General features: G+C 36.9%; 2 protein-coding genes across 3 annotated transcripts; one reads left to right on the top strand and one right to left on the bottom strand.

Annotated features, from left to right (window-relative positions):
- Window positions 1-18,620: 18,620 nt before the first annotated feature.
- Window positions 18,621-31,768, bottom strand: rdh8a (retinol dehydrogenase 8a). Its single transcript, XM_051106694.1, has 6 exons — window positions 31,424-31,768; window positions 26,294-26,455; window positions 23,746-23,925; window positions 23,435-23,528; window positions 20,923-21,106; window positions 18,621-20,786 (listed from the first exon to the last, which is right to left on the bottom strand). Exons 1-6 carry the CDS (start codon window positions 31,530-31,532, stop codon window positions 20,559-20,561), a joined length of 957 nt encoding a protein of 318 aa, XP_050962651.1. The 5' UTR covers window positions 31,533-31,768; the 3' UTR covers window positions 18,621-20,558.
- A 21,578-nt stretch (window positions 31,769-53,346) lies between these two features.
- Window positions 53,347-120,830, top strand: col5a3a (collagen, type V, alpha 3a). Of its 2 annotated transcripts, XM_051106469.1 has the most exons (67): window positions 53,347-53,622; window positions 66,040-66,207; window positions 66,320-66,533; window positions 68,002-68,164; window positions 75,938-76,060; window positions 80,564-81,028; window positions 82,210-82,329; window positions 82,423-82,548; window positions 83,976-84,026; window positions 84,145-84,186; window positions 84,353-84,415; window positions 85,319-85,393; window positions 85,678-85,761; window positions 86,947-87,003; window positions 87,117-87,170; window positions 87,259-87,312; window positions 87,537-87,590; window positions 90,752-90,805; window positions 90,967-91,020; window positions 91,387-91,431; window positions 92,066-92,119; window positions 92,245-92,289; window positions 93,344-93,397; window positions 95,185-95,229; window positions 95,588-95,641; window positions 95,948-95,992; window positions 96,443-96,496; window positions 97,062-97,106; window positions 97,329-97,382; window positions 100,027-100,134; window positions 100,228-100,281; window positions 100,570-100,623; window positions 100,706-100,750; window positions 100,913-100,966; window positions 101,410-101,454; window positions 101,581-101,634; window positions 101,713-101,766; window positions 102,342-102,395; window positions 102,531-102,638; window positions 102,860-102,949; window positions 103,121-103,174; window positions 103,263-103,370; window positions 103,472-103,579; window positions 103,665-103,718; window positions 103,810-103,863; window positions 103,956-104,063; window positions 104,403-104,456; window positions 106,844-106,897; window positions 107,784-107,837; window positions 108,025-108,078; window positions 108,165-108,272; window positions 108,344-108,397; window positions 108,479-108,532; window positions 108,619-108,672; window positions 108,752-108,805; window positions 108,891-108,998; window positions 109,130-109,183; window positions 109,325-109,378; window positions 109,674-109,781; window positions 111,962-112,015; window positions 112,183-112,218; window positions 112,481-112,534; window positions 112,619-112,928; window positions 114,478-114,590; window positions 114,709-114,777; window positions 115,414-115,647; window positions 118,420-120,830. In XM_051106469.1, exons 1-67 carry the CDS (start codon window positions 53,544-53,546, stop codon window positions 118,564-118,566), a joined length of 5,682 nt encoding a protein of 1,893 aa, XP_050962426.1. In that variant the 5' UTR covers window positions 53,347-53,543; the 3' UTR covers window positions 118,567-120,830. The 2 variants fall into 2 exon arrangements, with proteins under 2 accessions (XP_050962426.1, XP_050962427.1); XM_051106470.1 differs by lacking the exon at window positions 80,564-81,028.
- The last annotated feature ends 23,349 nt before the right edge of the window (window positions 120,831-144,179 follow it).

A 144,179-nucleotide genomic window follows, 5' to 3' on the forward strand; every position in this document is an offset into this window, starting at 1 on the left:
CTTAGTGCGTGCGGCGCAAACATTGTGCATTGCGTAATGCTGAAACGGGTATAGATGCAAATGCCGTGAGGTGACACCTCTTAAGATGGAGCAATGTGGCGCTGTATTTACATGTTAAAAAGAGGTGACACACAGCCTGTCAAACACCCATCCTGACACGCGCCATGTTGAAAGTTTGCGCCATTCAATCGTGTGCTGATTTGATTGAAAACCCGCTGGTATTGTTGACCTGTGTGGGAAGCACACTCCCAGACTTCGGGAAAACTCACTTAACCTGATTTGTGTTTGTCAAACCTCCAAATTGTGGAACTGATTACAAAAACATACTTGTTTATAGGCCACCGTGTCTGCCCGCAGACACAAAGCAAACAAAATGATTGGATGCTTCTGTAACAAGCATGCTTCTCACAGTCTCTTCACAGCTTCTGGCGATTTTTATGCATACGGTTCACTTTGGTGTCTCATTACGACTTGTTTTGGGTACAATCCCGTGTTTTTGTTGTAAGAACCATTTAATAGATTTGACAGACCCTTATCTAACATAGCTTTAAATGGTGATTTTTTTTTGGCTTGTGTCCATTAATTAAAATCATGACTTTGACATTAATATTTAATTTCTGTCAAACCATTTTTAATTATTAATTAATTTTAGTTACTAAAACAATTAATGGTTTAGCTGTGTCCCAGCATGACTTTCCTTCCAAAACAAATTCATGAAATTACATGTCCATTTAATCCTTGAGCGATGAAAGTAAACCAACTGGTAAACAAGACTGACTTGTCCATGAAAGAAAGATTCAAGCGTGAAGTTCTCCACTCTGACTACTCAAAGTTAGTTCAATGGAAAGTTCGACCAAAAATGATCATTTTATCACCCTCATGTCACTTTAAAACTATGACTTTCTTTATTTCTTGAAACAAACAAGATAGAATTTTTAGGACTTTCTCTCATTTTTCTCCGTACAGTGGTCAGAGTCAGCATTTTCCACAGAAGAAGGAATATCATACAACTGAACGACATGCATTTGATCAACATGAGGGTGAGTGATGACAGAATACTCATTTTGGATGAACTATCCCTTTAAGAAATAGTGATTAAAAATTAAGGTGGAGATGGGGTGGTGGAAGCATATTGAATTGTCACAGGTAAGCAGTGGCTTATATGTACTTTTTGTTGTTTTTGACAGGGATAGATGAACAAGCTCCTCCCAAACTTCAGTTTATAGCTTGATAAATTGTAACAAGAATGCAATAATCAAATAATAAAGTTTATCAGTAACTCAGTCCCAAACTATCTGGCCTCTAATGAATGAAATGCCCAATCTAGGCTAAAGTTGCAATATCCCGTTACCTATTCTGATGTTGCAAGTGTGTTTTAAATATGTTTTGTTTGATTTTAATGTTTATTGAATTGCTAGAAATTAAAGTACACTTATCAGGGTTTTAAAATGTATTTATACATACCAATGTTTGGTAAGAAAGTTGCAAAAATCACTAACCCTGTAGATTTTTTTAATGCTCTTGAAAGAAGTGTCTTATGCTCACCAAGGCTGTATTTATTTGATTGAATATGCTGCAATGGCAGCAATATTGTGAACAGTTATTTAAAATAACTATCCTCTGTTGTAATGTATTTTAAAATGTAATGTATTCCTGTGATGGCAAAGCTGAATTTTCAGCATCATTACTTCAGTCTTTAGTGTCACATGATCCTTCAGAAATCATTCCAATATGCAGATTTTCTGCTCAAGAAACATTTATGACATTTATTGTGCTGTTTTATATTTTTGTGGAAACCATAATACATTCATTTTTCTTTGATTCCTTGATGAGTAGAAAGTTGAAAAGAACAACATTTATTTGAAATATGAACGTTTTTTGAAACATTATAATATACAGATGAAGTTAAAAGTTTACATACACCTTGCAGAATCTGCAAAATGTTATTTTAACAAAATAAGAGGGATCATACAAAATGCATGTTATTTTTTTATTTAGTACTGACCTGAATAAGATATTTTACATTAAAGACGTTTACATATAGTCCACAAGAAAAGTTGAATTTATAAAACTGACCCTGTTCAAAAGTTTACATACACTTGATTTTTAATACTGTGTTTTTACCTGAATGATCCACAGCTGTTTTTTTTTTGTTTAGTGATAGTTGTTCATGAGTCTGAACAGTAAAACTGCCCACTGTTCTTCAGAAAAATCCTTCATGTCCCACAAATTATTTGGTTTTAAATGTTTTGTGTATTTTAACCCATTTCAACAATGACTGTATGATTTTAAGACCCATCTTTTTACACTGAGGATGACTGAGGGACTCATATGCAACTATTACAGAAGATTCAAATGCTCACTGATGCATTAGAAGGAAAAATTATCCATTAAGAGCCAGGGGGGTAAAAACTTGTTGAATTTTAAGATCAGGGTAAATTTAACTTATTTTGTCTTCTGGGAAACATGTAAGTAGCTTCTGAAGGTCAGTACTAAATGAAAAAATATGATATTTAGGCAAAATAAGAAAAATGTACACATCTTCATTCTGTTCAAAAATTTTCACCCCTGGCTCTTAATGCATTGTTTTTCCTTCTGGAGCAGCAGTGAGCATTTGAACCTTCTGTAATAGTTGCCTATGAGCACCTCAATTGACATCAGTGTGAAAAAATGGATGTCTAAATCATACAGTCATTGTTGGAAAGGGTTCAAATATACAAAAATGGTGAAAAAAAACAACAACGAATTTATGAAACCTAAAGGAATTTTCCAAAGAACAGCGTTCAGGCAGTTCAACTCTTCAAGGGACTAGCGAACATCATATGTAAACTTTTGACCTCAAATATCTATTATAATCAAATATTACAATATAGTAATATAGTTTGATCTCTTGACTTGTTAGTAAATTTGGTTACATTACACTATATTTGTGGAAAGTGCCTCCTATTTCACATTCTAAGTACAACTTGAAGACTCTCTCTTTCCTAGCAGGCCCAGGTCCTCTTTCACATAGCATTCTAGGCCATTCCTCATGACTCACTGAAGAAGCCTTTACATCATGGGCCCCAGCACTGTTAGCGGGCTGTTTTAATTGCTTCTCTTCTGTGCCACTGCCAAGTTGGATCCCTACAGTGTGAAAAAAGAGCCCAGAGCAGCATCAGTCCCCGAGGCTTGTTTGACTGTTCTTAGCCAGTTGGGCTAATCCGGTGTTCTTGGCTTACGGGACCTTTGGAGGTTCAGAAGTGCTGGCATGTAGCGAGATCTGTCAGTCTGCAGGACTATAGGAGAGCTGTGGTTAATTTGTTTGAGAGGAACAGACCACTGCAGAAGGAGGACAGCCTTTTGTGACTGTTTTAAAGCTGAGTACGCTTGGCTGTGTGTGTGTGCGGGAGGTTGTTTTAAAGTTGTGACCCTGTGTCATTGAGAAGGGGAGGAAGCCGTGCGGTCGATTGTAATTACAAACTCATATCTAACAGTTTCATGTAAGCGCTTAGGTTTCGTGAAAACAGTGTATTGCGGTTGATGTGTAATGTATGATTTTATACGCTATGCTCGTACTTGTTGATGTGTGTGTGCTCTCCTGCAGTTATTTTGGCTTCATCCATAGCTTACAACTCTGGGAGAGTCTACCTCCAGTCTCTCTCCAAGATTACTCAACTGTGCCAGAGCATGTCAAAGCATAAACTGCTATAGTAATGGCCCATGGATGAGCGTACAGCTCTGAAATATTATTGAGCAAGCAGACTTGTCTGTTTCACAATTGAGGCTGAGGCTTTGTGTGTGCGTATATGTGTGAACTTTCAGGTTTTGTTGTCGCCATGCTTTACAAACATCCTGAAAAGTCAGTATGGAGTGATGAGTGTGTTTAGCAGCTTGGTGTGTGCTCGGACTTGTATGTGTCATGTGCTCGCGTGTTGTGATTAAAGGTGGCGGTGAAGTGATGGAGGAAGGATGACGGATAACGGTGAGGCCCGGCCAGTTTTTCTGGTTCCCTGTTTGGGACTCAGGCAGTCAAGCGATGGCTTGCCCTCTCCGCTCCTCCCAGAGCCTGGGAACGAGCTCACTGCTGTGCCGCTGCCTCTCCACTCACACTTGGGAGCCTTTCCCATCCATTTCATGTTTGGTATTTTCCTGTATGGACTTGTGTGTTGCAGGGAAAGGAAAAGAAGAAGAGAAAAAAAAAGGGGCACGAGAAGGGGGGGGTAGTAAAAAAGATGAAGTGCTCTTATATTTCCTAAACAATATTCTGAGAAAAAGGCAAAAGTATGCAGCTTTTTAAACACAAGCATATTTGTCTCTTCTGTGGTAAAGGGAAGCTGACATAAAGTATTTGTTTAATGTCACTGGAACAAATTCTGACATTGTGCTTTTTCTTTACAGGCCTTGTCAGGACATGCAATGCTTGAGTTTTTGTTTTGTCACTGTTCTTGAGGCAGTTCATCATGTTTTGATTTATCACTGCAAGGAAAAGTTCATCCATAAATGAAATTCTGTCATCATTTGCTCGCTCACATGTTGTTCCCGTATATGACTTCTATTCTATGTGGGATACAAAAGGAGACACTCTGAACAGTGTTCCGGTCTTTTTTTCCTTACATGGTTACGATTCATCAGAACTAAGATTTCATGCCTCAAAAAAAAAAAAAAAAAAAAAAACAAACAAACAAAAAAAAACCCACTTTATTCTTATCAGATCAGGTTATGTGAGTCTGTGAGATCTGTGTGCTATATTCCAATTCTTTTGAGTTTTATAGCTTTATCTTTACAGTTTGTTTTGCAATATGCTTTAATAAATAAGTAAATGTAATGCTTTAGATTAGGGAGCACATATTCACTATTAACTAGTTTTTTAAAAGAGATACATTGGTGGTCAATATTATTAGAACACTAGTATTTTCACATGCTAAGAAATGGTTTTAAGTCTGTTATTTTTTATCTTTTGCTGTAGTGTGTCAGTAGGAAATATCAGTTTAGATGTCCAAACATTCATTTTGCCATTAACTGTAATAATCCAGTCAGATTTTTTTTTTTTTGCTCATGGAGTTAACAGCCAGTGCTCCACACAGAGATCTGATCTCATCATCATCCAGTTTGTCTGGAATGACATGAAGAAACAGAACCAACTGAGACAAACTAAATCCAGAAGAACTGAACGTCTCCAAGATGCTTCAAGAAACCTACCTGCAAAGCTGCAGTACTGTTAACAGTTTTAATGCTGTAAAATGAGGATGCTGTCAAAAATAATGTCATAAATAGATTTATCAATTAACTTCTATTAACTAAATTAAATTGGCAAGGTGTGATCATCCTTTGTGTTTAAAGCACCTTTTGCCCTAGGTGCACTTGCTCATAGTTTGTCAGGTGTCTTTGCAGGTAGGTTTCTTGAAGCATCTTGGAGACGTTGCAACAGTTCTTCTGGATTTAGTCTGTCTCAGCTTGTTCTGTTTCTTCTTGAAAGATAGAAATAACTGAAACCATTTTTTGGCTGGTGAAAATACTAGTGTTGTAATCATTTTGGCCACCAAAGTAGTTCACCACCATAAAAAAATGACTCATCCAAACCAGTAAGACCTTCATTCATTTTCAGAACACAGATGAAGAGATTTTCGATGAAATCTGAGAGCTTTCTGACTCTACATAGACAGCAACAAAACTAAAATGTTCCCAGGCCCAACGTCCATCTCTCCTAGTTCCTCATCCATATATTCTATATATCAATTTATCATCCAGCCCTACCTTGAATGTGGTAGTTGTGTTGCCGTCTATGCAGGGTAAGAAAGTTCTCGGATTTCATCAAAAATATCTCTCTTATTTTGTGCTCCCGAAGATGAACAATTAGTGACAGAATTTTCATTTTTGGGTAAACTATCCCTTCCACCCTACCCCATAGTTAAACATAATTACTACAAACACCTACTTACTATCAATAAGCAACAAATTAAGAGTTTAATGAGAGAAAACTCTTAGTTAATAGTGAATATGTTTGCTATTGTAAAGTATTACCAGATATATAGATCGACTTATTGGCTAAATGATTCAGTTGCTGTAGTCTGGCACAATGGAGAGAAAGGTTATCTGTGAATAATGACAAGTGTTTGCATCCTTTTTAAAGCTCCAGTCCCTATTCATTGCAACTGTTTTCACAGAAAAAGAAAGAAATTTGGAAATTCATCCAAACAAAAAAGATCATACAAGTTTAGAACATGATGGTGCATGTTAAAAAAAATTGAATTAACCTGAATTAAAGCCTCTCAAGAGCAACATAACAGTTACAGTGATTAAAGTAGGCCTAGAACCGGATACATCTTATCTTCTAGACTGTTCTGGACATCCTTTATTAAAACAAAGCAAAAATGCCAATGTACTTTTCTTTTTGTTTTTAGACTGCAGATTACTCATCAGGTAACACTTTTGTTCCATTAAACGGATGGGTGAGTCTCACGGCTTCTCAGCAGGCAGATTTGTCATTCGGAGGTGTGATATTAAACCAGAAAGAATCTGTTGTCTGTACTGTGAAATGCCTTGTATGGGGCATTTGTGAGGCAGAACCAAGGGAGAGCTGAGTGCCTCTCTGTGCCCGAGGGCTCAGTCTGAAGGTACAGTATGTGTTGTGTCAGCAGTGGGTTTTGTATGTTTGAGAGAGTGGGTACGCGTTGGAGAGAGTGCGGCCTGACCCCTGACCCCCCAGATTATCCCGTAGCCTCAGGAGCTGAGAAATACAGGGCCTTCTTGCCAGCCCTCCCCACGCCCCTTACGAAGTCACATTCCGAGGGACACTTTTCCCACCAAATCCCAAACACACAACTCTATTCTTTCCTGGCTGAAGACCAGGAAAAGTGGGTGTTCACATGAGAGGGATTCTGCTTTCTGCTCATGGCGCTGGTGACCCCACATGTGAGGGCACAACCCAGTTCATCCAGCCAAGCCCACCGCCAGGGAACACACTGGCTTCTGTCACACACCAACCAACCCATTATCGTTGTATGTGCGGGTTACGCAACCTTCGCATGCACACATTTCACTAGGCCTGCAACTAACAATTATTAAATGATTAGTTTGCTCCATGAATAAAAATTTCCATATAATTTACTCAACCCCATGTCATCCAAGATGTTCATGTCTTTCTTTCTTCAGTTGAAAAGACAAGGATTTTTCTCCATATAGTGGACTTCAATGGGGATCTGCGTGTTAAAGGTCCACATTGCAGCTTTAGTGCAGCTTCAAAGGGCGCTACATGATCCCAGCCAAGGAATAATGGTCTTATCTAGCAAAATGATCAGTCGTTTTCTAAAAAAAACAACAAAAAAAAACAAATCATATACTTTTTAACCACAAATGCTCATCTTGCACCAGACACATTGTAAAGGTCATATTTGATGTATAAGACATATAGAAATGTTCATTTTTTTAAGAAAATGACAGATCGTTCTGCTAGACAAGAACCTTATTTCTCAGCTGGGATTGTGTAGAGTGCTTTAAAGCTGCATTGAAACTGCATTTTGGACCTTCAACCTGCTGATCCCCCATTGAAGTCCACTATATGAAAAAAAAAATCCTGGAATGTTTTCCTCAAAAACCTTAATGTCTTTTTGACTGAAGAAAGACATTAAAATATTGGATGACACAGGGTAAGTAAATTAGCAGGAATTTTTTTTTAAGTAATTCGTCACTTATTTCTTTGGTGAATTGATTATTTGGATATTTAATTTTGCATACTGAGGTACATAAAAGTCTAAAAGTCTAAAACAGGATCAGTTCATGACTTAAAATTAAGACACGTTTGTGTACTTTGTCTTATTGCACTGGCACATTTTTTCACTCATTCATAAGAGATTACAACTTAAGTTTTTAAAGTCTCTTTAATATCTTTTAAGACAAAATGGACTCATATTAAAGAGACATACACAGTTGTAATATCTTATCAATGATTAACTTTCTAAGTATTAACTTATATAAGTATTAACAACTTCTGCCATACAGTAGCAGTGTATAACTGTATAACAGTGTATAATGTTTGTGGTTGACATTCCATAGCATATACATTGTGAAATCATGGATTTTTGATGGTCAGACTTTATCTTGGAAAATGTGAGCAGAGTTTGTGAGAAACGTCACAGTACTGTGGTATTTTCTGAGAAGCAGAAAACCATTTGCTCTTTTCCATCTCAGTGCTGTCCAGCAGAAATAAGATATTAAAGCTATCGTTTTTGTTAGTGATATTTGTTTTCTTTTGAGAACACAATGATTTTAAACATATGTCTACAAGTGAGAGATTGCCTAATGTCATTCATAGTGTATCTTTGAGAGACATGTTTTTGTTTTTACAGGTTTTGAGAGATAAGAATTAGTTTTTGCAGTGGCAGATGTTTGGTTTTCTGTTCAACAAGGGCAGGAAATGACCTCCACAGCCGAACAGCTTTGGTCCCCGTAGAACAGCTGTAAGAGTTCCTGCACATCACTGATTAAAATAAAAGGCATAGACATCAGTACAGAACTACGCACGTTGTCTGTAGTCCACAGAGAAAATGACAAAATGGAAGGAAACCTGAAAAAATGTAATGGAAACATTACAGAAGAAGCACTGGAAAGTGAGAAAAGGATGGAAATTTAGAAAAAGAAAGGAAATTTGGTATTGACGAAAGATTTAAGTGTGGGTGTGTGTGCATGCGTCTGAAAGTAAGGAACACCCGCCAAATCACAGAGGCGTGTTTGCGTTCTGATTGGTCCAGGCCAAACTGAGGCGGCCAGTACTTGGAAACAATCAACAAAGAGAGAATGAGAAATGTCATTTCATATTGCAGTGATAGAGCTATTGAGTTTTCTATGGGAAGAAAACAGTACAGAGAGCTTAGAACCCAATATTAAAATTATCATTCTCCTGTCTGTTTTTATGAAAATTGAAGAATGTTGGAATGAGCTTCTGCATCCACTTGCCAAAAAGTGATGCACTCAAGCTAAATAAGCAATGATGAGAGCTAAATGGCCTCTGTACAGTCAGCTGGCATAGAGAAGAGTGGTTCCCACCCTAACCAGACCTGAAAGACAGTCAGTGAGTGAGTGTGCAAGCGAGAGAGGTTTTGAGCTCAGACTCTTGGCATACTTTCACACAGGCTCTGGACATCTGCCCATGCAGCCACGGAAAATGTCAAAGACACACCTAAGAGAATTAATGTGCACTCCAGAAAAATATTTCTCTTGATGCATTTACTTAAGAGCCTAAAATTTTGTGAAAGGGATAGTTCACACAAAAATGAATATACTGTCATTACTCACCCTCATGTCATTCGTTCCAAACCCGTAAGACCTTCGTTCATTCTTAGAACACAAATTAAGATATTTTAATGAAATCTGGGAGCTTTCTGACCCTGCATAGACAGCAATGCAACTGACACATTTAAGGCCTAGAAAGGTAGTAAGGACATTGTTAAAATAGTCCATGTGACATCAACTGTATTTTAAATTTTTGTGCGCAGAGAGAACAAAGATAATGACTTCATTCAACAACTTTTTCTCTTCTGTGTCAGTCTTTGATGCACGTTCACAAGAGTACCACAATGCACAAATTCACTATTTTAGTTTTCTTCAAACCGAGACGGCAGAAAGCGCATCCTGTTTGCTTTAATTATTTTACAAAAGTGCAACAATTTGTTGTTATTCTGAGTGCACACAAATAAACGTAGTCTTTACAGATTCTAAAGATGTATTACTTTTATCTGTATGACCAAAAATGACGGAGTATTTTAAGAGCAAGTGACCACACCGGCACCTCCATCTGTCATGCAGTGAGCGAGCTAATATTTAGCTTCCACATTTCGCACAGATACTTCAATATTTTTTAAATCAACATTTTTCTAGGTTAGCATTAGATTGAGCTGCCATGTTTTAGATGAAAAGCCATACTTGAGGTTGATGAATGATAGGTGGGCATATGGATGTCCTGTCTGATGTACTGTATTTCCACATAGACCAGCTGTTGACGATCTGTTCGTCACGGACTGCCTGACAATTTTGGTTGGCCAAGCCTCTTCTCGTCGATTAATGGTTAGTCAACTATTAGGGGGCCCTAGTCTTTACTACCTTTCTGGGCCTGTCAGTTGTCATCTGTGTTCCTGTCTATGAAGGGTCAGAAAGCTCTCTGATTTCATCATAAATATCTTAATTTGTGTTCCGAAGATGAACGAAAGAAATGACAGATTTTCATTTTTGGCTGAACTTGCACTTTCTGTTTTCCTCAGCATTATTTGTGGCATACGACAGTTTATGCTCCTCCTGGATGAACAGGGAGCTGAATTGTAAAGAGTGTCAGGTTATGACGGGCCCAGAACCACCGTGGAATTCTGGTAAAACTACAGTGTTGATAATCATGTGAAAAAACTTCTGGATTACATCCTCTACAAGAGAAAAATCACAAAACAGAAACACATCCTGTGTTGTGTTTCCACATTAAATTAAAAAATGAAACATAAAACCTAAAAGTGAAATCTAATGTAAGGTTGCTTTTATGACATTTGTAAAGGGTAAATAAAGAGGCATAAAGAAACGCATAAAATCTGAGATTCCCAGAGTGGTGGGTGGAGTTGAGGAATAAGAAACTGTTTTTTAGTAAGGAGTAGTTGTGGGATGAAGAAATGTGTCCTGTCTTGGAAAGGAGAGAGAGTTACAGGTGAATAAAAGACAGGACAGAGTGGGAAAAAGAGAAAGAGAGAGGTGTAGAATAGGGAGGGTGATTGGCAGAGCCTGTGGTTTGGCTGTCCACCAGGAGCAATCCGCCAGGCATCGTGGGAGCAGGAGGAGTGCCAATAATTACCTGGAGTAGGAAAGACGGGAGAGAGAGAAAAAAGCGAGTGAAACAGCTCTTTCCGGCTGTTACCTGCATATACAGCTGAGCCCGGAGGATTAGTGCAGTTTCGTTTTTTTGACACCACTCTCCTCCTTTTTCTTTCATCCCCTAAAAGCAGCCAATGGGGCTTACGGGGGTCTATGTTGTGTGTGGGTGGGGGGGTTTAGTTTTTGTGTCCGCAATAAAATCAGGGATATCATATATCGCCCCAGCTGGGTGGCAGCGGTTTACTTGTGTTCATCACCCAAGCCTGGCACAATCGCCGCAGTCAAAACGAGGTCGGACGGGGTTAATTGTGGAACAGAAGATTGAGTCCTTTAATCAGACTTTCAAAGTCATTCGAACCCCCTGAAAGTTTTCAGCCCTCATAGAAATCCCTGGAGAGGGAGCGGGAAGGTGAACAACTGCAGTGTAGTAATGGCATTAAAACTTGTGTTTTTATAACACACTCGCTCGACGTGACCTCTCGTAGCCGTACATGAGATCTGCAGAGGGATCACACAGAAGGATCCAACAGTGAGCTCTGAAAACATGTTTGTTTATTTCATGTTGATTTCTGTGTTCTTTAGCAGGCATGCGGGGAGACAGACAAGAGATAGCCCTGGGTGATTTACTGGCCTGTTGTTTACACTGGCAGCTCTGGCAGGCTGTTGCTCGAGCCAGCGGATACTCGGTAATGTATGCCAGGTGTTCTGCTACCCTCAAAATGACCATTTTCTTAATCAAAAAATCATTTTCTTAATGGCTATTTAAGCCAAATTTATAAACATCCTAAAACAAAATAAATAAAATGACATGATAATGTCACTTTAATGAAGGTTCATGCTTAAAACAGGAAAAAGTATGTGCCAGTGTGGTAACCAAAATAAACTTATTTCCCCTTTGAATTAAGTGTATATTAGTTAGCCTGGCAAATTGTTTTTCTTGTTTTTAGCCTAAACCTCATAAATGTATTTTTATGATTTCTCTAAAAACAAGATTTAAAGGGATAATTCCCTTTAAAAATGAAAATGTCTCATCATTTACTTATTCCCATGTCCTTCCAAACCTGACTTTCTTTCTTCTGTAAAACATAAAAGACGTTTTGGACAAAGAAAAAAAGTGTATATATGTGTATATACACTATCAGTCAAAAGTTTTTGAACAGTAAGATTTTTTATGTTTTTTTTTTTAAAGAAGTCTCTTCTGCTCACCAAGCCTGCATTTATTTGATCCAATGTGCAGCAAAACAGTACAAATCTGAAATAATTTTACTATTTAAAATAACTGCTTTCTATTTGAATACATTTTCATTTTTAAATGTAATTTATTCCTGTGATCAAAGCTGATTTTTCAGCATCATTACACCAGTCTTCAGTGTCACATGATCCTTCATGATCCTATTCAAGAAACATCTTTTATCATTATTATTATTATCAATATTTAGAACAGTTGAGTACATTTTTTAGGATTCTTTGATGAATAGAAAGCATTTATCAGCATTTATGAGAAAAAAAAACTGTTGTAACATTCTATATTCTCAAATAAAAAGACAGTTATTTTAAATGGTAAAATAATTACAAAATGTTACTGTTTTGCTGCACTTTGGATGAAATACAGCCTTGGTGAGCAGAAATTTGACTTGTAGTGTATACTTAATGTATTTTGTCATGTCTAATGTCATGATGTCTAATGTTTTTTGAATTTTGTATTTTTTAATTTTTTTACAAGGGCATAAATATTCTTCAAAATATCTTCTTTCCTGTAAAAGATTGAAAGTTTAATGGGTTTGGAACAAGAAATGGGTGAGTAAATTATGACATTTTTTGTTTTAATTTTAATATTGTATGTCATTTTGTCTTTCAAGTTAATGTTTCTTGTTTTAGGGATGTTTAGATATTTTAACTCTAAGGGAAGATATATATTAAGAAAATGTAGTGGTATGTGTAGTATTATTTTACAATTATTATTATTTCTATGAATTTGTGTGTAGCAAGATTCTTTATTATAATCTACAGTTAGAGTTAACACCATAAAATATCCAGTAATATGGAGTATCCAGTAATATTTCCAGATATAATGTTTGTTAGGATAGGACAATATTTGACAGAGCGACAACAATTTGAAAATCTGTAATCTGAGGGTGCAAAAAATCAAAATATTGAGAAAATCACTTTTAAAGTTGTCCAAATGAAGTTCTTAACAATGCATATTACTAATCAAAAAATAAGTTTTCATATATTTATAAGAAGTTCGACAAAATATCTTCATCGAACATGATCTTTACTTAAAATCCTAATGGTTTTTGGTATAAAAGAAAAATTGATTATTTTGACCCATACAATGTATTGTTGGCTATTGCTACAAATGTACCTTTGCTACTTACGACTGGTTTTGTGGTCCAGGGCCACATTTAAAATTCTGCACTAATTCTAGACTGCTAATCAAAGTTGTGAAAATCGGTCGAACTTCTTTGAATCTCAAGATGCCATCTTTTTTACAAACTTGGAGCTGGAGTCCTGCAGCCATTAAAGCAAAAGCAGGACGGACCACATACTAAGACCTTCTGACATTCGTGTTAATCTTTCAATTAAACTGTAGTCTACTAGAAGGCAAAACTGATTGAACTAAACAACAGTTAGTGAAGCAGCACGAGTCAGGAAATACTTCCAAAAAGCTTGAATGAAAACATAAGGAATTGATTATTTATCTTTAGGAATTTGGGCTCAGCCACTAATTGTCTCACCCAGCACCACCACTGATTGCACTTAACTTCTCCACCAGAGAAGCTCTTGTCCATTTGCCTCAGAGACAGGAATGAAGAGAGCGTCTAGACGACTGCTGCTTTTGGAAAGCTCCCGAGGCCTGGGTCTTGAAGACGTCCTATTGACAATCTGTAATGTCCTGCCTCTGCGCTGCAGGCAGAGGTTGTTTCAGATTGCGAAGGGCTGAACCAGAGATGACCCAGGCTGTGGACGGACCAGATGTTGCAGGAATGTGTCAGACAACCAGCATGCCAAAGATAATGCTGGAACCCTACGCACTCTTGCTGTTCTAACTCTCAAACGTACGTCTCGGAGAGCCAGTCTACGCCTGCTTGGCAACATTTGCCTTTGAAGTTCTTTTTGCACACGCTTTTATCCAAAGCAACTTGCATTGCATTCAAAGTACACACTACTTTGCCTAGGAATCAAACCCATGGCCTTGTGGCGATACTAGTGCCATGTTCTGCTGTTTCAGCTATGATGAATGTTCCCATAACACAGTCGAAACCTATGGAAAACAATACTGCGGCTGATTATGTCATAACTGTTTTGTGCCATCGCAATGGCCTGATAAGAATAATGGTCTTGTTTAATGAGATTTGTAACTCCTGCAATCGCTCAATTAGTAAAGAGGTCCCCTATTGAAAGCAGGGAACCTCAGCCCTCGTTTCCCAAATCAGCCACATCCCCAACCCCCTGCGCACCGTGGCCCACATCCCGTCCAAAGATTCGGGACACACAGCGGCCCCTTCCTCCCCCTCTTGCCTTCCATTTCCCTTTTGATTGTGATTGACAGATTCTTTGTCCCATTGTACTGAGCTGTCGCCTCTGATGAAGACACACGCACACACATGCGTGCATAGGAACGCACGCTCTCGCTCGTGCACCTTGGACTTGTTGCGGCAGACAGAAAGGTCTGCCATGTGAATGCGTTCACGATGGGTACATTTCAAGCTGCTTAGAAAGCAAGGACGTGGTTGCGTATTGCCGGATGTAGGCCGGGCGGATGGCCGGCCGGTCTCTGTGCAGTCCGTCTGCAAGCTGCGCTGTGCCGAGGTGGTACGGCTGAGAGGGACAGCTGGTGGGGGAGGCGAAAGGGATGCTCAATGTTGTCTGAAGAGTTTGTCATTAACACAGCTCCTCAGGGATGGGAACCAGGTCACATTCTCTCACTCCGCACAAAGCAGTGTGTGTGTGAGAGGGCTGGGGGTGGCGAGGGAGGGTGGCGGATGGGGACTAGGCCATGACCTCTTTATATCCATCAACATATCATTGGCCGGGTGTGCGCTGTCCAATCTGCAATGCGTCGGAATGTACTTATGCGCTTATTTTGCCCCGCTTGCTTTTGGTGTCTCTCTGCTTGCTGTCAAAATTTTTGTATCTCTGCCATATTTTGCTCTCGTTTTCTCTTTTTCTGTTTCTGGCTTTTGGTTTTTCCTTCCTACCTTCTACCCAACACACACTGGTTGCGTCTGAAATCACATAGTCTCGAAGTAGATACTTCTTTTGAGTGAGTACTTACTTGGTGACCACTAAAAAAGTAATTCTATATAGTACGACAGTATTGTGACGTGATGTCAAGTGACCTGCAGATTTGTCGTTTCACTGCCATTTAAATTTTCTCCTGCGGCCTCTATGGGATAGAAAAGCGTCTATTGGATACACATTTCAGAATCTTCCAGGAAGTAACAGGTCATTTGGGTACTTTGTGTATAGTGTTTTATGAATACTGTCAATTCGGACATACTCTTCTTTTCACATACTGTTTTTTGGCTGCTATATAGTATGGAAGTATGCGTTTTTGGAGGCAGCCATTTGGGGTTTCACAGTTGGAAGGCTAGGCTGTATCCTAGTAAGGCTGCATATCTGTCATCATTTGAAGGCTCCTTGGAAGGCAGCCTCCGTCTCTTGTCCAGATGCTTCAGATGTAGGCTGTCCCTCATGTCCTCCAGTCTCTCACAGTAGTCACTTTATATTCATTTAATAAAATGTTTTTTTTATAGGGTTGTCAAATGATTAATCGCGATTAATCGCATACAAAATAAAAGTTTGCCTAATACATTTGTGTGTACTGTGTGTAATTATTATGTATATATAAATACACACAAATTAATGTATATCTTTAGGGGAAATATGTTATTTATGTACAAAATATTTTTATTTATATATAATGTAAATTATATAAAACTAAAATAAATACATATTAAATATATACATGAATGTGTTTGTATTTATATATACATTATAATTACAAACAGTACACACATATATTAGGCAAACTCAAACTTTTATTTTGTATGTGATTAATTGCGATTAATCGTTTGACAGCCCTAGTTTATTAATATTAAGTATTTACATGAACTCTGGGGGTGGAAACTTTTATGACATAGCCATGCACACTTACTACACTGTCTCTCATTCTAGTGTTCACCACTGAGGGTCTTTGAAGGACTGGACTAGGAGGGACACAACCTCACTAGATACGGCCTTCAAATTTAAAAGCACCCATAGTAATGGCAGCACAGGTCCCAGAGTGTTGCTATGTGTGTACTACGTTTTTATTCTGCTAATGTACTCTGTCGCCCTCTGCTGGTTCAAATGAGAATATCTGGCCTCTGCTAATGTTGAAGAGACCACAACAGTAATGTGATAAGACGTTTTCACTGTTTGGAGAGGTCAGTGTTTATGTTGTTCTAAGCTCAACGGCTGATCAAAGAAGCAGAATTAAAGAAATGAACACTGCATATGAAAAAATAATGGGAATTAGAATAAGAAAAATATGCAACGAATGAAACATGCTTCCAGGCTTTGAGCAAAATAATCATATCACAATAATATTTAGGTTCAGAATCAACACGTTTCTAAATAGACCTTTAAGACCACATAAATGTTCATGTTAGTTAAAAAAACAGACTTAGCTTATAAAACAACAACAAAAAAGATTTGAACTCTTTCTCCACCAGTTGTCTTCCTTCACTAGGGTTTTTGGTTGTTGTTTAATGTATGATGGTTGTGTTATTTTGTATATGCATCTGCTTACATACAGCGGGTAAAATAAGTATTGAACACTTCACCATTTTTCCTGGTAAATATATTTCTAAAGGTGCTGTTGACATGAAATTTTCACCACATGTCGATAACAACCCAAGCAATCTATACATAAAAATAAAGCAAAATACATAATTTTTAGAAGTTGTGTAATAAAATGTAATGACACAGGAAAAAAATATTGAACTACTGAAATTTATTTAATTATTTTGTAAAAGTCTTTGTTGGTAATGATAGCTTCAAGACGCCTCCTGTATGGAAAAACTAGTTGCATGCATTGCTCAGGTGTGATTTTGGCCCATTCTTCAACAGAGTCTTCAAATCTTGAAGGTCTGATCTTTAGTTCTTATTTTCTATTGGATTCAAGTCAGGTGATTGGCTGGGCCATTCTAGGAGCTTTATATTCTTTTCTGAAACCAACTGCGAGTTTCCATGGCTGTGTGTGGCTGGGATCATTGTCTTGCTGAAATGTCCACCCTTGTTTCATCTTTATCATCCTGGTACTGTAGGTGTTGGGACTAAACCAGCTAACTTAATTTCTGAACTTATTTGTTTTATTTGCTTTGTATGTATGGATTACTTGGGTTGTTACTGACATCTGGTGAAAATTTCAAGTCAACAGCACCTTTAGAAATATATTTACTGAGAAAAATCAGTGTTCAATACTTATTTTACCCGCTGTGTGCAATTGCTTATTTTTGCTTCTTCTTTGTTTTTGTTTTTTTTAATTTATTTTTGGTTTGATCTTCTTTGGTGTTGTATTACTGCCACCTGCTATCTTATTTTAACTTAGTATTTATACTAATTCTGTAACTAAATTCATCTGTCCAGTCCAGTCCTTTCTAAGAGATTAAATATTTTTTGTCCTTGGTCATTATTTCCACATTCTACCATACTTCTACTATACTTATTTTCTGTAGCTGATTCTTCAGCTCTTGCCTTTGTTGTGTAAATTTCTTGCATGACATAAAGATGTGTTTAATTGTCTCCTCCTCCTGGCATTCATCACATAGTCTAATCATAATCTAGTTTAGACATTATCAGAGCAATATAAGATATACTACAGAGCTGTAATTATTGCTCTCCGTTCCTGTCCTGCAAGACACTTTAAGCACTATTTTACATTTATTAACTGTGTGACTTATGTTCTCTCCATGTTAGTTTTGTGTCAAAGAATCAAAAACACTCTTCTTTCTCTAAAGTGGTTCCATACTTTTCCATTTCTTTTTATTTGTAATAATCATAGCTTTTGTTTTTTCCACTTTGTGGAAGGAAGTGGCTTTTATTCAAACTGCATTTAATGAGAGATGGAGGGAAAATGTACAGTTGGATCATGGATTTCTTACATGGAAAAATTGGGCTTATTACAGTAGAAAACAGACTGTAATAAGCCAAAGTTTGTGTTCTATCATGTTTAATGATATATATACTTGATTAAGTCTTACCGCCACATAATCATATAAAACCAAATCTGAGTCTGAGGTCACCTGAATACATAAAACCTCAGGTTGTTCTCTCCTACTAGCAACAAATTGCTTAAAGTCTTGGAAATCAGCTATTAAACTTCTTGTGTTCAGTTGTAACTTTAGCATTATCACCCCACACATGAACTCTTACCTCATGTCTGAATTATCACCTGAATCCTTTAAGGTTTTGATTTACCTTTTGATTAACCTTGCTGTCCAACTTTCCCTTGCTCCTTATTATGTTTTCTTGCCCAGCCAGCTAAACTGCTTCAGCATTTAATACCTCTTTTGTTTAACCTTTTTTGCTGGATCTCCACCTCATTTTTAAGTACTTAAGTTACTTTACAGTGTTTTCCTCCATTTCCTCCGATTAGGATTTCTGCAGCTGATATGACTACTGGTTTCTTGTCATTATGATCGCCTGATCCCAATTACGATCATTAAAGCTTTGATATCTAAGCTCGCGGTTGATTACCACAGATGTTGCATTGGCAAGAATCAAATAAATAGGCACAACAAATATTCATTTTACAATAAACATTTTAATAGGCTTTTAAAAACAGAGTTCCTCCTTAGGTAGATCTTTTCCCTCAAAGGAAATTAGATCAGATTCTGTTTCCTTTTTCTCTACTCCTTTCATCATTCTTCTTACTTTTCACTGTGCCATTTCTCACTTTAAAGTTTTCCACTAGGTCCCTTACATTAACATTATTGGGAATCCCATAGATCACCCCCTTGCAACACCTTAAGGACATTAACTTTTCCAACATTAGCCAGTTTTCCAGCCTTTTCCATTTAGACTTTATTACATTCAGTTAACAAGTTCATGTCTTCTAGAATCCTTGCACATTTCACTTCTCCAATCTGATTTTTGTTCATTTAATTGGGTCCAACAACTTTGCTCTTTCGTTCTTTTCTTTCTCTCATTTCCTTAACTTTCTGACTTTCCAATGCTGGATGTTTTGGTCCCACTTTATATAAGTGGCCTTAACTGCTATGTACTTATGTAAAAATGAATTATTTGATACAGTGCTCTTATTGTGTACATACATGTTTTACATTGTACTTATGTTTTAAAAAAATCTGCATGTAATTACACCCACCTATACCATCAAATCTGTCCTTAACCTTATCTGAATCCCACCTCAGTGGTGTTTTGCAATACAAAATAAACACAATAAGTACATTGTACTTATTTTCTGATGTAAGTACATACACTGTAATAAAATACATCACAACAATTTGTTGAGTCAACTTAAAATAATTTGTAACCTGGCTGCCTTAAAATTTTAAGTTCAGTCAACTCAAAAAAACATTTCAACTTGAAATGTTAAATTATACTAAATGACAACTTAAAAATTTTAAGGCAGCTGGGTTACTTACCCATCTGTTAAGTTTAGCAAACACAAATATCTAAGTTGTTACTTAGTACAACTTAACGTTTCAAGTTGACTAAACTTATTTTAGTTTACTGAACTTAAAATTTTAAGGCAGCAAGGTAACAAATTATTTTAAGCGGACTCAACAAATTGTGTTTTTTTTTTTTTTTTTACAGTGTAGTAGTTAAAGCCTCCTAATATAAAGTGGGACCAATGTTTTTTTTCTTCCTTTTCCAACTTTATCCATTCATTCCCTTTCCCACACTTTCCCATTCGTTTATTCTCCTCTCATCTTTCTCACTGCAATCCATACTGTTACTCTGTTACTCATCAATCTGTACCTATACAGGCCTTCGGCTGATAATCCCAGTCCAAGTTTGTCCCACTACCTAAATTTACTATATTCACAATATCTAAATTCACAGTCCTCAGTCTGCCCAAGTGTGTTGTTATATTTTGACTCCCTCAGTTGTTAGTCCTCGAAAAAACGTCCAGCAACAGCAATGCGTCGGTCCCTTTACCCTTTGAGCTTCAGACTTGTTTACACTCAGACGAGTCTCTGCCAGGCATGTTTTGATCCAGACATTCAGTATTCTTTCAGAAGATGTGTAATAGCGCCTCCTACCATATAACAGTGAAAACACGGAAAGCTGAAAAACTCCATCAGTCGCAGCGAAGCGTCTCATAAATGACTGAAAATTCAGGGAAAGATTAAACAGACATTTACTTGTAAATCATTAGTACAAATAAAGGCAGCTATGTGATTCTTTTTCAGTTCAATCATGACCATTATAAGCATCACAGTTAGCTTTTGAAATGGTCTGTTATGGTGTACCGTTTCTTTTTTGTAAACGCAAAATGCTTCAAAATTCACAATCACGGTAATAACTTAAACCAACCTTTAAAACAAAGTCTGCTTTGACAGTAACTCACTTATTTAGGTGAACAGAGGTGCTGGCATTATAACATTACATATACGTGTTGTTTGTATTCTTCTGTTTGATGCACTGAGTTGTGTCCTGCTCTGCTGTGAACTGAGGGAATTGGAAGTGTGTGTGGAAGTGTCTCACTGCTGCCCTCTTCAGTCAGGAGAAATGGTGCGCCTGCGCAGGCAGCTGCATGTCAGGCATTTGAGGATGCTCATTGTAATGTGCATAAGTGAGCCGAAGTTAAAGAGCAGGTTGTAGAAAGTGTGCACTGAGAGTCCTCCGGTCTCATCCGCGTATTTCATGGCCACAATGGGCGTGTAGAGGCTGTTGGTCAGATTCCGGAATCGGGGTCGGCTGGATTCAATCACTTTCTTGGTGCACTGGATTGTGGGTAATTAAAAGGGAAAAATAGCAACAAGTTTAGTGTATAAACAAATATCTGTCGAGATTCTAAGAGCTTCTCAGTGCAATGAACTTATAGCGGTTATATGTTTGCAGTCAAATAGTGGCACGTACTTTAGCAATGTCATCAGGGGTTTGTCCCAATGCCTCAAAGATATCGATGGATGATGGTATGTACACATCCTTGAAGTATCTGACTGTGTCTGCATCAGCTCCAGGATATTCCATCTTGGCCACCTCTTCCATCATCTTCGTTTCAAACTCTGTATGCACTGGGCCTGGCTCAATCAGTGATAGTCTAGGAGTATCAAGGGAATGCTACATTAGCACAATAGCACTCTTTAATGCCAGTAAGATGAATTATAAAAAAGCCTGTTAACACCAAAACTGATGAGCAGAAAAACAGATGTGTAGAGCCATGTAATAAATCAGTCAATTAATCTTGAGAAAAAAACTCATAATAGGAATTTTAATGAGAATAAAGTCATTAGTTTAAGAATAAAGTACCTATTCTAAAAATGACATTTCTCTGCATATACACTGTCGAAAATTAGTTTTTGAATATCTAAATAAAATAAAGATTACTGGAGCATGTTACTGGCTGTTTCTTTGTAATTCATTTACTAGCAATTTTTCAGTGAAAATAATTTAGTTTTTTTCAACTGAGAGATATTTCCAGTATTCCTACTGTAATTACGGCAAAGCTGCTTGTTAGGGGCCAAGCACTGAAGGTGTGAAGGCACCTATTGTATCTGTTGGCATTCTTATTATTATTCTTCTTCAGCTCTTGAAGTCTATGGCAGCCCAGAATCCGCTTCCCGCTTGCGGGAAAGTTATGTAATTTGGCACACAGATCGAGGACAGTATTAATATTAACCACAGCAAGTTTGGAGTCTTCAACTCAAACTCTGTAGCGCCACCACTTGTCCAAAATTTCACTGATGTCATGCAGTGCCACTTTGTGGTCAAATGTAAAGTAATATAAAAGAATGCTAATAACATTTGATTAAATTCGCCTATTATAATGAAGAGTCATCTTAATATATTTCTTGGGTCATGCCGAGAACATCAATACCAATTATGCCAAAATTGGCTGAACTTCCTGTCCGCCATTTTGATTAATGTTCAAAACCTACTTTTTCGAACTCCTCCTAGATCGTTTGTCCAATTTTCATCATCTTTAGACCATGCTGGCTAAAAGTTATGGATTTCGTGTTGAAATACGAAATGGTTTTTGTTTAACGCATCAAATGAATTTGTTGGAAAAATGCCAACCTGCATCTGAGGCTAAATCTCTGCAAAGCTTTGACATATTGACACCAAACTTTGTATCTGCCGTTGTCACCTCACACTGACCACGCCACATCAATTTAATAACAACACCACCTATTGGTCAAGAGTAATAAACCATTCATTAACCATTAATTATGAAATTTCCATAAATGCTAATTATTTTTGATTGCATTAGCCTATTGTAATGAAACTGATCTCAAAATAATCCTTGGGTCATGCTAGCAACATACATACCAATTATGCCAAAGTTGGCCAAACTTTCTGTCTGGTATTTTGATTTAAGTAACCTACTTTCACGACCGTTTGTCTGATTTTCACTAAAATCGAGTCAGATCATCTTCAGACTGTGCTGACACAAAGTTATGGCTTTCATGTCGATAGACAAAACCGTTTTTGAAGCAAATTTGAACCATGATGCCAAAATGACCCTGAGGCTTTATCTTTGCAAAGCTTTGACATATTGACACCAAACTTTGTGTGTGTCATTGTCACCTCACACTGAACATACCACATCGATTTGATAACAGTGCCACTTATTGGATAACCCATTAAAATCATATTAATCGTGACTGTATTTGATTTTTCAGTGGTTTTGCTTGAAATAATAAATACGTCTTCAATTGCTCATTTTTAAAAAACTTTTTTTGTTAACAGAAACTGAGAGTATTGTTATCTTTAATTAATTAACCATGACATATTTTGTGAAGTGCGTGTTCTCCAATATAAACAATAGTTTTCTAGGGAGAAAAAAAATAAATACGATATCAGTTCAATGATACATTTTTACAATAATATCAAACAAAACTACTTCAGTCTGATGTAGAATTTTTGTTATTTTCTGAAAATGACAAAAAAATCACGGTTCTATCATGACAACTCTCAATGTTGATGTATTTGGTCTTTTTGCTGAATTGATGCTGCTGTTGGTTATTGGTGTTGTTGTAGATGTTGCGATACAGGAACTTGCTACAGCCAATACATATGCATACATACGGTGTTGTAAGTATTTATGACATACTACTTCCACACAAAGAGCATATATAATAACCCATAGCAGATCTATACAGGTGGAGCTGGGGAGGTAGAGGTTTTCAGAGTAACTCTGAAAGCGCACTGCGAAATGCTCAAGTGAAATGTTAACCAGCCATTTAAATGTAAAGCAGTAAATTCAATGGCTGTGTATGCAACATGAACCAATCAGCTTATACCAAGCAGTTTGATACTGTGAATATCATAAGTTTGTGTTAATGACTTGTTGTTCTTTGTGTTTTTCATGCCGAAACTTCAAAGCTGACATGCATAGGCCCCCAATCAAAGAGTTCAGATCACTTACTTCACATTAAACTTCAGCAGCTGCACAGCCATGCTCTCACAGAAGCCCTCTATGGCGAACTTAGAGGCTGTGTAGACATCATTGAATACCACACCTGCAGATGAGTTGAACAGAGACATATTCAATGATAATATCATTGTTCATTGCCCTCTAAAAGTGGCCCAAAGCATATGTGCCATATCTGGCTGTCATACTGCTCTACAGCAAGTGCATAACTCTGAATGGCTCTATTGTCCCTCTGACTGTTAAGCATTCAGCTGTGTGACAGAAGGTTTCAGTCAGCGCTCTAAAGCCTGGTGTGTCCATCTTACCCTGCAGGCCCATTACGCTGCTCATGACAATAATGTGACCGGCTCGCCGCTTCTTCATGTCCGGCATGACCTCTTTTATCATGCGTACAGTTCCGAAGAAGTTGGTCTCAAACACTTTTTTCATGTCATTCATGCTGATGCTCTCCACAGGGCCCAGCAAACCCACGCCTGCATTATTAACTGGAAAATCAGACAGGAAACATGGGTTATGGTCTTGACTGTTCCCTGAGGCGTTATGCTAGTATTGATCTACGGCGACAATATATTGTTCAATTAATATTAGTCAGCACACGCTTGTCTAGTTTCTATCAATCTCATGTCTGTGTTACATTGAATTGACTGCGTTTGTAACACTTTTTTGTACCTTTTGTGCCTTTTTTGTAGTCTGAACAGGCTAAAAACATGTGAAATCCAATTTGTATAAGCCTTCGAACGCCGACTCGCTTGAAATCCTATTAAAGCTTTTTGTTAATGCGTTCGAGTCTGAACAGTCAAATAGGATTTGATTGGATTTGTGTGTCTTTTTTATTCGTCATGTGATTGGTTAATACAATAGGTGTTTCGACAAGAACAAAAACAACAGGTGGTCATTATGTGACCATTGTAATCACATCATGTAATCATTGCTTTAATGAGTTCATTGTTAACTAACCGCATGATCTGTATATTCTTACAACTGTACATTTGTCATAAGGAAATTTGCAACAGCTTGGGGATGAGTAATTGTTGAGTGAACTATCATTTTAAGAGAGTAATGTGGACTAAAAAGCAGTGACTAATGGGATTGTGTAAGTTAACTATCCTTAGCTTGCTGAAATCAAACAAAACTGTACATTGTCAAACTGTATATTTATGTCATAAGGACATAAATGTACAGTTTGACTAAGTCAGCTTTGAAACAATATGTATTGTGAAAAGCGCAATACAAATAAATGTGAATCAAATTGAAGTTTACTTGAAGGTGGACTTGTAGTGAACTTTAAATCTTAAAAGTATATTTATCTTTCATATATATTAAAAAACTGTGCTTGCAGATAACATTAATGAAATTAAGTGCAATTAAAGAGAGTTCACTTTTATTAATGTTTAACAATTATGTACACTTTTCAAAACTGCAATACTAATAATATCAAATATTATGGAACATTTCAAATCATTGTTTTGATATTTTGTTGTGCTTAAACCTTGAAGTAATTACATTTGTTTTAATGTATTGACGTACTAAAGCACAACTGTTATTCAGTATCATCTGTCATTTCCGTAATAAGTACTCTTTTTAAAACTTTCCTAAATGGTACATGTTTTTCTCAAGTGAACGTGTTTTGGTGGGCAAGTTTAGGATATAAAAGGCCACAGAGCATGTCAAATGTGTTTGATATCAGCAAGCTAAGGATAGTTAACTTGCACAATCCCATTAGTCACTGCTTTTTAGTCCACATTGCTCTCTTAAAGTGATAGTTCACTCAACAATTACTCATCCCCAAGCTGTTGCAAATTTCTTTGTTCTGCTGAACACAAAATAAGTTATTTTGAAGAACAGTTTCTAGTCCCCATTGACTCCCATTGTATTTTTATACTATGGAAGTCGATGGGGACCAACAACTGTGTAGTTACCAACATCTTCAAAATATCTTCTGTTGTGTTCCACAGAAGAAAAAAATGCATACAGGTTTTGAATAACTTGAGGGTGAATAAATGATGACTGGTAGACATCTCGTTTATTTAATTAGATCACTTTAACGGTGGTATTGAGTGTCAGGGTATTTTATTGTTTGTAATGAATGAGAATGAGAAACAATCAATGGTAAAACCAGTGTTGGGGAAAGTTACTTTTAAAAGCATTACAATATTGAGTTACCTACAGAACTACTTACAGAATTAAGTTACTCTTTTACTTTCTATGGAAAGTAACGCGTTACTTTTTAAATCTGGGCAGGGCTTGCTTGTTTGTTTTTAATAAAAAAGGTTTTATTTTTGGCAAATGTAAAAGCCTTTTTACACCAAAAGCCTCAGGCTTTGAGAAAAGTAAATTCACGTCTGTACAGTAGAAAAAAATATCAACTCTTCAGCAATAAAAAAAGAAAAACAAATGTTAGATTATCTTGAGTAATTTTTGCTTATTAGTATGGTTGAATTGGATCATCAAAGGTCAGCAGCAAAGACATTGGTTAATAAAATGGGATTAAATGCATAAAGGATATGTATGATTTAACATAATAACATACAGGTTTGCGTCATATTCAGAGTTGAATTTCACTGTTTTTATTGATTTTGAGGAATACTGAATCTGTTTTGTAAGTGAGATGAATTAACGCATGTTCACTTTTATTCTAGAACTAACATCTTACTCCCGATTTCTCCCAACATGGGGACAGGAGAATCAGTAATCAGTAAATGGGGGGGAAACTTGAAAAAAAGTAACTCAGATATTTTCTTGTCAATTAAAAAGTAATGCGTTACTTTACTAGTTAACAGCCCATATACAAAATTGGATTTCCCCTGCAGTGTGAACAAAGCCTATATGAGGTCAAAGGCATTCTGCACTCACTGAGAATGTCGATGTGGCGGTCCTTGACATTGTCAATACACTGCCTGACTGAGTCATCACTGCACACATCCAGAGACAGCAGTGTCAAGGTCTTTCCGTATGTGTCACCCGCTGCTTCCACCAGCCGATCCTTCTTTTTCAGGTCTCTCATAGTGGCAATAACTTCAAGACAAGTGACAGAGAATCATTTTGTTATCAACAAAGCAATGGTAATGATGAGTGTGATGAGTAATAATGAGTAATAATGAGTATGAGTAAACCAAAAGACTAATATCTACATGTAAAGGTTTTATATAGAGCTAAATAATGGCACTATTGTTTTTTTTTTTTCAGAGCTGCTTTACAGCAGAATTTGAAGAATTTTGCATTATTGATCATGTTATTGTACTGTGATGCCACTAAACAATTAAAGTGCTACAGTATACAAATAAAGGTGACTTGAGTTGACTCCTAGATGCTTTGTCCTAAAATCACCGCAGGAGATTGCGGTTTGATTTCATTTTATCCCATCCTTCTTTTTTTAGCGTTGACATATATGCTGATCCAAACAAAGCACTCAGTCTAATCAGTGGTAAGTGTTGCTTAATTAAACTATGGCAGAAAGATAAGCTGAAGAGATTAACATTTTGATGCACTTTGCACTTTAAACAGCTGAGGGGACATTGACCTAAATCAAGCACCCATCCCAGATGTAATAATAAGCTTGCTGAACATCATTCATCTGTAATTGTTGTAGTTGGATTTGGAGTAATCAGTGTTATCCTTGTAAAAACACTAGAAATCCAGTTTGACAGAGTAAAATCAGTGATCAACTGGAATGCCATGTCAACTATTGTAAAGATACACTGTCAGGAAGGTTGCAAAATTAATCAAAAGTGACAGTAAAGTGTTCGCAGTGTTACAGAAGATTTATATTCTTATAAATGCTTATAAAAGCATCACGGTTTTCACAAAAATATTAAGGAAATATTACACTTTCAACATTGATAAATGTTTTTTTTTTTAGCAGAAAATTAGCATATTGGAATTATTTCTGAAGGATCATGTGACACCGAAAACTAGAGTTATGATGCTGAAAATTCAGGTTTGCATCATAAGGAATAAAAACATTTTAAAATATAGCGGCAAGCAGTGACTACCAGGGTTCAAGCACTTAGCATTTAAGCATGTCAGGAAAAAGATATTACATATTTTTCAGCAAGGCTGTACCCACCTAAATCAATTATTAAAAAGCATTTTTGGCAAATCCAGGTCATTTACCAAAGAAACAGGGTTTTTGAGTCCTTTTTAACTGTGCTCCGAAAAGTTTTTTTTGATTTAGGCTTTATAGGATTTTGGGGAAATATGTACAGGTCCATCTAAACGAAAATGTCAACATTTTTTGATATTTATTGACCCAGAGAGTCCAGAAAATTGTACTGCAGTTTTTTTTTTTTTCCAGACCAAAAGCAAAAGACCAAAGACTAGTACACAAAAGTAGGTTTTTGACAACCTTTCAATCATTTAACAAATGGTTTGATTTACAGCAGTGGTTCTAGTGGCCCGGAATGAGGAGTTTTGTTCCTGTCAACCTCCGTTTACCTTGTCTAACAGGTACTCAAACATGTTTTTTGAGATATGCAAATGTCCTTATAAACACTCCTGGCACTTTGGGCCAAGACTGTGCACATTTATATGTTTTTTTTTCCTTCTAATAGCGCCACCAAGTGGCCAAGCTCTGCAATTTGTTTTCCTGTGACCTCAGATTGAACTCTTACATAAGTGTTCTGATCTCATTCCATTTAGGAGTTATAGGTAGTTTACTAAAAATTGCCCTGCCCCTTTCGAATGTTTTGGTGTCCCTTTGCGATGGTGAGTCAAAAGTAGTTTTTTGCTAATTATTGATATTCACTCTCCATAATGCATTCACTCTGTTCTGGTTTGGTTCCGGTTGGGTTAAAAACCTAGCATTGGTTTGCAAAAGTAGTTTTTGAAGAGGCTCACAATCGAATCTGAGGCATTCCAATGAAATAAGACACGTGAGCCTGCGCCTAACGGTTTAGGAGTTATGAGTGATTTTGTACATTCGATCACTATAGCGCCCCTGTCAGGCCGATTGGGGCAAGCCTGGGTCACATTGTAGGTGGTTTGAGTACTACCATCTCTCCAAGTTTCAAGTCTCTACGACTTACGGTTTGGTCTGCACAATCAGTTTTACATGGAGATCGCTGATCCGTGACCATTCTAACAATTACAATAGGGTTTCAACGTTATGCGCTTGAACCCCTAAATATATTACAATAGAGAACAGTTGTATTAAGTTGCAATATTGTTTCATAATTATTTACTGTCATTCTGATCAAAACAGAGAGCATAAGGGACTTTTAAAAAAAAAAAAACATTTAAAAATCGTATAGACTCCAAACTTTTTAACAGTAGTATACATATATATTTTTCCACTCTTCTCTTTTCTAGCCGGTATTACTTTGTATTACAGCATTAGTAAGGTTGCTACCTTCGTAGCATGAATCGCTTTGTTGTATGCCTCATTTTAAGTCAATTTGGATAAAAGTGTCTGCTAAATAAATAAAGACATTATTCAGTTTGAACTTCAACAATCATAGGCTTACTCTGCTTCTTAGATGCTGACAGGAATTATTTAGCTGTGACTGTCTCTGTGACACTACCACACCTCGAGTACATTGATGTTTGATTTGCTGATTATATCGTCTCTAATTTTACAGATAAACCTCCGTAGAGGATAAAAGTGTTGAAGCGTCATTCATTCGGCAGATTATTGCAGTCTGTCAGCAGACAGCATCCTTGATCAGTCACAGCCCCAGCTGCTGTTGACAAGTGCCAGTAAGCATGAGAAGACTGTAATGCATCTGTAAGGTGATGATGGAGACGCAGCTGCTAGGAAATCTGCATTCCTGTCTTCTTAAACTAGATTTCATTTGTGTATATAAAGCATAAGCTGTACTTGATGAGAGCAGAAATTAATTCTTACGACACACAAAGCCTGTGTGGTCAAACTAGGCCACAACATAAACGTGTTTGCGAGAACAAGCGCCTCATTGTTAAAGCTGTTGTTTTAGAGTAAGACTTGAAGCAGATTAAACATTCTTGAATGAGCCACTCTCTCTTGTAATTGGATTTTTTTTGGCTTCTTTGAAGTTGGCATATATAACTGCTCCTCATTATATCCAGAACCAATGAAATGTTTAATCTCAGAGGATTTTGTTTTTCTGAAAAAATCCACTGTTGCAATACTCTTCGAATGAGAACAAAGTTCAAACGGAATTAATTTAAAAGATGAAAAGACTGAAAGAAATGTGTAGATGGAAAAGTTCCTCTTCTGATTGGGTTTCATTTTAACTTCTTCGTTTTAACTTTTTTAAAAGCATCCCTTCCGTGTAGTGAAATAAGGGGATTTCAACAGGGGGTCTGTACGGGTACCCCAGGGGGTCTGCCATACTTAGTGTTAAAATTACAGAAGAAGCTACAGAAGCTGTTTAATTGTCCTGTACACGCTTGTGTGTATTTTATTTTGTGATTTAACCGGAATGAAAGGACAATCTCTGCAATGTCATTAAGCGACTGACAGAAGTGCACATGTGAAGAGAAAGTTCCATCACTAATAACATTGCAACAAACATTAAGCATGATTTCCAAAACAACAGATTCCAGCGCCAGATCGTATCTTATGTAACAGAAACGAAGGTACGTCTGTGCCACGAGACGTTCAAAAAGTGGTGGGGACATGTCCCACCCGTCCCACCTGTAAATTAAGCCTATGTTTAAAGTAGCCCAATTTCCGCAGAAAATGTGATAAATCCTGCATCTTGTGTTCGTGTGCGTTCGCAAATCAGCCTGAATGAACAATATAATGGAGTTAATGGGAAGACTAATTTAAAAAAGTAAGTAATCAACTCACACACTTAGATATAACCACTTTGTTACGTCAAAGTAAGACTTAAACTGGCATAAAAACATGATCTGTGGGAGTTTTTAGTGAGTTATCACCTTGGTGAAATGTAAAGTCTCTGTGTCTGAGACCAATATTCACCAAGCTTTGATGACTGACGATCTGAAAAATTAAAAAAAAAGTTAACTAATAATAAGAACATAAGTTCACAAGTTATTATTCGAGTTATTATTTTGGAATAAATGTAAAATGACTTAAAAACACTAACTTGATGAGATTTATACTTGGCTTTAATAAATAAAATATTGATTGCATTGCTCATGTATAAATATACAATAGAATTGTTTTTCCCTTTTCTGATAGTGTGAGTAATGTTTATTTAACCAAGAAAGTGTGACTGGGACATGAATTTACATTTAATGAAAAAAAAAAAAAATCTTGAGGACTTGGCCTCCTCATTTCAGAACACCACTGGAGAAATGAATGTGTGCAGTAAGCATTATTTTAAATAGCCTACATAATGTACATGTCAGACTTATCTCTCAATCCACCAACGGCCTAAAAAAAGGTCGAAGACCCCTGGTGTAAGCCAAACGCATTGTGTTTGATTGACATTAATGAGTCTGTGGATGTAGCTGAGTAGGAGATAACAAATGTCCAATGGTTTTGCCCTGCTCAGAGTGCAGATGAAGTCTTCAGACGACCCTCGCTTTAGAGCCCTCACTTGTACAGGTCTCAAACTTTGTCCCTCTCCCAACACTCATTCCAGTGTGTGAACTATGGGCGCATTAGACACGGCACTAAACCAGGGCAGCGGTCTACAATTCACAGCCATAAAGGGAGCTTTGTACTGGAGAAGTCACTTGAAAGAGAACTGGCAGTCTCTTTATGATCTCCGCCTGGCAAGCGGTATCCTTGCGGAGCCGTACCCTGGAAACTGCGCTTTCACATGATAATAAAGAGCCTTTGGGTTCAACTAGAGAAAAAGTGAATGTATAACCTCGCGGTTGGGATGAAGAGACAAACGAACTCTCCAATATACAGCGTGTTATGTAATGAAAACGTCCAACAGTTGCGTTACAAAATGAGACTTGTATGCTATTAACACCGACTGTAAACGTGTGAACTTCTAGAATCTACAGCTTAGAGCGTTCGAAAATATTCTAACCAAGAATAGAACGTTTGAGCGCTGAAGGAATTAGAACGCAAATGAGCGCGTTTACCATGGTAACGCTTCTGTTCGTCTCTGGCCAGCAGCACGGCGATCCGCAGTCCGATCCCAGAGGAGCAGCCGGTGATCAGCACCACTTTCTGCTCGCCGCCACTCGCCATGGCAACTCCTGTCTCAGCTGCAAGCTGTATCAGCAGACTTTAAAAAACTTAAAGCGGATCATGCAACTCGGCGCGGCTCATGTGAGCGGGTTATGCAGTCACATGGCAGACAGAATCGATTAGTTAAAGGAGGACGTAAACACGCATGCTTACTTACGTGAGCATCAGCGTTTACTGTACTGCTTTGAAAAACAAACAGATTAACGCAGTCAGATGCATTGCGAGCTGTGGGTGCAAAGGGGAGAGAGGTGTGTGTGTGTGTGTGTGAGAGAGAGACTCAGTGCGTGTGTTTGGGGAGGGGGCGGGGGGTCTAAGGCGAGAAAAAAATAAAGAAAATAAGCAAAACAGCAAACATTTAAAAGTAAACAGTTTGAATTCGATTAATATCAATTGTTAATTACATCGCAGTTTCACACTTTCTGGTCTGTTAGTTAAGTGTAGCGAATGATCATTATTTTAAAATGCTGCAGTACAACATGCATAACAGGACATTTTAATATATATATTATACATTATTATTATTTTTTCTTCTGTAATTATATTATGTTGTATTTAGTACATTTAGAGTTTGTTATTAATGATAGCATTGAGTTCGGTTTTGCGTTGCCATCCTCCGCTTATAAATAACGTAATTGCTAATTAAATTAATCATTTTGTTTTTAAAGCATAGGGCTATTTGTTTGATATTGCACTCCATTTTGACAAAAACGTTGGCTGTTTTTTTATTTATTTATTTTTTTTAGTTAGTAGATTCATTTATTTTAATATCATCTAAGAGTGAATATAATGACCATACACATTTTTTACACTCATATCTTCTCGGTAAGTACATTAGTCTGTACTGCCACCTGCTGGTAAAACTTAATACAACAAATACAGCTTTAATAACTCGTGTAGCGATGATGAGTGACGATTTTATATATACATATATATTTTTCATTACGATTTGAACATTTTTGGTTGTGATGAAAATATAAATCTATATCAATATCAAAATGTCTTGCATCATTACTCCAGTATTTAGTGTCACATGATCCTTCAGAAATTATTTTAATATGCTGATTTATTATCAGTGCTAGAAGCTTGCTAATATATTTTTTTCAGGATTCTGAAAAAGAACAGCATTTATTTAAAATAGAAATCTAACATAATACTTTAAGAAAATAATACTTTTATTCAGCAAGGATGTGTTAAATTGATTAAAAAATGTTAGCAGAGACTTATTGTTAGAAAAGATTATATGTATATTTATATACACTGCCCTCCAAATGTTTGGAAACACCCATGAAAAGTGGGTTTTTGGACAATATTGGCATGAATCCTTTTTAATTTGTGATAATTTTGCACTGATAAGGGACAACACAAATTACGAAAACATATTTTATTACATAAACAGTTTATACATAGAAAAAACTTAAATTTTCTTTTCATCAAAATATCCACCATTAGCAGCTATTACAACTCTGCATTATCTGGGCCTAAATTCATTGTATTCTAAAGCTAAATGGCAATCAATTAAGGTGTGCTGACCCAAAAATCTTTTAAAAACCTGGGTTAAAAGTTTAAACCAGTAACCAGGCATCACAGCTGGCAAAGGGGCATGTCTGACTTGTATATATTGCCATTATTATGTAATCAAAATGAAAATTATTATTGCTGGTCTTCAGTGATAATGTCAAGTTACTTTAATGTATGTGCACCAAAAAATGATGAGGATTTATGCCGATATTGTCCAAAACCACACTTTGCTAGGAGTGTTTCCAAACTTTTGGAGGCAGTATATATATATATATATATATATATATATATGGGAGCACAAATGTTTCCAACATAGATCATTCTAATAATAAGTCTGCATATTAGAATGATTTCTGAAGAATCATTTGACACTGAAGACTGAAGTAATTATGCTGAAAGCTTTAATTTTATAATTTAAAATATAATAAATATATTAAAGTAGAAACCATTATTTTATATTGTAATACCATTTTGCGATATTACTGTATTTTTCTGTATTTTTGATTAAAAAAAAATGCTGCCTTGATGGGTATAAGAGACTTCTTTAAAAAATATTACTTTAAAAAAAGTCTTACTGATCCCAAACTTTTGAACGATGGTGTATCTATAATCATTTTAAATGCAATAATACAATAAATCATATTTTAAAATGCATTTACTTAATTTAAGAATATGGCAAAACAAAATTAGACAAAAAGGGTGGTTACTAGGGGGTTCTGTTGTTACTGTAGAAGTTTGCTTAATGGCTAAAGTCAAAAGAGTCCAACCTAAGTCTCCATAAAATTGTGGTCAAGATATGGCTTAAGACTTAAGACTATGGCTTTCAATTTTCATTTAGAAAGATAATAGGCAAGTTGCGTAATCTGAGGCATCATTTATGTCCATAACTGTGTGGGCAAAATTATGTGTCAACGTTTATGGATATGTATCAGGGACGGGTGACTGCAGCTATTTAGTGGCCTCATTACCTCCACATAGAGGCTGCTTTTTATATCTGTTGGTCCTTGATTGAATATTCTATCAGTTGCCAGAGGGTGCAAGTGAAATCAGTTTATAACTAGGGTCTTTAGGAATAGATCTGGTCTGCTTAGGGCATCTGACTAAAGTCTTGGATGTTCCGGCAGCTCATAGTAATGACCTCCGCTGACTTGATTGCATTGTTCAGCGCAGCGCTTCAGGGCACAGCAGCTCCCACACCAGGTGATGCAATCAGGACGCTCTTAAAGAAATTGTCTGTGACATATGAGACAGTTAGAGCCATGTATTTTGCACCATAGTACCCATGTGATGACCAGTGGTGTGACACTCTCCACCGCAATCTAATCTATGATCATCTCCTTACTCTCAACCTGTTTATATGCACTGGTCATCCTAGTAATTTTTTTTTTTTTTTTTGAAGTATATTAGCTTCAAAAGTGTATAAATGGTGCCTTTGGACTTCCTACTATTATCAGTGATAGCATGTAGGTCGAACAGTCCAACCAGTCAGATTTTAGGGTTAGGCTTAGTACAGGGTCTTCAAAAACACTGAAGAAAAAACATTGAACTATTTCGCTTTGATTATGCAGAATTTAACAGGTAGTATTAGGACTTTAACCCCTTTCGCACATACAGTCTTTACTGGTAAAGTACTGGTAAATTACCGTTAAGAGATCATGTGTGAACAGGACATTTTCAAATTTTTTTTTCTGGCAATTCACCAGTATGAGAAGATGTAACATTACCACTAAATTACCGGTAATGTACTCTGTGTAAAAGCAGAACAAGATTACCAGTATGAGGATGTACGAGTTCAGAATGCGCTGACGTATAACATCTACTCTGGACCAATCATAACATTCTGATGCAGATGACGCATTTACTCCGCATTTTGTAGTTCGGTTTAAAGTCGTCTAATACAACGTCTCTGGGCTAAAAGCAGCTGCATGAATGTGAACCTTTGACACAAAATTAAAATGTCAACAAAAATGCTGCCTGCGTTTATCCCTCCATGTTTTCAAATAACCTGAAGTCACAGAATTGACCGGTATTTTGAAACAGATGTGTGAATGATGCTTTACTGGTAAAAGACGGAAAGTCATTTCCTGTATGAACAGCATATTTTTGTATTTAATGGTAAAGTTGTTTTCCAGTAATTTTATGGCAATTTACTGGTATTACTGTGTGAAAGAATTTGACACAAATGTTATTCCAGGATAAACGAAAATATTGATCCATATTTATTTTGTAAGTTGACTGTCTTACTAAAACACATGAGGAAGTATTAAACTATTATAATTTTAAACGTAATGTGTTCCATATTACATTTAAAGGTAATATATTTAGTTAATTGTATTGTAATTGTTAGAATTGCCAAGGATCAGCAATCTCCACGTAAAACTGATCGTGCAGACCAAACCGTAAGTCGTAGAGACTTGAAACTTGGAGGGATGGTAGTACTCAGACCTCCTACAACGTGACCAAGGCTCGACCCAGTCGGCCTTACGGGGGCACTACAGCGAGCAAAAATATGAAATCGCTCAACTCCTGAACTGTCAGTTGCAGGCTCAAGTGTCTTATTGTTGGAATCCTTGGACAAAGCCGGACAAAACGCATGCCACCGGGTTCATCCAGCAAAATTTTGGGGTATTTTGCATTTTTTGAAAAGCCTACTTTTGCAAACTAGTCCTAGGTTTTTAATCCGTTATAACACCTGAATGAAATGACATGTCTTTGCCAAATTCAGAACACTTATGAGCTCAATCTGAGGTCACAGGACAAAAATTGCAGAGCTTAGCCACTTGGTGATACTATAAGAGGAAAAAAATAAAAATGGCTATCCCTGCGCAACCATTTGTACTATCAACATGAAAATTGCTGAGCACAGTCTTGGTCCAAAGTGCCACAAGCGTCTATAAGGACATTTGCGTATCTCAAAAAAACATAGCCACCATTGGCCAATGAAGTTTAAGCATCTGTTAGACAAGGTTAGCGGAGGCCGATCAGAACGAAACTCAATGGGCCTGTTTAACTTATGGCCCTGAAGGTCTGTGAGAAATTTGTAAGAAATCGGCCACTGGGGCGGTATTGAATTTTTCAAGGGTGTAAATGATTGTTGATTGCACGGTTTTCGCACATACAAGCGATATTTGTGTCATATGACAGAACTCTTCATTCCGGACAACTTTGCCTCTAGAACTTTGCCTCTAGACTAATCAAATCATTAGTCAAATGATTGAGAAGATGTAATAAACCTTCTTTTGAGAACTAGTCCCAGGTTTTTAGATCAATCTGGACAAAACACTACAGTGCAATTCTCTGGACTCTCTAGGTCAATAATTATCAAAAATAAATAAATAAAAATTTTAAGGAGATCAGACCACAGTTGGTGCTATAACAGTCTTAAATGTTAAAAAAACATAATATTTCTAAGGTAAATGACATGTATATGCCAAAAATGCTTTTTTAAACCATTGATTTAGGTTGTTTACAGGCATGCTAAATAATATCTTTTTTCATATGTGCTTAAATGCCTTAAAGTTCTTGAACCCTTGTAATCGCTGCTTGTTTTGATATTCTATATTATAATTGATATGATATAACTTTAAATGTGTAATTCCAAGTAGATTTAAATACATGATATACAAGTTTTAATAAAAAATACATTAAAGTATATTTTAGTTTATCATAAATGCTTGTCAGTACATTCAGCAGTACACTTTGATCGTATTTCAAAGACAACAGAAATACATAAAAAATACATATACATATGAAAAAAGTACTTAAGTCATACTCTAAACTGTAATACATTTTTAATTCCAATTGCAATTAACTTTTCATTAAGTGCTCAAAAACATTACATTTCGTTTTCACTTAAAGGGATAGTTCATTCAAAAAAGAATATTCAGTCATAAATTACGCACTCTCATGTTGTTCCAAACCCATAAGACCTTTCATCTTCAGAACGCAAATTAAGATATTTTTTAAGAAATCCGAGAGCTTTCTGACCCTGCATAGACAGCAACCCAACTACCACTTTCAAGGCCAAGAAAGGTAGTAAGGACATTTTAAAATAGTCTATGCGACATCAGTGGTTCAACCATAATGTTATGAAGCTACAAAAGTCATTTTTGTGTGCAAGTACATATTTCCATAATAAGTACTCTTTTTAAAAGTATGCTAAAGTGTCTTTCTTTTTCACAAAGGTTGTGTTATTATTCAGAAACAGGGCTGTAACCCCTGCAGAATTTGACCTGATTATGTGTCACAAATATAGTGAAAATGTCCTTTTCTGAAAACCATTTAAAGTGATTTTTTTGGCAAGGGGATTAGATGTCAGGTGAGTCACCGAGAGGTGTCAGAGTGCAGATGATAAGAATGAAAAGCGCTAATGCAGAGGTCACACATGTTTGAGCACGTTGACTATGTTGTGACCACAGCTGCAAGGCTGTAAAGCAGCTTTGTAACTGAAGAACAAACTTTTGTATTTTAAAGTAAAAAAGGTTCAGAAGTAAAATCTTTAGCTTGAACCAGTCATACAGGCAGGACTAGAAAAAGATCCGCTCTGCAGTTTACTGTTATGATACTTAGCATAGCAGATTAGCTTGGTTTGATGGGGAGGATTGAGTGTGATGCTTTGCATATCTGCTCTGTGGAGGCTCAGTTTGTTTACAGAATGATCTGATACGCCACAGGCCTCACTGTTTGTAGTTATTGATTTCCGTCAGGCCTTTCAAAGTTTGTTCCTGAGGGCAGGCCTAGTTTTCCCAGCATGCATTCCTGGCCTGCTCCAACCTTCTCAGAATCAGCTCTCATCCTATATACTGACAAAGTTACACACTGGACACAAGTTTAGCCATGCAGCCGTAATGAAGCCACAAAAGCCACAAGTTTATGACAAAATGGAGAATGGAGAGGTTCAGCGAAAGGAGAAATAAATCAGAATTCATATTTTAGACCATAGCGCATCAACTGGAACAAACTTTGTTGGGAATTGTTCTACTTTCACATGTCAGCCACTTAGAAATATGCTACTAGTGAATTACTCTGACTTTGTTTTTGCAGTTGGCAACAGTCTTGCTATTGTTAACTGAAACTATTAAAATAGTTTTTGGTTATTGAAATACATCTGATAATAAAATATAAATAAAATGTAAATATTAGATAAAAAACTTAAACTTAACAGTTAGAAATATTACATGGCAGCAAACTGAGTTTTATTTATGGCTAAAATTAAGTTTTTATTTATTTATTATTTTTTTTTTTTTTGAAGAACTTAAACTACTAAAACCTAAATGAAAAATTAGTTTAAGCTAATATAGTATATTTATACTAGTATATATTTAAGCTAAATAATACTACTAATACTACTATAAGACTACTAAATTGACAAAAGCACTTACCAATTGTAATAAAACTTAAGCTAAAACTAAAAAAGATAATTCAAATCGAATTCAAAATATTAAAGATACTATATTAGATGAATTATTTTTTGAAGTTGTAAGTAAAATGGATTACTGTATGTTTTCTAAAAAAAAAAGGTACTATTTTAGTCTATAAATATGTATATATTTTTAAATTATTTTATTAATGGTTTTAAGGACTGAAATAAAGTTTTTTTTTTTTAAGAATTTAAAGTATTAAAACATAAATGAAAATTAATTTAGGCTAGATAGAAATAATAAAAGAAAAACTAATAAAATGAAAAAAGCACTTAAATGTAATATAACAAATTAAAATGAAAACGAAAAATTAAAATATAATTTAAATTGAAGTCAAAATTATATAATAGATAAATGATTTTCAAAGTTGTAAATAAAACAGATTACTGTAAAATATTATTGCAGTCTATAAATATTTATATATATTTTAAACCTTTTTATTTACTATTTTAAGGACTGAATAATTTAAACTACTAAAACTTAAATTGAAATTCTTTAAACTATATAGAAATAATAAAAGAAAAAGACCAATGAAATGACAAAAACACTTACCAAATGTAATAAAACTTAAACTAAAACCAAACACTGAAAACACTGAAAATATAATTCAAATCGAATTCAAAACTATTAGCAATACTATAATAGATGAATGATTTTTCAAAGTTGTAAATAAAACTGATTACTGTAATTTGTTTTATAAGAAAATACTACTTCAGTCTATAAATATACATATATACTGTATAGATATATATATTTATATTTATATATATATTTAAACAATTTTATTAAAGGTTTTACAGACTGAAATAAGTCTTCAACTACTAAAACTTGAAATGAAATGAAATGAAAATTCATTTAAGCTATAAAGTGACAAATAATAAATAAATAAAATGACAAAAGCACTTAACAAATGTAACAAAACAAATTGAAATGAAAACTGAAAATATAATTCAAATCCAATTCAGAATATTAAAAATGCTATAATAGATAATTGATTTTTCAAGGTTGTAAATTAAACAGATTATTGTAATATGTTTTATAAGAAAATACTATTTCAGTCTTGCTACTTCCAAATTTTATGTTAAGTTCAATGTGTTAAATGTGTTATTTGTAATTATTTGTGAAGCATACTAGCAATTTCTAAATGAAAATTGTTTCTACACTTTTTGCTTTTCATTTTCTAAAAATGAATTAGGATGGAATAGTAATAATAAAGTATCTTTAATGAAGTGGAGAAGTTTGTTCCTCATTATACAGTTTATCCAACTGGATAAAATGCAACACTACTAATTTTAGAGGGTGATACAGCCCATCAGCATAGGTTTTATTGGTGCGTGCAGAATTTTTCTTGTAAAAATTGCAAGGTGTTAATTGTTTGGTGAATTCAGCTTGCTCAGAATTTTGCTCAGATTTAATCAGTTGCATCTGAATTTGAATAAGGGAAATGGATAGATGATGAGAGGATGGCTATGTATGAGGTTTCCTGCTGTGCCTTTCCTCTGCGTTAGGAGAAAGTAGACAGGTGTGTGTGAGTGTGTATGTGTATGTGTTAGGTAAAGAACTAAATGGATGGGGCTGAGTGCCGGGGAGGGAATTTTAGCCTCTAAGCTATCACTCTGGCATCTTACACAGTTTTAGAGAAGGATAAAAAGAAAAAGAGAGTGTGTGTTGAATAAATAAGCAGCAGAACAGGCCTCTGCTTGCTGTCATCCCACAACCACGCTCTTTCTTTCTGGCTGCATTAATGTGCATATTTCTCTCTCACTGTGTGTCCACGTCAGCTTCATGCAAAATTTACTTTTCGAATGCATTATTTTTTGTTTTGTTTGACCGTTATCTTATCTGAGTGTGACCTTTGACCCTTCATATACTACATATGACTGTGCCAAAGTTGAGTTAAGTGGCTTGTCTGGTTTCCTGTCTGTGAAGATGGTTCCCATAAACCAGCAAAGGAGCAGCATGTTGTTGTTGGGTTTTTTTTTTTGCCCCTTTCGCTCACTTGTTGCCCAAAAAAATATAAGAAATGACTAAAGATAAAGCAACACTTCTTAAATTATCTAGTGACTCAATTTAAATTTTTTTGAGCATTGAGACCAAGGTTAAAATCTTAGCCTAATATATAATTTTCTTCTTAATAATCAAAGAAAGACTGCAGCTGAACACCTAGTTCTTTTTTATTGTGTGGAAAAGAACGTTTGACATAATGATAAGGTTTCATGATAATTGCTTAATTGCTTTTTGTGTTCCAGAGAGAGAAAATGTTTTGAGTAACATAATGGTAGGTAGATGATGACAGATTTGTATTTTTTTATTTTATTTTTTCAATTAAGTTCCAAATAAACGTTTTGTAGAAATTGCAAAAATAATAGTAAAAAAAAAAAAAAGGATTAAAAATATACAAAATAAAAGTAAATTAAATAAAGTAAAACAAAATGCAATGTAAAGGTAAAACAAAATAGTTAAATTACATTAAATTTATGTAAATTAAAATACATGATCTGTAGATGGAATAATTTTGGCCATCGTGTTGCAGTTTTTTTTTTTTTTTTTTTAATGTAAATTTTTTTTTTTTAATGTAAATCAGGCTCATTTCTTGTAATAGTCTTTAAAGAAGTAATCTTGCAAAATGTTTTTCAATATAAAAGGCTGTTTTTTATTTGATTAAAAAAAATGATGAAAAGCTGAAAAGCTGTTACCAGTCAGTAATATTGAAATCAAAATGTTTTTACAATATAAAATATCAACAGTTTTGCTGCCTAATATGTTATTTATTTTAACATGAATAACAAGTTTTAAAAATAGTGTTTATTCAAAAATTTATTTTTAACAATGTAAATTATTTAATTAACTTTTAATAAACTTTTAATTATTAACTGTTACATCCTTGGTAAATAAAAGTAAAAAAAAAAAAAAAACCATTTTGGTGACCCCAAATTTTAACGGTAGTGTATATATAATAAAAAAAATAAAAATTATTGTAAATTATAATGATTATCTCCCTATGCGTACCATGAATGAAATGATTACTATAGCATTAAATTTGTTTACTATTCACAGCTTGTTTTCTAGCTTATTATGTGAAATTGTTCTTGGAGTGAGAAATAGTTCTTATGTGTCCACTGTATATAACAGCACACAAGACTGCAGGCTCTTTCTGTCTGGGCAGCTGGAGGCAAGTTAGAGACACATTCACAAGAATGTTTGCTGCAGGTCAAGAGTGCTGCTTTCTGCTCTTTTGTTTGCTGTCTGCTGAGGAGGTGTGGAATGCAAACTTCACAAAAGCAGGGGGAAGAAAAGGGAAGGATGACGAGAAAGAAAAAGAATATGTGCCTTTTAATAAAAGGAGGCGAGCTCACAGAATAAGACAGAAGAAAGAAAGAGAATGGGAAGTTGTAGGAAGTGGGCAGACAGATGAGGAGAAACGAAATGCAGGACGGAAGACGACACCGCATTTGAGTCTGGAAGTGTTCATTGATTTACCGTCTCATTAAAAAAATTGATCCCCCGCGTTAATGATTTCAGGCACCGCCACACTGGTAATCATCAAAATAAACACCACACTGAGAACTCCTCCTTCGAAACGCAAACCCGGACCCAAATTGAGGTGGAAAAAGCTGTTGTGTTGTTACAGCGGGCATTTTCCACATTAAGAACGAGTTGTTCTTCATTACAGGAAGTCTAGTCCTCCTCTTCCTTAAGAATTGTATGTTTTCGTCTTTTTAAAGAGGTATTACGTATTTTTTTATGAGGTCAGTGCAATTATACTGAGAAGCTGTGGCTGTTATTTTCCCCTGTGTTAAGTAGTTTAAAATTGCACATCTTTGAACCTTGGGTGCTTGAACTGTCGGAAAATAAAACTAATGAAATTAAATATGTTCAGCTGAGCAATTTCAGGTGTTTTCTGGACTCGTTTACAGTATTCTAATCAAATCTACACCTATGTAGTGTTTTCTCAGCACAATCCAGACCACCTCCTTGTACACACACAACACACACACACACACCCTTCATCCTAAAGATGACCCCTCAATTGCTGTGACATTTTTTCTTTTCAGACACTTGACGAATGATCGTGAGAAAATTTGTGTGGGATCTTACCCAGGGATTAGGAAGGACGTTGATGGTTCTTTATAAACAGATTACATCATGATAAGATATTATTGAAATAATCAAAAAATGAAGTACAGTGAGCTGGTGTCTATTGTGGAATTATGAGAGGTTGCTTACCAAATGAATGAATGAAATATTTTATTTATTCGTTTGGTTGTTTATTTAATTATTTTATGCAAACAAAATTTGCAGGAAGGTTAAAAGTGGGAATATATACACAGTTTTTGCTGCAAATTTCTGCCAATTTACAAAAAATGCTTAAAAAATAACTTGGGTTATTTGGCAACCCTGCACTGTGTAAATATTGCACAGAACACATGGTGGGTCATTTTGGGTTATTAAATGTTTTTACCCAACATGCTGGGTTGTTTTATCAAATATCATTTAAAAATTATTATATTGCTGGTTTAAAATGGAAAATAAAAATCACACACAGAAGTAAAAGCAATAATCAAAAGATAAACATTTATTATTAAACACCCATGGACAAAAATATAAGACAAAATGAATTTATTTGGATGAATACAGCATAGTTTACAATATGACATACCATTAAACTCTATTAAAAATCATTATATAAATAAAAAAAATTAACATTTAAAAGTAGCGTTTTACTTTTAAGTGTATATAATGGTTCTCTGTAATCACTTTTTACCAAAATAGTGCTAATTCTCAGATTGCCATTGTGTCTCTGAAATCTAAAACCGGTGATGGGCTGCTGTTCACTGGGGGAATTACGGGGGAACTTCAGACCACCGCCTCGTGTTTCACTCGTAGCTAAAAGATGCCGTGACTGACTCCAGAACCTGCCCATAAACAAACAGTACTGACATTACAGAACATATTTTAACATTAAATTAAATTCAGTATTATAATGAATAAAATCAGTTTATGTTATGCAAGGCAAAAAATGCAAAAAAAAAAATGCTGGGATCAACTTGTTGGGTCATTTTATTGGGTTATTTTTAATATTTTTTACCCAGGTGCTGGGTGGTTTTTGTAACTAAGTTACAGGGTCATTTTTAACGCTTGGTTATTTTTGTTTACCCAACCGCTGGGTTAAGCCTGTCTCTGATGAAACAACCCAGCTGCTGAGTTACAGTAAGTCAGAGCACAGGCTTTTTGAGTCCTCTACAGGAGAGAGCGTTTCTCAGCGCTGCCGATTTGCACTTCTTCAGTGAAATAAAGTTCTGTATACATTATATTTAATTTATAAAGTGTTTAGTGTGCTGTAAATTGTATTATTTCAGACAGTGCAACACAAGGACGAGATGTCAGTCAGCTGAGTCAGCAGCGATCACTTCGCATGATGGAAACGCCTTTTGCCTTGCACAAAATAAATGTATTTTATTCATTATAGTACTGAGTTTAATCTAATTTGATGTTAAAATATGTTCTGTAATCTCAGTACTTTTTGTTTGTGGGCAGGTTTTGGAGTCAGTCACAGCATCTTTTAGCTACAAGTGAAACGTGAGGTTGCAGTTACCACAGCGAACAGCAGCCCATTACCGGCTCAGATTTTGGTGACTGTCACGACAATTAGCGCTATTTTGATAAAAAGCAATTACAGAGAACAGTTGAATACTTTGAAATAAATTGCTAATTTTCAATGTAAATTTTTTTAATGTCTAAAATGCTTGTTAAACTAGTTTAAATGCATGTAATATTGTAATCTATGCTGTATTTGCCCACATAAATTTAATTTGTCTTGAATTTTGTCCATGTGTTCTTGCTTAATAAAGAATGTTCATCTTTTGATTATTGCTGTCGCCTCTAGTAATTCTCTGTGTGTTTATTATAAATTCCAGTCAATTTTAAGCCATCAGTATAGTCATTTTAAATCAATAATTGACTTAAAATTACCCAGCGTGTTTGATAAAAACATTTAACCCAGCATGTGTTCTGTCCAATATTTACCCAGCACTGGGTTGCCAAATAACCCAAGTTGAGTTTTTTTAACCCGCCATTTTTTTGGAGTGTAGCGCTTCTATTGTAGTAAGTGCACACGGAAACTTTGTTGCATATATCAACGAAGACGTGTCTTGTTTCAGCCCTGGTCGTGCATTTGTTTGGCGAGAGGTTAAACTTACACGGTGGCGCTAACGCGTCGTCCGCTTTAAGTGTAGATCCGGTGAATGCTTGCGACATTTAAATGAAAAAAAGGAAAATGTGAGACTACAGACGTTTTCCTATTTGTACAGTCATTATTTGACTGGAATACAATGTAATACAAACCTTAAATTCATGCAGGATGTTTCTCTTCAGTCAACTTTTCTCTCAGGACAGAACACAAAATGTTTTAACCGGTATGTTTTAAAGTATAGAAAATCGCAGTGTATGATGGCCACAGACAGATTTATTTAGATTCAGACTTTGATTCCAGTCACAGTATATCAAACATGTTTGATATTTTGAGGTGATTTGATCTCCTAGTAACAAGACACACTTTCCTGCATGAGTTTGTTGTGATCAGAACAGCTTTAAAGTCTGGTAGTGTATTAAACTTTGTTCAGTTTTTAAAAGTTGTGTAGTGTACTCAAGCCTATCCATCTTTTCCTTCCTGTAAGAGTGGGCATGGCCATTTGTAAATTTTATGGGTCTGGCCTTCAGTCTCATCATGTCCAGCTACTTTTAGCTGTACAAAACAAAAAAAGCTTGTTTTTCTGCTTGATATTGCAAATTGGTGAGTCTTACCATATTATTTTGATGTATTATTATAATGAGCACATTGGTTTGTAGTGCAAACAGTTTTACCATTTACTGCATGTTGTTATTCTTCTTGTTATTTCCCTACAGCGGCTAATGAACTGGAAGTCTCAACCATAGGCTTACTTATTAAAGAATAAGGTGGATACAACATTTGACTGCAGAATGTCTTGACTGACCAATCAGAATCAAGTATTCCAGTCCGCTGTGAAATATAAGAGGACACAAATCAGGTGTTTTATTTGTGATTTAATCTGATAGGACCATGCATGAGGAAGTTAGACAAGCAGGCAGTGAGAGGTCTCAGAGTCTGCAGTGCTGGAGGGACTCTGATGTGGAACATATGTTAGCGTAGGTGCCAGTCAGTAAATCATTGGTCATATTGACCTGACTGTAGGCATATCCAGGAGCATTTCTCTTAGCTGGCTCCCTCTCATTGATCTGTCCTCGCATCATGTATGTAAAGCAGATATGTAACAGTGGGAGTTCACAGAACGTCTGTCATACATCTACAGCTCAATACAGTACATTTGACAGTTGTGCCCTCAAGGAGACTGGGCATGCTTGTCAAATCAGCATTTATGTGATTGGATGAAAAATCAATATGAGGTTTTTTTTTTTTTTTTTGGGAACCATATGTGACCCTGGACCAGAAAACCAGTCATAAGTAGCACCTCTATATTTGTAGCAATAGGCAACAATACACTGTATAGGTTAAAATTATGCATTTTTCTTTTATGCCAAAAATCATTAAGTTATTAGGTAAAGATCATGTTCCATGAAGATATTTTGTAAATTCCCTACCATAAATATATCAAAACTTAATTTTTTTTTTTTTTTTTTTAGTAATATGCCTTGCTAAGAATTTAATTTGGACAACTTTAAAGACGATTTTCTCAATATTTTGATTTTTTTTTTTTTTTTGCACCCTCAGATTCCAGACTTTTAAATAGTCTTAACCAAATATTGTCCTATCCTAACAAACCATACATCAATAGATGTATAAATCTCAATTTAAAAAAAAATGTTACCCTTATGACTGGTTTTGTGGTCCAGGGTCACAAATTTCTATGCGTGTAATAAGTCTGTTTTCCCTTGTGAAAAAGAAGCAAGCTTTTATCATTTCAGTGATAAGTACTTTAAAGTTACTGTATGTATTTTTTTGACTGTACTTAAGCACAAAAACATCATAATGTATTTGCAGATATTTAGGTTTTTCTCAGACTATCCGACAGCCAGTTAATATACTTTAAAATGTGAGTTCTGTGTCGGAATGCCGGTTTTTGTTTTGGTCTGTGTGACTCCGCCCACTAGCAATTCACCCAATAGTATTTCGACACTCTGGGTTTCCAGTTGACGTGCACAGCATGTTGCAGCCCTGGAAGCCAGCAAACAAATTTTAAAACATGGATAAATTAACTCTGCATCTTCCATTTTCAATTTACGCTCTTTCCCCTATGCGTGTCCTCAATCTGGCAACCCACATGAGTGTCGAGTCTGAGGAGTCGGTGGTGGGAGAAATGCTATTTTGAATTTGGACTGCAGTACCCATTCAATTGTTAGCTGTCAATATTACATACTACACCTTTAAAGTAATATACTTAAATGCATAATAAATGTAATGTTTTCAGTGTAAGGCACTTTTTTTGCATGTTAATTGCAATTAAAATCCCATATAGTGGACTTCTATGGTGCCCCTGAGTTTGAACTTCCAAAATGCAGATTAAATGCAGCTTCAAAGGGCTCTAAATGATCTCACCCGAGGAAGAAGGGTCTTATCTAGCAAAACGATTTGTTATTTTCTAAGACATTTTACAATTTCTATACTTTTTAATCTTAAATGCTCATCTTGTCTAGCTCTGTGATGTGCATGCATACTCTGTGCACTCTTGTTCAATACAGTTAGGGTATGTCGAAAAACAAACAAGGTGAAATGCCCTTTACAAAAAAGGTAAACCAGTGATGGAGAAAATGAGATGAGAGTTTTCGACATACCCTAACTGTATTGCCCCGGAGTGCACAGAGTATGCATTTGCATCACAGAGCTAGACAAGACAAACATTTGTGGTTAAAAAAGTGTATAAATTGTACATTTATTTTTTAGAAAATAAACAACTGTTTCGCTATATAAGACCCTTCTTCCTTGCTTGGGATCGTTTAGAGCCCTTTAAAGCTGCAATTAAACTGCAATTTGGAAGTTCAAACTCAAGGACATCAAGTCCACTATATGGAGAAAAATCCTGATATGCTTTCCTCAAAAAACTTAATTTCTTTACAACTAAAGAAAGAAAGACATGAACATTTTGGATGACAAGGGGGTGAGTATATTATCTGTAAATTTTTGTTCTGAAAGTGAACTAATCTGTTAAATGAAACTGTATTATGATTTAAATTTATATTATATGCAATTAATGTTTTTTGACCCACTTAAATAAAAAATATATTAACTATTTTAAATATTGAATGATACTATAGTTAAAATTATAATCAAGTATTTATGTGTGCTTTAGTCTTTTAGTCAACACTTAAAGTGTACTTCTTTAAAGTAAAATAAAATACTTTTTTAGATTTGTTTGGACTTGAAATGTAAGTAATGACAATACATTCAATGACATTACAGACATTACAAATGTATTACTGGTTACATCTGAGTGCAGTGAATTATATAACAGGATTAAATTCTCAACGGGTGAAAAGACTTCCATCGAGAAAAGATTAATATCAAAGACATTTTTTCACCTCGAAATCCCTCAAATTATGTTTTGGCAGCAGTGGAGACTCAGTTGCTTTATTTCTTTGAAACATCAGATGCATATTTTCCTCTTTTGGACAGATCGCTGACCTGTCCCAGCATGTTCCACTTTTGTGAATCATTAAAGAAAACAGTTGTTATTCCAAGATGTTCAAAACACCCTCGCTTTCTCTTTTGACTGATGATTATATTAACCTCTATATTGTCATTCCCAGCTCACATGGCGGCAGTATCTCACCTGTGTCATTCCACAAGTTCTTGTCTTATCTGAGGTTCCCTGAAATGAAAGTCTCCAATCTGTGCCATCACTAAGTCATGGAGACTCCGCAGGAAGGGACGAGTGTAGATGAATGCAACAGATACGCAAAAACACTTTCCTCAAGTCCCCGTCTCTGATCTGACCTCAAGACGTAGAAAGACGGAGCAGTGCAGTCAACATGGAGACCTCTGAGATTCTTTATCACACTCTCTGTGTGGCTGTTTTGTTGTTCCTCTTAAAGGAAATCTCGAATGGTTTCATTCCCTGCCAGCTCTTATATCTGCTGTAAGTTTCTGAAGTGCTACACGAGACTAATTTGTGTCAAATCACAGATGTGCTTTAATGTAACTGCGTGGTGTGCCATATGGTCCGTGAACCCGGACAGACAACAGAGGCGGTCGCATTTCAATGATTTATGCAAACAGAGAAAGTGCCAAATGCAACATGAAGCCTATAAACACAATATATGCAAAGCTCTCTATTTTTGAAATGAGAGAACTTACAGGCCTTTAGTGCATGAATTATGTGTTGATCAACTCTCTTACTCTCAGCAAGGTCTTTTCACAAGTTAATCCTTAACATATGGCTTGAAGAGACATTGGTTTTGATGACTTTCTGCTTCCAGACAATTACTCAAATTTGAGTAATGCATTTATATAAACTACAGTTTCAAAGGCATTGCTGTATATATACGTGTTCCTTAGAAATTAGAAACTTTTTTTTTTAAATATTTGTTTGGACAGTGAATAGGGACTGAGTATGTAAAGTGATTTTCCTTGTTTTAGCTGAGGTCTTTCTCAAAGTCAGAGTGCACTGCATTTGACCAGTGGAGTGAGTCTCATGAAAAAGAGTGAAGTAAAGCTTGTTTATAAAGCCAAAAGGAAAGAAAAATAGCAGAAGAACATTAGTATTCAGTGTGCACCTTGTAAAAAAGTACACTTTCAAAAGGAGTATTTCAGAAAGAATTCAATGTGAACTGTATGAAATGCTTTCAGATACTTAAATGCATATTAATTGCAATTAAATGAAAATGCAGTTGCTGAACTTTAGACTATTTTTGACCCACTTAAGTAGGACTTACAGTGAGTACATCTTTAATTTAATAAGTATTGGTATTGTCTTTAAAATATGTTTAAAGTGCATTTAGGTAAACTTAAATATACTTAAATGTCATTTCTGCTGAAACTTGTATGTCATGTATTTAAAAATAATATGGGTAATACTTTACAATAAGGTTCCATTAGTTAATGTGTTAACTAACATGAACAAACAATGAACAATGCATTTATTACCCTATTTATTAAGCTTTATTAATGTAAATTAATGAAAATACAGTTGTTCATTGTTAGTTGACAGTGCATTAACTAATGTTAACAAGCACAATTTTTGATTTTAATAATGCGTTAGTAAAAGTAGAAGTTTTCTTCATTATTAGTTCATGTTAACTAATGTAGTCGACTAATGTTAACTAATTTCTGTAAAATGCATTTGTAATCAACATTTGGAAAACACTTTACAATAAGGTGTCATTTGTTAACATTAGTTAATGTGTTAACTAACATGAAGGGACAATGAAAAATACATTTATTACACTATTTATTAATCTTTGTTATGGTTAGTTAATAAAAATAAAGTTGTTCATTGTTTGTTCATGTTAATTCACAGTACATTAACTAATTAACTAAGTTAATAGTTAACTAATGAACCTTACTGTATTACCAAAATTTGTAATGAAGTTTCAATTCAGTACATTTAAAAATGTATTAACGTATCATTGTAATAATAAATAACACGCTACAGTTAAAATTATATTTTGCATGTGCAATAAATGTGTGTCTTTAAAGCATAATAAGAGATTGAAAAACAATTATTTAAAATGTACTTTAAAATAAAACTTTTAATTTGACATTATAGATGTTATGTATATGTTGTTATGTTTATTATAGATAAAATGTATATATACATTTTATCTGAAAGTGCAGTTTTTTTAAAGTATACTTTTATGATTTAAAGTGCACTGCAAGGGCATATTCTTGTAATTACAGCATTCTAGTCCAGTGTTTAAGTTTCTATCTCATTTTATTTATTTGCTTTTATTTATTTAGTTGACTGCCAGTGATCTGCTTTCTTTTTCATTGTGTGGAAAAGAGCTTTTGCATTAAAATAAGCTCCTCTTCTGGGAAAAATGTCATATGACCTTTGAGCAACTTGAGAGTAGATGATGACATACTTCTCAGTTTAAAACAAAATATGTGTGACTCAACTGGAGAGACCAAATTTCAACATGTGAATTTTTAGGCAAACCCTTTCTGTGTCACCAGTAATCATGCAAAATATTAAAAATACATTTTAGCATTCAGAGTCCACATAGTGCAAAATCTGAGGGAGCATGTGCATCAGTTTGAATGGGCATGAGGCTTCGGTGTAGAAAGAAAATAAGGGATGAGAGTATCCATCTTGAGATTGTCCAACGTCTAAATCACTCTGACTGAAACTCACTACTAGAATTAGGAATTTCTCACTTTCTGCTTAAATGTCCGACTTCATTCTTAGTAACTATCTGCTAAAACCACAAGGAATGCAAGTCTAACTTATGAGAGCCTGACTAAATTGAGGTGAAAGTGTGTGTGTGAGAGTACAGAGTTTACGCAAAGGATCAGCTGAGATCTGTAAAGATATCTGAATATCTCAGAGGCTCTTTTGTTCCCTTTGTGCACTTCCCAAATCCGTCCCATGTTTATCTTCACACCCACAGGGTGCATTATCTCTGCGACTAGATTGTTTTTATGAATCTGAGAAAGGATCATTAATCTCTTTGTATTGCATGGAGGATTTTAATTTAGTTAGGTTCCTCAGAAGGCACACACTGTTAATGGACGTTTATAATATGCAACACAAATAACTTGTATTAATCAGAGAGACACACATGCAAAGTGACCCGAGAGCTACAAGCATTTCCTGTGAAATGACAAATATGTACAAGGTCATGCTATGAGGAGGATGCAGGATACAACTGAGAGAGAATAAAGAAAGTAGAGCTTGTTATGTTTTATAGGGTGTCCCACGCTTCCCCCAACCTTGTTTTCTGTGTTTTTCCCCCAAGGAGGATCAAGAGCATCACTTTTCCTACTTTCTTCTATTTCTCTCCGAACTTTATGAGTGCTGGCTCTTCCACAAAGGTCTGTCTGGGTTATGGTGATGTCAGCTCCATTAATTATTGTCAATTAGAGGAATCTATCTCGTAAAGGCTTGTCAGTGTGCAAGTCCAAACCAAAGCCGCAGCAGAATTTTTGGCCAAAGTGCTTCAGCGACCCTGCAAACTTTACAGGCAGTATAAAAAGGATATACTGTATTAAAGAAAGCAGGCCCTGGTGGGCTTTCCCTTTTTTATATGCAAAGCATCTCAGCTTAGGCATGCTGCGAGAAAAGCACAGTGTCATGCTAAGACATGATTTGCCATGTGGAATTTTGATATGAATTTTGACACTATGTTATCTAATGATGTGTTAGGATAAATACTAGTGTCATTTGGAGGGGCCGCCGTCCACCTTGTGAGTCATCGTGAAGACATGATCTTGTTGCAGGAGTTGCTGGGGGTGCATTGTTAGTCTGAGAGCAGAGAGATCAGCCGATAACCTTTCCACTGCTCCCACTACACTTCATTAACTTAAAAGGTGTTCAAGTTCTCATTCTTTTATTACTATGAAGTTCAAGGCTTGATCACCTACAGTTGAAGTCAAGAGTTTACATACACCTTGCAGAATCTTCAAAATGTTAATAATTTGGCCAAAATAAGAGGGATCATACAAAATGCATGTTAGTTTTTATTTAGTATTGACCTGAATAAGATGTTTCACATAAAAGATGTTAGTCCACAAGAGAAAATAATAGTTGAATTTATAAAAATGACCCTGTTCAAAAGTTTACATACAGTTGATTTTTAATACTGTGTTGTCACCTGAATGATCCACAGCTGTTTTTTAGTGATAGTTGTTCATGAGTCACTTGTTTGCCCTGAACAGTTAAACTGTCTGCTGTTCTTCAGATAAAATCCTTCAGGTCCCACAAATTCTTTGGTTTTTCAGCATTTTTGTGTATTTGAACCCTTTCCAACAATGACTGTATGATTTTGAGATCCATCTTTTCACACTGAGCACAACTGAGGGACTCATATGCAACTATTACAGAAGGTTCAAACACTCACTGATGCTCCAGAAGGAAAAAAACATGTATTAAGAGCCAGGGGTGTAAAGTTTTAAACAGAATAAAGATGTGTACATTTTCTTATTTTGCCTAAGTATTGTGTTTTTTTTTTTCCAGAAGACAAAATAAGTGAAATTTATCCTAATCTAAGAGCCTCCCCCGGCTCTTAATGCATTGTGTTTCCTTCTGGAAACGTTTGACTTTTGAATGTGGTAATTTTTTATAAATTCCACTGTTATTTTCTCTTTTGGACTATATGTATATGCCTTTTACGTGAAACATCTTATTCAGGTTACTACTAAATACAAAATAACATGCATTTTGTATGAGCCCTCTTATTTTGGTAAAATAATTAACATTTAGCAGGTTCTGCAAGGTGTATGTAAACTTTTGACTTCAACTGTATGTGTCATTCGTTCATTAATTCTTTTGAATTTTGAAAAAACATCGAGTAAAACGTGTTTACGCCCTGCTGACATAAAAAAAAAAAAAATTAAATATATATTCTTTCGAATATTTGAGTAAATATTGAGTACATGTTGATTTTAGCTTGTTTAGGCTCGTTTAAATATAGTCTCTGACTAGTTGGAAAGTGCCCAAAACTCCTCCAAAACTAGTCTTCAGGTCAGCCTTAGACCAGTACTTTCTCTATGTATTTTACATTCTACATTATATATATACATTACAGCAACGTCACAACACATCCAATTTCTGACACGTGTACTCTGGAGGCACCGTTAAGCATCGGAGTCTGGAGATAAACGCATCATTGGAGGGAGAGGAGGGGACGGGGGGGAAAGTTTGGAAGGGAGTGAGAGGAGGCAGAAACTGAATGAGAGGGACAGAGCTTAGTGGTCTTGGAGGAGAGGAGGATACTCAGAGAAAAAAAAGTCTCTCCATCTTGTGCAACTACAGACCGGGACGCAGCAGCAGCACTAGCACTTGCCTCTCTCTCTCTTTACGCTTATGGCTTCTGGGTTTTCTCAGTCTTAATCTCCCGGTTGTGTGATAAAGCGCTTGAGTGGAGGTAACGGGTCCTGAACATGAGGCGGCTGAAGGAGACTGCGGTCTGCGCGATAGTACCGCTGCTTCTTTCTCTGTGCACCACAACGACACATGCAGGTAAAGTAGCCGTAATTTAAGCTTAAAATTAGTTTTTAAAAGTGCTCTTTGTTCTCAGTCAAAAAATTCTTTTCATAATTTAAAACCTTGTCATAGTTATTTCCTGCGCAGTGCACTTGTTACAGATGTCAATAACCTTGCGTTGCGCAAAATGTTTTGTTACCGTGTGAATTTGCGGGCATGTTTTTCCCTTAATCATTTTATATCGAGCATTTATTAGTGTGGGGGAAGCTGGATATAAATGTTCAATAAGTTCCGTTCAATAAGTAGACTTTCAGAATGACTGACAACCACTAATGCGCTTTTAAGTTTTCTAAAAGGCCGGTTTCCAAAGCACTCTACTTTAGTTTAGACTCTGTTTATTTTCTGTGATTTATTCGGTGCTTTGCCAGCTGTGTTTAGTGTTTAAACATAGATTACAGCTTATTTAAAACAATTTATATAGCTTTCGAATACAATTTCAGGTCTTCCTCTTATAATGAATCTTGCTTTTTTAAACTAAGTTTGGAAGTTTTTTTGTGATAATCAAATTTACATGTTAAAAAATGTTTGCCACCCCCATCACGACCCTACTTAACCCCACCCTCTTCTCATTTGAACAATTTTTAGCATCTCTTCATTGTGTGACCTGGGTCTGTGCAATCTTTTTTCTTATTTCTAAAAAATGTTTTTGGTTATCACTCAGACATGCTGATTCACTTAATATAGTTCTGTCAGTTAACATCCATTACCTTGAACAAAGCAGTACATTAGTTGTCACCTCAGGAGGGTCTTAGTCATGTGTGACAGTGATTTCACCCCCTCTAATAGCTTGAAACTGATGGTGTTACAATTAACAACACCACCCATGGTCTTCTGATTTTCTTTTATACCCATATTAATTGCTTTCACGACTCTTTTGTCTTTGGTATGCTCTATTAGGTTAAAATCATTGATCAGGTGTGGTTACCTGACTCATATAGTTGAAATAGTCAAGAAAGGAAATTCTCCAGCAGACTGTCATGTCACGTTTGAGTTTGCTCGTGACCCATATCGGTTTGCTGTGAAACAGTTTAACGTTGGCTTGAGATGTAGGTGAATGAGTGCTTACTGACCTACTCCAGTAGATTAAAATTCCTCTTGGGCAGTTGGCCAAATCTGCTATTGTACAAATTTAGTATACATGTCAACACCATAACCCAGACCAGAAGCATAGATGTAGTTTCAACTGAAAAGTTGTTTTGATGTCAGCAGTATTAATGTATTTAATTAATTAATTAATTATGCAAAAATGGTGTTGGGCTTTTATGTATGTGACAAGCATGAAAAGTATTAAACAATGCATTACCTGCTCACGCTTCTATTTTTAGTGTGAAAAGGTCAGTGGGATGTTTATAGTGATTATATATGTGATCCTGGACCACAAAACCATTCAACACTCATTCACAGAGATTTATAACTTTTGAATAAATAAACTTTCCATTGATGTATGGTTTGTTAGGATAGGACAATATTTAGCCAAGATTCATCTGTTTGAAAATCTGGAATCTGTGAGTGCAAAAAACTAAATATTTAGAAAATTTTGTCCAAATGAAAGTCTTAGAAATGCATATAACTAATCAAAAATTAAGTTTTGATATATTTATGGTAGGAAATTTACAAAATATCTTCATGGAACATGATCTTTACTTAATATCCTAATGATTTTTGGCATAAAAGAAAAATAAATAATTTTGACCCGGACAGTGTATTGTTGGCTATTGCTACCAATATAGACGTGCTACCTATGACTGGTTTTGTGGTCCAGGATCACTCTATGAGTCATGTTGACTCTCTGCACAGACAGTCAGATGTTTTTGCTTTCATTGAAGCTAAAGATGCAGAAGTTCAAGATCATCACGGTTTATAAACTAAGTAGTTCGAGTGCTAATGGCATTACAGCAATGGAAAAAGACTCTAATAAATTAGACTTCATTTCAGTATGAAGGGCATCTGCAGAGATTTGAGATGCGCAGTCACAGTGGTATCACTCCTGTCTGGTGCAGCATTGGATTCTGATATGACGGAGCAGGATGTGGTTAGCTGAGTCAGCTGTCGGGTATTTGCATGATTGCCTTGAGAAAGTCTGGCGTTAGTTTTATGTGTTTAACTTCAGGACTTTGGTAGACGCAGCGTGTTGTCGTGTCTGACATGAAGAACAAAGGCATTTTTTTCTGTTTGTGATTCTTTGGTCCCTCTTCCTCCCTATATTTATATCCAGTCTATCTGTCCCATCTTCTTCAAAGGGCTTGAGTTCTAAGGACTGTGGGAGGACTATTTCTAATGTTGCATCTTCTCTTTATGGTTAGCACGTGTGCCTGGTCCATGCCTGGTCCGTGCCTCCCGCTCTGCCGCCCTCAATCCTCACATTTCACACGGCCTGTTTGGGAACTCCTGGAGCAGAGCAACCATGCATGTTCTTTTTGATCCCACTGAACAAACAAATACATGAAACAGTATGGATGAGAATATTTAAAGACATGAGGCCAATGAGGATGGGAGATTCCACTCAAAAGAGGCCTTTCTTTCTCTAAACAGACAAGCCTCCCTGCTGCTGAGGAACTTGGGCCATCAGTGCTGCTGTGCGAAATGTGTCCTCCATCCAGAAACAATACAAACATCTGGCTCACAGAAGCAGAGCTCCATCCTCTTTTCTATATGGTCATATACTGTATTTTGCATCAAAGGCCTTGTGATCCTTCAAGAGGAGCATGTAAACCTCTCCTCTCCTGCTGATTTCCACCAAAGTCCCCAAGTCAGTTACTCTGTGACCATGTTTGTAACTACCTGGGAAACTATTTCTAGTCATGCAAGTACAGCTCCAGTCTGTTTGAATGAGGGAAGGCTGTTGATCAAGGTTATGCTCCAATAACATATTTCAAATCAGAAATAAAATCTAAAAATAACAGTAGAAATAGTATATACAGGCTAGCCCAGTTAACACTTGTTCTAGAGCAGAGGTGTCCAGGCGCTGTCCTATAAAGTTTAGCTTTAACCCCAGATAAACACACTTAAAACCAGCTAATCAAGCTCTTTAGACTTACTGGAAACTTCCAGGAAAGTGTGTTGGAGTTGGCTGAAGTTAAACTCTGCAGGATATTGGCCCTCCAGTAGCAGAATTGGACAACCTTGTTCTAGAGTAAAGTAACCTGCAGTTCGTTCTTGGGACAAAAAACAATGCGTTCCACTCATTTCCACTCTTTTAAGTGACAATAGCAATACCCTGTTTGACCTGATTCTGAAATTGCGAAATTTTCACATTTTAATTAGATAAGCAAAGATAGCAATCAAAGCGATTGCCATTGGCCTATCATAGATCAAGTAGATAATCAAAGATTTCTGCGCAAGTAGTGACACCGAAAGGGAGCTGCAAAAATTCCCAAACACTCCAAATTCTTGTTGCCCCGACCTGAAATCACACCAATGGTTGAGTCAATAGCCGGGTTTCCATCCAAAGATGTGAATTTAACTTATACGTAAAAATTGGAATATCGGATAAAACATTTGCGAATAAGAATGTTTGAAGAAGAGTATGGAGGAATTTATTCAGCAAATGCATCTCTATCTCCCATTATTCACATTAATCCTTTTTCACACAAGTCAAAAACCACATCAAGTGTAAAAACTTTTTTGCGATTAAGGGATTTTTATTTGAAGCTCGTTTCTGATGCAATACTTCAAAATGTGCATTAAAACAGGGTGATGGAAACATAGCAGTAAGAGTCACTTAAACAAAAGCAATATTGAAAACAGCACACAGCCACGGTTTTTAGAATCAAAATTTAAAATGTAAGCATTTTGAAAATTTAATATTTTCAATAGTGTAGCATGGCTGTATGAAGCACAGCTCACACATGCTGCTTCCATCACCCTGTTTTATGTGCATTTTGAAGTATTGCATCTAAAATGAGTGATGGAAATGCCAAAAAAAAACCACCTTTATTTTGGGAACTTTTCCGTAAGACACGAAATACGATGTGAAATGTCTAATGAATTTGTGCTAAAAGAATGTTTGGCTTTTTTTTCCCACTGAACAGATGAACGTACATTTGGTACGTTTGAGTGACACTGGTTTTGTACATGTCACCGCATTTCTAGTCTCGCGTAGCCAGACCTCCAGACTGACGGCTGAAGGTCTGGAATTCATAGCAGCTTTCTTTGGCCAAGGCCCGCCCATAAGGCCGCTTGACCGACATGTCAAACAACCAATCACAGTTCATTTCGTTCAGCGTCACGTTTCGGGGCGTGGAAATGTCCCCACAACAACAGACCGGCCTGCAACAAGTCAGTCAGCATAGAAAATCAAAGAAGGAGAAGAAAACAAGCAGTAAGTCATTGATCTGTTCGTGCACGTATAACAACAATGGCGTCTGCATTATATCTCTTTTTGTCTCCACTAAGTGCCTCAAACAAAACTCCTGGACATCTCTTAAAGAGTCTATGCCGTGAACCTCGCATACTTTTGAGAATCCTACGTTTAGCTGATCTTGATAAATGATCATTGTCACTCATGTAAACACAACAGTTTTTCTTCTGCAATCACACGTCTGCGCTTTGTTTCCCGGCGGACCGAAAATAAACGCGACACTCGCGTCCCCCCGGAAATCCGATAAAATTCAACCAATCAGATGACGACTTCGACATTCCTGAAGTGTTTCCAGTTAAGTGTACCATATGCATCAGACGTTTAGCCAACGTTCCGTGGGCGTGGCGTCTGAGGCTGAGACTACCGCATTTCTGACTTGAAATGTCCCTTGAGTGGCGGTATAACTCTAATGCTATGTGACGTTTTAAAATAACGTACCATCTGCACTACATCTAAACCTACCCAATAGTACAGTATGAACAAAAGTGAATGTGATGTAAAAACACAATCGCAAACATGACATTTTAGCTTGTTTTTTGACCTCTCATCTTTTCATCGTGAGTCATGTTTTTCACATGATTCATACCCAAGGATTCCGCCTCTGAGTCCAATTCTGTGCAAGCTGAGCTACCAAGCAAGCTTGTCACGTCCGGAAAGCAAAACATATGGAGCTGTAATCATAATTGTGTACGAAAACGATTACAAGTGCCCGCTGTTTTACAACCTCTGGTGTTCATTTCTGTTGGAAACTGCAGTGATATGTACTTACTCTTGCATAAAAGTTCCCACAGGTACATTTTCGTCTTTGCGTTATGGCATAACCAATCTTGTTGCACAGCGTCTGAAATGTTGTAATGGTAATTCTGAAATGCCTAAGAAAATTCTGCTGTCAAAGTATTTTTGTATAATTGCCTCCCAGAACTGACTTACACAACTGCGTTCCCAAACAGCATGCATCCACCTTCGAAAGCAATGACCGTATTTATTGTGTTTCGCTGTTCACTTTTAGGTGCAAGTAATTTATTATATATGAAAATGAATATATATTCAGTGGCTTCTCTTACAGTTCTATAGTGCCAGTTTATCAGGAACTGACCATTTTGTTCTCATTGACTCGTTGGATGGAAATGGTGCTTATTTGCGAATGTTTTAAGCAATATTACAATTTTGCGCATAAGATAAATTTGCAACTTTGGACGGAAGCCCTGCTTACAGATGTCACTTTCAAACCAAGCAGCTTTCTGTTGGTCAGCGAGGCAAATCCATGTGTTCAAACTTGAACATTTCACCCTCTCAAGGAATTCCAGATTGTGTGGATTCTTACTGAAGTGGGTGAATTTTGCCGAACAATGCTAAAATTGACCACAACTTTATTTACTTTACTTGCAGCTCAGTGACTGCATAATGCAAAGCTCTGTCTGGTCTATCTGGGATGGTTTGTGTGTGTAATGTGTATAGTGGGGGACAGCTGTGTTCAGCGAGGGATGCAGGTGTTTCCTTACAGTGGGCCTGGCTGGATGTCTCACAGTGAGCAAATATCACAGAACAAACTTTACAGGAAGAGGAATGTGAGACTGATGTGTAATGATGCTCAGCTCCCTGGCACAATAGTGCCGTCCACTCAGCGGTTCCAAGACTCTAAGTACGCTGGATACCGTATCCCACAGTGCTCCACAGCGCCGTCTCTAAGCCCACATACTGCTCTCACCGCCATCAAACTCTCAACACACTAGAGAAATGGACGATTTTGCAACTGAGAAGCCAAATTCCCTGTTTCTTTATTTTCAGCTGGGAATCTGGTTGCATGTTGCGCGAGATGCGATGGTATTAAACAATATCATTTCGTCCAAATTGTGGGTTTAGTCGAGCATGACTCCTAGAGGAAAAGAGTTTGCTGCTGCGGTGGAGCAGATTCCAGGTTTTTCCTAACAGCATCCAGCCACCATTCTGAGCAGCTTCCAAACATTAGCGATAACATGAAACAGACCCAGACTCAAATCTCAATCACGTTTGCGCTCCAAGCTCTCAAAATTTTTGTAGAGCACTTTGTCCATCTGTTTCATTTAGCGGTAGTCCATAGGGGAGATCTTAGTCAATTACTTCCACACATATAACCACCATCCTACGCTTTCTTGGAAAAGTATGACCAAATGAAAGAGTATGTTGAAAGACAAACGAGCTGAAATAGGATCCAACACCACAAAGAAGGAAATTTGAGATTTGAACTGAATTTTTTGCTTGTCTAATGTGGAAAGAGTGTTAAAGCGTGAGTAACTAGAGATTGGCTGAGGGGTGGTGAGCTGGGATAGCGTTTTTGGAGTGCCTTTGGGCGTGTCTGAGCTGCATTGTCCCATCTCTCCTCGCTTCATTGCTTCTGCTGTCTACAGGGTTTGGCTCCAGGCCCCTTGAGGTCAGAGGTCAGATCCAGTAATTCAATTATATCCAGCCTCAGAAGGGTGTTAAATGTTGTCTTGCACAGATTTAGTACTGATATCTGTCTCTGGTTGTATGTAAAATTACGGTAGTGTTTTAGAAGATATTTATCAGTTTGTGGTATTGTGTTTTAAAAAGCTGTGGAGAGAAACTCCAGTCTGCTGGAGTCTTTCTCATGGTGTGGTAAATATTCCTGTGGTCTCGAGTTAGTGTGGGAGGATATATCCTGAATGATTAACATAAGGGAGTTCCCTCAAATTATAGTTTATTTTACAGCTAATAATTTAGCCAAGACTCCTATCCCGAGTGAACTGCTTTCAGTAAATAAAGACACAGGACAATATGAGAACTGCAGAGACAGCAGGAACAGAAGGTTGATGCTCAAAGGATGTTCATGCAGCCAGTATAAACCACAATGTATCATGTTGCAGATTTTAGTACATATTGTGCAAACATGAGATCAGTAACATAATGTTTTAATAGACTTTAACCAAACCTCTTCACTGGTTCATTCAGAGTTGAAGTGGATCAATTAGAATAGTAATCATTTAATATACCAAAAATAGTATTTGCAGTGTTTGAGTTGGTTCATGGTTTTGTTTTTCCGACCTTAGTGAAAGAGGGATGTAATGTGACAAACTCAATGAGAGATATCTATTAAACTGCCCCTATTATGCTATTTTAATGTTCCTAGTATTGTTTTGGGAGTGCATGCAAGGTCAAACAGCTCTTTTGTTTACTCAAAATATGCATTTAATATCACCTCAATTTCCAGCGATTTTCAAACGATTCGTTCAAAGCAGTTTCAAGATTCAGTCTCTCTAAACTCCTCCTTTCTGTGAAGCTGCTCTGCTCTGATTGGTCAGATTTCCCAGTCTCTTGTGATTGGTCTGCTGTGTACAGCGAATGTCAGAATGTCAATGATACGCCCACTGCCATAATTCCGTATTTTGAACTCTTGATAGAAAATATAAACATCTAAAATTTATCATACTGTCAGGTTGTGATTCAGTGGAGCCAGCTGGTCCAAATAAACTGGGTAGTGAGCAATCTTTCAAAAGGAAACTCCCCGAGATTACAAAAGCAGTCATCAGTATAATGTGTTTGAGGACGGCTCAAGTTGTTCGCAGCCAGCAAATGTAGAACATAGGCAAACATTATGCAAATGTGCAACAAAGTGGGATTCGAATTATTAACTTGTTCAGGCTATTCAGAATCGATGCGTATATTTGGTTGACAATAATTTTATTTATTGTGTACTTCCAGCTTTACAACTTACAACAGGTCATTTACATTTACATACAACTTCAGTACACACTGCACGAAAGGCAGTATTCAAAATGACATAATAGGGGCACTCTAAAGTGATACCCTTGTGGAAAAAGAAGCACACTTTAGAAATGATATGCTTAAGTGTGAACTAAATGTAATAGTTTTTGGACACTTAACTGCATGTTAATTGCAATTAAATGTAGTTTACATTTATATTAAATGCAACTGGCTTGAACTGTGATTTTTTTTTTGACCAACAATGAACATTCTGTGATGATTCACTCACCCTCTTGTCTTTCCAAACCTGTATGAGTTTCGTTCTTCAACTGAACACAAAAGAAGATATTTTGAAGACCAGTTTCTGGTCCCCAATTAACTTCCATAGTATTTTTCCAATGCTATCTCACAAACAAATCACATGCATTTTATGCAGGTGCTACTTCGTATGAATTCATTTGACCTCACTTGTACACTTTTGTCTAGACCGTAGTGACGGGTAGGTTTAGGGGCGGGCTTAGGTTTAGGTCATTCTTACAAATTCATACAAATTGGGGAACTTATAAAATATGTACGATAAAGCAGAAATCCACCTCGTAAAATATGTACAAATTGCCAAGAGATCGGGTTGTATTTTTTTTTTTACCCACATTCTTCGAAAAATATCTTGTGTTCAGCATAAGAAAGAAATTCATGCAGGTTTGGAGGTTAAATAATGATTACAGTTTTTTTTATTTTTGGGTGAAATATCTTTAAAAATGTGTTTATGGGTAAAGTAGGTTCCACTCATCAAGCATTCTAAGTCATTTGCATTTGCTACAGATTTGTGTTCAACTCACATAAATCTTAAATTCATTCAGTAGTTATTTGAGGTGATGCTGGAAAGCTGTTTCCCTCAGACGAAGCATTTTGAGATGTGCCAGAGGCCGCACCCAGACAGGTGTAGGTGACAGCTACAGGTAGATCTGTGAGAGCAGCACTTGGCTGAAGTGTACAGGTGAATAAAACAGACAGGTAGCGCACCGCCTTGGGTTTCACAACCTCTGATGAATGTGATTTGTAGACTTGGCTCAGGTTTGACTCTTGGCGGATATGCAGAGCATCAGCATGTTGCTTCTGGACTGGCTCCGGATATCCAACATGGCATCCAGCCACCTGCCCCAGGCCCCTTCATGATGCTGGGGGGAGGAACATTCCCTAGACCTCAGGAGTTTTCAGTGGAGAACAGCCTATTTTGTAAATGATTTGTTAACCAGGGTTTATTCTAGGCATGCTAGGCATGCTTTTTTCAGTTGCTGTCCTACTGATGCCCTTATAAACGCATTGACTTTGTGACCATTTAAGGTTGTTTGTAGGCATAATAGTCTGGTTTCCCATGGAATATCTCAAAACATTGGTATTCTTACTGAATAGCCCAGTTAGTTTGAAATGTTATTGGTTTAATGTCATAAATGTTGATGCACCTTTAATTGCATTTTATGATGGTCTCTGGAAGGCACACTTTGTTTTGAGAGCATTCAAGAACATGTTCACTATGAGTTGGTGGGTATCTTGGGAATGTGCTGAAAGAATTCTCACTCAGAGGAGGCATTTCTTCTCCTGTTCTCAAACCATTAGGCCACTGTTATTACTGTCATGTGAATTTCTTGGAGGTCAGAGGTCAGATATTTAACAGTGCTCTGTTTCACCCATTCCCTCTAGAATTTCATTCCATGTATTTGGTAAACAACTTATATTGTCACTTGGAGTGCAAGGTTTTATCTCATCTGTAAGTGCGTAGATATGACGCTTCATATTGTGACACTGCATTATGACATCTATAACTTTTGTAAGCAACATTTTTATAGTTTTGTTATTTTAATGTGTACAGTGTTTAACGTATTAAATGAAAAACTACATGGAATATTTATATGGAAATTTGTCACATTGCAGAGATATAAAATAATATACAAGTACAAAAAAGTTAAAAGGCTTATTTTTAAAAAAATTTTTTTTTTTAAAGAAGAAAATGGTGACTGGTTTAAAGAAATATATACGCATACACAAATACACAAATGTTCAAAAGTTTGGGTTCGGTACGATTTTATACAGCTTTTGAAAAGAGTCTATTATGCTCACTAAGGCTACATCTGTTTGATAAAAATACAGTAAAAAATACAGTCAAATATTATTACAATTTCAATTAAATGTAATTTATTCCTGTGATGCAAAGCTGAATTTTTAGCATCATTACTCCAGTCTTCAGTGTCACATGATCCTTCAGAAATCTTCTGATATGCTGATTTGCTGCTCACGAAACGTTTATTACTATCATTGTCGCAAACAGTTGCAGTGCGTATTTATTTATTTTTTTTGGAAACCGTGATGCATTTTTCAGCATTTTTTGATGGCTAGAAAGAACAGCATTCATTTGAAAATATAAATCTTTTGTAACTTTTGATGAATTTAATGTGTCCCTGCTGAAGAAATGTATTGATTTCTTTCAAAAAAGAGGTCTTACTGTCCCCAACATTTGAGCAGTGTATTTCAAAGGCACGGTCAGGGGCAATTCCTTGTTTTGTTAGACTTCACAATTGACTGCTTTTGGATTAGACAGCAGTCAGAATTATGGTTTGGGCTTAGATGTCAAGTCTAGATGTCTGACATTTGCAAGGCTGAACCCTGCTAGAGTCCTGTGATAATTGGGCTTATTCTAATGCAGATTACATGGCTGCTCAGACATATAAACACCACTGACTTACTGACCTGTTTCTGCATGCACTTATGTGTATATGTCTACAAATGTATGTGTACATGTTTATTTAAACGAGGGCATGAGAATACCGTATAGAAAGAAAAGAAACAGACATCGGCTCTCTCAAGTGGCTGTATTTTTCCGATCATCCATGTCCCACTTAGTTACACAGACAGATTTACTGAACTGTCAAATACATTTCACCTCAGACTGATGGACTTAAACCAGTAAACATTAACAGATGTGCCTGAGTTGGGTGGCGTGTTTGTGAGACAATGGGCGTTGAGCCGAAAACTTCGTTTATTTACAAGGCCTGTGTAATGTAATAAATGGCACAACATATTGACACAACCCTGTCTGAAGTACCGTTAAATGAGTACCTGATGTTTTCCATTGTGTTTGAGTCTCGGCTGGGTTTTAGCACTGCCTTTTTACTAGACTGTTGCCATGCTTTGAGCCAACCCAATATGAAGGCATCTGCTAAACAAATAAATAATGCCATAAAACACAGCACTGTTTTTTTTCAGGCAGGCAGTTGGTTGGCATGGACAAACTTTTCCCACATGTTTAATTAACAGAGGAAAGAAAGGAGGTCCATGGAAACAGGAGGGCAATTTAAATTTACAGTAGGATGCTTGTTTCAGCTGATAAGTCAAAGGTTGTGGTTAGTCAAAAGAAAGCTATATTAGAAAAACCTGTGCAATAATAGATTCACTAAAACTGTAATTCAGTAAAACATTAATAGTAATTATTTATAAATGCTATAAAGTGTTACAACTTACAACTTTCCTGTGCATACGTTTCAAGTGGTCGTAAACATTTTAGATGGAAGTCGGAAAGACATTTTTTTAAAAAGAGGCACTGGCAGGTGTCACCTGTCAGGTGTGTGTTTAACTGTCTTGGGCTAGACTGAGTGTCATAACTCTATCCCATAATGACACCTCAACTAGTAACCAGCTGTGGCCTTGATTTGAACGTGACTGTATCTTGAAGCTTCCAAGTAGATCGACACACTTTAAGCTGGCTGCAAATCAGCAAACTAACGTCAGCCAAACTCCCAGCTTGTTGTTCGATCTTGCTGTGACCCAAAGGGGATTGGCTTAGTGAATAATACAGCTGCAGAGCCATGAGGCTCTAGTTTGTGCTTTACATTCCTTGTAGTATTCCTAACTTTCAATACTGATACATGCAGCATTGAATAGCATCACAGCACCGAAGTTAAAGGGATAGTTCACCCAAAAATGGACATTCTATCATTAATTACTCCCCGTCAAACCTGTAAGACCTTCATTCATCCTCAGAATACAAATTAAGATGTTTTTGATGAAATTTGTGAGTTTGCTCTATAGACAGCAATGCAATTACCATGTTCAAGGCCCAGAAAGGTAGTTAGGACATTGCTAAAATAGTCCATGTGACATCAGTGCTTTAACTGTCATTTTTTGAAGCAACAAGAATACTTTTTGTGCACAAAGAAAACAAAAAGAACGAGTATATTCAGCAATTTCTTCTTTTTCTTGTCAGTCTTTAACACGCATTCTCAAGAGTACTCTGCCTCAGCCTATAAATGAAACTTTTTTTTCTCTTTTGTGTACAGCTAATCTGATCGATGTATTACGGGTACTGGAGCTGTCTGAAGACATGGAGGGAGTATCAGTAGAGGCCGGCCTGTGCACCGAGAGAAAGGACACATCAGAAACAGACATGGCTTACAGGATAGACAAAAAGATTCAGCTCAGCGCCCCAACAAAACAGTTCTTTCCAGGTATGGATTCTGTGAAATGCACTTTTACAATGCTACATTTGAGTCCATGAGGTTTTCTGAAGTGCAAAACCTACAGGCACATGTGAACAACGCTTTGCTGTTTTCTTTACAGATTCTGGCTTCCCTGAGAACTTCTCTCTGATGACTACAGTCAAGGCTAAGAAGAACTCTCAATTCTTCCTAGTGTCTTTGTATGATGAGCAGGGAGTCCAACAGCTGGGGCTGGAGATGGGCAGATCGCCCGTATTTCTCTATGAAGACCACCAAGGCCAGCCAGCTCCAGATCTCTACCCCATTTTTAAGAAAATCAATCTGGCTGACGGGAAGTGAGTGCTTTCGTGCGGTCCTTGTAGCCCTGAAGTGCTCTGAAATTTTCTTTGTTTGTAACCAATGAGCTTTGCCGTTCACAACCCATTTTATTTTTATAATCTGATGTGTTTCATGCGCTCTAAAAAATGGTGGGTTAAAAACAACACAAGTGGGTTATTTGGCAACCCTGTGCTGGATACATTTTGCACAGAACACATGCTGGGTTATTTTGATTCTGCAGGTTGGGTTAGACTCTTTTTATCAATCATGCTGGGTTGTTTTATTTAAGTCAGCTATTGTTTAAAAATTATTATACTTCTGACTTAAAATGGATTGGAAATTAAAAATCACACACAGAATTATAGACGCAACAGCAATAATCAAAAGATGAACATTTATTATTAAGCAAGAACACCCCATGGACAAAAATATAAGACAAATAAAATTTATTTGGATGAATACAGCATAGTTTGCAATATTACATACATTTAAACTCTTTTAACAAGCATTTTAGAAATAAAAATTGGAACGTTTAAAAGTAGATTTTTAATTTAAATGAATTCAACTATTCTCTGTAATCACTTTTCACTGAAGTAGCGCTAATTCTCATGCCGTGTGTTGGCGAAATCTAATCTGGTGATGGGCTGCTGTTCACTGGGGAAATATGAACCTCAGACCGCTGCCTCACGTTTCACTCGTAGCTAAAAGATGCCGTGACTGACACCATAAACTGCCCATAAACAAACAGTAGTGAGATTAGAGAACATATTTTACATCAAATGAAATTAAATTCAGTATTATAATGAATAAAATCATTGTTATGCAAGGCAAAAGGCGTTTCCATCATGCAAAATGACCGCTGCTGACGCAGCTGACTGAAATCTTGTCCTTGTATGTTTTGTTGCATAAAATAATATAATTTACAGCACAGTTAAGACTTTATAAATGAAATGAATAAAGTCCCCAATATTTAATAAAACATTAAAAATGACCCAGCAGCTCAGATACAGATAAACTACCCAGTACCTGGATAAAACAAATACTAAAAATAACCCTATAAAATGACCCAACAAGCTGAAACTAGCAAACTTTTTTTGGTCAAATTGGAAAATACTTAGTATTCCCCAGTTGGATATATTTAGCATTCGCTCTATTATGCACTATGAATCATGCCTTGCATTCATTAATACATTATTACGAGTAGACGGATTCTAACATGTATAATTGTTGGAGAATGAGAGCTATTTTAAAATGGCTCTTGCAGAATATAAATGCATTTTTCAGCTAGACTCCTGATCTGGCTATGGTTCCACCGCATCACAGTGTCCATTTATAGAATGTTCTTTCACATTTAAGCGACCCATAATCCAGCTCTAATAGCTGCTCCTGGAACAGCAGTAAATATCACTTTTAGCCCTGGGTTAGTACTGTGATAAAGCTCTGCTGTTGTTGACACTGATTAACCCTGCTGTCATCTCTTCTCAGATGGCATCGGATAGCCTACAGCATAGAGGGCAAGTCTGTTACGCTGTACCTGGACTGTAAGAAGGTGCAGACGCTGGAATTGATGCGTGGAGACAACCCTGCGGTCAGCACGGACGGAGTCGTCGTTTTTGGGACGCGGTTACTAGATGAAGAAGTATTTGAGGTACGAAATGGATGCAGCACAAAAATAGCCCAATTAGGGGGAGGTTAAAGTTTTCTTAAGGCAAGACACCACAGAGAGTAAAATTTAACTAATAGATATTATCGTACTTCCCCAGTCGATTACTCACAGTGTATTAAGTCTGTCAACAGTGAGAAATAAAATATTCACCATGTTTTTAGGAATTAAATGATACATAAATTAGTCAAATGTTATATGAACAAATTCCTTTGTAAAACAGTCTGAATATAGAGAGGAATAAAACAGGTATTAATGGTAGTGAACTTGAAATCTATAAATGAAAATAAATGATGCGTAAATGTATATTTTGAATGTTTCTTTCCACTATTCTGAATGAAGACAGGTTATGGAAACAAAATAGACCGAAATATCAAAACTGACCAAAGCATGGTCTGTAGTGTCTTGGCTTAAAGGAACACTCCACTTTTTTTGAAAATAGGCTCATTTTCCAACTCCCCTAAAGTTACACAGTTGAGTTTTACCATTTTCGAATCCATTCAGCTGATCTCTGGGTCTGGTGGTAGCACTTTTAGCATAGCTTAACATAGATCATTGAATCTGATTAGACCGTTAGCATCTCGCTCAAAAATGACCAAAAAGTTTCGATATTTTTCCAATTAAAAACTTGATTCTTCTGTAGTTACATTGTGTACAAAGACGGACGAAAAATTAAAAAAGACATGTTCCTGGATCAACATCTTTTGTTGATCCTGGATCAACATTACTGTCCAAAAATATAAACATAACCCAATCCCTACCTTAAACCTAACCATAACCATAATTGATTTTTAATATCAGAGGAAAATGATAGCTGATTAGGAAGGGTGTAGAAGAATCTAACTCTGATCATAAGCCTAAAACTGACATTTCCTGAAAAGTTATCCCTCAATTTTGATTGGTTGATTAAAATGTTGTTCCAGGATCAACTAGGATGTTGTACTTGGTGAAATCACGTTCACCGTTCCTAGCCATATCAGCTTAGAAAATCGCAACTTTTCATTTTCCGTCAGTCTTTGTACACGATGTAACTGCAGAAGAGTCAAGTTTTAAATAGGAAAAATATTGTCATTATATACGCTCATTTTTGAGCGCGATGCTATCAGTCTAATCAGATTCAATGATCTATGCTAAGATATACTAAAAGTGCTACCGCCAGACCCAGAGATTGCCTGAATGGATTCATTGGTAATGAGCCTATTTCCAAAAAAAGTGGAGTGTTCCTTTAAACAGTCCAAAATGTCCTGAATTAACATAATTTATGTACTTCCAAATGATAGTCCTTTAAAGAAGTCTCACAAAGAAATGTCTGGGTAATTTTAACCCTAAAATGTAAATATTTAATTACATTTATGACAATTAAAATTAATTCTGCTTTTTGGGATGACGATATAATGAACAAACAATGATTCTCATTACATTCTTATTAATTTAATATGGCAATTATGAATTAAATGCATAATAATATAATGACGTACAATAGTTTGCAATGTAAGTGATACATATTTATTCATTTACATCATTATTTTTTGCATTACGAAGATCATTTGTGCTCGTGCCTGGGTGAAATATGACCCATACGTGTTCTGCACTGGCTTTGTGAGCTTAATAGACTTTCTTGTGCTTATTAACACATTCTCTGTGCTGCAGTTTCATATTCCCCCAACCCTTTTCTCTTCGACTTCTTCATAAATGCTGCAGTATTTGCTCATCATACTCCCCTGCGACTCTCAAATAAACAGCAAACAAGATATTTCTCTTGAGAGGTGACAGGGAATCTCAGATCAGCATAATTTGAGTTCATACAAAATTCATATATATTTATGCCTCTGCCTTTGCTTTATGGAATAAGCTGTGGCAGTCTGTTTGTTTTATGTTTAATTGAATAGTTTGAAATAGAGTGGATCAGAGGCAGTTGTCTGGGCTGCTAAAATTGGGGTCTTGTCTCCACAGAGAGGAATAAACAGGTGCTGTTCAGGCTTGTTTCCACTTCTAGAGAATACCTGGAAGTACCACCCTGCTCACCTGTCAATTAGTGCTGTCTGAATGAGCACACATTCACTAATATTTGTTTTCTATAGATGACCTTTTGCTCTTTGTACTTTATCCAGTTTTATTTAATTTAAATTTAATTTCATTAATTACTCACCTTCATGTCGTTCTAAACCCGTAAGACCTTTGTTCATCTTCAGAACACAAATTAAGATATTTTTAATGAAATCCTGCATAGACATAGAATACCACTTTCAAGGCCCAGAATGATATAAAGACATTGTTAAAATAATCCATGTCACATCATTTTATGAGGCTACAAGAATTTTTGTGCACAAAGAAAACAAAAAAATTCATCAAAAATATCTTAATTTGTGTTCCAAAGATGAACAAAGGTCTTACGGTTTGGAATGACATGAGGGTGAGTAATTAATTAATTAATGATTTTTTTTTTTCATTTTTGGGTCAACTATCCCTTTAATGCATTAAAAACTGTTGTTGTGTGTATTACCAAAGCCTTTTAAAGGCTTATCATTACGCAAAGCAACTGAGATGTTGAAGGCCCAGAAAAGTAGCAAGGACATCAGTGGTTCAACCATAATGACACTATTAGAATACTTTTTGTGTGCAAAGAAATATCCTAATATCTTAAAAATATCTTATCTTATTTTCGAATGAACGAAGGTCTTATGGGTTTGGAATGACATGAGCGTGAATAATTAGAATTTTCATTTGTGGGTGAACTAACCCTTTGATAAAGATCATGAAAGAACTAACCATGTCAGATTCTTCCAAAACAAATCAAATTTTGGTTGATCCTGTTCTCAAAACTTGAATGGTTCATTCATGAATCTGATCCTGTTAAATCATTGACTCAGTCCAGTTGAAGTGGGTAACAGCTAGTGGTTAACTGTGGAAGATAAACAAGTCTCTTTTAAGCCAAGAACTGTCAGTTCAAAAGACCATAAGATCACTCATAGGAAGTTTGGAAAGGCATAAAGATGATAGTTTTTTTGGATAACTAATTCCACTATGCTGCTGATCTCCATTATCATCACTGCAAAGGGCCAAAGAGCATCTTTTCAAAATGTTGCCATTTTCTTAAACTTCAACATTTGATAAATATTGGGTATTTGGTTTCACTGTGCAGTGTGTTTGGGTTCACATCTGCCTTTATGACTCTCTCAATGTTATTATAACATTGAGATGAATAAGATGATAAGTTTGAACATGCACGGAAACTCCATGTCTAATCTCTTGTTTCTTGTGCTTGATGTTTCTGGCTAAATGTAGATTAAAGTTGAAGTCCCATCACTGCTCTTGGCTGTATCCTCATGCTTATGTGTGCTGGATTTTTGGCACGAGGAGGGCTTGCACTGCAGAACACCCTCAGGACGTCAACTAACATTCTGGCCAGTGTGGTTTTATGTATTTCAGGCCACAAAAATACTCAGAGGGAATGCTATTGTCAGTCTACTGGACATTTAAGGGTCCTCTATCTGCTTCCACCACAAAAAAACAGATGTTTCTTTAGGTCCAGTGTAGCACACGCCACATGTCCTCCAGCCGCCCACTGCAATAACTTTACCTCCACAACTCCACCCACCCAATACCGCTGTTTGCCTTTAGCTGTTTTAGCCGAAACACCACCCAGAGAAACACAATACCTATCCCATTCCATTCCATATGTCCTAAAATCCATCCCAAAACAATGTCCCATTGTTAACAAATCCTGTTAAAGGGGTCATCATGTAAAAGTTCATTAATGTGTGGGCATCTGATGACCCCTTTAAGAGCTTGCTTCACTATGACTGTATCTAAAAAGTCTTTTCAGACAAAGATTGATCATTGTATGTCCCCATCCAATGTTTGCGTGACATCCTGCCAGTCCAGTTCATTTTTAATGGCAGCGTTGATGTTTCATTTTGTCCCACAATCTTGTGTGTGTCGTTTGGTGGTTGGTTAATAAAAATAACATCTTAAAGCAGAATTGTTAGAAACAAATTAATGATTTGAGATAAAATTCATTATGTACATTTTTTCCAACCTGATGATTCAATTCCTAGTGGGAAAAAAATATTTTAGTCATTAATTATTCACTTAAATGACTAAAAATATTCCCAGGCTAACCAGACATGACATGATGATGACTTGGAACGTGGCCTGAAGTCAGTTTCCTTTAATAAATGTGTCAAGTCATTGACTGTCTGGGCAGCAAGGCCTTTAGTTTTAGTCACTGTTGCTGCATAACATCTCTATTTGTGCCATGATTAAGAGTCTGTACCACGTCTTGTGTTTTTAAAGAAAAGAACAAAATCTCATCCTTCTTCGTTGTGCTTTTCAGAGCAGCCGTGATGAATGATGACTAATTCCCCTCATTTTTCTTCCTCTCGGGGTCCACTCCCCATTCATTCTGATGCTTCCAATAGAGCTGCATCTGTGTCACTGGGTCAGTGTGATCTGGGTGAGGCTGCTACTGGGGGATGTGTAGGTTTGTCCCAGTCTGAAGCCAGTTCCCAGGCCCTGGATTGAGGGGGAATCCAGAGGGCTTATATTCCGGTCCAAATCTTTCAGCGTGGGAGAGCTCCTCGGGAGCCTGGGGACTATGGTCAGAGCTAATGTGTCTATTGCTTCCAGATTTTTACAAATTGCTAAAGAGCTGGGGAAGACTTTCTGATCTAGAGAAGTGAACTTGAACACAAACACAAAACACAAAAACAGCAAATTATCCACATCTTAAGTTATTTCTAAGACTTTTTTGTTTGTGCTTCAAGATGCAGATAAGATCCATAATATCCAGTTCATGTCTGGTCCACTGATTCTAAATGGTTTTAAACATGCAGAAACCAAACTGTGTTAACTGGCTTGTTGAGTCCTTGAGTTGTCAAGCGTGAGACTCTAATATCAGCCGACAGATAGATAGAGGGGAAGATCAGTGGAGTGTAATTAGTTGGCTAGGTGTACTGATTTATTTTCCCTTTAAGATCCAACATATGTCAGATTAGTGTGAGAAATGTTGTGGTTTGGCTGTTCTCGTCTGCCGAATGAGTTTGTGTGGTGTCTTGGGTATTGCCAGTTTTTGACCTCTTGTTCTTCCACCCACTGATGTACTGGCAGGACCCCAGCAATGAGTCAAAGATTCTCCATTGGCCTTATGATGAAAGATCTCTTTATTGTGAATATATATATATGTGTGCTCTATGCTAATGTCTGAAAATTAGGCTGTTAAAAGTGACTAAATAATTTAGTGGATTTATGGCTGCCTTTCAGTAGGGGGCGTTCTCTCCTATGCTATTGCATCTTGATTTCAGATATGCATTAGGTTTAAAAGATATTTTCATTTAAGAATTCAGTATAGATTTAAACCTTGCAAACATTTTCAATGCATTTATCACATAAGTTCACACCGGTGTTTGTGTCTATGGTAATTGAGCTGTTTTACATACATTTCGGTTGTTTACAGATATCTGTTCATCCAAACAGATTTTACTATAATATAATTAATTACAAAAATAAATATAGATGTTGCTTGCAACATATTTAATATATTTTTAATATATTTTTGAAGCTACTTTTGAATGAGTAAGATGCTTTTTGCAGCTAGATGGTAATTTTTACTTAAAGGAATTAGTGGATTAAGAGGATAAAAAGATTAATTTCATGTGCTTTACAAAGAAATACAGAGAATAAAGAACAAAGAACAAAGAAAAATGAATAGAAATAGGACTAGAAAATAAAATATGCACATAATCCTAATTCCTAACTGTATGCTTAAAGTGATAGTTCACCCAAAAATAAAAATTCTGTCATTAATTACTCACCCTCATCTCGTTCCAAACCTATAAGTCCTTCGTTCATCTTTGAAACACAAATTAAGATATTTTTAATGAAATCCAAAAGATTTCTGACCCTGCATACTGGGTCAGACAGCAGTGCAACTGACACGTTCAAGTTCCAGAAAGGTAGTAAGGACATCGTTAAAACAGTCCATGTGACATCAGTGGTTCAACCGTAATGTAATGAAGCTATGAGAATATTTTTTGTGCACAAATAAAACAAAGATAACAACTTTATTCAACAATTTATTCTCTTCCGTGTCAGTCTTCAACGCATGTTCATGACAGTACCATGCACGAGACATGAGGGTGAGTAATTAATGCCAGAATTTAAATTTTTGGGGGAACTATCTCTTTAATATTCTGAAAATGGCTCCATTAAACTTTCTTGATTAGTCACATTCAATTATGAATGACATGAATCACATAAATGATGTAGGCTATTTACCATTCAAAACAGCTAAATTTGACAAAAACATTTAATGATATGGGATATTTCTGTTAGTTGTTTAACATTTTCATCTTAAAACAGTTGTCAAATATTATATTTTTTAAACTACTTTTCACTTACACTCTTTTACCATTAAAACTCAAGCATTGTGATGGAATTCATGCTCATTATTGTCCATCTCAGTCATTTTGAAATCGATGAGACTGCTGTGGCAGACCACCCTCAAATATATAATGTTTTGTCATTCTAACAACAGCCAAACAACTGGGGGTCAATTTGGCCATATCTCAGTATTGGGAGAAGACATGTCCCCTTCAGTGTCTGCTGTGGTTATAGCACTAACCCCTTGGTTAGGACCTGATTTCAAGCTAGATGTGTAGTCATTTTTGACATTTGCTTCCTCTTTACTGGGACTAGTACTACATTGCTTCCCATTACACTTTCCATCACTTTATTTTTATGCGCATTTTGAAGTGTTGCATCAGAAACGAGTGATGGAAATGGCAAATTTAAAAAAAAAATTGCAAAAACGTTTTTTACGCTTGAGGTGGTTTTTGACTTGTGCGAAAAAGAGGTTCATGTGAATAATGGGAGATGGAAATGCATTTTGCAAATAAATTCCTCCATATGCATCAAGTCATGTGACTTTGCGCTATGGAACGGCATAACCTGAACTTGTTGCACAGCATGTGAAATGTTGGTCATTCTGAAATGACCAAGCAAAGTCTGTCATCAAAGTATTTCTGTATAATTGCCATCCAGCGCTGTCTTACCATCATTGCAGGCATCCACCTCCGAAAGCAATGACTTCATTTATTGTGTTTTGTCTGCTCGCTCTGAGGTGAAAGTCGTTTATTATAAAATATGAAATATGAAAATTTTATATTCAGTGGCTTCTACTTTTTATAATGATATTTAGTGCCAGGTTATCAGGAAGTGACGATTTTGTTCTCTTTGACTCATTGGATGAAAACGGTGCTTATTTGCTTTATGTGATATCTTATTTATGCACATTAGTTAAATTTGCAACTTTGGATGCAAACCCGGCTACTGCTGCTTTAATTTCTTAGTGGGCTGATGCTGGTGCCAGAGTTTAGTGACTGGGATTGCAGTCAAATACAGTCTTTTGGCTGAAGCTGAAGCCCTATAATAGCAATATATGAGATAGAACAAATTTATGAACACTTAGAAGTCTAAAAAGTGTGAAAATATATTTTTGAAATGAAGATTGCTTTTCCTGTAGCATAAACTTTAATTTGCTTCCAAAGTGCCAAATGCTATATGCAAATAAAATACATTCGACAAGTTTTACCCCAATTTCATCAGTGTTACACAAGTTGTTTTTCATCTTAAATTACTTTTCTGCTTTACATCAGCATGTTCTCCGGTTATACAATGTTAAGCGGGGTTTTATTTCTCTTTGATCACAAGAATTACACCAGTACAGTGAATATTACCGAATCAATGTGTGTGTTACAGGGTGAGATCCAGCAGCTCTTGCTCGTGGATGATCCTCAGGCTGCGGCTGACTACTGCCAAGATTACATTCCCGATTGTGACAGCCCTTTGCCCTACAGTACCCAAAGACTGGCTCCTGAAGAGGTTAGTGATTTCCCTGTCGGTTTGGCTCCCCACATAGTCAAAAAAAGCTCATTGTCTTCTTTTTTTGTTGTTTCCATCTGATTTATTTCACATTTACATGACATCTTGTTTTTCTGCCCAGATTTATTGGTCCATTCAGTTCGTCTTGTATTATTCTCCAGACTCCTCATGTTTTAGCATTTTAAATATCATGTGCGAACAGAGAATGAAACGCTTGTTTTCCCAATGAACTTTGAGCAAGCAGCCTTGCAGTTTTTCAGAAAATTGCAGAACTGTATGAAGACATAATTTGTTCCAGCTTGGCCAAAAACGTCTTCCTCTTTGTGGAAGAGCCCTGTCAGAACTTTCTTTGACTGGTTGAGCTGCCTTGGCTTCTCAATTCCACATTTACATTTATCTGTTTGCACTTTTTACTGTTCTGGCTTCTGGGCTCGGCTCCCAGAGCACTCATCTGAGCCAGCCAATAAACAGCACAGGCATGCATATGAATAAAGTTGCTTGTCGCTTAGTGCAAAAGCAACAAAACACACTAGCTCTGGGAACTGACCAATATATATATTTTTTGTATGACAAATATTTTTTTTTTTGTATAAATTTTTACCTGCAAATGTGCATAAAAGATTGTTTTCTTTTATTTATGCTTTTTGATATAATAATAACAAAACAATCATTAGACTGCAACAATAAAATATGCGAAAATAAATTTTAAAACAATAATAATAACTAATAATGAAAAAACTAGTATTAAATAATAATACAAAATTAAAATACTTATATATTGATGAATTTATTCTGATTAAATAATACAGTATGGTATATGTAATATTATATAAACAAATACATAAACTTTTGTTCAAAAGTTTGGGACCAATAAGATTTTATTCTATAAAGAAATTTATACGTTTCTTCACCAAGGATGCATTAAATTGATCAAAAATAAGAGTAAAGATATTTATAATGTTACAAAAAAATTTCTGTTTCAAATAAATGCTGTTCTTTTGAACTCTGTGTTCATCTGTGAATCCTGAATCCACAAAAATATTAAGCAGCGCTACTACTTTTAACACTGATAATAATAAGAAATTTTTCTCAAGCAGCAAATCAGCATATTAGAATGATTTCTGAAGAATCATGTGACACTGAAGACTAGCGTGAAGATGCTGAAAATTCAGCTTTGCGTCACAGAAATAAATTATATTTTGAAATATAATAATTTTTTAATTAACAATTTGAAATTGTAATAATATTTCACATTATTGCTGTTTTCACAGTATTTTCGAATAAATAAATTCAGCTTTGGTGAGCATAAAAGACTTCTTCTAAAATCATACATGACCCAAACTTTTGAATAATAGTGTTTATACACATACCACGGAATTTATGGCTTAAATGATGGGTTCAAAATATTCTGTATTCTTAGCAAAGATGACATTTTTATAATCACATTTTTTCTTAATTGTTACAGCCTAGGGAGCAAGAAGCTTTCTACATGATGCAAGAACATTTCTTTGTCTTTAAATTAAACAACGTGGCCCGTATTTGTATTCATAATGTGATATTTTTTTTATGTGGACATTTCGAACATGTTTTTTCGATTGTGATGATTTGTGTTTGTTGTGAACATGCACGTGCGGGTGAGTCAGCCCAGTGAGTAATCATGTCAGTGGGTTAGCATTTCTCTGCGGCCTTCTGGGAGGAATGCTTAAGGTCATCGTACATTCATTTCTCCTCACAGCTCCCACGCCCGGTTTTGTGCAAGTGTGCTGAATGTAAATGTCTGCGTGTGTCTCTCTCCAAGTTGGCTCAAGGAAAAGTGTCTATCGGCAGCCGTTCAGAGGTAGAGCCAGTTGGCTTTCAGTTCCCACAACAGCTGAGAGAAGAGGGACTAATGGCGAGATTCATCAGCATTGCTCACATTACTGACCTATTACCAGAGCTCACACTGATCCGATTCTATCCTGCTCGACTTGGCATCTCAACACCTCGCTTTGGTTCTCACATTATTCATATAATCGCCCCCCGACTGGCCTCATCAAGCCTATTCAGTCAGGGCCTCTCATAATAGCCTGTAAGCAGCTCAACTCCGACCCCTTGAATTGTGGGCTGATAATGTAGCGCATTTCCGAATTGAGAACAAGTTGAACTTTGACCTAATTTGCAAAAAGAGTAATACATTGTCTAGTAGAATCAATCAGCTAGCTTAATTTTAGATTCAATTATGTAGAGAGCCACTCATACACATGTCAGTTAGGGTTGGGCCAATAGACGATGCCATAATCCATTGCCAATGGCTGACAGATATCATGACAACCTGGCTGCAAAAAACAGCTTAATCATACTATATCGCCCAGCGCCGAATCTGAATGCCGTGTTCAGAAAGGAAATGATAAAGTGAATAAATACGAGATGGTAGGAAAAAATATATTTCATTGCTTTCTCTCGCAGTTATATCGTTGAATAATTATACTGTGTATAAATTGCGGGCATCGGGGAGCCGCTATTAATATGCGGGGCATTGAAATTTTGAATGCACACTCGTGGTTTACTTTCACTTTCGAGATTTGCGATCACACATATTCTGTGTTTACTACGGAGCAGCAGTACTTAGCATGCATTGTACAAGATTAGATGTTTGTCAGTGGTGCAAATCATTCACCATCATCCTATCAGTCATGTCTCCTTACTAAGACTGCATTTTAGTGCCACGTTTAAAAAAAAATCTAAGTTTACGAGATTAAAGTCGTAATATTTTGAGAATAAAGTCGAAATACTACAAGAATAAAGTCCAAATACTATGAGAATGAAGTCAGAGTGTTTCGAGAATAAAGTGGAAATGTTTCGAGAATAAGTTAAAATATTTTGAGAATAAAGTCAAAATTACAAGAATGAATTCGTAGCAATTACAAGATTAAAGTTATAATATTGTGAGAGTATATTCTTGCCTATTTTGCATGCAAATTGCCCAGATTGGGAGCACCGGGAGATATTCCAAAGTTTCAGCTTTTAAAATCTGTCAGTTTTATAGCGAAACAATGTCAACAGTGTGTTTTTCACGCTCTTTAATGTGGCATGACAGATCGCTGTAATCACCTCAGTTTAAGTGGCATGTTAATCAGTCATCTTTCTAAAACAGACATTTGTTTAATTAAATTAGGCTTTACTGTTTTTTTCATTCCTTCTGATGTTCCTTCATGTTTATATTGTGCTATAAACTTGAAATAAAGAGGAAAAACACATTTATAAATTGTATTTCGTTATAAAACTGACAATTTGAAAGCTGAGCTGTGTTATATTAAAAGCAACAAAGCACAAAATTATTGCGATTACTGGGTGGCTGACACTACAAATAATGAATGGAAGACTTTAAATATTATTTCCAATCATTTACTGTATTATACCATGAGTAAAACATCTTGTGAACAGTCACATATACCTCAGAAAAGACAACAATATAACTCATGTTAACAAGTTGGAGTGCACTTAAACTTTTAGACCGGTTTGTTGTTGTTTTTAAATTAAATACGTATGAGGAATGAAAGGTTGGACGCCACAGGCTTTTTTGTGGAGTAGGTAGTGGAATTTTTACAAAGAAAACATTATAATGAAACAAATGTCTCATTGTTATCGAAACGACGATTGATTCACATGAATACAGCGATCTGTCCTGTCACATTAAAGAGTATGAAAGCTGAGACTTTGTTTTATATTAAAACTACCAGAAGCACAAAGCTTGTTAGTATTATTTGGTGAAATATTATTTCCAAGCATACTGTGAGTGTATCCCTGTGTGGGTAACACATGGTATGATTTCTGATAATAATCTTACATATATTCAAATAAATAACAGTGTCTTGGCAACTTCTCCCGTGCTCCCAGTCCATTTGCATGCACAGGTTATACTCTCAAAATATTATACATTTAATTGCTATGATTTTATTCTTGTAATTTTGACTTTATTCTTGAAAACATTATGACTTTGTTCTTGAAACATTTCTATTTTATTCTTGAAATTTCGTCTTTATTATTGAAACATTTCGATGTTATTCTCAAAACATTTCGACTTTATTCTCAAAACGTTTCGACTTTATTCTCAAAGCATTTTGACTTTATTCTTGTAATTTCGACTTTATTCTCGCAATATTTTAACTTTATTCTCGTACTTTCGACTTTATACTCTAAATATTATGACTTTAATAGCATTTTTTTAACATGGCACTAAATGCCGTCGTACCTCACTCACGTAAGTGAAATTTTATGTACTGTAATTTAACAGACTACCACTAGCAAGCAGGTAATCATGTCCCTTTAATGGCTCCGTAGAACGTTATTAGTTTTCTGTGCCTTTCTGAATTAATTTTTTTTACCCCCACCCCCATGATGTTTCACTGTATACATCGTCAGTGTGATTTACAAGTTGTGCAGTCCTGCTGTCTTGAACTTTGTAACAATTTTACTTCTCTTCATCTATACCCAACCTCCAACCCCTTGCGGCATCTATAAAAGGCCAAACCCATCCATAATCTCGATGACATCATGCAAGGAGACGAGCCTGTGGAACCAAAGAAACGTTCCAAAAAAGACCGCAAAGGCAAAAAGAACAAGAAAAACAGAGACAGGAAAGGCAAAAAAGAATCTCGTAAGAAGAAAAAGGAGGCAGAAGCTCTTGAAGAAGGTTTCCTTGAGGTGTCCTCTAAACTGCCGGAATATTTGGCTCAGGAACCTCATCGAGGAACTTCACCAGCTGCAACGGAGCAGGCGAATCCACCTGCAACAGAACAGCCCAAGTCACCAGTACAGTCTCCAACAACAATGCTCGATCCGATGGACTCCATACCTGACATGCCTACCCATGAACCTGACACCTTTCAGGATGAACTCACCATAGCCACTGCAAAGCCTGTGATGGATCTTGAGGACCAGTCTGTATTGACAACAGCAGTTTCTGAGTCTCCAAAGATGGAGGTGGAGGTAGAATTGCCAGTGTGGTTGCCCTCGTTCTCCTGACCAATCACTGACTCCCTCTCACACGTTTTAACCACCAGTCATCCATCGTACTAACCAGCCTTTGCCATTCTAACCTCCCCAATAACAGCACCAAAACTCTTCTTCCCAGGCTCATAAAAGAACTAGAATGTAGTCATAGTTTATAGCTTCAGTGAGACGTGTTGACTCAAAATGCATATGGATTATGGCTCATTGCAACAGTGACACTTTGATGTCTGTCGCAAGTTGAGTATGAGACATGATGCATATTTTATTCAGGTTTTGGCATAGAGTTACACTTTTATTTGTTGACTTGGCACGCTTTATAGATTGAAACCAAAAGATGCGCACCCAGACAGAATGAAAAATAGGACTGTGTCTAACATAAATCCATTTTCATGCATCTCTTTGATACGTTTACCTCAGACAGTTCTGATAAATGTAGTTTTTACTGTGTGAATCAAGCTCTGCTGAGGTAAAACTCAGATGCCAATATCAGTGTGCCAAGTTTGCTCACCCTTCCTTTCATGCTGTTACCGCTGCCACCAGAACATACGGCTTTTGTGCTGACAGTCTCCTGTTGTTAATAAAACCACCTTCCCCACAGTAACCAGCTCAGCAGTATTTATGCCTTCAAGCCTGCTTTGTAACCAAAACATTTCTGTGAACTCTGCTAACATTTTATTTAGCCAACAGTGACCTGGAGATCTGAAGCACAGTTGGGCCAGAAACATATTCTATGCAAGTACACAAATGCCTGGCCAGCACATTTCAAGCGCACAGTCACGTTGTATATACTTATATGCGCTCTTGCATTACAAACAAATCTCGGTACTCAAGGGGGCGAAAGAGTTGCAGGCAAACATCTGTTACTCTTCAACGCTGTAACTTCAAGCAAGAATTTCATCTTACAGTCGCTCAGCTATGACAGTAGTTAACTTGAACTTGAAGTTTATGCTAATACTCACTGTATAGCACCCCCTTGTGACACCGCTAACAATGCAACGCTTTGCAATCATGTACTTGTGTCGACTACATTTCAGGCCTTAGTGTCTCTAAAACTCAGACGCCCAGTGAACCCAAACTAATGTAGAGTGTGCTCAGTATCTCCATGGTTGCGGTTGCCATGGCTGTGCTGTTTCTGACTCTGCTGTGTTGGTGTGCAGGAAGAGAGGCCGATTAAAACGCCAGAAGTTGAGGAGTTTAGTGATGACCTTTATGGTGATGAGAACAATGAGCTCTTGGTCTCCACAGTGACAGTTGGGCCCAATATCACAGACTATGAGGTATATGGTTTTTGTTTTCAAGCTTTTCCGAACATTTCGAGCATGTTTGAGGCGATAACACTGACTGTGTGCTGTTGTTTTCTGAATTCATAGATCTTGGATTATGATGACTTTAAAAACGACTCGAACAGCTTGGAACAGGAATATGAGGAATATGAGGTTTATGAGGACCGATTTGACCCTGCGCAGAGAGAGAAGCCAGTGACATGGGATGGAGAGGTACAGATTCAGATGGATTCATGGGATTCATGGGATGGATTCAGATATCTGAATCCAAAATATGAAAAAGCAATGTTTGCTCAAAGGCACAATATGCAAGATTTTGTGATAAAAAATATCCAAAAACCACTAGAACAGTGTTATATATTTTGCTGACTTGTGTACTTACATTATCCCAAATGTTTGAATCCTGAAAAATAGCGATTTTAACTAGTAGTCAGTCCCTTGTCATTGTTTCACCTGCCAACAACGTCATACGCTCTCAATTTTTGGTTTTATTTTGTAGAAAACATGGAAACACCAAGGATGCTTTAATATGTTGTGCGTTTTATTAGACAGGTGATGAATGCACAGAGTAGCATTATAACAGAACTTTCAACACACTCAAATGTATCTAGTATAATAAAACAGTGCTGCTTTACCCCATATACGCATGACCAGAAAGAGCGGAAGCGGTTGACTGTGGCATAATAAAAGCTCAGCTTCTTTCGAGCCGTATTTCGCGCTCGTCTCTCATTAGCAGTCGATGATTTTTACTGCCTGAGGCCCGTCGGATTGCATCGGCTGTGGGAATGAAAACAAGAACTCCCATGATTCCACACTCAATCACAACGTCAAACTACGCCTTTGTTTCTTTGTTTGTCTTGAATAGGCGAGAACTGAGAAATTATGGAAGCTAAAAGTCATTGTTTTAATTCAGTTAATATTTCTGTTAGTATTTAAATTTGTAAATAGATGTCCACTTTCCATTAGCTAGCTAGGTTATTTATTTATGCTTACTTAATGACTTGAAAAAATTGCAAAAAGTAATCTTTATTTTATTGAAATAGTGCTGTCAAACGATTAATCATGATTAAGCGCATCCAAAATAAAAGTTTTTGTTTACATAATATATGTGTGTAATGTTATTAATGTAATTTATTATGTAAATATAAATAAACTCACATACAGTATATGTTTTGAAAATATTTACATGTATATATTTGTATTCATAGAATTAATGTTCTATAAATATATTTAATATATAAACTATATATTTTTCTTAAATATATCCATGCATGTGTGTGAATTTATATATACATAATAAATACACACAGTACACACATATATATTATGAAAAAAAAACTTTTATTTTGGAGCAGTTAATCATGATTAATTGTGATTAATCTTTTGACAGCACTAATATGTAACTTTTTAAATAAATGTCCACTTTCCATAAGTTAATTTTTTATTTAAATATTTTAATTCTTAAATAAATGTTTATGTACTATTAGCTTATTTGTTTTTGGCGTAGTATGAAAACTGGTTTCAATAATCAATTAATTACACTGAAAGTTATAAACTACTTTATTGAAAATTATCGTAACCATTTCGATCTCAACAGATGTGTCCAAAATCTCATCTTTCACCTGTTCTTTCTGTTACAGGGCAGGCAATTTGAGAAAGGACAGAAGGGAGAGCAGGCTGTTGTTGAACCAGTGAGTGCTGGAGTGTGAAGCTGCACACACACACACACACACACACATACTGTACACACACTGATTTATGTTGGTTAATGCAATCTAATTCTAATCTCCTTGTGTATACACTAACTAGGGCACATATTTTCAAGGACCTCCTGGCCCACCAGGACCACAAGTAAGTCATAATACTATTGAGATTTACAGTAATAAAACAGAGTTTTTGAGAATAATTTGGAAAAACATAGGAAAAAAAATTGACAGCCTTTAAGTGATCAAAGAGTTCTTGAAGTGGTCCAGCATGTTTTCATAGAAAACAATGTGTGTGTCTGTTTATTCCCCAGGGTCTTCCAGGAATTCCTGGCATCACAGGCCCCCTGGGACCCAGTGGAGACCCAGGTGATATGGTAAGTGTCCTCATAATCACCTGACCCACGTGACCCGGCATGAACCTCGAGTCTAGGACACACAGGACACATCCGGGGGATCGGGGGGGGGGGATGATTGGACTCGTGCAGATGGAACAAACCTCATCGATGACTCAGAGCCCCTCAAAGGGACCACCAACCTCTATCGAGACCTTAGGCTTTAGGGAGCCATGACTCATCTGATAGTTTGACCTAATTTATGCTGGACAGTGTGTCTGTTCTTGTAGCGTGACTCACTCTTTACACACGATCCCTTAGCAGGGGAAGACAGACTGCAGACTTCCAACTGCAGTAAAGAGTCTGAATTCATCATTTACCTCTGACAGTATGGATGAAGATAGATTATTCTTTTGTCTCTGCTCAGTTTAGCGCCTCTGGCCGGTTGTGAATCAACTTCTCTGGGGTGTCAGCTTCACAAAAGCATTGAGTTTTAGTAAAAACATCACACTAGGCTGAGAAAGCACGTTCGCTTGAGATGTAAGCTCCTCTTGGCCTCGTATATCTGTAGAGGTCTTATAACAATGACTGAAAGGCAAAGGAAAATATTCCAGCTGCAGGTTTTATCTTTTCTTTTGAAGGTTGAAGTTCTGTGTTGTTGGCAGAGGACTGGTGATTGACAGCTTTGATTAGCTGAGCTCTTAAATGTTTTACACAAGGCAAATGAGCACAGCAGGCTTTGATACAGGCAACACGTTAAAAAAGAAAAATCATTAGGTGTTAGACTGCGTTCAGAAAACAAGCTAGTGGATAGGGAATAAACACAGAATGCTGTTGCTCATGCAATTGTTTTGTCAAGTAAGTATTGCTGAACCAATCGTGCACGCATGCATGTAGAGAAATGCTCCATCAGTGAATTAAGCTAATTGTCTCTCCTCCCACAAGGGTCCTGAGGGACGTCCAGGGCTGCCTGGCGCTGATGGGATACCGGGTCCTCCAGGCACTTTGCTTATGTTGCCCGTAAGATGAAGTCATTTCTTCAGTAACACATTTAAACCACTTGCATCTCATTAGCAGGAGTTGTTTGCTAGAGGAAAATAATTAAAATTTTACATGACAAAGCATGAGGCCTGGGTCTCAGTAGCATGTTTTGGCCACATGGTGGAGCTGTGATATAATCTGACTTAATGGCATCCAGTATATTTCCATTTATTTGTGTGCTAAACATGTTAAAATATATATTTAATAGTGAGTTATTTCATGTACATGAATTATTTAGGAAGTAATCTCTTTTTTGCACTCAGTTCCAGTATGGAGGAGACTCTCAGAAGGGTCCTACAATATCTGCTCAAGAGGCACAGGCTCAAGCCATCTTACAACAGACCAAAGTAAGACACCCAAACTGTCTTTGGCACTTACATCTGTGCCCATTATTCATTTACCATGACTGTATAATCAATGGGGTTTGCTAAGGCTACACCAAAAATCAGATGTGTGATATTTTGCTCTGGAGGAGATAAAATAGGTGGAAGAATCCAATAAATATGCAGTGAAGGACCCAATCCATATTATTTTGGTTAACTTAAAAATGCACTTTATATAGTTTTATACAGTTCATGTCTTTTATGCACCAAGGCTGCAATAATCATGCAATCAATATGATCAAATATACAGTAAAATAGAGCAAATGAGTACATATTTTGAATATTATTAAAGTATTGTAAAATATTATTATACTGTCAAATACTTGTTTTTTTATTGTATATTCTATAACCATTAATGCAACTTATTCCTGTGAGGGTAAACCTGAAATTTCAGCATCATTACTCCAGTTTTCAGTGTCACATGATCCATCAGAAATCATTCTAACATGCTGGATTTGCTGGTCAAAAAACTAATTTATTAGTTTTTAAAATAATTTATTATTATCATTGTTGATAGCAGTTTTGATGAATAGGAAGTTCAAATGAAAATTTATTTGAAATAGATTTTTTTGTTAACAATTTAAATACCTTTACTATCACTTTTAATAAACCAGTGCATGTTTGCCGAATAAAAGTATTTATACTTTATTTTTTATTTAAAAAAAAACATACTGACCAAAAACTTTTGAACTGTAGTGTAGTTGTTTTATTCAAATAAAAATGTTAATATGACTGAATTACATTCATTAGGTGTAAATCATTTATTTATTATATATACTTTAAGCAATGGCTTCCTAAGCAAACAACACTTTGGTTTTATTTATTTATTTTTTTGTTGTTGTTGATTTATTTTTTTACAGTGCACCAACACAAAATATGCTCAAAACTGTTGGCAACATCTTACAATACCCTAGCAGCACTCAAAATCTCCTGAGAAATTATAAATATGTTCATTTTGTGTTATATTACATGTTGTTATACTGCATTATTTAAATAAGTAGTTGTTTTTAATCTATGCTCAGTTTAAAGCCAGGTTTGAAGTCACTTTTGAATTACGGACAGTATGGAAATGTTATAAATTTAGTACAAATGCAGGTTAAGGATGAGCAGTAACGTCTTCTGTTTGTTTTTATTTTGCTTTGCTTCTAGCTATCATTGAAGGGCCCTCCAGGTCCATTAGGTCTCACAGGGAGGCCAGGCCCAGTGGTAAGAAATATTTGTAAATTCTTTTCCAGTTTATCTCAGATTTTTTTTAGCACAGTCTGTTTTATTGGGTTCAGTAGATACTTTCTGTCTTTGAAAATATATATTTGTTCCAGGGTCTTCCAGGTCCCAGTGGACTAAAAGGGGACAGTGGAGAGGCAGGGCCTCCGGTGAGGACATGTCCTTTTATATTCCCTCTTTACATTCAGGAGGCTTTAAAATCATCCCTTAGTCTGTTTCTTATTCCTCTCTTTTAAGGGGCCACGTGGGTTGCCAGGTCCTGCTGGTATTAATGGGAAACCAGGGAAGAGGGTAAGGCTGAACATCTCACACGCAGTGTAAAAAAAAAATCAATGGAAGAGTGATCAAAGTTCAAGTCTGATCCATTTAATTAACCTCATCATGAATATGAATTGGGCGATAACAGTTTCTATATTGATGTGCTGTGTTTTTTGCTTCATGAATATTGCATAAAGCAGTGCACGGCGGTGCACAGAATATGATGACGAAGTGGTATTCTGTGTTTCACCTTGCAGGGTCGATCGGGGGCAGATGGAGGTCGAGGGGCTCCTGGAGAGACAGGAGCAAAGGTGATTCACCATATAGTCCCATTAGAACAGGCCGTGCACAGTAATAAGGGCCGTGGCTGTATTCCACCACATATATTGGTTTCCTCTGTAATTTGAGATTCTTCTCTGTGTTTACACATCTGACTTTAACCTATGATAATTAGGCAGTCGCTACTACTATTGCTCATACTTAGGTTATGCTAAATATTAAACCTCAGTACATATCTCATTTTAAAAGTGCAGGAAGCAAGAAACTCCTTAGCAACTGCATAGCAATGCCCTGGCAACCAACCACAGAAAAGTTCTGCAGGGATTGTGTATTTTTGTAGGCCAATACAAAAGTTACCTTTGCTTTGGCTTTGGATTATTGTAAAACATTAGCTCTGTGATCAACAAAAGTTAATGATTCCTATGCATTTTATTGATCAAGATCATCTTAACATTTGAACGCAACTTACATAAGCCTGATATACAGTCACATGGCTTTATTGTACCATCACTAAGCTTTGCACAACTCTAGCTAGAAGCAGGATTAGTTTACTTCCAAAATAAATATTTCCTGATAATTTACTCACCCCCATGTCATCCAAGATGTTCATGTCTTTCTTTTTTCAGTCAAAAAGAAATTAAGGTTTTTGAGGAAAACATTCCAGTGGACTTCAGTGGGGATCAACATGTTGAAGGTCCAATTTGCAGTTTCAATACAGCTTTAAAGGGCTCTACACGGCCCCAGCCGAGGAATAAGGATCTTACATAGTGAAACGATCTGTCATATTAAAAAAAAATTAAATAAAAATGTATATACTTTTTAACCATAAATGCTCGTCTTGTACTAGCTCGTTTTCATGGATTACAGGCAAGACAAACATTTGTGTGTAAAAAGTATATACATTTTTATTTTAATTTTTTAAGGCAGATTGTTTTGCTAGATAAGACCCTTATTCCACATTTGGGATCGTGTAGAGCCCTTTGAAGCTGCACTGAAACTGCAGTTTGGACCTTCAACTCACTGGCTCCCACTGAAATCCACTATATGGAAAAAATCCTGAAATGTTTTAATTTGTTTTTGACTGAAGAAAGAAAGACATCAACATGACATGGATGACACTGGGGTTTGAGTAAATTATCAGTAATATTTTTTATTCTGGAAGTGAACTAACCCTTTAAATCTTTATTTAAAAGCTGCAAGTTGGAAGGTTTGAGTTAGAATAGTTCATAATAGTTATAAACTATTATAAACTGTTATAAACACAATAAAAATGGACCAGTGAGTAGACAAGTCTTCCTATTTGGTGTGATGTTTAATGTTCTCGACAACTTCTGTACTCTCATTTAACCACTTTAGCCATTTTAGCTAGAAGCAGATGTTCATGTCTTTATTTCTTCAGTCATAAAGAAATTATGTTTTTTGAAGAAAACATTCTGGGATTTCTCTACATAAAGTGGACTTCTGTGGTGCCCGCGAGTTTGAACTTCCAAAATGCAGTTTAAATGCAGCTTCAAAGGGCTCTAAACAATCCCAGCCAAGGAAGAAGAGTCTTATCTAGCGAAACGATTGGCTATTTTCTTTTTAACCTCAAATGCTCATCTTGTCTCTGTGTGAACTCTGTGTATTCCAGTTCAAGACAGTTAGGGTATGTCGAAAAACTCCCATCTCATTTTCTTCTCCAACTTCAAAACTGTCCTACATTGCTGTTTCACATTTTTTGTAAAGGGCGTTTAATCTTCTTTGCATGTTCACTTTGTAAACACTGGGTCAGAACTTCTGCAGCGATGTAGGCCAATTTTGAAGTTGGAGAATAGGTTATTTTATGAAAAAAATGTACAATTTTTATACTTTTTAACCTCAAATTCTCATCTTGTCTAGCTCTGCGCATGCATACTCTGTGCACTCTGGTTCAATACAGTTAGCGTATGTCGAAAAACTCTCATCTCATTTTCTCTCCCAACTTCAAAATCGTTCTACATCGCTGCAGAAGTACCGACTCAGTGTTTACAAAGTGAACATGCAAAAAAGATCAAACACCCTTTACAAAAAAAGGTAAAACAGCGAAGTAGGATGATTTTGAAGTTGGAGGAGAAAATGAGATGGGTGTTTTTGAACATACCCTAACTGTATTGAACCAGAGGGCACAGAGTATGCATGTGCATTGCAAAGAGCTAGACAAGACAAGCATTTGTGGTTAAAAAGTGTATAAAATAACCGATCATTTACTAGATAAGACTCTTCTTCCTCTGCTGGGAAGTAGAGTCCTTTGAAGCTGCAATTAAACTGCGTTTTGTAAGTTCAAACTCGTGGGCACCAATGAGGTCCACCATATGAAGAAAATTCCTAATATTTTTTCCTCAAAAAACATACTTTCTTTACGACTGAAGAAAGAAAGACACGAACATCTTGGATGACAAGGGGTGAGTAAATTGAAATGTTTTGTCCTTTAAAGTATTTTATGTAGAATAAACATGAAAATATTTTGAGCTTGTGTGAGCCACAAACTTTATTTCAGGCATTTAACCAAAAACCTAATACAAAAACCCACTAACTTGGGGCTGATATAAGCAGAATTTTCTGGATTTTAGGACTCATTCCCACAGCTCTCTATATATTGGCGAGTTCTGCATGGGCAACCACCACAGATATCCAGTTACTATGTGTGATTAGCTTGTATGTCTATGTACTCAAATTGTAGGTTCAGCTGCCAGAGCTAAACGGGAACACCGGAAACTTTAATTTGACCCTAATAGTTCTGGTCATTGACGGAACCGTTTGCTATTGGGAGCTGTGTTTTATTGTGTGTGCTGACAATAGCAAGCATTCAGCCCTGTCCAGCTGCAGGACCCGTCAGTAAATAAATCACGCAGAGCTATTTAGCACAACAGCAGCGTGTTTGATGAGGAAGTGTGAGGTGCTCCCGCAGCTCTCCGAGTCCCAGCACCGGATGCGGGCTGAGAATCGCAGCAGATGGGAAGGTTCCTCTGAGGCGGCCTGTCAAACCCTGCCACATGCCACACACACCTCTGCCCCATAGTCACAGCTCGCGCCTGTGCGCTCGTGTGTTCGAAGCAAAGCATATGACATTGTGAAAGAACACGAGTTCTGTTTAGCTAATGAAGTGTGCTGCTGGAGTGCGTGCTTGAAAAGGCTGTTTGTCCATCTTGCTCATGGATCTCTGTCTTTTTTGCAGGGTGACAGGGGCTTTGATGGACTACCTGGTCTTCCAGGAGACAAAGGACATAGAGTGCGTATAGAGAACACCAAATTGCTTAATCAAATCACACAGTCTGTTTACTGCTCAGTCAGGAGTGGCTCTTAGATGTGTCTAAACGCTCCGCTTCACTTTATTAGATCTAATTTAGAATTCATATTGTGTGCCGTATCTCAAATGTGAACATTTTTCAGGGAGACAGAGGAAAACCTGGACCCCAAGGTCCACCCGGAGAGCCTGGTCATAAGGTAATACCAATTCGCCTTTCCTTCAATCCTGCTTTTCGGAGCTTTGTGGAACCCCCTAAATGAGTCTTTTATCAGATTACTAATAATCCGTTTAAAGATCCCCTGCACTGCCCCAGGTGTGTACTCACAAATCGCATGAAAGAGACAAGCCGTGCACTGTGTGGGATGTTCTCATTATGCAAAGTTGAAAAATGTATGCAGCAGCGATTCACATTGATCACAGCTTTCAAGAATGGGAATATTTTTGCATACATAACCCTTCTGACATCCCTCCTCAAAGACTAAAGGCTGCATCTTGTTTTTTTCTACCACAATGAAGATGTTGGCAAACTTGCCTGAACTGTTGATTGACATTTCCTATTACAGGGTTCGGATGGACCTGTTGGACCAAGAGGGCAACCGGGAGAACCTGTAAGTGACATGACCCAACCCACAAACAGATACACAGGCACATGGGCGCATAAACACACACACGTCTCTGACATCCCATGGGCAGCCCCGTGTTCCTGCTTGGCACAGGCTGATTAACGGTGGCTCAAGCGCCATTTAAGTCTCGGCAGGTGAGCTGTGATCCATTGGGGCTCCGGCTGTTTAAATGGATCACCCAGAGTAGTAAGGGACTTGAGCACCATTACAGTGCAGTGCCTGGCGAGAGACAGAGATGCTGTGGAGATAAATGCGGGGATGGAGATAGATGAGCTGGGAGATTGGTGAAGGGAAGAGATGAAATCCTGGCCTGCATGATTATATTTCCATATCAATCACCTCCCTGGAGATCACAGATGTGGCTCTGGAACAGGTGGCTTGGCCGGTGTACAAAGACCAAGACTGACAAAAACAAAACACACACACACACACACACACACACACACACACATACTAGAGGAAAGATGAGTTTTACACACGTTCATATACACATCAGCACAGATGTGCATAAACACCCTTGTACATACTTACTGTGATATACTGTTCGATCATTAACACACTTGACCTTCATAACGTTAATGGGAGTTTTTGATGAGTTTCTGATTGTTTTTCTTTACAGGGGCTAAGAGGACTTGTGGGGCCAAGAGGGCCACCTGGTCCACCTGGGCAGCAGGTAAGACAAATGCCCCTCTGTCATATTTACATAATGGCTAGTTTTCATGCACAACTTGAATAGAGGTGCTTAAGATGTTTAACTGCTGCAGTTATGTGAAACAAAACCTTGTGTTTTGCTTTTAGGGAATTCAAGGCGTTGATGGTGTTCAAGGGGCAAAGGGCAACTTGGTGGGTCTGCTATGAAGTTTTCAATGCATGTATTACACAATGTCTGCAGACATATAAATTCCAGAGGGAGGTTAAGTATGGTTGTTCAAAATAACATGTCAGATATAACCACTGAGATATAACCCGTAGGGTCTGTTGCACTGGCAGACAGGGTAACAGATCCCTTGAGAACTGTAGAGCAAAGTTACCTCAAGCCTGCATCTTATCAACTGACATAAGCTGCTGTTAAGTCATGCTGGAATGATAGTATTTACAAGATGATTGCAAATGAATGACACCACAATGGTTTAATTACCAATGGGAACATTTCCTTGAGACCCAATTTTCAGAGTTGGGGGCTGGTCAATTAAAGAATCACAGGGGAAGCTAATTGATATTGGTTATAATTAAAGAAGTGTTCCTGGGTTAAAAACAACTTAAGCTTTATTGACAACATCTGTGGCTTACCACAGAAAATTTGGACTCCTTCCACAGTTTAAAAAAAAAAAAAAAAAAAAAATGTGTTGACAGAAATGCACTTACAATGAAAGTATATGGATATGTTGGCCATTACCCATATGGATGAGTCTTAGTGTGCAAGACTCAACATATTATTTGTTGTTTTTACAAACTGTGGGTTGAATTTTCATCGTGAATGATGACGGTATATTTTAATTTGTATGCACTTTGAATACTGTTGATTAAAATCAGCTATAAAGCCTGACAGAAAATACTACTCATTTAGCCAGTTTATGAGATGACAGCCCTGCACAACAAAACTATATTTCCCATCGTTCTCAGTGACAGCTGGAGAGAGCTAAAACCTAGTTAAAGCACCAATAATGCACATCCTTTGCCCTTGATTCTGTGGTACTAGAGCAACAAATAAACACAAAATAGCCCACCATGTCCATTTTAAATAACTTGAATGCACTTAGTCGTGATTAGACTTGCAAACTAAGTAGAAACTTCCTAGGAGGACTTGAAGGCAGTCAAAGTCCTAAAAGAACGTCTTTACAAAATGATGATTTTTTTTTTATCATGCAAAACTGATGATTTTTTCACCATTTTACAGGGACCATCTGGTGAACCTGGACCTCCAGGTCAACAGGGGAACCCAGGCGTACAGGTATACATTTATGTACATTCCAGTATTGCTAAATGCAACACGTTCTCACTCCCAACTCGTCACATACTGACGCTAGGTCAGGATGCTCAAGGTATTTTTCACCATGCAGTGTCCTCCATTGTTTTCAACTGTTTGTCTTAAGTTAATGGCTTGCATGCATTTGTAAAAAATAGAAATAATTTTATATACATTTATACCTTTATTGGAGTACCTAACCCCAGCCCTACCTTAAACCTACCCACATCTAAACAAATATAACACACATAACAGGCAAATATAAATACAGTCGCATGTATTTATTGCAAAAACTGACCATAACCAAGCAGTTTAAAAGCATTACAAACAAGCTGTGTTGCATTCCAAGTCTTCTGGAGCCATATGATGTCTTTTTGTGAAGGAAAGAGTAAAACATAAGGTTTTAATTGCTGAAAATGATCCTGCTTCATTAAAGAAGTTCACTTCCAGAACAAAAAAATTTACAGATAATATACTCACCCCTTTGTCATCCAAGGTGTTCATGTCTTTCTTTCTTCAGTCGTAAAGAAATTATGTTTTTGAGGAAAACATTTCAGGATTTCTCTCCATATAGTGGACATCTGTGGAGCCCTGGAGTTTGAACTTCCAAAATGCAGTTTAAATGCGGCTTCAAAGGACTCTAAATGATCCCAGCCAAGAAGAAGGGTCTTATCTAGCAAAACCATTGGTTATTTTCTAAAAAAAGAATACAATTTACATACTTTTTAACCTCAAACGCTCATCTAGGTCTGCCTGAACTCTGTTTTTTCTGGTTCAATACAGTTAGGGTATGTTGAAAAACTCACATGTCATTTTCTCCTCCATCTTTAAAATCGCCCTACATCACTGTTTTACCATTTTTTGGTAAGGGGAGTTTGACCTTCTTTGCACGTTCACTTTGTAAACACTGGGTCGGTACTTCTGCAGCAATTTAGGATGATTTTGAAATTGGAGGAGAAAATTAGATGGGAGTTTTTCGACATACCCTAACTGTCTTGAACCGGAAAAAACAGAGTTCACGCAGACCTAGACAAGACAAGCATTTGAAGTTAAAAAGTACATAAATTGTAATTTTTTTTTAGAAAATAACAAATCGTTTCTTTAGATAAGAACCTTATTCCTTGGCTGGGATCATGTAGAGCCCCTTGAAACTGCATTTAAACTACATTTTGGAAGTTCAAACTCAGGGGCACCATATAAGTCCACTATATGGAAAGGAATCCTAAAATATTTTCCTCAAATGATTAAAGAAATTTCTCTTTACGTCCATTACTCTCACAAAACCTGGAATATGAATATTTTTTTAATAAATGATGACTGTAGCTGTATCTGCCTGTTTTATCTGTTTTGTTGACAAATGGTAGGTTTAGGGGCAGGGGTTGGGTTACGTGCTCATAAATGTGTAAATAGGTTAATATAAATAAAACTGTTGTGACTGTTTACATAGAAAAATCACACCCCAACATATATGCAATAATGGCAACATTATTACCCAATATATAATTTAATCATGACAATAAAATTCTCAGTGCTTTTCGCATTGGCATATTGACGCCAAGGGTTTCTTATTTAAACCAATGAAAGACCCTGCACGCCAAAAAATGACACTAAAGGGGTACCCTGTGTGTCAGAAAGTGACGCCAAATGGTCCTGACCAAGCATCAATATGAGACAAGTTGGGAGTGAGAATGTGTTGCTTAATGAAGCCACACCAGCAGTGCAAATATGTACTGTTAGAATGCATTTGAATAAAGAATTATGTTCTCTTTCAGGGCTTCCCTGGTCCACAGGGGCCTATAGGCCTTCCAGGAGAGAAGGTAAACTCTAGTCTTGCTTTATTTTAGTTTTAAAGTACTGACCCTTGACCTCTTAGTAGATGAGCATTTGAAAAGAAGCGTTGAGTGTGGGCGAGCGAGCATCTTAGTGTGTGTGCTTGTATTCAGATTTCCATGTGAAGCTAGACAGATAATCAATAGTGAAACTTGATGCACACACGCACACACAACTTCTCTCAAATGTGCCTAAGCATATTATAGATATTGATTGTCGTTAACAAGCTGGGCATGCTGGGTACAAAGAAGGTTTTGGTTTGTGGTTTGGTTCAGAGGATTCAATATTGAGCGTTTGTTTGTTTGTGTGTGTGTGTGTATGTGTTTTTTTTTTTTTTTCAAACAGGGCCCTGAGGGCAAACCTGGAATGCAGGGCCTACCTGGGATTGATGGTCCTCCAGTAAGTACTGTTCTCCAAACCTGTCATAGGACTGAATTTTAATTAGTTTTATTTATTAAGTATCTCTACCAGCCAGCAGGGGACACTATGGTGCGTACGGACACATGCGCATTGGCTACCACAAACATTTGCAATAAATCTTCACAGCATAATTTTCATGCACAGAATGCTGAAAAAGCGATGATGCAGAGTCCTTAGTCCAAGCCTGGCCTTTTGTGTTGGCTCATTAGCTCTCTCACAGAAACAGGATGTCCCCTAATCAGCCTGCTGTCATGCTAACACCTGGTTATCCTGTTCAAATCACAGGGTCATCCTGGAAGAGAGGGACCCCCTGGGGAGAAGGGACACCAGGTGGGTTACAATCACACACACACATACACATTACTGCTCCACTGACCTGAATAAGCGGTGAAAATTTGAAGAGGAAACAGAGAGAGCCAAGAGGCACCACGCAGAAAAGCGCTGCCCTGTTCGTGGTCCCCTCTGTCTGAAGCCTTTTGTTATAGGCGCTCCAGCTGCAGTTGCTAAATTATCACCGTTCACAAAGCATAACGGCGTGCTTTTATGCGTGCGCTATCGCAGTAATTGCACACTTGAATCAAGCCATCGCCATTGTGTGGTCATTGTTTCGTTTTCACCAATGTACCCTTGAACTGTGTCATCATCGGCGAGCGTTCGTGCTAACGTATTGTCGTCGGCACACATAGTTTAATCGCAGATAAATGTCTTGGTATTGTTAGTGCAGTGCTTTCCCCTTCACTGCTTGAACACTAAACAGACATTGTTTCTTTCTCTATTCAGGGTTTATCTGGAGCACAAGGGCCGGTTGGATATCCCGGGCCCCGCGGAGTCAAGGTGAGCAGTTTTGAGGTCGCAGCTTGTGCGGTTAGCTCCAAAGACACTCAAAGACATTCGGTCTAGGATAGCGGACTTTTGATTGACAGTCGGACTGTGGGTGAATGGCAGACAACTGGCTCAGGTAAACCAGTTTAATTCTCCCCGGAAAAACCTTGACAGTGCGCAGCACTCATGATGGACAGTCGAAAACGCAACAAGGAGGAAAACGAAACCTGTCCGGGCTTGTTTGTGTGGATGTGTGTGATGCCTTCAGCATGTGGTCAAGGAATAAAAAATGGATTTATCCTGCTAGCACATAAATCTGCTCTGAAGGTGTCATCCAGATTATTATCGTCTGTGTCTATATTCTGTCACTATGGTGTTTTTATTTGTTGCTGTATGTCTTACCTCAGAGCATTTTGCAAGGCCTGACTTTTATTACTTAAAACAGCCAGTGCTGGTATTCATGTCAAGACATCCTGTCTGAGATTCTGCCTTTCAGGTGAACGTTCCCTACCTGGATTTTGGAGATGTGCAGAGATCCCTGCGGCACACACTGATACATTTTGTTCTTTTCTAACAGGGCGCAGACGGGGTGAGGGGACTCAAGGGTAGCAAGGGGGAGAAGGTATGAGAAAAAACATAATCCACTTGTTTTCTTATAACAAAGCCAAGGGAAGAGAAGACACATTCAGTTATCAGTCTAGTGATAAAGCACAGTGCTTTACTGATAGTGGCATCACATGATGTATGATTTTCTCGGCTGTTTTTTGAGTGTGTCATGCTGTACTTCTGTGTGGAGGAATTTCAAGGTATTTCTGGCTAGTTGAATTCTTTTTGTCTGTTGCAGGGTGAAGATGGTTTCCCAGGGGCCAAGGGTGACATGGGCATCAAAGGAGACAGAGTGAGTCTGATTCCAAACATCACTGTTATTGCTTATTTTTCAGTGCCTTAAGTATTAAACTACAGTGAATAGTGTGGTATTCTATTTGGTTAATTCATACTACATACATTTGGAAAAGGTAATTTGGCATTCCTTGTAACCATGAGCCTTCTCCAGTCTCACCAGTAGGAAAATAACAGGACAAATTTGCGAATGTGCATGATAGGGATGGGCAATATCTTATCGTTTGCGATATACCGGTAAAAATTTTCCCCACAATAAGAATTAGTCTTTCATAGATAATAACGATAAAGTCTAGTATTATGTGTGCAATTTTGCATGTGTATGAACCTGTTTACGAACCTGTTGTCCAACAAAGATATCAGTTATTGACATGCTTTTTCTCTAAATTAACTTCATAACATAGTGTTTGAAATAAACTTTTGTGATCAGCCATGGTTTCATATCACAGAATGAGGCTGAAATCATACTATTTTATAGTATTATAAAAGCTATGTTGATTAGCCTTGCATTATAAATATACTTTATCCTTATAAAAATACCCAAGATTGCTTGTAGAACACAGACAACAATATATGGTAGCTATCATATGTTTTATTGTCAAGTTAAAATTTCTCTATCTGCATTTTATTCAGCGACAGCGATCCCTGGATTAGAGATTTCCTGGAGCGTCGTCAGTACTATTACTTCTGCTATATCACCCATCCCTAGTGCACGAGCGCTGATAATTGTTGTCATGTAGTTAAATTATTGTTAAAAAGTAAAAAAAGCAAAAAAGAGTTAATTATTGTTTGCCTTACAAAATGTCCTTTAGACGATGGTATAAATGATTATCTGTCTGTATTGTTTTCAAAAAGTATAATATACTACAGTATATTACAGTATTAATACAGTTTACTATAGTAAAAACTTAATTTTACTACAATTGACCCTTCGCAAACAGCTTGACTGACAGGCGATCTGACCAATCATAACACAGAATCCGCGTTTCTGTCCGACAAACAAATCAGACAGGAGAATAGATTACCTTTGGTGGACTTAAAATCGACATCTTTCTGCAGTTGAAATAAAACACTGATGTTCATTAAAGGTTTTCCATGCTTTAAGTAAAGAGGAAAAAAGGATCAGTGTACGTGTCATTGATTTAATAAGGCAATACAGTGATCTGTCACAACACATTAAAGAGCCATAAAACCATATTTATTGTTTGAATTTATAAAAAATGACAACATTTTAAAGCTGAGACATTTGTTTTATACCAGAAGTAACCTGCTCTGTCTTGTCTGTCGGTGTGTTGTCAGCTTCCTCTTTTTTCCGCAATGTATTTTTCACTATGTGAGAACATGATGTGTAGTGTGAGAGCGGCATTGTTTGTCGGACATAGCAGCAGTAACTAGGGAGGGCAGGTTTGTGCGAAGGGTCAATTATAAACTCACTATAGGTCATACTAGAGTGTAAAGTGTAGTAAGTACTGTAATATCCCTGTACTACAGTGTACTACAATTTACTACAGTTGACTATAGTAAATTAAAGCAATAAGCCACAAGAAGCCGTGGTTTACAGTGAATTTACAACAGCTAAGGGGCATCGTTAGCCTAAAAGCCCCTTAGCTGTTATAAATTCACTATAAACCATGGCTTCACAGGGCTTATTGCTTTTATAAAATGGTTATTCCATATATGTAGTAAGGTTTCACAAAATAAAACTGAGCAAATAAAATGTAATGATGTAAATAAAAACAGTATTTTTCCACCAAACAGTGTAGTTCCTCAGAAACAGTTGTGGTTGCAACAAAGTGGTTGTCAAGCAACACACAAAATTAAATGAAGATGTATGTTTGTCTGTCACTCCCATAGTTTTGAATGGGGAAACATGCAACGCTCACTATGGTCGCGAAGCCCCGTCTTTGGAATAAATGAGCCAATCGCTAATCTGTAAAGTCAGCACATCACTGTAGCTGCCGTTAGAAGTCCCGGTTGCTATAGAAACAGTCAGCGTTCTGAGACGTGCGCATGTGCACTGGCTGATCTTGCCTGAGAAATAAGCTTTTTTTAGTGCTATTGGAGCATAAGGAACAACATTTATGAGGCAGTTGTTGTCAGATTTCATTGGTGATTTCAAATATGAAGTTTAATCGTAAACTTGGTGAACAGTTTTGGAGAATTTGATGTTTCCCAATTCAAAGAGATAGGAGCAGCACTTGCCTGCCCGAGAGACGTTTCAAAGTTGGCCGCCCAGTGAAATGACTTGTCTTAAAGGGAGCTTTGAATGCGGCTCAACCAATCAGAATCTGTTTTATAAACTAAAGTTTACTACAGTATTTACTACTGTTTATGAACTCACTATAGTTATTACCACAGTATGATGTAGTATAAGTTAACAAAGTGTAGAAAATACTATAATATACTACAGTATACTTTAATCTACTACAGCTTACTATAGTACAGTACTATTTTTTTATGTGGGGTCAAACACTGTGCTATTGACACAAGTTACACTTCATATTGTGCAGCTTGTTGAGGAAAGGTATTTTGGCAAAAACACAAAAAGGCGGTAACCACTCAGTTTATTCAGAAAATGTCAGAATGTATATTTATAGATGGCATATATTGTAGCTTTAATAGTTGTGTGTGTGCATGCTCAGGGTGATAATGGAGCTCCTGGAAGTCGTGGTGAAGATGGACCAGAGGGGCCGAAGGGTCAGTCAGGTCCCTTGGGAGAGCCTGGACCTGCAGGCATTGCTGGAGAAAAGGTAATTGCTGCTTCTATACCAACAGTCTAATGGGCTTACTTTCCAATTATTTTTGTTTGCCTTTATTTTCCTGACTTTTCGTTCCATGTGTAGGGCAAACTTGGTGTTCCAGGATTGCCTGGATATCCCGGCAGGCAAGGCTCTAAGGTAAAGCATTATTGTTGAAATAACAATAACCTGATTTTTTTTTTTTAACTGAAATCTAAAAGCCGCAGGTTTCAGTCATGGTATATTAATATTTCAATATTACATTTTACTGAGGATGATTAATGGGCATTTAGAGGCTGTTTTATTAATAGCTTATCTGAAACTACAATTATTATTTGGCTTATTTATGGTAATGGGACTTCAGAGGTTAATTTGTGGTTAATTAAATGTAGAGGTTGATTAATGAATGGAATGTGGTAATTGATTAACCTTCGCATCGGTCCACAGGGATCAGTGGGCTTTCCTGGAACAGCTGGGGTGGAAGGAGAGAAAGGAAAGAGGGTAAGAGGCCGGTGCCATGGCACAATGTCCGAGGGACTACATTAATGTGTGTGTGCTCATTTTTTATATGCTTTCTTTACAGGGTTCTGCTGGACAGCCTGGTCCTGATGGTGAAAGAGGTCCAAATGTAAGTCTTAAACATGGTAATGAAATCTAAAGCCTCTGCTGTTTTACTACAAACACATACAAGGATTATTGAGGAAACAGTCAGTAAAAATTGATTGAACAATTGCTTTAATCATGCTTTCTTTATGAGCATATTTGTGTGTTTGGTTCCTCTTGTTTGTAGGGTTCACGTGGGGGAAGAGGAGCAAGAGGACCGACAGGAAAGCCTGGAGCCAAGGTAAGAAATCTATTCGTCCTCATCGAGTCTCTTTTAAAGGGATAGTTCACCCAAAAAATGAAAATTCTGTCAATAATTACTCATCCTCATGTCTTCCAAACCCGTAAGACCTTCATTCATCTTCCACAAATCAAGAATTTTCTGATGAAATCCGAGAACTTACTGACCTTGCAAAGACAGCAACGGTATTACCACAATCAAGGCCCAAAAAGGAAGTAAGGACATTGTTAAAATAGTCCACATGACATTAGTGGTTCAACCATAATATTATGAAGCTATGAGAATTAATTTGTGTTCCGAAGATGAACAAAGATCTTACGGGGTTTGAAACAACATGAGGGTGCATAATCAATGACAAAATTTTTGTGTGAACTATCCCTTCAATAGGTGGTACTGTATGTGTTTAAATTCATGTGACATCCCTCTCTTTGTCTTATGCTCAGGGCTCATCTGGTCATGATGGCCCACAAGGTGCCGTAGGAGAGAGAGTATGTGTTATCTATTACAATTCTCCTCATATTACACGGTCAATCTACCAGACTAATATGAGATTTCACATTTCTTTTCATTGCTGGAGATAAATGAATAACAGTGTTTCTTACGCTCTGCTTCAGGGCCCTCAAGGTCCACAAGGACACGATGGAGAGGCCGGGCCAAGGGGACCAAATGTAAGTGACCAGTAAAGAAAGAAAACTCTTTGGAAGAATGAAAGGATATCTCCAACTTTTTTCGTCCTTTCTTTTCAGGGCCCTCCAGGAAAGGATGGGTTGCCAGGTCACCCCGGCCAACGGGGAGAGCCAGTGAGTCAGTTCATATTTTAAAAAGAATAGTTTCAGAGAAAGGTAACCATGGTCATGTCCCAAATGGTGTGATTGATGTGGATTTGTGACACGTTTGATGTGACTTGTGAGCACCCTTCTGAATCCTTAAATGACAACTAAGCAAAGACCCTGAAACCACAGTATGTCACACTTGTCATTTAATTACTCACAGGTGTTTTTAAGAGCCACAGTTTGCCCTCATTGCTGGTGTAGACTTCACAGCAAACTACCACCCGACATTTTATGCAGGATCACATCACCAAAGTCTGGGCTTAGGACAGCATTAGGAACAGAGGGATGCGTACAGTTGTGGACCTCAGCATGTTGTCCCGGACGAAGCCCCCCTTAGTAGAAATCACGTTCTGGGGCATGGGGTGTTCCCTCTTTGTAGAAATCATGATCGATTCACCTAAGTAGAAATTGTGTGGGTTGTGCACTGCCTAAATATGATCTTGGGCTTTAAAATAATTCCCATAACTAGATGGACAGAATAGTAATTCGTTGTTTTATAAACAGTGGGAAAAACATTTTTTCATTCAAGTTTTTTCATACAGGGATTTCAAGGAAAAACTGGTCCCCCTGGGCCTGCTGGAGTGGTTGGCCCACAGGTAAGTCGATCACACAGGCTTTGATGAACAATGCCTTCCTGCTTTATAGTCTTCGTTCAGTTCCATTAAGCTATGCAACATTTATGAATGTTTGATCTGATCTAATAAAGCTGTCTCACTTATCTTCTACTCCAGGGAAAAAGTGGGGAGACTGGCCCCACTGGTGACAGGGGCCACCCAGGTGCCCCAGGACCCCCTGGAGAGCAAGGTCTGCCAGGAGTCACAGGCAAAGAGGGGGCCAAGGTTAGATATTAGCATTGAAATCATCATCGGCACGTAACACACCAAACACATTAATCTAGTTATAAGTTACATTGCTCATTACACTCCATATGTTTCTGCTCATTCAATATGAATAAAGCTCCCAGCATGGCTCAGTGCCTATAAAGAGTGATGGATGACTCCTAATGAGTGAGAGAGTTGTGGAAACAGAGATCTATCTTTCTGTGTTCTCTGGTCTCCAGGGAGATCCAGGCCCTGCAGGGCTGCCCGGGAAGAGTGGTCCTGCTGGGCGCCGTGGATTCAGAGGAGAAAGAGGCTTACCTGGCACTCCGGTAACGTACCTCAGCACATCTGAGAGAATATCTTCTTATAATCCCTGCTGTGATGGCTGCTGCCTTTACATAAGCGACAACTGTTTCAATATTGAAGAAGGCTTTTTACAAATAGGCAGATGGCGATGGCATATATCTCATTTATACTGTCTTACATTTACTGTTTAATAGGGTACTGCTGGTCTGAAGGGTGGGGAGGGCCCCCCTGGTGTTGCAGGACCAACTGTAAGTGATTTTTCCATTGTCCTATACCTTTGTGTTTTCCTCAATATACTTCACCTAGCTAAAATGTTGCATTCCTCTGTCTGTACAGGGTGCCACAGGAGAAAGAGGACCTGCTGGACCTGCAGGTGCCATTGGTCAGCCTGGTCGTACGGGAGGTGTCGGCCCCCCTGGGCCAATGGGAGAGAAGGGCGAGCCAGTGAGTGTCGACAGGACATTTTACTCTGTGGAATGAGAAGATTTACTACTGTGCTAGAATAGCTTCAGAAGTAATTACCAATTACCTCTGTTCCTCTTCAGGGTGAGAAAGGTTCAATTGGTCCTGCCGGGCGAGATGGAGAACAAGGGCCTGTGGGATTACCTGGTCCTGCAGGTTCGCCTGGTCCACCTGGAGAGGACGGAGATAAGGTACACCTTCGACTACTTTTTTCAGCAGATGCACATGCTTGTGCTCATGCTGGTTGTTATTTATTGGCATGAGTATTTTTTTCAGGGGGAGACAGGAGGACCGGGGCAGAAAGGCAGCAAAGGAGACAAGGGAGAGGGGGTTAGTATCTCAATCTTGTCATAAGTGCTGAATATTACATGAACTTTTATTAGAGGTATGCAACACCATATCTCTGTATTTTATCTCAAAGGGTCCCCCAGGGCCGCCTGGGAGCCAAGGACCTCCTGGACAGCCAGGATCAACGGTATGTATGAGTGTTGTGTGTGACCCAATGTGAGGGTGATGATGCTTGGCATTCTGTGTGTGTTCACAGTCCAGTGCTGATGTCTCTTTCAGGGTCTGGATGGAGAGCCAGGGCCCCGGGGACAGCAAGGAATGTACGGCCCTAAAGGAGACGAAGGTCCTCGAGGTTTTAAAGGGGCGACTGGACCACCAGGGTTGCAGGTACCGCATGTGCCACATACATATGACTCATGACTCTAAATGAAAACCAAACCAATGAAATTAAATTTGGGTTTAAAAAACTAAAAAACAAAATCAATAACAGAAGGGAATTTTTGCAAACAGACTGCCATTTTAAACCTGCATCCCTGAGCTGTTACATATTGAGCATTCTGTCAGTTCCAGATGTCCTTATCTATTGACTGCATGCATGAATGCACTGTTTGCAAAATCTTAGTTCATCTTCATCCAGATGGGACACAGTTTTCACAGTTCATTGAGGGGGTTAATCCACCTCAATTCTAAAACTGTATGGCTCTAAATATAAATGTGTTTATTTAGGGAATGCCAGGACCCCCTGGAGAGAAGGGAGAGAGTGGCAATGTTGGAACTCTGGTAAGATGTGCATATCATAAACTCCTCATATGAATACTTTGGCACTAGAATCAGATTTTAGTCTCTGTAATACCTCTAAATGCTAGATATTGCATGCTGGAAGTCTGGGAAAATTGAATTGATAATTGTCACTCTGTTAGTTCTTGAGTTGGATTTTTTTTAATTGAATTTGCCAGATCCCACAGGAGGATTATTTGGATTTGAACTGACTGTAGTTGAGTTAAAGTGTTCTTCCACCCTAGTCTATGAAATAGTCATAGGTCATTCTACGGAAATGTCAATTTTTCTGTTCCTAGCCTTTACAGAAATATTACACTTGAAAAACACTTTAAGGTTACAATTTCTTTATATTTTAAAATGAAACAATATGTTATTTAAACAGTTACTTGAGCCATTAATGTGGCAGTATTTATTTTTAAATTAATTTATGGAATTCCAAGCACCACAAAACCGCTTATCCCCACAGCCATGTACAGAGGGAAAGTGCTTTATTTTGAGGTCAAAAACAGGTTTTTCTACCATTTAAAATGCAATAATATATTCATAACTATCAATATATGATGAAAATGCCATATAAAAAAAAATAAGTAAATAAATGCTGAATAAATATTATAAAAAATATATAATAATAGTAGTGGTCCCCTGGAGTTGTGTCTTGGGTGTTACCATTTAACAAAAACATTTATTTTGAAATAAAAATCACACTGATGACATCACTTGACTAGCTTCTTTCTATTCCTAAGATCTATGAAAAAAGCCCATGTTAAGTCCACTGTCTCTTTTTAGTTATCAGAAATGTTCTCATTTATCTCATGATTTCATATGAAGCTTTTAGTTGAAGTCACTGGTGTGACCTACTTTATTGTCAGGGAATTACTGAATAAAACTAGAATACAAATGGATTAAACTACTTAATTTAGTGAGTATATCATGACTGACAACATGTGGTTTGATGTCATTGTTTGACAGCTGTCTTTTGCAATGTCTAGTAGTTTAAATAGCCTCTGAGTTAGTGTAAATAGCCTCTGCCAACTAGGCGGGCTATCTGCACTTAGTGTAAATAGACACTCTGTTTTTTTTTTCTAATCATTTTAATTCTACCTTTAGTTTAGTTTGGTTGTAATTCTGCCTCCCATGCCTCCATTGCACTCAGGGGTGGCGAACTCCGGTCCTGGAGAGCCACATCCCTGCAGAGTTCAGCCCCAACCATAAAAAAAACTCACTTGCTTGTAGCTTCTTAGAGACCCATCAGACCTTGATTAGCTTGTTCAGGTGTGTTTGATTAGGGTTGAAGCAAAACTCTGCAGGGCTGCGGCTCTCCAGGACCGACATTCGCCACCCCTGCGATCTCAAAATTGTTCATGAAGGAGCAATCGTGCGCTCGAGTGTCATATTAAGTCAGTCCAACGTTCCAAACCTTCACAGCAATTCTCTTAACAGGACTGTGTGTGTAGGATGACAGTCAGTAGAGAGCTATAATACGGTGAAAGATGAGGAAACCGTGAGAGAAGCCGTGTGAGACTGGGGCATCATTCATGTGTGTGAGTGTATAAGTGTCAGGCCCGTGTGAGCCGAGAGTGACAGAAGAGAGAGAGTGATGCTGGTTCTGAAGTGGAAGGCAGCGTGACAGCTGCTAATCAGATTACCGTGAGCCTGGGCTGTCTAATGAGCGCACTCCTTTGTGACAGTCTTCTCGCGGCTCCGTCAACCATGAAGGAATGCAAAACACGATTCTCAACGGTTCCACACACTTGCACGATTAGATGAAGTGCATCAAAACTGGGCAAAAACAAAGCCACAAGACCTCAATGGGAACATCTCATCCGTGAGTGAATGCCGTGGATCATGGGATTTCCAGGCCCTAATGCATAGCCACAGAATTTCCCGTTTTCCCTGTACCAGTTTGTGTTAAGCCTCTGTGATGGATTCTGGAGTGTGGGGTATTGTATATTTTCAAGACTACACATTCAGCCATGGTGTTGATCCTCGCTGTAGTCTATCCAGCTGGATGACTCGCACTGCACTAATATCTCTCGGTGGAGACCGCGTGCGGCGTGCTAGCAATGGTTTTGGCCAGTTTGATTAATGGCTCATGTTCCGCCCTCCGCAGCAATAAGAGGTATGCCTCAGGAGTTGAGAATTCATGCAGTGTAACCAGAGAATGGAGAAGTGAGATGGTCCTCATTAAAACCCAGACGCAGCACACAGAGAGGAAATCAGCCCGCCCGTAATAGCCTGTCACCACCATGTCAGAGATGTACGAAAAAACCACCTCTCTGACACGGAGAAAGGTGCTGATTGTACAAAAAGAGGTGGAGAGAGAGTGAAAGAGAGAGTATGTGTCTAATGATATGTGGAAAATGCTTAATCTTTCTGCTTCTCATCAGGGCCCTCCAGGACAACATGGCCCGCGTGGCCCTCAGGGACCCATTGGAGGAGAAGTAAGTGTCTTTGTATTTTCCTTCCTGTCTATCAGCCTGCTGTGCTGTAGGGTTCAAGTGCAGGACAGTTACATTAGCGCTGATTAGGGGTTGTTGTCCAGTACTGCTGAGACATAATGAGGAGCCTTCGTTTCATGACGCCAAAGAACCAGTCCTGTGTATCAACACTCTGCCGTACCGCAGATGAAACCCCCCCAGGCTGTTATGAGGTCACATGCGCCACCTCATTTCTCTTTCCTCGGTCTTTCATCCTCCCCATATCTCTTTCTGCCCACCCTCTGCTGATTTTGAGCGTTAAATTATTAACCAGAAGTGGGATATGATCCTTCTGCAAGAGTTATATTTACTTCTCTATGAATGATTAAGGAATATTAGACTATCATCCCTGAGAGAGAGTTATATTTACCTCTATTAATGGCCGCCTTTGAACATCTCCCATGTGTTAATAATTGAAAAGTGAGAGAACAAAGGCAGACGCGGCAGTGACCCGTACGCCGGCACTCTCACAGAGCTGGAGAGGAGGAGCGTTGTGCACCGGGGCTCATATGAAAAGCGGCCTGTATACATGCGCTGGTCGTCAATTTGGCTTCATGTGTGCACCTCACTTAAAGGCACTCAGCAGAGAGACTCCAGAGACCAGGGCAGCCACTTCAGTTTAGACTCATCCGAGATATTCATACTCAGCCACTGCAGCCATAAACGCCTCAGCCAGGAGGAAGCCGAACAATATGGCGTTTTAGCTTAATAAAATATGATTGCATATACACAGAGACCATGCTTGGTAGTCCGTAATCTCATCACTGTAATGTCAACAGTCTGCAAGTAGAGGAGACAGCCTTGCATGCATTATGTATGAAACTAACTCAGTTTTGTTCTGTGTGGCAAGGGTCCTCAGGGCATGCCGGGCGGAGTGGGCCAGCCAGGAATAGTGGGAGAAAAGGTAGGCCTCTCTCTCACCACGTGGATATGTACAAGTGTTTTCGTGATTTATGGGAGAGGTTGTGTTTATTTGTTGGAGGGTGCTGCCTCTGTAACTACGTAAACATGTTAAGCCTAAGTATGATGGATGGTCGCTTTCTTTCTTTTTGCTTTCTTCTCTTTGTTGGTCTCTTTTGCTCTCTGTCTAGGGTGAGGATGGAGAAGCAGGGAATCCAGGAACTGTGGGCGAAACTGGTCCACCTGTAAGTAATTTCTACCGGTTACCTCTTTTTTCATTGGTCTTCGATCCCCCATTTATCACTAACCACCAGGTTGCTTTAATGTCAAGGGAGACAAAGGTGAAGTGGGTGAGAAGGGTGATACTGGCCCCCCCGGGGCATCAGGACCCCCAGGAGTCAGAGGCACACCTGGATCAGATGGACCCAAAGGACACCCTGTGAGTAACTATTCACATAGTTAAAACTTGCAGAATATTTTCACTCTGACACCATCCATTTTCCTCAAAAGGGTCCCCTTGGATTTCCTGGAGACGCGGGACCCTCTGGAGAGCCAGGTGCTAATGTAAGTGCAGCAACACCTGCATCAATTCAAGCTTTGAGATGGTAAATTCACATGGTGATTTGAATATAATTTTGGTTGTAGGGTATTGATGGTGGTCTTGGAGCTAAAGGGGATAATGGCGAACCTGGTAAAGCCGTAAGTGGAGTTTTCAAGCACTTAGAGATATCGAAGTAATGATACATTTGAGAAACTATTCCAAATAAACATTCTGTTTTGAACAGGGACCACCAGGAGCCTCAGGAGAGCCTGGCCCTCCAGGGCCACCTGGACGGAGGGTAGGTTTTGATTGTGTACTGAATGATTCCCATACTGTCAAAAACTCTGTAATCTAATCACTAGTCTCCTTCTACACAGGGCCATGTAGGTCCTGAGGGAAAAGAAGGGAAACAGGGGAGAAAGGGGGCAAAGGTAAGTCTTCATCTTCATGTCAACTCTTCTATGTAGCATGTACTGATTTTAACACAAGGACAACTGTCATTGTTATCTTCTTCAGGGTTCTGCTGGTGCCGAGGGTCCACTGGGAAAAACAGGGCCTGTCGGACCACAGGGACACCCCGGTAACCTTGGTCCAGAGGGTTTGCGTGGGATTCCAGGCTCTGCTGTGAGTTTAAGCATATCTTTGTTATAGTACATCAATCTGCTATAGATAACAGATATCGAAGAACGTGACTTACTGATCTCTCTGACCGCTTCATCTGTCTTGAACTTACAACTCTGCCTGGTCTTTTTCAGGGAGAGCAAGGGTTAAATGGGCCCCCAGGGCAAACAGGACCCCCAGGACCCATGGTAAGGTTTTCATCACTTTTTTCTCTCCCATATCGATCTATCAGATACTGCTCTAAGAAAAGAAGACAAATGATTTCTGGCTTGTAGCAAATTCTGCCTCAAAATGAAATTGAACTTTCTGACTGGCTTTGCTTTATATAGGGTCCAGCTGGATTACCAGGACTGAAAGGAGATCCTGGCATTAAAGGAGATAAGGTATGAGAGCATCATAAACACTTGACTCTGGGAGGTATGATACCTGACTGCATTATAGATGTGCTTGTTTCACATAAACCCAAACAATACAGCTTGAAAGAGCTGAGAACATAACTGAACAGCTTGAAACCAGTGATTACATCTCTCACTAAAGCCATGCATAAAAAACTCTCAAAGCATAACTTTCTGGCACATTGCTCATTGTGAAATATTGTGGTCTTTGTGTTTGCAAAATTATGGCATGTGGTATGGCTTGGTGCCCTAGTCTAGCGCTGCTGTTCTTTGTGCTGTCTAGGGTCATGTTGGGCTGATCGGACTGATTGGACCTCCAGGAGAGATGGGAGAAAAAGGAGATCGAGGCCTGCCAGGAAACCAGGGAGTACAAGGCCCCAAAGGAGATGGTGTATGTATACAGTACATCTCTGCTATTCTAAGCTATATATATTAGGGCTGTCAGTTTAATGCATTAACTTTCTTAATTACTCAAGAAAAATAAAGCAGTTAAAGTATTTTAACACAGTTAACGCACTGGCCCCGCCCCCAGACTTGTACGTCATCTTATATTTCATATAGTTGACTGTTAACAAATATGATGCAGGGCAACAACTCCACAAATGCAGTTTGCCCTAAAACTCAAGATATTGGTGCAAAAAATGCCCCTGTATGTGTTTTGTCTCATATTTATATCACATATCACATGATATCACACGGGCAGCAAGAGCAATATGACACTGGTGCTGATTTTGTCCTGATCTACCACGAGCTTAAATGTGATTTTATACAACATTTCAATTAATAAGAAGTTGATATTGTGTTATATTTTAAACACAATATTATGTGTTTTTGCTCAAATTTGCAGAGAACATATTACCTTTGAAGCTATAGCAGAATTGTTACGCGTCTCCAAACAACACAGCTGTTTAGTTTCTGAATGAATCCGCGTTTTGAACGAATTGTGTAAACCAGTGATTTAAAAGCCCATTCATAAAGAGAGCCATTTATTTTATTCCTCAATGACTCAACTGTTTGAATGAATTGAATGAATGAATGAATCATAAAGACATTTACTACCACCTGCTGGCAAAATTTAGTTTATTTAGAGTATATTAATAATAATGATAATAATAATAATAACATTAAAAGAATAGTTTAATGTAATGTAAAGGGATCGACACCAAAAAAATTTAAATTATATCATAATGAACTCACTCTCATGTCATTTCAAACCTTTCTTTTGTAGAACATAAAAGAAGGTATTTTGAAGACTGTTGGTAACAAAGCTGTTTTGGTTACTAATGACTTTCATCGTATGAACAAAAAATACAATATTTCTCAAATCTTTTATGTTCATTAGTTTACGTTAGGCCTAAACTTTTTATTTGTAATAAATTCTATATTGAGTCAAATAAAATATTTCTTTCTAAAGCTACAATTTGTAATGTCTACTTGATACTTTCTCATTTAACACAATAATAGCTTTAAAGGGGGCATCGGATTCAAACTTTACTTTTACATGTTGTTTGCACATTAATGTGTGTTGGCAGGGTATGTACAACTCTACCCTATAATGATAAAATCCATGCAGTGGTTTTTAATTAATCTGTAAAAATAATATCCCCTATTCGAGCCATTCTCAGATGCCTGTCGGTGTAGCGTCACACAGACAGAGGCCGCTCCCACGATAGTTGATTGACATGAGCACATTACCTCATATCAGCTGTAACAGTCCGACATTGTTTCGATGCCGGAGCAGGGCATCGATTGAGTGATTGAGGTGTTGTGTTGCTGATTGTAATAATAAACATAGTGGTCGTCATTTACTCCCGACATCTGAGCTGCTGAAAATGCAGTGGTTTATGTTTGTGAAGGGAATGCACCCGATCTACATAAATGCGTCTATGTTTGCGCAAATCATTCGTGATCCAGCTTTATAAGTTTTGCGGCTAAACATGCTAAATGCAGCTAAAGTAAACAATCTCTCGGAGCAGCAGCGAGAAGAGAGGGGCGGGGCGAGCAGAGCTCATTTGCATTTAAAGGAACAATCCCTCAGAATGGGATTTTTGCAGAGCTCACTTTGACAAGGTAAAACAGGTGTTGTTTTACACAACCATTGAGAATTTTTAACCAAAGTATATTATAGACTTTTCATTAAGACCCTAAAGAATCATATCGACTTGTGGAAAATGGGCATCTGATGACGACCCCTTTAAATAATCTTTTGTGGGTTATATATATATATATATATATATTAATGTAGGCTATTGTAATGCACAAAAAATCAAACAAGCCAATCACAAACTCACTGAGTACATGCTAAGAAACCTAAGAAAGTAGGATTGTTTCATGAGAAATGTTTAATAAAAATGATTTTGAGCTACAATTTTCTTGTAAGACCAATATCTTATAAAGTTAGGATGCATTTGAACTCTTATCTATAGATTGTTGGGCAAATGTTAGCCACCATAGAAATTTTATTTTGGTTGTCAGGTGCCAGTGAAAAAGACTGGATAATAACTGTCTCCTTAACTGTTTTTTATTAATGATGTTCTTAAAGAAAATTTTATTTTTATCTCTTGATAATAGGGTGTTGGTGGTCCCCCTGGCCCGACCGGTCCACCTGGACCCCCTGGGTTGTCTGTGAGTTGCCATTTTTAAATGCATTCATTTTTCTCACTCTATTGATTATCCCTTAGTTTTATTGTGGAACTAAGCAACTACTTTTAAAGGTACCTGTTGTGTTTACATTTATTTGTGGAATCATATTGCCTGTTTTTCATTACTGTTATTTTCTTTCTCACTGGTAGGGTTCAATAGGTGAGAAAGGATCTAAAGGAGACCAGGTATATAATTTTTATTGCAGTCTTGTTTTTCAGCCTGTCTGTGTTTATATGGTGTTTGCTTGTTTTGATCTAAGCTTTTGCTTCTGTTATGAAACCTGAGTGAAAGACATTGTCAGTGCCTGAGTTGTATCCTGCTGCTCTAACTTACATAATCCCTCTGAACGAATCGCCATATGAAACACTGAGTTGGCAGGGGCCTTTGAAGGAAGTGCCAATTTTAGGGATGCCTGACTAAACGGTTTCTGTTTCTCTCCCCCCAAAGGGAGCTGTCGGTCCAAGAGGAGATCCAGGACCTGCTGGCCCACCTGGACCACCTGTGAGCCATCATAATGTCTCCTTACTTTTCAGTCTGTTTCTTTTATCCTGTCTCCTCATGTGCCTCATCACTCTGTTTCTCTAGGGCTCACCAGCCACCATGATCGAGCCACTGCCATTCAGAGAGGGGCGTAAAAAGAGGAGGAGACATTCAAACCGACAAGGAGCTGGAGCCAGGGCAGAGAGCGAGGATGAGGAAGCAGTCCAGTTCAACATGGAGGACTTCCTACAGGCAGACGAGTCTTTGGATGACCCAGAAGGCATGGAGGAAGTGTTTGCTTCACTCAACTCAATGAAAACAGAGGTGGAGCTCATGAGAAAACCACTGGGGACCTTTGAGAGTCCTGCCCGCACATGCAAGGAGCTGATGTTGTGTCATCCAGAATACAAAGATGGTGAGGAAATTTATACACATTTGACATTAGTTAATTAATTTCTTCAGTGGGGGGGATTCACTTAGAATGCTTACTAATTGTGCCCGTCTTGGTTTATTTGCACATGCTGTCTGTTCACTAAAGGAATTATGCAAATCAGGTAACAGTGCATAATCTATGATGAATGGAATTTAAACTGCAGTTCTCCATTATGCAAGACAGTTAAGAGTGCTTGGTTGTAAAAGATGCTGCAGACTACCACAATCTGACAAACTTCACTGGAACTGTATAGATTTAGCTTTTAAAGGATTAGTTCACTTCCAAAATAATAATAGAATTTCCTGGTAATTTTCTCACCCCCATATCATCCAAGATGTTCATGTCTTTCTTTCTTCATTAGCAAAGAAATTAAGGTTTTTGAGGAAAACAATCCAGGTTTTTTCTCCATATAGTGGACTTCAATGGGAGCAACGGGTTGAAGGTTCAAATTGAAGTTTCAATGCAGCTTCAAAGGGCTCTACATGATGCCAGCCAAGGAATTAGTCTTATCTAGCGAAATTATTCTAGTGTCATTTTCTCAAAAACAAAACAAAAAATGATTTGCACTAGCTTGACTGTAAAGGTCATGCAAAAAAAGCCAGACGAACATGCCAAGAAACTCAGGCGCCCTTTACAAAACAAGGTAAAACAACGATGTCTGATGATTTTGAAGTTGGAGGAGAAAATGGAATTGAGTTCCACCTTTTTGAACTGGAGTACACAGACAAAGAACAAACCAAAATTATGTAATGCATGAAGTGACAGACATGCATAGCAGAGCTAACTCAAGCCTAACATTTGAGGTTAAAACGTACATACATTTGACTTTTTTTATGAAAATGACTGATCGTTTTGGTAGATGAGACCCTTATTCCTTGTGTAGAGCCCTTTGAAGCTGCATTGAAACTGCAGTTTAGATCTTTAACCCACAGATCCCCACTGAAGTCCACTATATGGAGAAAATCCTGAAATGTTTGCCTTAAAAACCTTAATTTCTTTTCGACTTGAGAAAAAAAAAGACATGAACATCTTGGATGACAAATGATCAGGAAATTTTTATTCTGAAAGGGAACTAATCCTTTAAAAATACAGAATGTGCACTTGTCTACAGCTGGATATATAAAATGGCACTTATTGGAGATTCTTTGAATTTTAATTTGTTTGAATTTATGCGTTTGGCAGACACGTTTCTCTGGGAATCGAGCCCGTGACCTTGGTGTTGCTAGTGCCATCTATAGTTTGAGCAACAGGAATGTCTTTATTTTCTTGCACTACATTTTATTCTACTTCAGTTTAAATCCAGGAATTGAATTGTAATTTAAAAAGAGTTCTAATTCCGAATCCACATGACCTTGGCAGATAGCATTAGCAGTATCTTTAATGATTCTAATTTACATAGAAAAGAGCTGTCTGTGCCCTTTATGTGTTTAATTCTGAAAGTGACTATTTAGTGAATTTACATGTTATTCTCTCAAGCTAAATGAGTATTTAAAAACTATTTAAAGAGATCTTGCAATCCACCCCCTCTTAGGTGAATATTGGATTGACCCAAACCAAGGCTGCCACAAAGACTCCATCAAGGTTTTCTGCAACTTCACTGCGGAGGGGGAGACCTGTCTGCACCCTGATAAACGATTTGAAATGGTGACTCTCAAACCGTACTCACGTACACTGCACACGTCTTCCTGCAGTCTCAGTTCAACAGGCCTTCTGGAGTCTGAAGAAAAACACGTCTGATCTGTCTCCTCATCTCTCAATACAGGTGAAGCTGGCCGCCTGGAACAAAGAAAAACCGGGCAGTTGGTACAGCCAGTACAGAAAGGGCAAACAGGTGCTTTTCCCTTCAAATGTTTTTCTCTCATCTTTTAACTGTCTGACTGTCAACATGTATCCTGCACCGAGTCTAAATCTAGACACCTTTTTATATAAAATTTTGCCTCGAATTTATTTACTGACTGGCTGCCTGATGCAATAAATAGACCAGCTGTTATATAGACTTCATGCTCCAAAATTAATGGCGAAACATGGTGAAAGATATTTTCTAAACTGTCAAACAATCAACTGAGATGCATCACTCAATGAGTGTGTCTTTGATAAAAATAAAAAATAAATGGTATGTCTGGTCTAGAAAAGGAAGATGATGGTATTTATACGCGGCTCTATCTGAAACGCCTCGGGCCAAACTCTCTCGAGTGCACGGTAGCGACCTCCATCCGTCTTGACTCATTAAATGATGCTTGAGACTAACATCTAAAGCCTGTTTCACTCAGAGCTCATTGGTGAGGTGTGACATCTGACCTTGTTATAGAGATTAAGGCAGACAGATGTCACTCTCTCCTGCCTTCATTAGAAATGAAATCGAGGCGGGGTGAGCAAGTTTGTATGGATGTCACGCAATAAATGTGTCTAAAGAACCCGTCTTTGATTAAGCTGAGTGCTCCTTACCCATGATTCCCCTTTGCTGCAGTTCTCCTATATTGACACTGATGGAAATCCAGTGCCTGTGGTCCAGCTGACCTTCCTGAAGCTCCTCAGTGCCACAGCTACGCAGACCTTCACATATAGCTGCCAGAACTCCATCGGCTGGTACGACGTGGGGAGCCACAGCCATCAACATGCCGTACGGTTCCGCGGCAGCAACGACGAGGAGATGACGCAAGCCAAATCGCCCTTTATCACAGCACTGTATGATGGTTGTCAGGTGAGGAGATTACTATTCATGAAATTAACATGACCTCGCACAAGAAGAAAGTTCAACACAGCTGTTTTCAGCATTAATAATAATACATGTTTCCTGAGCAGCAAATCAGCATATTAGAATGATTTCTGAAGGATCATATGACACTGAAGACTGGAGTAATGATGCTGAAAATTTAGCTTTACCATCACAGGAATAAATTACATTTTAAAATATTCTACAACAGAAAATTATAAAATAAATAAATAAATGAGTGATGTCAAAATTAGTGCATTAACGCATTTGAATATATATTTTTTTCATTTTATTTAAGCATTAAGGCAGCGGCGGGTCTAGGTTTGGCCATCCCACTCACAACCGCTAAAGAATTGCATTTATTAGACGTGGAATGTCTTTACAAGCACATCAAACCAGAGACTTTTTAGACACGCGCTCCAACTTCACTTTAGTCAAACGAGCACAGAAAAAGTACCCGTGATGAGGAGCTTCAGTAGAACAACATTGAACTACGCTCAGATGAGATGTTGTCGGCCATATGTCAGTAAAAATGAATCTTTCTGCCCTGTCAGCTGTTATACTGTGCTCGTATCTGTATTAGGCTATATTAAAGCGCTGTATCATATTCAAACCCAAATGAAACTGTCGTAGTTATGTCGTCAGTTAAGATGAAGTTACAATAAAGGTGATTAAAGCTGCCTTAAAACTGTATTTATTATTCACGAGTCACATTTAAAGCAGTGTCAGATCCGCTTCAAGTTCAGTAGCGGCAGCTTTTAAAGTAACGGCGGCCAAAATATCTTAAAAACCAGCTGCTGTGATGTCTGTTAATCAAAGAACGAATTGAAAAAGAGGAAATCAATAACTTCTGTCGTTTTAAGCTTTATCTTTATTTATTTTAGAGTTTAGTATTTGATAGCTTTATTAAATTAGGCTATATTTTCTTGCTGAAGGGCACAGGTAGCTATATGAAAATTAATTATAATGGGTATATGTGAAGATTGTTTTAAGTTCAACTAAAGTAGAAGTTATTTTTTAAAGTCTAATAAATGTTATAGTGTGAAAGCTCTCAATTATACTGTAATGGTGAATGAATATAATCAATGGTTAAATATTAAGAAAAAAAGAACAGAGACAACAGTTGGAATCAGTGATACTTGTCTTCAGTAATAAAAAAAACAAATAGTAAAAATATACTTACTTTATGTTGTTTCTACATTCATTTGAAGATTGAATGTGAAATTATTGCAATACAAAAGTATAATTAAAAACTGGGATAAATCACGATTAATTTCGGAAAAAATGTGTGATAAATTAGTTAAATCGATTGACACCACTAAAATAAATAAATAAAGTATTGATGTTACTACAATATTACTGTTTTACTGTATTTTTGATAAAATAAATGTGGCCTTGGTAAGCATAAGAGACTTCTTTAAAAAGTCTTATAGACTTCAAACTTTTAAATAATGTAAATAGTATTTGAATTATGTAAACACTGTATTCAGCGATTTGGTTTGTCAGACAAACCAACTAGCAATTTCTAAAGAGAAATCAGCCATGTAAAACTAAAAACTACAAATTAGACTACCCAGCAAATGTAAAATATGCATCATTTATTTCTCAAGTACACATTTGGCCACATTGGTAATTTGACATAGACTTAAAGGATTAGTTCGCTCCTGAATTAAAATTTCCTTATAATTTACTCACCCTCACGTCATCCAAGATATTTATGTCTTTCTTTCTTCAGTTGAAAAGAAATGAAAGTTTTTGAGGAAGACATTCCAGGATTTTTCTCCATATAGTGGACTTTTACAGACCGTTTAAGCTCATAGCATATATGTTGACTCCTCCGACTTTTTTGTAAAGGTCGTTTGACTTTCTTTGCACATTTGCTTTGTAAACAATACTTCAGGTTAATACTTTGGCCTCCGTCACGTCACCTTTCCAGTGTGACTACATAATGCGTAAAGTCGTGGACGTGTAGAGCCCTTTGAAGCTGCATTGAAACTGCAATTCGGACTTTCAACCCATTGATCCCAATTGAAGTCCACTATATAGAGAAAAATCCTGGAATGTTTTCCTCAAAAACCTTAATTTCTTTTTGACTGAAGAAAGAAAAACATGAGCATCTTGGATGACATAAATTATGAGGAAATTTTAATTCTGGAGTGAACTAATCCTTTGACATTTTTTGATAGTTCCTGTACTATCCTGAACATATTTTATTTGCCAGACATGTGTTGGAGGGTTTAAATCTGTATATCCTTTCACAGAAAGCATCTGTGCACGAATCCCGAATTAAATCTACAGTCCTAATCCATTGATCATGTCGGAAATCGAAAGAAGGCCAAAACTCCAATAATGTGTTTGCTACTTTAGATGAGGTGCTAATCTAAAGCAGTTCTTTCCGGAGGTGTCTAAAGAACCTAGTAATGCCGTCACCTTGCGCTTGTTCGTAAACAGTAATTTTGTCTGTATGGGAAGTATTAGTTTAACACTTCCTTAGAAAATACGCCCACACTTAGTTTCTTGGAGTTCAATGAATCACCAAATTAGCCTTCCGTCAGCGGAGAACGGGGAGCTAAAAACAATCAGAACACGCTAATTCTAAAATAGCACCCAAATAAGCCTATTTCAGCAGGAGTTTAATGCTTTATCCAGCAGAAGAACCTCACAGGGATACACTCAGCAATTTATCCTGGAGCAAAAATACACTACAAAAGCCCAAACCAGAAATCTTCTTTCAGCTCACGTTTTATTTTCTTCTCACAGACACGTAAGGGTCAAGAGACGACCGTGCTGCAGATCGACTCGCCGCGATCAGAGCTTCTTCCGGTCATAGACGTAGCAGTATCAGACTTTGGGAATAACAACCAGAAGTTTGGCTTCCATGTCGGACCAGTGTGTTTCAACGGCTAACGCAAAGCGCCTCATCACGGGACTCACCAGCTAAAGAACAGAGGCCACACGAGTGCTATTTATTACGTAATATGTAGACGGTGGGTTTGTGGCATGTTTCCAAATGACTTTTGAACATCTGATGGTTTGTGAAAACCCCACAAATCCACGGTGGCTATGCGAGGATGCCAACCAGGACAAACTAAGCACATTTGTCAAAGGGAAGTCTTTTTTTATCTCCTTTTCTGTCTGTCTTTATACTGTACTCACCTGTGGATTAAATTATGAGGCGTGACCCACCAGAGTTCCCAGAAGTGCTCCGGCTGAAAAACAAATACATCATTTGTCTGTCATCTGAGCCACAGACCGTTTTAGCCCGTAGCATGTATGTTGAATTTACAGCCTGTGACCGGGATCTCATATTTGTTTGTCTCATTTGATAGCGATGATTTGAAATTAATTTGCCACTTGAGGGATCAGCGTCGACGTTGAAGAGTAAATATTTCCGAGCCCCATTTTCCTGCCTTGACTGCAATGTGATGCCAACTGAGGCAAAGTTATACCTCTTTACTAGTCTGACAAGAAAATACCACCCCGATCTGTTTGTAATTCCTCGCTTGGATATTCCCTGTCACATCAAACTTGCAGTGTTACTCATCTTTAATCAGCGCACGCTCATACATAAACAATGTTAAATAAGGCCCGAGCTTTTCAAAACGCAAAGCAGTTTATGTGCATGACTCAAATGGAGCCCAGCTGCTTATTAATATGTAAAGTAGTCTGCTCACTTAAGCTGCTTGTCTTGTTAGCGGGCAGCCTAGTATGTTTGCCTGTCAGTGATCCATGTTTCCATGGTGCTAGTGTATCAACCTTTGCTCCAAACAGCTGAATCGCTTCATATATGTGTGTGGTAATTAATGAAAACTATTGAGAGAGGGGTGTCATATGAGCATTACACTGAAGACTGACTAAATTATGCTTCGTTTTTTTATGTAAACTCATTCATATCTGGATTTGTGATTACGAAGTTCCTGATCAGCAACCTCAGAGTATTGTGTGCTGTGTATGTGTGTTGATATGTCTTGTTTGTTGTGTGTTCCCACTGTGGTGCTAAAGAGATTTTTTTTTTTTTTTTTTTTTGCTATGTGTAATGATAATTTGTTGTCTCAGGGGCAGAGGTAGGAAAAGGGAAGACATCTGTGGTGCTTAATACTAATGGAGGGAGATAAACACTCTCAGAAAAAAAGAGTTCTCTAATATACAGCCAATATGGTGCAAAATACATTTGTAAAGTGCAGGCTTACTGATGATATATTGCTGATATTTATATAATATATTGGCAACTTATACACGTACAGAAAATTGCTGATAGTAAATGCATTTTACACGTTTGCTCGAAATTTATTTAAAATTGAAAAAATGTTCAATTCAATTCAAAGAAAAAGAAGAAACTTCCAAAGCAATGGTGATCAAGTATTTTTGTCTGCTTTTTCCAGTACATAACATACCATGTTTTTTTTTTTTTTGAGTTTATTAATAAGTTTTTTTTTTTAAGGTAAGTTTGTTTTTCTTACCCCATTGGCAGATGTTTTTCTTGTTTTAAACATAAACTCTTTTTTTTTCCCTCAGAAAACAAGACTTCTTGACCATAAAACCAGTCATTTTTTGAAATCGAGATGTATATATAATCTGAAAGCTGAATAAATAAGCTTTCTATTATTTGGCCAATATACAAGTATTTGAAAATCTGGAATTTGAGGGTGCAAAAAAAATCTAAATGTTGAGAAAATCATCTTTAAAATTCTTAGCATTGCATATTACTAACCAAAACTGTAGTTTTTATATATTTACAGTAGGAAATTTACAAAATATTTTCATATAACATGATCTTTACTTAATATCCTAATGTTTTTGGCATAAAACAAAAAAATCATAATTTTGACCCATACAATGTATTTTTGGTTATTGCTACTTAAAGGAGAAGTCCACTTCCAAAACAAAGATTCACATATAATGTACTCACCCCCTTGTCATCCAAGATGTTCATGTTCATGTTTATGTTCAGTCGTAAAGAAATTGTTTTTGAGGAAAACATTTTAGGATTTTTCTCCATATAATGGACTGATACGGTGCCCCGATTTTGAACTTCCAAAATGCAGTTTAAATGCGGCTTCAAACGATCCCAAATCCGGTTGTATATGACCCCAGCTGAGGAAGAAGTGTCTTATCTAGCGAAAATAACCGATCATTATGCTAGATAAGACCCTTCGACCTTGGCTGGGATAATTTACAACTGCATTTAGGATCGTTTGAAGCCACATTTAAACTGCATTTTGGAAGTTCAAACTTGGGGCACCATAGCAGTCCACTATAAAAAAATCCTGAAATGTTTTCCTCAAAAAACATAATTTCTTTACAACTGAAGAAAGAAAGACATGAACATTTTGGATGACAAGGGGGTGAGTACATTATCTGTGAATCTTTGTTTTGGAAGTGGACTTCTTTAAGACTGGTTTTATGGTCCAGGGTCACATTTGTACTGGGAAGTAAGACAAACATACAGAATAAAGATCATTGCACACTAAGTCTGAAATTTCTGTCCGAAATTTTCGCACGTTAAAAAATAAATACAACCTCACTTTGTGTCAGTCACGTTTACATACTGCTTCCGAAACTTTTGTCCGTCATAAAAAAGTTTAGATCAGGTTCAATTTTCTGCGTTTTTGCATCCGTAGCAAGCATTTTGATAGAATAGGATGACGAATACAAAAAAAAAAAAAAGAAAGAAAAGAAAATGCAAAAATTTCGGACTCAGTGTGCAGTGACCTTAAGACATAAAGCGAATTACCAAATCTGTTAATTGGCACATTAAATTAAACACATTTTACACGATGCACAGTATAATTTGTTTACAAAAATGAAAACCAAAAATATTTATTATCTATTGACAGGGTTGCTAGATTTTAAACCACATAATGTGAAACAACCAAATGTGCTAATTGGACAATCCCAAAATATTGCTAGCATCCTTATTCCTAAACTAACTTGAGTCCTGCCCATCCTGACCTCTGAACCCTTTTGTGTATAGTATCTGTGCTACTAATTTTACATAGTGTACAGTTATTTCTAAAGTATGAATGATAATACTAATCAGTTGCCTGACAGGTGTATTTGTGAAAAAGTGATGAGCGAATTAAAAAATGCTTTTCTTTTAAGAAGACCTTTTCATTGTCTTTGGTGCGCAAGCAGTTTTTGGGGGTTCTGAGGCGAGAGTCTTTTCGGAGAGGATCAGAGGCACTGTGATGTCTTCTGTAAAGGCAACAGACAAGCATGTCTCTTCATTAGCTGCAGCTACATTCTCTCGCTCTCTCTGCACTTGTAATCAACATCACTTCCTACCTCGCAGATGTAATCAACTCTGATTCACTCCCCAGTTCATTTATTTCAATTAACTTTTGTTTCCTTCCCCAGGAGAGGAACCACGAGGAGAAGGGGAAGCAGACAGCCCTTTGTGTGTACGTGTGTGCGTAAATAATGAAATGGCTTTGGATTAAAAAGTGAGCCAAGGAGAATTAACCATATCTGCGGAGGGACACAATGAAATAGGGGAGGGAATTGGCAACCCAGCCCCCTCACCTCCCCTTCGTTTGTCCCCGTCTGCTGCGTGTTTTGCTAATGCGCTGTTCTTTTCTCCTCTCAACCTCTGCAATTATTTATAAGTACACAAACGAAGCATTCTGAAACCAGTAAGAGATACCCGCTCACCTCTTGAAAGTGAATAAATTGCCTTCATGTTGTTGGCACAACAAGCGCATCTCCTCGAAGCACCTTATTATCGCATTTGAACTACAATGGTTATTCAGAAGTGAAATGCAATCTCTCACCTCTGATTGCAAATAACAAACGCTAGGTGCTTTCTCTCTTAGAAATACTGGATTTGATGTCTCTGTCAGTTCTAAGGCTTCAAACGCTCTACGCAAGTACATGAGCTCAAAGGGTTCTAGTGGCACCATATTCACAATGCATTGCAACAGGGCGCTATAGCGGGCGCTATAGCAGACGTTAGAGTAAGCTCTTTTCCTACGGCCAGTTTTCTCCTTCAGGTGAAGTCATGATGGAGCAACAGTTTGAAGAGAGCAAGGTTGCATCCAAATATGCATACTACCTGAATATATACACCTTAAACACAAATGTTCCAAAATGGGTTTTATGCAGCAATGCCATTAAAGGACTTCCACTTCCAGAACAAAAATTGACAGATAATGTACTCACCCCTTGTCATCCAAGATGTTCATGTCTCTCTTTCTTCAGTCATAAAGAAATTATGTTATATTGCTGTTTTACCTTGTTTGTTAAGGGTGTTTGATCTTCTTTGCATGTTCACTTTGCAAAGACGGGGTCAGAACTTCTGCAGTGATGTAGGATGATTTTAAAATCATTTTTGAAGTTGAGGGAGAAAATACAATTGGAGTTTTTTGACATACCCTAACTGTCTTGAGCCAGAATACACAGTTCAGAGCTAGACGTTTTGCTAGATAAGACCCTTCTTCCTCAGCTGGGATCATTTACAACTGCATTTGGGATCGTTTGAAGCCGCATTTAAACTGCATTTTGGAAGTTCAGAAAAATCCTTAAATGTTTAACTCAAAAAACATAATTTCTTTACGGCTGAAGAAAAAAAAGACATGGACATCTTGGATGACAAGGGGGTGAGTACATTATCTGTAATTTTTTGTTCTGGATGTGGACTTCTCCTTTAAAGATCCACTTTTGGTTCCCCACAGAACCTTTCAGTAAACAGTTAAAGGGGTCATCGGATGCCCATTTTCCACAAGCTGATATGATTCTTTTGTATCTTAATGAAAAGTCTATCACATAGTTTTGTTAAAATATCTCAATGGTAGTGTAAAACAACGCCCTTTTTACCATGTGAAAATCAGCTCTTTCCGCAGCAACCCATTTTGTTGCATGATACTTTAAATGCTAATGAGCTCTGCTCACCCCACCGCTCTCTTCTGTGGGGTGATGAGCTGTCCTGTTTACTTTAGCCACATTTAGCCATAAAGTTTACTAACTAGCATATTATTAGGAAAGGCGATTTGCAAAGATTCAGAAAAACACCTTATACTCACTTCTTCTGGAGGTGAAGCTGGATCACGAATGATTTGTGCAAACATAGACGCATTTAGGTATATCAGGGGGCACATTCCCTTCAAAAGTGAAAGTAATGTTAATTTAGTGGCTCAGATGTTGGGAGTAAATTACGACTACTATGTTAAGCCATTCTTGTCTACACCTGTTCCGCTCCGGCACTCTTTACAGCTCAGGGCGGGACTAAGGTAAAATGCCAGTGTCAATCAACTATCATGGGAGGGGCCTGTTTAGACATATGTAATTTTGCAATCTGAGAATGGCTTGATTTGAGAAAGAGGTTATTATTTATAGCAATTTTTATCATTATAGGGTGTTTGTGTACACACACTGCCAATACACATTTATGTTCAAACAACATGTAAAAATGAATTTTGCATCCGATGACCCCTTTAAAAACTTCCTAAAAGAACCTTTTTTTCTTAGTGTGACGAACATATTTAATATTCTGAAGAGCCTTTTTCAACTATAAAGAACCTTCTGTGCAATGGAAATGCATGGAACCATAGATGCCAATAAACCTTTATTTTTACAAGTGTTAAGATGTTGTATTAAAGCTATCTCTTCCGTTCAGTAGAAGAGGCCGTTATGACTATTTCTGAGGCAAAAACCGTGTCAGCGTATTTTCCAATAAAAGCTCTTTTCTGACTTTTTCCACGTTCCATGAAATCTCAAAATACTCCTGGACACACATAATGAATGATGACTTTACACGTCCTTCCATCTGCAGACGCTGAGAAAATGGCGGCTTCTCGCATTTTTTTGACGTACGGTGAACACGACGTGCATGCTCTCTCTCGGGTCCGCGTTCCTAACCCAGCACTGCTGGGTTATAAATTAAGACCAGTTTTATCCCAAATTGGGTTAAATTAATCCAGCGTTCATACCCAGCGGTATCTGTGAAAACAAATCTACATTGTTTATCCTTTTAATCCTTCATTCAAAAAAATTCACAAGTTTCTAACCTTTCATTGAAGTCAAACAATTGAAAGTGAGGGGAAAATCTCAATTATGAAACAAATGTTTTTCTCTAGTTCATGTTGGCTACAATTATTGGCACCAAGCTCTGAGTTTTCTCCTATAATGCCTGATGAGTTTGGGGAACACCTGACAAGAGATCAGAGACCATTCCTTCATACACAATCTCTCCAGATCCTTCAGATTCCCAGATCCATGTTGGTGCTGCTTCTCTTCAGTTCACCCCACTCATTTTCTATAGGGTTCAGGTCAGGAAACTGGGATGGCAGAAGCTTCTGTGCTCAGTGGCACATTTTTGTGTTGATTTTGCCGTTTGTTTTGGATCATTTGGATCATTGTCCTTATGGAAGATCCAACCACGACCCATTATAAGATTTCTAGAGGCAGTCACGTTTACATTTTTTTATCTGTTAGTATTTGATAGAAACTGTGATGCCATGTATATGATCAAGATCTCCAGTGTCTCCGGCAGAAAAATAGCATAACAACATTAAAGATCCAGCAGTATATTTAACCATCTGGTGGGTTTGCTGCCAGAAAGCTCTTTTTTGTTTCATCTGATCATAGAAGCCAGTCCCATTTATAGTTCCAGTCATGACTGACAACTGAATATGCTAGAATTTGTTTTTGGATGAACAAGGAAGATTTTTCTTAAAACCTTCCCAAACAACATGTGATAATGTAGGGGCTGTTTGATATTTTTCAGGCTTTCTGACCCCAGAACTTAACTAATCTCTGCAATTCTCCAGCTGTGATGCTTGAAGAGTCTTTGGCCACTCAAACTCTCCTCTTCACCATGCATTAGTGCGATATAGACACAAGTCCTCTTCCAGACAGATTTGTAACATCTTTAGTTGATTGGAACTTTTTAATTATTGCCCTCATGGTGGAAATGGGGATTTTTTTGCTTTAGCTCTTTTCTTACAACCACTTTCCATTTTGTGAAGCTCAACAATCTTGTTCTGCACATCAGAACTATCTTCTTTGGTTTTACTGCTTGTGATGGATGATTAAATGAATTTGGCCTTGTGTTCCTCAATTTATAATCCTGTGGAACAGGAAGTCATGGCTGGACAATTTCATTCTCCTAGTCACCCTGGTGTGCTAAAAAAATGTAAATATGAATGGGAATATACTTCAGAGATATTTTACTCATAAGAATTTCTAGGGGTGCAAATAATTGTGGCCAACATGCATTGGAGAAAAACATTTTTTTCATAATGTGAGTTTCACCTCAATTGTTTTACTTCAATGAAAGTTTCGAGTTTTTTTTTATTTTTTATGAAAGCTCAAATTGATAAACAATGCAGATTTATTTTCACAGTCACCTTTGCTCATATTTACCAAGAATGCCAATATTAATGAAAGGCACTGTATGTGTGTACATTTTTCAATCCACTGACTAAGCATTTCCGTTTGAGTATATGCAAAAAGCAAATTTAGCATTTAATTTGAATGCATATTACATTAATTTGGCCATTTATTCATTATATCCAAAATGAATATATCACTGTAAAAAACTGACAAAACAATGATATATTATTTATCTAAAAATTTTAGTATTTTTACATCATACTGTATTGTATATTACGACACGTTACTGTCTTTATGCTAATTTTAGTTTACAAAATCAATGTAGCCCATTAATGAGAAGCTGAAAATGCAAATAATGAGAAAAGTAAAAGCCCTGATACACTATGATAATGAGAATTTGGTAAGGAAAAAAAGTGCTTATTTTTCATGAAAATAATTTCACAATGTGAAAAATATTAATGGTCCTAAAATTAGGCTTCTATTATGCAAACTATAATTTTATTCTTTTATTTAGGGGTGAATTACATCTTTGCAATTTTTCCACTCTAATAGGCTCACATTTATTAATACATCATTCGCATGCAGCACGACGACTTCTTTCTGGCCTCCCTTTTGCTTTGTCTCTTAGGGAAAAAAATCCAGTCATCCTCACTGGGACTCTCCTCAAGGTTAGCATCAATGAAAGAAAAAGGCTCTATTTTCTCCTCTTTTAGCTTCCCTCAATCCAATCAAATTTTAACTATCTTAAGCTCTCCGCCTGCAAAGGTCACTCCCCGCGGCTGCCGGAGAATAGCGATGAAGTGGAGGTGGCTCTCCGCATGCTGCATCTCCTTCCAGCCGCACATTTTCTCTCCTGTGTACGAGCGGCACGACTTTTCGGCACAGCCTGATAGCTGGCCAGTCCCTTACACTGATCTCTTATCAGTGGGTGGCATGAGATTTCTACACTGCTGATGTTCTGAGACCTCTGGCTCAGAGGCACCACGATATTCAGGCACATCTCTTACCTATATCTCTACATCTGAGCCATGCTTTTATCCTCTGGCCTCTCTGTGATGTGCTGCGATCTGATAGATGCACAGGGAGGGTGAATGGAGATTCCCCTAATACGAGCTCAGCTAATGTGCTTCAGCCTCCACAGTTCTTCTGGAGCGGTAATGAGCCTCTCCGCGTCCTTTCCTTCGCCGCCAGCCTCTCCTTGCACACATTCTACGTCTTCTCTTGCTTTGTGTTCACTCAATTTCTCAGTCCCCTGCCTCTACCTTTCAGTGTGACATTGATTCTAATAAGGCTGAACGTGTCGTCATTGCACAGAGAGAATGAATGAATTAAACAGACAGTCAGATTAATGAGAGAGAAAGAAATGGAGTGAGGATGGACTTCTGCGTTTACAGGGCTCAGCGAGAAGGATGGCCAGCGTTTCGGGTGCTGGGCAGGACTATTGCTGATATGCCGGATGCACAAACTCTATGTTTCAAGAAAAATTATACACATATGTAATTTTTTTTTTTTTTTTAAAGAATTCTCTTCTGCTCACCAAGCCTGCATTTATTTGATCCACAGTACAACAAAAACAGTAAAATTATGAAATATTTTTACTATTTAAAATAACTGTTTTCTATTTGAATATATTTTAAAATGTAATTTATTCCTGTGATTTCAAAGCTGAATTTTCTGAATTTTCAGCATCATTACTCCAGTCACACAATCCTTCAGAAATCATTCTAATATTCTGATTTGCTGTTCAAAAAACATTTATTATTATTATTATTGTTATTTTTGTTATTATTATGCTGAAATCAGCTGAGTAGAATTTTTTCAGGTCTCTTTGATTAATAGAAAGTTCGGAAGAACAACATTTATCTGAAACAGAAATCCTTTGTAACTTTTGTTATTTCATTTTTTTTTTCTCCATGAATTGTTAACAGTGGGCCGAGTTCTATGTTTGAGAGTTTTGGTTTGTTTTTCACATTTTTTTCATATATATAATTTAAATTTAAAGTTATTTTTCATAACATTTTTAGGACTGGGAAGAAACCTGTGCTTTGGGTCACGTTAGCAGGACACCCTCAAAAAAATTTAGTTTAATAAAAAATTTTAATAAAAAGTATGTACATAATAGTTGTTCGGGTGGTTGGTGGGACATCGGGATGTCTTTAAAAACTCATTGTTTTAAAATTACACAGTTCTGTAACAATCTTTTTAATGTATTTTCTTAAATACATTTTTTTAAATGTCATTTTTAAATGTCTTTAAGAGTAAGCAAGGGCCTGTGTTAGTTGACAATATGGCAAGGTTTGCAGGATGTCCCTGTTTAATTATAAGATTATACATTTTTGTCACTGAAAATGATTTTTTTTTTCTTTTTTTTCATGATTTTTTTGTGTGTAAGAGGGTTTTAGGTTAGTACAGTATGCAGAATGCCCCTGAAAAATGTAACATTTAATATAATATTATAAATATGTACATGTCACTAAATATACTTTTTTTTCATGAACAAAAAATGCCCTTTTCTTTCTGTTTTACATCTTTTTTTTTTCATTAAATTATAAAGGATTTTTGATTATTCATTTTTTTCTGATGGTTAAAATACTTGCAGGAGAAGTATAACTCAAGTATCAACTACAAAAAAACAAACAAACAAACAAATTGTGTGTGATCCAAGACACAACACAGAACTTTTTGTGAACCATCACCTCCCAGAACCACAGACTCCTGAGTCACTTTTAATAATAGAAGAGCTTTCGCTGTTGTTTCACACAATTGTGTGAGGATAGTATATTCTTGACACTGAAGAGCAATGCATATTTATATTCAGAGCTACTGTTGCTGCTGTGGAGGGCCTCAACCCATCTGTCAAAATGATGTAAACGTGCTATTCCACAAGTCATTTCCATACTTGATAGTCAAACTGAGAACAAAAACGCATACTGTACGTTCGCTCATTTGTGTGCGCAGACTGGAGCTCAACCCGCCGTCTTCTTCTTTATTCTCTATTCCCTTGTCTCTGGAGGAGAGAAATGATTTCTCTGACTTCAGGCCATCTGAAGTGATTATCAATAAAGCAAACATTGACTGAGTTGAAGAGAGGAAAGAAGATGGAGATGGAATTAGCAGTGCTGCAGTAAACTCAGTGGACGGGACCGCTGACAGGGACAGTGTCAGATTATTATCTCTGAGACGGAAAGGCCCGGCCGCTTGTCTCACTCCCCCTCTTCTGTTTGATTTTTTACGGAGTGGCGTCGCTTTGTCATTTTCATTTAATGTAGTCTTCAGCACGAAGGGCGCAGCACCTTCTCTGAGTGGCAGCATCAAGCCACCCAATCTGAGTGTGTTATGCAAATTTCACTCAGACCAATTTAAAATATGTCATATTAGAAAGTTAATTATGACTCTTACAAAACAGCCTACCATAGTAGCCATAGCTTTTGCATTACCAGTGGCATTCAAGAGAGAGTTCACCCAAAATTTAAATTCTGTCATTATATCATCACCCTCATGTCAGTCCAAACCAGTAAAAACCATAGTTCATCTTCAAACCATAAATTAAGATATTTTTTGATGAAATCTGAGAGTTTTCTGCCTTTCTACCTTTCTAAATTTCTGGGCCTTGAATGTATCAGTTGTGTTGCTGTCTATGCAGGGTCATAAAGCTCTCAGATTTAATAAAAAAAAAAAAAAACTTAATTTGCGTTCTGAAGACAAACGAAGGTCTTACGGGTTTGGAACGACATGAGGGAGAGGAATTAATGACTGTGTTTTCATTTTTGGGTGAGCTATCCTTTTAATAAAATATATCTGTAGTAACTTGATATTTGCTGCTAATGGCATAATGCAGGTCTGTGGAGGCGAAACATGAGGCAGGGTAAAGTAAATGGTGCTTTTGGACCATTTTGTTATTTTGCGCAATCTAGGCATCTCTTTTTCTTAAATGAGCCTTTTTGTTCTCTGTTGAGATGTTTTCTGAGATAGTACAGTGTCCATTGAATGCACACTCAAGAGTCTTGCAGGAACAGAAGTATCTGGGTATCTTGATGCACTCAGTTATTACTGTATAGTTTTTTTTTTAAACCATTTAAAAAAATATTTAGTATCTAGGTTTCCCCTACATTCATAAGTTACAACACGCTGTAAATACACATTGTAAATTTCTGTAATATGATCATTATTAATGGCTAACTGCTAACAGTACATTTCTATATTGTTATTAAAAATTTGAAGAAGAAATGCATATATTTATGCAGTGTGAAGTCTGATCTTTGAGAAAATATAAAGGGTACCTAACTTCATCAGTTCTTTCATTGTTTTTGTTTTTTTAAACATTTTTACTGAACTGTACCATGAATTTGTCCTAAAGTGTGACATAACAAAAATTAAGGAAAAAAACTCTTAGCAATATACAAATAGCAAGAGAAAGATTTATCTTCATTGTTAGACACTTTTTTCACAGTGTTATTTATGTAATATGAAATTATAATTAACAATTTTTTCCCCATGACTTGGACAATTTCAAGACAAACTTTGACAACAAGACAAACTTTGCTGTCATCCGTTCAAAACTGCTGACAATTATACAAATTTAAGATGAAAGATATTTATATTTCCCCTACTCAGCCCGATCTCACAGCAATTCGTACATAATTTACGAGGTGGCTAATTCGTACTAATTCATACGACTTACCTTGTACAAATTCATGTTTTTTGCTAAAACGTACAGATTTTACGAGTTGCACAATAGGTATGAATTTGTACGAATGTCCTACACCTAACCCCGCCCCTAAACCTACCCGTCACTGAAATCGTACGAATTCGAATTAGCCACCCCATAAAATACTTACAAATTGGTTGTGAGGTAGCGTTAGTCACACTGTAGGACATTACGTCACACTAAAGGACACAAATGGTAGTTACTAAAGTTACTAAATTTCTATTCAAAAAGTATGTAATGGAAACTTAAGAGTCTTGCAGGAACTAAAGTATCTGGGTATCTTGATGCACTCAGTTATTACTGCATAGTTTTTTTTTAAACCATTTTAAAAAACATTTAGTCTCTAGGTTTTCCCTACATTCATAAGTTACAACACACTGTAAATACACATTGCAAAGCCTTTTTTTTAAAATAGACATTTATTTCTGTAATATAAACATTATTAATGGCTAACTGCTAACAGTACTTTTCTATACTGTTATAAGTAAGTGAAAACATAGAGGTAGTGGACAAATAGGCAGTAAAAAATGTTTTTTTGTAAAAAAAAAAAAACAAAAAAAAAAACTTTTTTTTTGTCAATTAATGACCTTGCTATTCTGAATTAACCTGTCATTAGCAAGACACATTTGCATACTTTTCCATGATTATGTAGTTTAACGTACAGTTTTTAATTAACACCAAAGGACACCAAAGGACAACAAAACTTTTGTAGTGGTTCCAAAGAAGTTAAATATTTGAACAATTCTGAGAGAAACATTTACCAAGTGCAATCATGGGCTTCACAGGGGGCTTTACTAACATGATCATGAATATAGTCCTTCAACTAATTAAAGTTTTCTCTGGAATTAGACGATATGGTGTCACACCAGGGGACATGGTTCCTACGCTCCTATGATTTCAGAAATATATGGATGAAAAAAAAGATTGCCATTTACTAAAATAGACACTTGTACAACTCTGCCAGAGGTATTTATTAACATTTGTATGCTTTTCTTTTAATATATAACAGTTGTAATTTATTGAACCGTGCTTGAGACAGTCACACCATAGGACAATTTTGACATTTGGCTCAAAAATGTACAAAATCAAAAAACACTGCAGCTTTTAAAACAACAACTTTGTAGAACAAAGAAATGTTTAACCATTTACTGCATTTAAAAAATATATATATTTTTATAGTTATTACTATAAATAACTTTAGTAACTACCTTTTCTGTCCTTTAGTGTGACTTGATGTCCTACATTGTGACTAACGCTACCTCACGACCAATTTGTAAGTATTTTATGGGGTGGCTAATTTGAATTCATACAATTTCAGTGACGGGTAGGTTTAGGGGCGGGGTTAGGTGTAGGCCGTTCGTACAAATTCATACCTATTATGCAACTCGTAAAATACATAAGTTTTAGCAAAAAACATGTATTTGTACGAGGTAGGTCGTACGAATTAGCCACCTCGTAAATTATGTAGGAATTGCTGTGAGATCGATATAAATATCTTTCATCTTAAATTGATGTAATTTTCAGCAGTTTTGAACAGATGACAGCAAAGTTTGTCTTGTTGTCAAAGTTTGTCTTGAAATTGTCCAACAAGTCATGGGGAAAAAATTATGTCAATTTTAATTTCATATTAAATATCACTGTGAAAATAAGTGTCTAACAATGAAGATAAATCTTTCTCTTGCTATTTGTATATTGCTAAGAGTTTTTTTCCTTAATTTTTGCTATGTCACACCATAGGACAAATTCATGGTAAAGTTCAGTACAAATGCTATAAAAAAAACATTTTTAATTATATTCATTTTTATCTTGTGGGACAGTGAAAATACAATGTCATGTCAACAACCCATGTTTTTTGCTTGATGCTACATCCACACCGCTAGATGTCAACATAAGATGACTGCTATATTATCCAACACAAGAAAATATTACAGAACGCACCTTTAAAGTTTCAAAAAACTGCCGTTGTTCACTACCATGGATTACTGTGTTCATGAGATTGTGAAAAACACATACAATATGCCACATAAATCTGTGTAAACACAGTTTTACAGAGTATATTAGCTTTACAGTCTTTAAAAAAGCGTGAATGCTTGGAGCAGGACTCTACTTTTGATAGTAAGCAGGACTATGTGTGCAAATCACACTATAGAGGATAATAAACGCTTCTGACAGGAACAACAATGAAAATACTAACTGACAGCTTTTCTGTCAGCAACTTCAGAATATGTAATGATTACAGCAATTGCAATAATGAACTGTAGCTGTATTCGGCACTCTTGCCATCAGACGATTAGCCGCGTTGAAAATGGCCTTGGTTTTCAAGCTGACATTTCCCTTCATATATTTAATCAGAAGTGAACATGTCATAGATACACCGAAAAGCCATTTTCCTTAGAGTTGGAAATAGCTTAGAATATTTCTTTTGCCTGAGAGTACTGTAGATACATCCCAATTTACCTCCATCTTGCATCAAACCCAGTAATTTAGCCCAGAATGGACGCTGACATGCTTGGTTCTCTATCAGAAAGAATCAGACACAGTAGCTTTTTAAGAGAGCAGAGACACGTAAATCTTTAAAGAGAGAGAGAGACTTTGTGGCTGGACTGTCTTAGTAGAGCTGGACTACCTCAGATCTTGAAAGAAGAATTTAAACTACCCACAGTCCTCCCTTTGATTTTCATTTTACATGCGCTAAGTCTTGTAATCACAGGGATCTGTGCTGTAATCACCAGTACGGCAGAACTAAGACGGACAGAGTTTGCTGTAAAACAGGCCATAAATCAATCCAAATTTAGTGAATTTCTTTTGCTTGTCACGACTCACAGCTCAACAGCATGTTGATGTCACTTCCACTGATCATGTTAATTGTAACATCAGCTACAAAAGCGAAACACGTACAGCTAGGCTTTAATAAAAAATACAATTCATAACGGTAACCCTCTGCTGCAGAATGTTTCCCTGAGGCAAGAAAATAATTTCTTGACATACTGGTACTGAAATCTTGCAGAACGACGCTCTGTGTTTTAACCATAGAAACGTGAAGGGTTTTTGGCACTAATTATCGCAACTGTAGGGCTCTAAATAGATAGTTTGTGTATGCAACTATAGTGCTGCACCAGACACTAACTGCTCGAGCAGTACATGATAAAAGAGCAAGTTGAAAATGTAATTTGTAGGATTATTCCTGTGAGGCCCTTAAGAGACACTGGCCTAAATAGCTACGGTAATGCATCATTATTACCAGGCAGCAGTGAGCGGTAGATTGAATGCGAAATCTAATTTTACTCAACTTTGTTTGGGAAAAGAATGCATATTGAAAAATCGACATGAATTTAGCAGGATTAGTGTGAAATATAGTGGAAAGGGCTCATATTACTGACTCTACTGAACTCAGTTATTGTTGTTGATATTTATGGCTAGGTATTTGAACTTGCTTCAGCACTTAACCTAATCATTCAAGACCAAAGCACAAATGGAATCTCAAATAATGCGGTGCGCTTTTCTAGACATAATGTTCACCTGACAATCTAATAAATGGACTCGACCCATCTAGGGACCAAAACATCACAAGGGCTTTTCACACCGCGCTTAACCATGGGTTGTTGTCGTTCTGAACCCTGCTTTTAACACCTGGTAGAGGAGCTCTTTATATTTATCATTTATGCTGCCTTGAAGTGCTATTGGAAATTTCCTATTTCCCACTTATGAAGTCGTGATTATGAGCTTGTCCCATTCAAGTGCTCTGTTGTCGGAAAGAACGAAAAGTAACATTTCATTGGTTGAGAACTATAAACATTTACCGCGCTTGCTGACGATTCTGCAATTTCAGTCAAATGGTTATTGCACTGTTTAAAAAGCATACAATATGCTTCAAATGATTGTTCATATAACGACAAGACAAAGGGATGTAGTTGTTGTGCAAAAAACTAATAAAGAATAGCACTGACAGCAGCAATCGTTGTCCCCGCCACTGTGTTTACATTTTATGTCCTGCCCAACTCGGAAACGCGAGTATCAAACTAATGTCCCAGTAGTTAATATGATTTGAGAGGGTGTTCGTGTCAAATTTCCAATTAGGAAATTTGTATTTATGATAATTTCGACAGCATGTGATGGCAGCATTAGAAGCGGAGTTAGTGCTGCTTCTCACCCGGGGTTATGAAATGCTTTTGCAGTGTTAATTTTGGAGCCGTGTACCAGGGTTTGCCAACTTTTAAGTTAATTTTGGAGTGAGGTTTTTTTGGGGTGGGGGGTGAGTGGGGGAGGGGGAATTTTGATCTTGAGTCAGTGTTAATTAATACTGTACATACAATTGAGGTCAAAAATACACCTTGCAGAATCTCCAAAATGTAAATTATTTTACCAAAATAAAAGGGATCATACAAAATGCATGTAATTTTTTATTTAGTACTGACCTGAATAAGATATTTCACGTAAAAGACATTTACATATAGTCCACAAGAGAAAATAATAGTTAAATTTATAAAAGTAAAAGTGACGCCATTCAAAAGTTTACATATGCATGATTCTAAATACTGTGTCATTACCTGAAAGATCTACAGCCGTTTTTTTTTAGTTATAGTTGTGATAGTTGTTCATGAGTCCCTTGTTTGTCCTGAACAGTTAAACTGCCTGCTGTTTTTCAGAAAAATCCTTCAGATCCCACAAATTCTTTGGTTTTTTAGCATTTTTGTGTATTTGAACCTTTTCCAATGACTGTATGATTTTGATGTGTACATTTTCCTTATTTTGCCTAAATATAATTTTTTGCCTAAATATAATTTTTCATTTTTTCAAATATCACAAAAATGCTGAAAAACCAAAGAATTTGTGGCACCTAAAAGATTTTTCTAAAGAACAGCAGGTAGTTTAACTGTTCAGGACAAACACAGGACTCATGAACAGCTATCACTATATGTACTTGTCACTTGTGAACTATATGTAAATGTATTTTATGTGAAATATCTTATACAGGTCAGTACTAAATCAAATAAATAACATGCATTTTGTATGATCCCTTTTAATTTGGTAAAATAATTAACATTTTGCAGATTCTGCAAGGTGTATGTAAACATTTGACCTCAACTGTATGAGAGGATAAAAATATTTTTTTGCATGCAGTTGAATGCCTTTTAGCACCATTTTAAACTTGTCTTGGGTTAAATTCTGTATTTGCTTGCATTCATTAATATGCACTTGTGTGTACATATACAAATGTCATTATAAATTAAAAAAAAGGATTTCACATTTAAATAAACCTAGTGTTTAATCATGACTAAATATTTATTCAAATGCAAAACTTAAAAAATAAGTAAGCAGGTATAACCTGCAATACTCTTTTGAGAAACTAGACTAGTAGATAAATGTATATTTAACAGCATGTCTTGTTGTCCGAAAAGCCCAAAAAAGAAAGAAAACCTGACAGTGGACACAAATCTGGATTGCGTGAAGAGACAGTATGGACTGGAACAGAACAGAGGTAAAATAGTGTTTATTTGATTTTTTTTTTAACCTGTGGTTTAGAATGACCCAGGGTTAAGTATTTCAAGTGTGAAAAGCCCTATAGACATTTGCGTGTGAAATCTTGTGACTTCGGCCAGTAAACATTGACCCAGAACACTGTAATAACCACATAGCAACAACACCATAGCTATCAGCAACAATAGCCAAGTACTGCCTTGGCAATTTTTGCACAGGCAAGCAGCTTTGTCTTCAAAATGTGAAAATCGTGTTACCAGAAATCTGTTTATAATGAGAAACCATTCTATGTTGCCTCACAATACATAATAAATTGTTCTTAGTATAGCTGTGACTGCTCCTAAGAAAGCATGATGGACCACTTTGTTTTTATCCCTTTCTGTTTTGCTCTCATTTTGTCTTTAAAGCATTTATGTGTGTCTATTCAGTACATTGATTTGAAAGCAACTTATTATAATGGTGACGGGATGTCAAACGATGTCAGAAAAAACAGCTAAATTTACTTACCAATATTGCAGTGTTTTGTTCTGCACCGTTTTGACTGGGAAAACAGAAAAGTGTTGGAAATAACTTGTTTTGATATAAGGTTGTAAAGCTAAGAGATAACAATATTATTTGAAGACTTTTGTTTTCTGTTTCACAAAGCCCCACACATGACACAATGGGAAAAAACTAAATATTACATCCATGAATTAAGAATTAGTTCCTATAATGCATTAATTTGTTTTCATTTTAGATAAAAGTGGCCATGTTGTACTAATTCATTTCCTTGTTTTAATTTACTAAACTAAAATGAGAGAACAAATGAATAAGTCTTAATTTGCAGCCACTAAGTAGAAATTTGAGTGTCAGCTTTGAGTAGTTCTGCTAGTTTATTTGCTTGCAGGAAAACAGACTAAAAATATTGATGACTCATCATGCACTTCATAGATTTTTGTCCAATTAAATGTTCTCTAAGAATGTCCTACTGCAAATCATGTGTATAAATCCATAACAACAGAAAAGACATTAATCTTTTGTAATGCCTCACCTAAACTTCCTGTTTCAATAGAAAAATACATCAAGATGGGACAAGAATAAATTGTTTTGTCAAGTATGTACCTTAAAATGCTTTAAAGTAGTTTTTATTGACTAGTGTGCATTTTGCCAGTCATATACACTAAAGGATTTTGGACAAACACAATTAGAGCTGAATATGAACCTGCATAAATCAGTCTGTCTATAGCAGAGACTGCACTCAGGCCATTAACACAGCGCTCTCGTTTCATCGTGCCTCACATCTCTCACACACACAGACGCTGATATACACTGGTTGTCCTGTGGGGTGTGACGCAGACTTGCATCTGTCCCCTTACGGACATCAGAAAAAATTGCTTTAGTGAAGTCTCTAGAGCTCGTCTGCTTCTTGAGATGAAAGCGCAGAGCTCCTGAGAGGAATGGTAGATGCAGTGCTGGTTTATATCAGCATCAGTGTGTGCAACACCCTCGGCGTGTTGGATGTCATGTTTTTGGAGGGGGATTAACATGCTGAGCTGATTATTAATAATTATTAAATCATAAATCTTTATGAAGACATTAACATAAAGTTTGTATACCTGTGTATTAGTCCTACTATAGTGTCCAACAGTGTGTGGAATGAGTAAAATTGTGTTTTGTTTCAAGGCACAAATGACGAAATAACAATGTAACAGAAGCTGTAACAAAAGCTCTGTAAAAGATTGTGTATATGCTTGCAATACCTAAAATATAATTATAACAGCTTTGCATTGTTTGTGGGTGATGTATCCTTTACTTACATAAATTAGATGTTTGTCACGGCCAAAAAATGTGCAACATGAGCTAATTCACACTGGTACCTTGTAAAAGCATGATGTTATCGCAGTAAGATTTTGCAGCTGAGCCATTTGCATTTTAATAGTGTTAAAAAACAAACATAATCACTCTGCTCCAAACCCTGCTGTCTACTGCCTACATAGGCAACTGCCTTATAAGGCAGCATCCTAATTGTGGCACCTCACAAGTGACTGATTCCAAATGCACATAGGCAGCCACACGCAAAGTGCACAGATGACTGATAATTGATTCAGCAGAGTTTGATGTTGGCATGTTGCTGTGCTAACAACATGATACTCTAATAAGCATTAAAAATGCATAGCACACATACATATTTAATAAAATTGCTCTTTTGAATTAGTTGAAACTATCAGTCATATGTGCTGTTAAGCAGACTATTATCAGTCGACACATCAAAGTGTACCTCTTTAAAGCACGACAAAAGATTTTTAAAACAAAGTTATTTAAAATATACTTTAAAGGGGTCATCGGGTGCCCATTTTCCACTTATTTTCCATAAGTTGATTCTTTAGGGTCTTGATGAAAAGTCTATAATATACTTTGGTTAAAAATTCTCAATGGTAGTGTAAAACAACACCCTTGAGTTGTGGCACCTTGCCAAAATCAGCTCTGCAAAAATCATCCTGTTCTGGTCGTGGTTGCTTTAAATGTTAATGAGCTCTGCTCACCCCGCCCCTCTCTTCTCTCTGTGAAGTGACGAGCCTGTTTACTTTAGCTGCGTTTTGCTGCTAAACTTGCTAACTAGCACGTTATTAGGAAAGGAGATTGCAAAGTTTATAAAACCCTTATACTCACTTCTGCTGTAGGTGAAGCCGGATCACGAATAATTTGCGCAAACATAGACGGATATATGTAGATCGGGAGGCGCATTCCCTTCACAAACAAATGTAATCCACCGCATCTTCAGTGCTCAGATGTCGGGAGTAAATGACGACCACTATGTTCATTATTACATCCAACATCACAACACCTCAATCGCTCAATCTGAGATATTCTTGTCTAACTTACATCCCTGCTCCAGCATCAAAACAATGGAGGTCGGACTGTTACAGCTGATTTAGGGCCGGTCTGAGGTAAGATGCTCATGTCAATCAACTATCGTGGGAGCGGCCTCTGTCGATTTGAAAAAGGGGATATTATTTTTACAGATTAATTTTTATCATTATAGGGTAGATTTGTACATACACTGCCAACACACATTAATGTTCAAACAACATGTAAAAGTGAACTTAGCATCCGATGACCCCTTTAAAAGTAAAGAGTATTTTTTACATTATCACAAAGTGCACTTTTTAAAAGTGTACTTAAAGGTATAGTTCACTCAAAAAGAAAAATTCTGTCATTAATTACTCACCATCTTGTCGTTCCAAACCCATTGTGATGTCGGACCATAAAACCAGTCATAAGGGTATTTTCTAATGTATAAATTGAGATTTACATGATCTCAATTATATAAATTATATAAATAAGCTTTCCATTGATGTATGGTTTGTTAGGATGTGACAATATTTGGCAGAGATACAACTATTTAAAAATCTGGAATCTGAGGGTGCAAAAAAAAAATAAAAAATCTGAATATTGAGAAAATCACCTTTAAATGTATCCATATAAAGTTCTTAGCAATGTATATTACTAATCAAAAATTAAGTTGATATATTTATGGTAGGAAATTTACAAAGTATCTTCATGGAACATGATCTATCCTGATTTTTTACATAAAAGAAAAATCGATAGTTTTAACCTATACAATGTATTTTTTGGCTATTGCTACAAATATACCCGTGCTACTTAAGACTGGTTTTCTGGTCCATGGTCACATTTATGATGAAATCCGAGAACTTTCTGACCATGCATAGACAGCAACACAACTGACACATTCAAGGCCCAGAAAGGCAGTAAAGAAGTTGTTAAAATAGTCTATGTGACATCAGTGGTCAATCGTAATGTTATGAAGCTATGAGAATATTTTTTTGTGCAAAAAGAAAACAAAAATAACAACTTTATTCAACATTGCTTGCCTTCTTTGTCAGTCTCTGCTGCTCGTTTACAGGAATATCACAATGCTGATGCAAGAACTGGCATTCTGACATAGAACGCCCATCTCTCTTAGTTCGTCGGCTGTATATTCTGGTTCAAATCAGTAGGGCCCTATGAAATCCGTTTTAGTTTTTTCCTAAATTGCATTTTATTTATTTATTTTTTCTAAATTCTGTTTTTTTTCCATTTTACGTTTTCTTTATTCCAATTTTTTTCCTTTTTAATTTTTCTAGACTTTAAAGAAATAATGAAAATTTAAGACCCTATGAAATTTTTTCCTCAAATTCAGTTTTATTTTAATTCTGCTTTTCATTAATTTTCTGAATTCAAAATCATGTCTAATTAATTGATTTTATTAAAAATATTGTATTATTTTATTTATTTATTTTTTTAAATTAAAAAAAAATCTTTTTTAATAATACTTTTAGTAGTTAGGTGCGACAAGGGCAGTAAAGTAGGAAAAACATGCTAGAAGATGTGAGTGAACGTCTTTTAACTTGAACGCCGCGTTTTTAGAATGCCGTTTCATGCATGAGATGCTGCCAAAGATGCGAGTGCAACAGTCAAACCTGTGAAGAACTACTACTGCATGTCTGTTTTTTCATGCTTTCATGTTTGCACCATGGTGACAGGCTGAAAGCTGCTGTTTATTGTTTTTACACAACATTTATAGTTAATAATAGTCTACTCGTGTTATACCTTGTCATATTGAATTACCTTGACTTTTGAGATTTTTTTAAAAGCATTTTGTTTGTATTATTTCTTAACATATAATGTTGTTCATGCATCTTTTCTGCAGATATTTAGGTAGTGATTTGTTTAACATTTACATCATGTTGACTTAATGTGTGGTGCACTTGGAATAGAATTTAACTAGAGGGTTAATAAAGAAAAAGTTATTTCTTGTAATCATGTTGTAGTTACATTTTCAAGTTGACTAGATAAAAAAATTACTACTACTAGTAGTAGTAATACTATCATTACATTAAGTAATATATTTCTGTCACAGTTTCTTCAAGTTAAACTGAACTTTTATTTTGACCGGTTGCTATGAGGACTAGGGCTGGCTCAACTTAACCAGAACCAATCCAGGCTGATACCGAAATTGATCTGACACCAGCGTAGTTTTTTTAAAATAAGTGTTACGTTTTTATAGCTCAATGAGTGTTGACCTGATCATCACTCTTTTGTGTTTTACACACAATCTACTAAATATAGACTTCGTTCTAAAATAAAATATCAAACGAAAAAATATATAATCATAATCTATGACAAAAATACTATTATAAACTAGGTTAGTTGATAATTCAGTACCAAAGGTCACTCTAGAAAAATGATGAGTGCATTTTGACTGCCGTAACCGAACACGACACGCGGTTTGAAGGAAGTAACACATAACATTTTAATTATATTTTGCTAAAATGAACGAAATGACTCGAAAAAAGATTTGTTCATTTTGCTGAACGAGACTTAAAGAGTTGGTAAAATGATCCGAACTTCCCATCACTACTACGAATCACGTCTGAGTGTCTGTACACATCGTCTGTGTACTGAGTATGGTGAAAAACTCCATCTTATTTTCTCCTACAACTTGAGAAGAGGACATTGTTGTACCTTTTTGTTGTAAACAGCATTTACAAACTTATTTGCACTTTCTTAGTCTTTGCACATTCGCTTTGTAAACACTGGGTCTGTAGTTCCGCCTGAGTTCCACGTGACCTTTCGATGTGATTCAATAGTACATATCATCATGAACGTGCATCCCAGAGCTTGTGCTACACAAGCTTTTGTGCTTAAAAAGTATAAAAAATGTTATGTTCCAAAAAAAGTGACCAATTGTTTTCCACCCAAACCTGATCTTGCTGCAATGTTTTTGGTGTTTAACCAAAAGAAGCCATCTTAGAAGGCAACAAAATTGTGCTTACCTTTAAGAGCACACTTTGTGCTGCTGTGAAACCACTTGATTCATCTTAAAATGCTGTCTTTTAAGGTTATAGAGCAAGAGCTAATACTTCCAACTATGTACCATATTTAATATACTCTGATAATGTAGAAATCTTGATCCTCCAGGTAAATAACTGGGTCTTATGAAGGGTAGTAAAAGTGTGAAGCTAATGGGGTACACACTGCTGTAGAGTAAAGTGTGTGTGTGTGTGTGTGTGTGTGTGTGTTTGCTGCTGAAGTGCTTCAGTAATAAGAGCCAAGGGGGTTCATGTGTTGCTGCTCTGAGTGAGAGGTGTGACAGCCAGGTCTCATGAATAGTGATGCTAGACAGCTGCTCATTAACAGGAAGCCTGTCAGCCAACAGACTGGAACTGCCAACACACACGCAATACATGAACCTCCACAAACAGCACACACACAATCTGTTCGCAATCCCTTCATCTCCCTAACCTGTGTGGCACCTCCTGAGATGGATCCAGGCTCCTTGACTCTGAACTGACCCTGGAATGAGACAGACTCAGCCTTTAGCATTGTTCTCGTTCTCAGCGATTGGGATCAACTCACCTCGGTCTAGCGCAGTAACCCTCACTCTGGAAGAACGCTCTCGAAGACTCAAGTGTTCGTTTATTCATGCTCAAACCCACACGTCTCAGAGTGATCGAGGGCAGCACACACACGTACAGATACCTAAGGCATGAAGAAAGAACCAAGAGGTCTTCGCATGAACGGCGCTGACAGAAATTTTCTATCGTTGGTTTATTGACTGAGACATCCACTGCATAATTACAGCTCAATTTGATCCCTAGGGCCTGTTTCACACTGCACACATGAGTGTGCATATTTATTTTGGTGCCCATATTAACTGCTTATGTGAGCAGTATAAGCATAGGTGTACAATAAACAGAGTATCATTGCTGAGCCTACTGTATGTTTTGTCATATGCAGCACTCTAGCTACACAGGCTGTGCAAACTGTTGAAATATAGGCAATATAAAATAATGGAGCGGGACACTAACCTCAAGTCATAATAGACACAAACAGCACTGTCTATTCGGTGAATCTGACTCCAGATTATTTATTTATTTATTAAGAAAAAACACCTAGGTCATTATTGTAAACTAAATTTTCAGTGACCACTCCTATATATCACTGAATTCAATTTAAATGGAATATATATATTCCATTATATATATCCCATTTAAATTGAAAAAAAAAAAAAACAAAAAACATATATATATATATATATATAGATAATTCTAAAAAAATACATTACATTTAAATTAAACATTAAATTAAATTAGACATTAAAAAAATGTATTTATACCATATAACCATTTAAATATTTGTGGTTTATGATCATTGTTGGAAATACAAATATCAAAGTCCCACTCCCATATAATCATTTCATAATTTATGGTTATTATTGGTAACAAAATAAAATAAACATTTAATTAAACATTTGATTCAAGATTTAAGATAATTTACATTACATTTAAATTAAATATTTAAATAAACATAAATAAAATAAAGTACATTATATTTAAATTAAACATTACATTTAAATTAAACATTAAATTAAATGTATAAATATACACCAGTCAAAAGTCTTTTTTTTAACAAGATTTTTAATGTTTTTTTAAGAAGTCTCTTCTGCTCATCAAGCCTGCATTTATTTGATCCAAAGTACAGCAAAAAAGGTAAAACTTTGAAATATTTTTACTATTTAAAATAACTCTTTTCTATTTGAATATATTATAAAATGTAATTTATTTCTATGATTTCAAAGCTGAATTTTTTGCATCATTACTCCAGTCACATGATCCTTCAGAAATCTTTTTTAATATTCTGATTTGCTGTTAAAAAACATTTATTATTGTTATTATGTTGAAAACAGCTGAGTAGAATTTTTTCAGGTTTCTTTGATGAATAAAAACTTCAGAAGAACAGCATTTATCTGAAATAGAAATATTTTGTAACATTATAAATGTCTTTATCATCACTTTTGATCAATTTAAAGCATCCTTGCTAAATAAAAGTATTAATTTCTATAATTTCTTACATAATATATTTAAATAAAAAAGTTATTTTAAACAGTAAAAATATTTCAAAATTGTTGCTGTACTTTGGATCAAATAAATGCAGGCTTGGTGAGCAGAAGAGCCTTCTTTAA

The sequence above is a fragment of the Labeo rohita genome, chromosome 3, assembly GCF_022985175.1.
Source record: "Labeo rohita strain BAU-BD-2019 chromosome 3, IGBB_LRoh.1.0, whole genome shotgun sequence".
Classification (NCBI taxonomy): Eukaryota; Metazoa; Chordata; class Actinopteri; order Cypriniformes; family Cyprinidae; genus Labeo; species Labeo rohita.

Bases quoted from the DNA above. Each gene is read 5' to 3' on its own strand.
- rdh8a (XM_051106694.1), bottom strand. From the start codon at position 31,532: ATGGCGAGTGGCGGCGAGCAGAAAGTGGTGCTGATCACCGGCTGCTCC. The intron at 21,107-23,434 runs GTAAGTGATCTG...TGATACTCCTAG, and splicing joins CTGCTGAAGTTTAATGTGAA to ACTATCACTGATTGAGCCAG. The intron at 20,787-20,922 runs GTACGTGCCACT...CCCACAATCCAG, and splicing joins CCCCTGATGACATTGCTAAA to TGCACCAAGAAAGTGATTGA.
- col5a3a (XM_051106469.1), top strand. From the start codon at position 53,544: ATGAGGCGGCTGAAGGAGACTGCGGTCTGCGCGATAGTACCGCTGCTT. The intron at 87,313-87,536 runs GTAAGGCTGAAC...TTCACCTTGCAG, and splicing joins ATGGGAAACCAGGGAAGAGG to GGTCGATCGGGGGCAGATGG. The intron at 100,751-100,912 runs GTAAGTCTTAAA...TCTTGTTTGTAG, and splicing joins ATGGTGAAAGAGGTCCAAAT to GGTTCACGTGGGGGAAGAGG.